This window comes from Coffea arabica, chromosome 10c (genome assembly GCF_036785885.1).
Source record: "Coffea arabica cultivar ET-39 chromosome 10c, Coffea Arabica ET-39 HiFi, whole genome shotgun sequence".
In the NCBI taxonomy this organism is placed as follows: Eukaryota; Viridiplantae; Streptophyta; class Magnoliopsida; order Gentianales; family Rubiaceae; genus Coffea; species Coffea arabica.
In genome coordinates, this window is record NC_092329.1 from 8,636,457 (window position 1) to 8,780,335 (window position 143,879).

A 143,879-nucleotide genomic window follows, 5' to 3' on the forward strand; every position below is an offset into this window, starting at 1 on the left:
GAATGGGAAGATCTTTCCACCCAAAATACGTTTCTACCTAGAATGGTAGGGAAAAGAATATTGTCATTCCAGTGTTTCATACACAAAGTCAAAATGGATTATCCATTCATTTTCTAGTGTTTGGTGAAATTCATATTTAAATGTCAGAATGGAATATAATTAATACAAATTTGACTTTATTGTCCTGGATTAGTTTAGAGGACATAACATTATTTATTTATTTTATTATATTATGTTATTTGTTTGTTTATGTAGAATTTTGATAGTTTTTGCTTTCAAAATAATTGATTATTGATATTAAATTTTTTCAATTATAATATTTAATTCATTGCAGCATATAGAATTTTATGTTAAAATTTTACATCCACGCGCAATATAACGGCTTAATTAGTAGTGTAAAATATAAATTACATGAAGCCAAACAAATATAATATATTTTAAAATGTTATTATGTTTTTTAATTTTTTTTATAAAATACAAAAAAAATTTCACAAAATTGTTCAAATGTCAATTAATAAAGTATCTTAAAATATTTGTTTGCTACTAGAAAGGGAAAAAATATTTTAAACTTGAGAAAAATTATTTATTAAGAAAGATTACATTTAACTATTAATTGGGCTCACAAACATTTTGAGATATGGTGATAGAGAAAAAAGATTTATAAGGATAAATTTGACATCCTATTAATTTGGGTATTCTAGGATAAAATTGAAAAGAGCTTTTCCAAGATTTTTCTGAGGAATACGGAAAAAGTTGTGAAGGGGGAAAGAATTTTTCCATTTAAATGATTTATACCAAATTTGGAATAAAATTAATAAGTTGGAAAGGCTTGGAAGGCCTTTTCTTTCCATGCTATTCATGCTTACCAAACATGGGGTGTAAGCACGCACTCATCAGAAGAAACAAACAAGTCAATAAGAGCAATCCGCTCCTAAAATTAACTATACTATGCTTTATTCTTTAAATACAGTACTAAAATACTAGCCTCCCATTATTTTTTGGCCCCTCTATCTACCTATTATATTAGAAAAAAGCCAAGTTACTATAGCACCTCATCTTTTTGACACATGTATTGCACATATTTTTGACAAGTAGATTCTTGGTCATTTTAGCTAAACTTTTCCTTCCCTTTTTTGATTCAATTGGGCCAAAATAATTAAAATATTTTTTCTCCTTCAGAAAATCAACTATGTCGCTTCTTCTTCTTCTTGCGACAAGTGCTGTTATTTTTTATTTTTTAAAACTAATCTAACTAAAATTGTTGCCATGTTCTTTTTTTTTCGTCGAGATGATTAGCTACGTAACAAAGAGAAGTTTTTATTATTTTTTTTATCCCATTTTACATTTTCTTTTCTTCCTTTTTTTTTCTTCATGTCTAATCTCTCATATTTGCTCTATTCTTCGATCATAATGTTATAGTCAACTGACATTTGTTTGTTAAATTTATAGGATGATGCTATTATTTGGTATTTTTCATGGATAAAAGGTGAAGTATTAAAATATGCAAAAAGATCTTAGAATTCATTTTATACCAATGATCATTTTCTATGAAGAATAGAACAATAATTCTTTCTTTTCTTTTCTCCTCCCACGATTTGATTTCTTACTTCATATTTTTTTTCTTTTTCTTTGTTTTTTGGTTACATTTTATAATTATCTACAATTTTTGTGTATTTTTTAAAGAGAAAAGATACAATTTTGTGTAACCTCTGTGTTCTATAAGATTTTGTATATATTTAAACTAACGTTAATTTTTGTTTGTTTTTTAATTATTTAGGTTCTGTAGTATCAATTGGGTTGGCATATAAAAATTGTAGTTGGTGGTAGAAGTCACAATTAAAAATTGTTAGAAAATTCAATTTTGATTAGGAAGATGTTTTTGCAATAAAAAAAATGGTTCAATTCTAATTTGTATATGTAGATCTGGAAACATAGCAATTCATATATTTTTATCTAACCTTGCTATTTATATTTTGGAGCTACAGGATAATATTGTCACCTTTAAACGGGATTTAAATAAATAAAGAAAGAAAAATGTGAAACTTTATAATAAGTTATATTGATGTTGAAGATTGTGACATGTCTTAGTGGCTTTCTAAACCTTTTCTTATTATTAAAATACTGGAAGCATTATGACTACTTTTGATTTAGTTACAACTAAGACTATGCTGCTAATTAATACAGCAATGCACTTGTAGTGTATTGATTTTCTCTCTTTTTTGGGTATTATCATAATAATAGTTCAAAAATCTTTATTCAAATCACAATAAATAGGGGTATTAACTTCATAGATGGAATTTCTCTTCACAACAAATTTTGAGGGAAATTTTATTTATACTCCATATTTTATTAATTGTATTCTTACAATAAATAAAAACTATATGATAAAAATAATAATGAAAATGTGATTAACAAAAATGAGAGTTCAAATAACATTTGTTAATTTTAATTGTTTTGAGGCCCAATTTTCTCCTATGTTTCTATTGATTTATCATGTGCCAAAATAATTTGATGTTATGTGTTTGACTAAATTTCTAGGGGGCCAAGCTGTGCTTTGCACAGCTCAAGTACCTCTAATATTTTTATTGCATGATTGCATCAGCTGCCAAACAACTGCCGGATAATGGATACTACTATATGTCAAAGCCAAAAAAAAAAAAAAAAAACACACACACACACACACACACACACGCACCTGCACCCTAGTAAATAGTAGAAGAAACAAACAAGTAACATTTAGATCCGATAGAGTTAATAGTAGAATCGGACTGAACGAGCTAAAATCTATATATTTAATAGTTCAATAAATTAAAATATATTATTAGTAGTTGAGTGGTCACATCTTTATTATTCAAAAATTTCAGCGACTACTGGCTAACTCGCTCCCATCTTTTATTGATCTTATCTTCAGTTTCATCCGCTTTACCCGGAGCTTATTGTTAATAGAACTATAGAGTATAGACCATAGTAACCCCCACGATAACCATAACATCAATTCAATTTGGTGTCCAACTGGAATCGATTTGATTATTTGTTATGACAATTCGACGGGTCCATGTAGATTACTATGTGTACAGTTTAATACTAGGAAAATCCTATTAAGTAGAGTCGAAAAAAAAAAAAAAAAAGAAGTAGAGTCGTTCTTACTCTTAGGCAATTTGTTCACAAAAAGGTGTGACTATGACCTTTTTCTTCTTTTTCGGTGAAAACCAGCTTTGACTAGTGACAGCTAGATTAAATAAAACCATTATTATGTTATGTAAATTATATGTGGAAATATCATGGTTTGGAATTTTTCGAGCAAACTTTTCAGACAAAAGAATATGACTTCATTAATTATGAATAATACTTACAACATTTCAAAAAAAAAAAAAACAAAAGAGCCATTCCATTTGCGGATGATCTTGAAAGGGTAATGCACCGTGTTCGTTAGTGTTCATCTGAGATGATTAGTGAGGAAACGAAGGACTCCATGGATTTTTTTTTTTTTTTACAGTAACAACAATATTTCTATAATTTAATCTATCCTAATCTAGAGTCTAAAAAGTCTAAAGCGCTCCATGGATTCATAAATGGAAATTTGTGGGGATGCGGAACTTAAAGATTATACACCGGTTATAAGTCAAAAGTAATGTTTATGTATATTCATCTGTTTCAAGTAACTTTTAGTGCTAAATGTTTGGATTGCTAGTTTTCGCAAGAAAAATTTTAAGAATATTTCTTGACATATTAGAAAGGTTTTGGTTGCCCGAAAATATTCCTATTCTTTTCTAAATTCTTCTTCGAACTAAGACCCCCCATTCTGTATTTAGTACACTAGTGGAGTACATAATTGCAGGAGAATATTTAATCAATCAGATGAATACATGGGAGTACGACTACACGGGTAAACAGAATGATGAATGACACTACTTGGTACCGAACGTTGCCATCAACATTCTTCTAAACAAGACATACCTTACGGATTCTTTAAAACAAAAAGGTAACATCAAGATTATTGAGCACTTGAAAATTAGGGGTGCTATCTAATTGAGTCGAGTTCGGGAATCACCGTGCTCGAGTTTGAATTTGACTCGTTTGAATTTGAGTAAATTGCAACACTTATTAAATTCGAACTATTCGAGTTCGAGTTTAAGTTTTTCTTTTAATATTTTAGATTTATTATATTACCATTTTATCATTTATCACTTTTTTTTTACTAAATATTACTTCATGTAAATTTATTAAAATATGAACCCATAATACTCATTCTTTAATTAAAATATATAATATATAAATAATATAAATACTCGATTCGAAGAGCTTAATTGAGTGTTTACTTCTGATGTTCGAACTCGATTCGTTACACATAACGAATAGTTCAAGCTCGAGCTCGCTAAACTTTTGACCAAGCCGCTCTTATTGGAAACAGACCTCTTCCTTCAAAAAAAAAAGGAGAGGGGGGGGGGGCGTTGGGAGGACCTCCGAAATAAACACCCTTTTTAAATCCTTGAACAGAACTCAGCCAAAGAAAAATAATGCAAAGATGAGAAATTGCCAAAAGTGAGGCAATAGCAGTACATTTTCCCTTAAAATTGATTCATGGAAACAAACCATGTGGTCACAACTTGCACTTTGCGTCCCAGGTGGCTTATCTTTTCCTCCAAGTTGAAGCGTGTCAAAACACTTTGAAGCTACTAAAAATAGCCAAATAAAACGACAAGATTTTGCCGCGAGTTCCTGTTAAAAAACAAATTGTACAGCTCAACAAAACAACTGCAAACGAATGGCAATCATACAAGAGATCCATGGAATCGGTAAAAAGAAATGAAAAAGAACGAATGAAAGTCTTACACCAAAATCTGCATCACAAAGCCGACTATAAAGCGTTCTGTGTGATATGAAAGGTGTAAAGCAAATTTGCAATCATACACGGCCGCCCCAATTAATGAAAAGCACCTTTACCAAGCCTAGCAATTATAGACTTATATTATAGTATGCGCGTTTGTTTAGGATTGTCCCCATAGTTATTAGTATTATACTTAGTTTAGCATGTTTTTAGGCCTCTGCTTAATAAAAAGGAGATATCTTAACCCTTCACCTTCGCAAGAAGTGCAATTTCCGGGCAACATTGTATACCTGCTCTCGACCCCACTAAGCTTTCTTTGTCTGAATAGTGAGACTTTTGTTGACAACTTGTCAAGTGATTATGACATGTGTTTTTGCTATTGTGACATGGGCTTGTCCATAAATTATTAATGTTCATCGGATACTTGTTAAGAAAAACAGTTAGGTTGTGTTTGGATTGTATTTTTCATGATTTTTTATGAAAAAATTACTGTAGCGATTTGATGTATGTGAGAAAAAAATGTAATAAAGAAATATGATCACGGAAAACGACGTAATTTTTCGACGGAAAACGGCAATCCAAACAAGGCCTTAATTTTTTGTAGACTGAAATTAATAAAAAAAAAAGTGTTTAAATAGATCGTGTATTAAATGTAAATATGTGTATTTATATGCTAATTAAGTTTGAGTAAATATATTTTTGTATATGCATTCACATACTAAATTAAATATAATTTAATTATATTAACGATGCCCTTTTTTTTAAACTTTTTCTCTTTTAATAAATGAAAGGTCTCGAACCAAGTCTCTTATTTACAATTTTTCTATTTTATCGTTCAATCCGACCTTCCCTCGCTAACTAACGATGCGTGCTCGCTAGTAAAAATGTTATGTAACGTTATGTCAGCAAGCAAAGAATCCCATAACGTTATCAATTCGTATTATGGACCGTACATTTGTTTCCTATTGATCTCGAGTTTGATTTCTTTTGGTGCTGCTAGACAACTCAACATCCTGGAGAGTTTCTGAAATCCCCGTCCAGTCCAGGTACAAGTTGATGAGATTTGTAGACAGAAATGTACAATTAACTTCAGCGTGTACTCAAAGTTGATGGCGTCATGCGATTATTAAAATTAAGATGCACGGCTGTCAACGGGTCGGGTCCGGGCCGGAATTCATTATTCCGGACCCGGACCCGAATTGCTATTCCTGACCCAGACCCGACCCGTTTATCCGACGGGTCTTTTATTTCATGTTCCGGATCCGGATCCGGCGGGTCCCGGATCCAGGTCGGGTCTACCCGAACAAATTTAGCAAAATTTATAATTTCTAATAAAAATGAGAAAAAAATATATTTGTAAACTAATTTCTAACTAATGCAAAGAAAAAACCAAATAAGAAAAGAAATTAAATTGACTTTACTCAAATACATCACCCTAATCAAATTGTATTGATAAATATATATTTTTTAAATTATTAATTCATTTATATCCGGATCCGGGTCTAATACGGGTCGGAATACTATATTCCGTATCCGACCCGTTTTTGTTTGACAAAACGAATCCAGATCCGGATCCGGAAAACGGAATTAAATCCCTACCCATACCCGCAATAATTTCACGGATTCGATGCGGATCCGGGTTTAGACCCGACCCGTTGACAGGCCTAGATGCACGGGCTCGAATGATTCATTCATGCACGAAAGGAATATCTCCAACTCAGGATAATTATGAAGCCAACCAAGAACTCAACCAAATCTTAGGACCTGTTCTAACAAAGTTACAACTAGGTACACTCTAAACCCCGTTCTGCTTTCGTTTAATTATTTATTTCTCTTTTTCACTATGATGATTTATGTAGAATGACGAAAGAAAGAGAAAAACAACATCATGAATCTAATTTATTCACACTTTATTATTAAAGAAAAATCATCCTATAACATCCAGTAAACGAATCTAATTAAGTCAAATATTTTAATATTTAAATTTATTTAATTATTCTAATAATTTTAAAATTTTATTTTTATGTAACTTATTTATTTCTCGAATCAAATTTGGGTGAATTTTAATTATTTCAATTTAATTTAACTAATTGATGAACCAAACTCGAACTGGGCCGGATCAAACCAAACTCCAATTTAAATATCAACTAGTTTAATTCATCCTTCTACTCCAAACTTCTATCGTATCAAAGTCTTTTGGTAGCTTTGCTTAAGTTATGGATAGGAAAACAAAAATAACAGGAGTGTCTTGAAGTCGAAGTACCAACAAACAGGCGTCGGATTCGGAACGGCATCGGCGGTTGTCGCCGGTTTATCATCGTCGTAACTCCCGTTATTAAGACCAGATCTTTTCTAGAATCAATCCAAACAATCCTCAGCAGGCGGATTTCACCCGCAAGTCCACTAACAAAACCTTCCAATCAACGAAAACTCGCCCGCTGCTTCAAATAGTAGTATTATACTCCCTCTTTCCAATCCAGCCCCAACTCGCCTTAACCTTCGCCCTCACACTTCAACCATTATTACAACCCCTACCCCTATCCATTCCCTCTCCGTTTGTCCCGTAATTTTCTCCAAATATAAGGGCCTATATTTTCCGAATCTTTCAACTAAATCCTCCATTTTCCCTTTTTCTCCTCTTCACTCCACCAGCTCAAATTTTCCACTCCACTTTAGTCCTCAACAGTCGAATGCCGATGCCGGAGGCCGAAGGGCATGGTAAAAACAAACCGAGAGCAACTCGTCCTCCGGTTAGGGAACCGGTTCGACCACAACGAGTCCCCTTACGTTTTCTTCTCCGAGTCTCATCCGTCGCGTGCGGAATTCAGTTCGGTTGGGCGCTACAGTTATCGTTACTGACTCCCTACGTACAAGAACTCGGGATTCCTCACGCCTGGGCGAGTATAATATGGTTATGCGGACCGATTTCCGGTTTTTTCGTTCAACCGCTGGTTGGTCACATGAGCGATCGGTGCAAAAGTCGGCTCGGCCGTCGAAGGCCTTTTATTATTGCCGGCGCGGCATCGATCGTCGTTGCCGTTCTCGTCATCGGTTTCTCGGCTGATATCGGCTGGCTTTTCGGCGACCGCGGGGAAATCAAGCTACGCGCTATTGTGGCTTTCGTCATAGGGTTTTGGCTCCTCGATGTTGCGAATAACATGACGCAAGGTCCTTGTAGAGCTCTCCTCGCTGATCTAACTGGTACGTACTCCATACGCATGTATACGTACTTTATACGCGAGGCATACGTATAGTATGCGTGAATTTAAGTTTAATTTAATTTGCATGCAAGATGGGAACGCTGAGCTCTGTAAGTTAGTGATGGTACAAAAATTATGCAAAATTTTACTGAATTATATCCTCAACCTCCAAAAAAACATTTTAAAATATTTTTGCTGAATATATTTGGATTTCTCTTTTACGTGCCGGCCGTCTGCTCTGCTGAGCTGAATATTTTCTCGAAATGCTCGCAATTATACTTGTGTTTATTTATTTATTTTTGTGTCGTATTTTCTTGGGAAACGTGACGATATGTTTTACTTTTTTAATGTTTTGGACATGTGCGGCGTAAACTTTTGGTGAGTGAAAGGGGAAGTTTTAATCATGGAAGTCGCTTGGAGTTATTATGGAGCCATTGGGGTCGAGGCTACGAGGAATAATGATGTTCTAGGCGTTTTAATTGAGTATGACATTGACTCTAATGCCCTCAGAGCTGGAATTGTGGAACTGGTGGATCCCTCGGTGCATTTCTTCCTTTGGGAAATACTGGGCTCCAAGAAGAAAAGAAGTGACTGAAAGAAGAAGCAAAGAAAAAAGTGGTGCTTGATTTTCCTTCGTCTTTTTGCACATAAGCAATGGGCCCCGGCTTAGGGATGATTTTTTAGTTTTAGTAAGATCATTCAGATAAAGTAAGAAATGATTAAAATATTTACAATGCCCTCCAATTTTAACTGTGGTAATTACGAGCGCAAATAACTTTTTCTTTGCATAACGTTGTGTTGCTTAGGGATTAATGCATTTGCCGGTGATTTAACTGTTTGGGCTACTATATGTGGAATCCCATTCACTTAGAAGGGAATTGGTTAGTATATTAAATTTACAAGTGCTCCTCGTAGCATGACTGACATTGCACTTGAGTTGAAATGACTGCAGAGACCTATACGAAGATGTTGACGCTCTAAAGTTACTTTAGTCATCAAGTCATAGACTTTTGATTCTGGAATGTGGTTAGTGACACATTATGTGGAACTATATAACTCTTTTAATGCCTCAATTCTTGGAGCGAATGATTGATGGGGCTATGCATGATTCCTACATCTTTTTACACGGTATTGCATTGTGAAAGTGCATAATGTTGAGTAATAAGTCATGCTGGAATTCCACATAAGGTACTTGCGAATTTAAGGTGAAATGCTTGTTGGAAAAGTGTGGTTCTTTAGCTGATAACAGATGGTATAAGTGGGAAGTATATGGTTGAAGATATGTGGCAGCAGATGTAGATTTATTTATCAGATATAATTAACTTAGAGCATATTAGTGTAGCATGGCTTCATAGAGTTATGTCGTCAATTATCTGATACGTTTCTATCCTCATAGAAGGAGAAAAACAAACTCACGCTATCAGTTCCAGCAAGTTCATGGTCTGTGCTTTTTTTATTTCAATCTTCTCCCCCAGGGAAAGAGGTGATAACTTGCACCCACAGCCAATCAGAAATTAACGCTTGCCATTTTACTGTTTCATATTAGAAAAGGATCACCGGAGGACTCGAGTAGCAAATGCATATTTTTCACTATGGATGGCTGTTGGAAATATCCTTGGCTATGCCACTGGAGCTTACAGTGGTTGGTTCAAACTTTTACCCTTTACGCTCAGTTCTGCGTGCAACGTCAACTGTGCAAATCTTAAGGCCGCCTTCCTTATTGACATTATCTTTATAGCAATTACGACATATATAAGCATATCAGGAGCCCAGGAGAAGCCGCTGGATTCCCTCCATGGTTCACCTGCTTCTGTAGAAGGAAGTTCTGAACAGTCAAGCCATGAACAAGAAGCTTTCCTTTGGGAAATGTTTGGAACTTTTAAATATTTCACTGGGGTTATATGGATTATCTTGCTTGCTATTGCTTTGAATTGGATTGGATGGTTTCCTTTTCTTCTCTTTGATACTGATTGGATGGGGCGAGAAATTTATGGTGGGGAGCCAAATGTTGGCCAGAATTACAGTGTTGGAGTCAGAATGGGTGCTTTTGGTCTAATGTTGAATTCAGTGTTCCTTGGAGTAACTTCAGTGCTCATGGAGAAGCTCTGCCGGAAATGGGGGGCTGGTTTTACATGGGGAGTTTCAAACATCATCATGTCTCTTTGTTTTGTTGCAATGCTTATAATTGCTGCAGTCAGAACTCATATGGACATTGGTGACCATCTTCCTCCAGATGGTGTTGTGATTGCTGCACTGGTAGTATTTTCCATTCTTGGGATTCCCCTCGCGGTATGTATCTTTACTTTTTGTACCAAGTCTTACCCAGAGATTAAGTTTGAGGCTTTGTAATTTATTTTGCTGAGCTCTTTCAGGATTGCCTATATTGTTGAACAGATTAGCGAATTGGCTATTTAAAAGGACCTAGGAATTAATTATTCATCCTGATATTCCTTTGGAAGTACTTAGATATCCAAGTTTGGAGCATTTCGTGAAAGAACCCAACCTTGTTACTTGCTTTGCAGATAACCTACAGTGTTCCCTATGCCTTGATATCCTCACGGATTGATGCTTTAGGGCTTGGCCAGGGTATGTGTTTTTAAACATTTTGACCTTATACTGATGGAAAGGCATGAATCTTTGAGCCATGCATTTCAACCATGCAGGATTGTCAATGGGTGTTCTCAATTTGGCAATTGTGGTCCCACAGGTATAGATCTGGTTCTCTCAAGAGTTATTCCATTTGTTGGTTCACTGGTTTTGGTTCATTTTACTGCCATCTAGGTTGTCTAAGCTAGCATTGACTCGCTCTTGGAAGAGACTGGTTACATTCATCTGGCAGGTTAAACCTAAACAGAGTTTTCCAAAAATTGATTTTGAAACCAGTTTTCACTAATGAAATAACATAGTTGACAATTAAATTACCAGTTTGAAACATCCACTTCAATTTGATCTGTCAACCTTTGGTGTAAAAAAAAAAAAAAAGTATGAAGACCAAGCAAGACTAGGAGAAAGAACATTTCAGAATACAATTTTCTACATCACATGGCATCTTTGTTTTGCCAGCTTTACCTTTTCCTCTGTCATTTTTTTGAGGATGGAATTTAAGCTGGAAATGAACATATTAACATGCCCGTCTTTGTAGGATGGTATGCATGCATATTTTCTACTTAACTCAGTGATTTACATAAAACCCATTTGATCTATTTACAGACAGGCCTGAATTAGGACTTCATTTCATGATATTGAAGTAGCAACCGTTCTATCGTTCTGTCATGTTTATTGCTTTTCTTCTTTTAGATTTTGTAAACACAATATCCAAGTTTTGGCAGATACCATCTGAATTGAGGGCAGAATTATGTGACGTGTAGTATCCCGTCCCCACATCTCCTATCCTCTTATCCACCACACTTTTTTGCACCATATTCCTTCCTTTTTCTTCTTTCTTGTCTGTTTTCCTCTCTTATTTTCCCTTTTTTTTTTTTTGTTGTGGGGGGGGGGGGGGGGGGGAGAGGTGGGGAGAGAGATGTGTTATACAACTAATCCTAAAAATGGCATGTTGTTGATGACATGTCTTTGGATTTTGACAATAGATTTTGGTCTCTCTTGGAAGCGGACCTTGGGATGAGCTATTTGGTGGTGGCAACTCACCAGCCTTTGCAGTTGCAGCTGTTTCAGCATTTGCTAGTGGACTCATAGCCATTCTGGCAATTCCTCGAACAAGGGTGGAAAAATCAAGAATCCTCCCCTGAGGTATGATAGGTAAACACGAATTTAAGAAGATTTCCATGTACTTCAGTAAATAAACAAAATTTACTGGATTTTGGTGACATACAAGTTTCCATCCTGAACGCTTTTTTGGGACTAATGTTAAAATAATCATGAGTGTATTTACTGCCTTCACTTTTTCTTCTCCTTTTGTATTTTCCTTGCACTCATGAACTGCCAACTTGTGAATACTATCAGAACACCCAATATGACGATATATTGTGGTTAGAATATATTTTAGTTTTCTTAGAGGGCGTTAAATAAATATTTTTTCTTCAATTCAAAGACGATACCGTCTTTCCTCTGATTTTGTATTTCTTTCTTAGGCTATTTACTTGAAGTAATTTTGCTGCTGCCCACCATTGGATTGGCGTCTTATGGGAGCCAAGGATATGGTGCAGGTGAATCCCAATGCTGGCAGGAACTTAAATCATTGTGGCATGTGGAATTTTGGCTATTCCACCATCAAAGGATTAATATCCAGGCTCCACAATGAGGTATTTTGTTGTATCGAATTTTTTGGCACAATGTGTTAGCAACAGAGTTCTATAACTCAAGATTTTGTCAATAGCTTTGGATGATATTTATTTCAACATATTCAATTTATTTCTACTTTCTGTATGTGGAAACAAAATCGAGTCTGTAATTAAGATGTAAAATTTCTTTTATGCTTGTTATACTATTGATATCAAAAGAATCCTATCATACATCAATATCGCTAATCTCGCTGGACTCTGCTGTAGCTGGACAATAACAACTAGGGGGTAAAAATCCTCGTGCTTGTTACATATTACATATTTATGTTTTTAATTGTGATCTTTCCTTTCTCATTTGGATTGCTATATTCTCGCCTTGCTCCAAGCTGAGGTACTCTATAGTCAGGTTTCTTTGAGCGCACTTCTTGATTCTGCTTTCAGCAGATTTTAGCTGAGGATAATAACAAGCATGATTATAGAAAAAGAATGCCATTGCTTGTTTTGTGTGTTAACATCTCCAAGTATAGACATTACGCAGGGTAAAACTGTATGTTGCAAGTAAATTCTATTATATGGAAATCCATGGTTAGCTTTTTTTTTGGAGCAAAGGAAGACATTCACTTCCTAGTTTGTAGTGAGCTTCTGGGTCTATTGTTTCAAAAGTTTCCATTGGGTGGATTTCCTGAAGCAATTAGGGCTTGATATGCAAGTTAGATCAAGGTTATATTGAAAACATTTGGGCTATGGAAATTAGATCGAGGTTTGAAACGTTTGGGCTGTTGGTGAACGTAAAATTTGCCAAGCGCTGAGGAGTAGTATGGTACTATGCACCCCAACTGCTCATTTTCCTTGTCAGTTGACCAGGGACTGAAGCGCTGATGAAATGTAAACAAGTTTCTTGTGGATTGAAGACCTAATGAAAAGGAGTGGACTCCTGTGGAGCTTCTTTCTCTTGGACATTGGTGGATTTGACACTCAAATGAGCATTCCTTCCTCTGACATGAATGTTATCATCTCAGGACTGCTGCAATTTGCTCGATTTCTCTAGCAGTCTTGAGTACTCTAGGAATAAGTTACTTTTGCTGTTAGTCTCTTCATGCAGGAAATAGCAAATTCAACTAAGATCAACATTTGAGATTGTTGTAGCATCTAAAACTAAGAAGATTTTTATTAAGATTCAAGGGAGGTGGTTTTGGTGGCGTTCATGTGGTTAAACGAAAAGAAGCTTCGTCAGTAGTTCCAGGTTATGCAATTACTATCTTTTGGTTTATAGTTTCTAAGCTACACTTCATGGGGATATATTTACTAAAGCAAAATCTTTTGTATGCAATGTTTATTTATTAGAGGAATTTCGACTGCTTACAAGTGATGCGGTTTTGATAATGTGCTGGAATCTATGAATCTGAACCTTTGGTGTGCAAAATTGCTAAATGTTTCCTGTAAGGTATATGATTGGTGGCTAACAGTTCATGGAATGATGCCTTGATTGTGACTTCAACGTAGATGTCTTGGTACATTGTATTCTTTTCGTACATTTTCTGAAACTTGTAATCCATAAGGTTTGGTTGATTTCTGTGAAGGATTCCCTCTTCCGTTATTCTCTCTTTTCCTTCCTTGCATCTGAACCTTGGAATAAATTCCTATTATGTATTTTGCACTAGTGAGCATCAATCGAAGGAAGGTCTGCCTTCTGCAGACTGGGTAGAGCTTCTTGTTAGTGCACCAGAAACATCTGTAAAGTCTCTCCTAAAATGAGATAATAAGCACGATAAATGTCATTTAGGAGTTGCTTTAAATTGAAACACATAGTGAGAGTTAAGTTTGTCTGGAATCAACTTTGGAATGACAAGATATTTTTCGTAAGAATAATGTATCTGTTCTCCTCATCAAGTTTCCTGGATGGCCCTTTTGCAGATACAGTGTAAATTAAAGTTAATGGACTAAACAACTTGATGGCGCAGAGAAAGGAGAGAATAATAGCGCCCCCCCCCCCAAAACTCCCTATTTGCTAGGAAGAAACCGGTATCGAGGAATCTGTTCTTGTTAGTTGTTACAGAATAATTATTCTTCTCCTCCTCTTCAGTGACTTTCACTGAAACAGGGAAATAACTTGAACGATGAGGAAATGCTTTTGCTGTTTTAGTGAGTTGCTTTACGGTTTAAGCCTTGGCAGTACAACAATGTGGTTGAGCCCTGTTTCTGATCCTGCATATAAGAATAAATAAAAAAAAAACCTCAGGTATCAATTATCACATTGGGCCGTGCACGTGAATCAGATCCATTCCATTTCTTGATCCTAGAACTTTGTCAATTTTTCCCTAGCTATGGTGTCATGGAATCAAACTCCATGGTGAACCCCACTTCCCCAGTTAGGGTGGCAAAATCTCAAATTGGTTTTGTTATAACTACATTGCTAAATATGCAAACGAACGGGACAGAAAAAATGAAACAGAAGAAGAATGCAACAAACAATTTTTGAAGACTGGACAATTACCTCCAAAGGTTCTGCTGCACCACGCAGGGTAAACAGGAAAGAGCACTCTCTTATCTTCTCTCTCACAGCTGCAAAAATTATATTATTGGAGCTGGAGACACATGTAGTCTGACAGCGCGATATATGTTTGATTCAAAGGAAATTAATAATATTTCTTGCAGAAAGGAACAAAGAAAGGGGAGGCTGATTCTTGAAGTTGCTCAGACTCTCAGACTGTGACTGTGAACCTCTCCTCTGTGTGTGTGTGTGTGTGTGAAAAATACAGTGACAGAAAATCAGTGCTGTTCTTGGTTTCAGAGAGAGGGAGGAGATGATGGCGGAGGCCTCCTATCTACGGCTTACAGACAGTCTCCAGTGACACGAGCGGAGGCCCCCACTTTGAGACACTATCTTCCGTGTTGTGAGAAATGGGATACAAATTAAATGGCTGCAATTCTTGCACGTACTTATCTTTCAAAATGTGTTTCCTTTCTTCCATCTGCCGGTTCCCAATACAGCCATGAACTGTCAACCCCATTAACCATTGTGGTCCCTCCCACCCTTTGCATGATAGATAGATAGTAGACGGATGGATAAAATACCAACCTCCACCACCACCACCCCCCACCCTCCCTCTTCACCCCATGTATGCAAGAAGTGCATGAGGATAAACTTTTATATTGCCATATTAAAAAGGTTAAAAGATCCACAGGACTTGCACTTTTGGCCCCTTCAACTTCCCTCGTCCTGTTACTGTTGGTGGTACGTCTTTGTTTGTAGCCAAGGGACCAGCCAGCATTGTAGAGTGGACACAGGACCCCCCCCCCTTCTGTTTTTTGGAGGAGATTTGAACTGCTCTTCATATATATATATATATATATGTCTTTGATTATCTCAATCTCAATCATGAAGAGCAACTCTACAGCACAGTTATTATTAGACGTTTCAAGGTCTCATTATCGAGTGCAAACTGGGGTTGAAACCAACAGGGCACCAACCCCATTCGTCACTAACCTAGTTGCATTAAAGATAGAGCAAAAGATCTCCCACAAATGAAGGTCCCCTTTTATCATTAGGACGACTCGAAGCAAGCATTGCCAGCCCACATCAAAAAGGCCCACCAAAAACCGACATTTTATATCTTGATTAGACTTAATATGGTTGATGGCTTAAGATCTTTGGAGGAAGCCAAAACACGGCCAGCCGCTTCTTGGCAGGAAACAATGATAACTCCTATTCTTACTACAAGTCTCTCTACTCAATATGTGTCGCCCCATTCATTGGTTGGTTCACTATTACACAACATAGGGAGCCAAAACCAAATGGGGCCTCAAAACACAGAAATTACATAAAACTTGTAGCTCTCAAAATGGGCAAGTAGCCAGGGGGCGTTTGGCTGTTGAAAGCGGTTGAAGACAACAGAAGTCATGCTTGACTATGGAGCATCACATGGGCTGTGAAAGAAGCTACATGCATGGTTGCCTTAGAACATGCCAGCATTTTAATGGCCACACTTCGCTGCCCTGTCAAATTATATGCCAATATGCTGCGTCATTTCAACACAACTACAAGGGAATTGGATTGCTCGTCAATCCATTCAATCCACTTGGCAATCCGAAGATAACCTCTTTTTTTTTTTTTTTTTAAAAAAAAATATTCCTGTGATGCTTTCTTCACTTTGAGTTGAGACTTCTTGAGAGTAGAAGAGATGGCGTAGTGACCAAAACCTAAAAAAGAGAAGGTTTAAAAGATTATCCTCCAAAAGTTAACCAACCTACAACTAACTAAAAAAAACCCTCCTTGACATATGCCACACAACACAAGAGCACTTCATGATGGCAAATAAAACCTAGCTTCTTGGAGACAGGCACAGGTTGATGCTTATGGTGGACGGTTTAAAACAAATGCATCCACCACCTATATCATTTATTAAATAATAACTATAAAGAGAAACCATCTCAATTAAAGTATTCAGTTCACCACTAATGACTATTTACTAGATAAGATCAAAGAGTTTTATTAATCTAACGTATGGCTGTGTTATACTTGTGCCAGGGCCCTATTCTCCATCTGTTAAAAACAACAATAACACTTGAAAACGAAGTCCGCAGTCCATCATTTGACATCTGTCCCGATTGAGAGAAGATAAAACGAAGAAAGTAATTACTACAAGTCTTCGAGATAAAAAGAGGGGGGCGGGGGAATAGTAAGGAGTTGTAAGAGGGAGCGGTTGAAAAGATAGGTCGGTCCCTATCCCTTCTCTTCAAAAGCTCTATGGTGGTCTTTATGGCAAATGGTTGGGGTAGGCCCGGTTATATAGTCGAAATTTTGTCACACCACCCTGCTACTAATTCAAGAATTGAAGATTTTACAACATTGGAACCATATTATAACTTATTATATGACCAGGTCTATCTATTTTTGCCGGCCTTTATTAGCAGTCGTGATACACAGCATTCCTTTCGTTCATACACATTTATGAGACTCTGTAATCTGCATATTGACACGTTTTGGGGAGCAACGAGGGTAGGCCCCAATTTCTACATGTATATATACTCAGCTAATATCCCTCATCACTTGCACTCAAAACCTCTACACACGACCGAGAAAAAAAAAAAAAACCACACCAAAATCCCAAACGAACAGGATTTTCCTTATTTACTTTGAAAGCCATAGAATAATCATTAACATCTCTCCAAGACTTCAACCAAGGAGAGCCTTCAAGCTTATTCTCTCAGCTAGCACACATATTTCTACTACCATCCTTATCACTGCTAGCTATGTGCAATCCAAAGCCCTCTTCCCCATCCTCATTTGTCTGCAACACTAAGAAAAATCATTTCACAAAACCCCAAAAACACATGGATATTTGCACTACTCATGATGATTATGATTATGATGATGATGATCAACTTCATAGATGGCCAACCCCTACTGAGGTAATAACCTAATAACCACTGTAAAATCAACTATTAAATCATAAAAATTGCTCTTTTCTAAATGATGAAGGATATGTATCAAAAATTCACATGACAAACTAACCTGGCTTATTTCTTGCATTCTTACTTTCGTTTTTAGGCCCTGCAAGAGATCAAAGCCATAGGGAAGATATCAGGACCTACTGCCCTGACAGGGCTACTACTATATTCAAGGGCCATGATTTCCATGCTATTTCTTGGCTATCTTGGAGAGCTTGAACTGGCAGGAGGATCTCTTGCTATAGGCTTTGCAAACATCACTGGTTACTCTGTCATTTCAGGCTTAGCCATGGGCATGGAACCTATTTGTGGACAAGCCTACGGCGCCAGACAAATGAAACTTCTAGGCATAACTCTGCAAAGAACTGTCCTCCTCCTCCTCTCCACCTCCATTCCCATCTCCTTGACGTGGCTCAACATGAAAAGAATCCTTTTATGGTGCGGCCAAGATGAAGAAATCTCATCAATGTCACATACTTTCCTAGTCTACGCAATCCCTGACCTCTTCTTCCTTTCACTGCTCCACCCTCTTCGTGTCTATTTAAGGACTCAAAGCATCACATTGCCCTTAACTTATTGCTCAGCAATCTCAGTTCTCCTTCATGTTCCACTCAATTTTCTTCTAGTCAGGTACTTTAACATGGGAATCACCGGCGTTGCATTGGCAATGGTTTGGACTAACCTAAACCTTTTTCTTCTGCTCTGCTCCTTCCTCTATTTCTCTGGGGTGTATAAAGATTCTTGGGTGGCTCCCAGCATGGATTGTTTACGCGGCTGGTCATCTTTGCTAGCGCTAGCTGTGCCAACTTGTGTATCTGTTTGCCTTGAGTGGTGGTGGTATGAGTTCATGATAATGCTTTGTGGACTCCTACTCAACCCGAAAGCAACAGTTGCTTCTATGGGAATCCTCATCCAAACAACCTCATTGGTCTATGTTTTTCCGTCTGCTCTGAGCCTGGGAGTCTCCACCAGAGTTGGAAATGAACTCGGAGCCAACCGGCCAGCCAGAGCCCGCATTTCCATGATAGTTTCCCTAATTTGCGCGGTCGCATTAGGCCTTGCGGCAATGCTCTTCACTATCTTGATGAGGCACCAATGGGGCCGGTTTTTCACCAGCGATGCTGAGATTCTTGAACTAACATCAGTAGCATTGCCCATAGTTGGGCTTTGTGAGCTTGGAAATTGTCCCCAAACAACCGGCTGCGGGGTGCTGAGAGGAAGTGCTAGGCCTACAACCGGAGCAAATATCAATTTGGGATCATTTTATCTGGTCGGAATGCCGGTGGCAATATTGATGGGTTTCGTGTTAAAAATGGGGTTTGCTGGGCTGTGGCTGGGATTGCTTGCAGCCCAGGCCTCATGTGCACTTCTTATGCTCTATGTATTATGCAGAACGGATTGGATAGTTCAAGTTGAAAGAGCAAAAGAGCTAACAAAATCATCATCATCTTCTTCTTCTACTACTACTACTACCACAAAAACAACTACCTCAGCAGGTGCTGGTGGTGGTGTTATATTGCCGGTGTCATCGCCGCCTTCCCAGTCCACCACCAAGCATGATGGAGCTGGCAAGACAGTTAATCTTGAACAGATATTGTGCACTAATGATGAGTTGGTGAAGTCAGCTTCACTTGAAACTGACCCTCTCATATCTAACCACATTGTGCATTAATCAGAGTTATAACCCTCAAGATTTTTTCTTTTTTGGTTTTTTGTTTTTTCCAAGTCCCCCTTGAGGGGTTGATGTGAAAATTGGTTATTTGATTTTTACTTATGACTACTTATTTACTCTGTCTCTCATTGTATCCCATAGAGTCTGGAGAAGACAGTTTAATTAATTTGGTTCCTTCCTACTATTATAAAATTAGAACTATTACCCATAATTTTTGGAAAATTTTCCAATCTGTCCAGCAGGGCTTTTCATTTTCTTGTTAGTAATCAACTAAAACAACAGTTAATGTCGAATACTGCAGAAAGGGCTCTCTCTCTCTCTCTCTCTTTTTTTCTTTTTTTTTTATAATCTGGTGGTGGAAGGGAAATGGGATTGGTGCTGTTTCGGGACTTGGGGAATGTTAAGCTGTCGGTTGTTTTAAGAGACGTGAGAGAGCGGATCCGCCTGACTTTGTTGTTGTTCCATTCCATAAAAGGGCACAACATTGACTGCCTAAAAAGGCAAATTGGCATAATCCTCATCAACAACTCAGCGTAATCCTGCTAACTTTTCCTTGCTATATGTTTATTTTGCTTTTGGTTTGCGATTTTCTATTCGTTCTTGTCCTCCTAAAACCCTCTACTTTCCTGCACAAAGTTGCTTCAAAAGACATTGCCAATCTTAACAAAGTATGAACTTTTCTTCCGCCTTTCCTCCTTCGGTTTCCAAAAGTGATTGAGCTAAAAGCTAAACTTTCAAGAACGGAGTTTATTTCTTTACAATTAGTTTATTGACGTGCAATGAAACTTTTAAGTGTACGTCTTAAAATAGTTCTCAAACTAGACGTGTTTCTAAAACACCCTCTAATCAACATTGTGCTCTTGATAGTATTAGCTAGTAATAAAGAAAAGAAATTTGGAATGTAAATCATGGCCGTTTCTCATGCATTTCAATTTGTTATGGCATCTATATAACAAAATAATAAAAAAACTAATTAATGAAGAACCAAACAAGCTTGGTAGCCAAGCTTTCTTAGTTACAATATCTACTAAATGCATTAGAAACTTAATCATAAAGTTAGTTAGGCATATCAGAATCCATAGTCATGTTGAATTGATTAAAAGTAGTATGGTTATTGTGCTTGGTTTGGATACTATTTTGGGAAGTATGTGCGATACAAGTGATGCAGAATCTTTCCATGTCACAATTGCCTAAAAAGAAGATAAACACGTTTTCACGATTATTAGGGTTAATTCCAACTTTGCACTCTCGAATTTTCGCTTTGGCCTTTAAATTTTGAAACGGGACACTTTAGCTTTAAAAAATAGAAAATCTATCGTATTTTGGTCCATAATATATAGGGATAATTTTAGAAACCTCCCTTGAGGTTTCTGACAATTTCACTGAGTTTCCCTATGGTTTGATAAATTATACTTACCTTTATTGATTTGATAGTTTTAGTAACAAAACCTTAAAATAATATTGACTTGATCAATTTTTTAAATGAATACCCAAAAATACCCTTGTCTAATGGGTTTTAATTTATTTTCCTATATAATTATAAGATTATTTAGTATAATTATAAGGAAAAGGTGCCAAATTTTTCATGTCCATATCTACTATAAACAACTATAATAATAATTTTATTACTGTGATATGATACTTTTGATGGTATTTTATTATGGATTTAGATTTAGAAGATAGAAAAGAAAATGTTCAAATAATTCATTTAGAATTTATGAATTTTTGGAGTAGTGGGATTATCATAATTTAGTAGTGCTTTTGGGCCATTTCTTTTTGATTTATTGTTAATTTTAATACCAAAAAAGTAGAAAACAAGAATCAATAAAAACATTGGATAACATATAAAATTAAGTCATTAAAAAAATCACTAGTTCGACATTTGGTTATAATAGAAACAAGAGGCAATAGTAGTAGTTTTATAGTTTTATTGGTGAAAAATTAAAAAAAAAAAAAGAATCAAAAGGAAAAAGAATGAAAACATAATTTAAAATTCATTCTAAGTATAAGCATACCAAATAAGGGAATTTCATTAAAATATTTAAGAGTAAAATTATCATTTTTAATGATAAGGGAGGTATGTGTAATTTTTTAAATCTCAGGAGAACTTAGCGAAATTGTCAGAAACCTCAGGGGAGGTTTCTGAAATTATCCCTAAAGTATAAAATCTATCCCACTTTAGTCACTAAAATATAAAATTTGTCATGCTTAAATATAAATCTATCATAGTACCAATAACAATTTTACTTAAGTAAGGCAAAATGTAAAATCTATCACGCCTAAGAAGTGTGTTTTTTTTTTCTTTTTTACAAAAATGAAGCTAATTTGGAAAGTATCTAAATGTAGAGGACATTACATGTTAATATACATACATGATAACTTATATATAAATTTGCTGCATCAATTAACAATTACTTGTTGAAAACCTACAAAACATTCTTGTTTAATTGACTTGTCAATTAGAGTTAAAGTTAGAAATTTCTCGAAAGTGTTGGTGCGGTATGTTGATGTTATGACGTTATGAATAATCGTATGTGGAGAAAATTCTGTGTTACAGTAATCACGATAGACATGGCTTGTATAAGAACTATAACAGGAAGTCAATAATTACACCAATTAGGTCATGTTAGGGTTAAGGGCTTGAAGATATCTCCCAATTTTAAGGCCTTATCTCTATCATCTATTACCTAAGCAGTAAATCTTACATACACTGTAATGATTAAATACACGACACATATGTAAAATTAGATTTTAAATTCAAATTCGAATTATGTGTCATGCATCGAATAGTGAAAGTATATACACTGCTAGTGTATTAAAAATTAATTCTTAACTAAATATCCCCCCTCATCAGCAATATGATGATGGATTTTTTCCCTGTATATTCACTGAATCAACCATGCATCACGGAAGGAATCAGGGGAAACGAGAACAAACCCCCCACCCTTCCAAAAATATGTTTTAGAAAATTCAGTTTTTATCCCCTATAAAATTAGAAATTTTTAGAACACTCTTTATAAATTAGAGTTTTGTCCCCGGTAAAAATTTAAAAATAACCTTAACATTCAACTAATCTACTATATATATACACATACTAACAATTATTACCCTCTCTTGCATTTATATACTTCTTCCCCTATTTAATCTTACCTATCTTCTCTTGTGTTTATTTTCTTTCACTGATTAATCTTACATTTTCAAAAATATAACACATGAAATATATATCTTAACGAATGCCCATAAATCATCTGAGATAGACCCTTAAAAATATTTTATGCTATACATGTAAGTTTAGGTATATCCAAATTCGTCACCCGAAGACAAATTTTTTGATTCCGTCTATTCACGTGTCCCGTTTGAAAATGTGGCCATGAGAAAGAGGTTGAGATGTATTTAGGTAGGTGTGATCCACATTATTTCCCACATTTCAATCCATTGGCTATAACGAAGAAGCTTCAGCCCAGTTTGCAGCGTTCCCCACTAACAAGTAAGTACATGGGCATATTTAGTGGTATGAAGATAATAATCAAAACACTTTTGGCTCTTAAAAGTAAAATGTTTCATTCTCCAAGAAATCGTATTGACAAGAAAATAAAGGACTCACTGCTGGAAAAAGCATATGCACTAAGAAATCCTACAAATGAAACCTTAACCTGAAAATGTTGTGTTAGACTGTTAGTGTGTGTGTATGTGTGTGTGCATGATGCATCCAAACAAAACATGCAATGATGATAATTGGCACAAGAGAAGTATCTGCTGAAGAGAGAGCGGTAGAAGAGGGTGTTTGGGTGGGGGATGAAGGGTGGTGGGGGTCCCTGCTTCTAACTCAAGAAACAAAATCAAGCTATTATTGCCTCTGTCTACTTCTCAGATGACAAAAATGGAGCAGTGCCACTGCATAGCAGTTCCCAGCAGCCCCCCACCCCACCATCTCTTGCTCCTCTTGTTCTTACAAATCCAACACAAAACCACCACCAAAAAACAATTTCATTGCTCTAAAAATCTCCATATCAGCCGTACGTCCATATGTAGTAGCATATCTTTCTCTGTATTATTGATTATTATACCAAATAAATATGTGCACTATATAATTTATTAGTTTTTGTATGTCCATATGCATGTATGCCGTACTAATCCCTCATCCTCTCGTTTCTGGTAGAGCTTAATCATTTGTGCCCAAAAAAAAAAAAGAAGAAGGAATTTGTTTTGGGATAAATATTTTACTTAGATGCTTTTGCATAGTGCAAACTATATGCAATTGATGCGTGTTTCCAAAATTAGGTAGCACTTACTGTGTAATTTCTTAAAGTCTTTGATATGTGAATCTTAACTTTTTTTAGTAATGGCTCCATCTCTTACATCTAGTTAAGTGCAAAAACTTAGGTAGGTCATCTTATATTTTGGTACATTTCTCTATCCATTTTTGTCTTCTTTTAACTTGGTGCTCCAAACCAACTTTTTATCACCACTTTTACTGTCTACATTTTTTTAACATTCTCTTCTGCACCGGCAACCCTATTAAAAGAGTATTTTGAATGGCCGGATATCAATTTTGCATACCCAAAAACGAAAAAGTAATACATATCTAAAGACTTTAAATAGATAGTGAGACTGAATCTGAACCATGCAAAAACCCTTTGTATTAAATATGACTGTTATTCCCACTAATTATTCTTTAAACTCAATTAATTGTTAGGGCTCCAATTGTATATTCAGCACTTGTTGTAGCCTAATACATGTGTCCTTGGAGGTCTTTACATTAATTACCAGCCAGAGTCGTGTAGAGCTCTATCATCACTTAGCTGGTGTCTACAAGTTTTATGGTTGCGTACAAATATGGCCTAAAATTGCTAACATGGCATGGCGCACAAGTTCTTGAATGTCCTGATTTCAAGAGATTTTAAGGTGTGGAATAGACACCTTATCCAATCAACTGTTTAATGTACTGTAGTTGGAAGAATATGGACGAATAGCAAAACAATGTGTTGAAAAAGATAACATGAGAAACAAGTCTTACTTGGAGGGAATTGATTCAAGATGGGCAGAGAAGACGATACAAGAGAAAGAGGGGGGGAGAGAAGATATTCGCTAGTGGTAGGGAATGAGAATGTTGAAATGGAAAAGTGCCAGAAAACAACATCATTGCAGATAAAATTGAGGTCTATTCACTAGAGGTTTCTTCTTTTCTTTTCTTTTCTTTTTTTTTTGTTTTCGCTTTCATTTTCTTGATTTCATTCATGGCAATGAGATGGCAAAATCACAGTATAATAATTGTCTTTCAAATTTACCTGCTGTCTCCATTCCAGTTTATGTGGAGGATGTCCATCACAAGCAGATCGAGATGGATGGCAAAATCAAACTATAATAACTATCTTGGTCAAAATACTAGAAAGAATCCATGCAAGTTTTAATTCTGATCAAACACGTTTGTGTTATTTCTTTTCAGATTTGATTAAGATGCGACCTTCTATTTATTTTGCATTGGCTGTACCACGTAACAAGCAGATTTTTTAAGATTAATATCTAACGTAATGATTGAGATGATAGCACGATCGAATAATGCGGTCAAAGATCCTTTAAACTTAGAGAAAAACGGAACTTGAATTCCTACGTAGTAAAATGCGAATAGGCAAATCCTACGTAGTAAACTTGAATTCAATCTCTACAACTACTTCGATGATTAGAAAATTTTCGATTGCTAACTATCCAATCAATTCTCGACCTCAATCAACGGGAAGAAGGAAAAGAAGACGAGAAAAGAAGGACAGAAAATTCAATTAATGAGAGGTTATTCTTCTTCTTCTTGGTGAGGTGCTAGGGGGGTCCAGGGACCGCATATAAAAAGTTTCATGTCACTGCTAGTAGACCATGCAGTAGGACATGATGCAAGGTTGTGACGCTAACTTATATGCATGTTACGCCAGTACACATGCTTCAAGTATCAGGAGCAGAAGAATGATAACTCCAAACAGTGTGACCATCGTCCTACATTGGTACTGGCGTCCTTCAATTGGTATAGATAGATGAGGTACTTGTTTAAGCCTCTTCCAAAAAGACAAGCTTCTCATCACCTTCCAAATGACTCTGTGTTGGTTGCAGGGACAGCGTCCTTTTTTTTTCCATGAAAGCTCTTTATTCTATAGAACAAGAAAGGATAGCTTTATCAATTAAATTGCAATCCAGCCAAAGGTGCTTCTGCTTCAGTTTCTTTTCTTGACTACTGTTTTCGGGTAAAAGCTGTCCAGCCTGCATAGAATTTTGATGCAAACTTCATCAGCTTTGCCCAAATTATTTGCACACTTTACTACCATGGCCTATAAAAGTCAAAATTGCCTCAAATAATTTTGAGGTTTATAAAATTTTGGCCCGGCGTAAGGTAATAAATTCTACATCACCATCATATATATTCAAATAAGTTTTTTGTGGAAGTATAATTGCATTTTTGCTATTATCTCTAGGACCCTCTTCCTTCTCTCTTGTACTCATCATGGGGTTACCTAAGTAGGCCATCAAAGCAGACTTTTCTTCGGACATAACACAAAAATAATTTCTATTATTATTCTCTTTTTCTTTTTTTGACAAGGACTAGCATTTACTTCAGCAGAGATTAAGTTTAGTAATCATAAGTTGACAGGAGTAGTTTAGGTAACTAATACCAAATTCATTAGTTTCACAACTTTATACATTCCTTATCTTACTTTAAGCACGTACCCATATGCATACAGTAATCATAAAAATAAATGAATAATATAAAGATAAATACATCAAATTATATATTCAAACGAGTATATTAATATTAGGGGAGAGAATTAAGATAGACGATGAGATAATAGTATTATAAATAAAGATTTTGAATTCAAAATCTTCTACTTATAAAAAAAAAAAAAAAAAAAAAAAGTAGATACAATGTGACATTTGAGTGGGGTGGGGGGAGGGGGACTGGGGAGAAAAAGAAAGGATGGAATATAATCTCCTGCAATTCAAATGGCAGTCGACATGGATATGTCCATCATCATTCAGCATCATCAGTGCCCAGCACATCATTATAACCTGGAATGGAATAATAAGAGGCCACGTGTCCTCCCTGCACAACAAATTCTATTCTAATTCCACTAGTGCCGGTCGATTACGTGACACGCACAAACCATAAATTAAATTGCCTTCTTTCTTAACTTAGTAGTCCACCAATAGCATCATTTTATGTTTCCACATCCCAAAAAAAAAAATTTAAAAAAAAAAACAAAATTAAAGAATCAATTAATCAGAAGAAAAAAAAAATAGCCAACCCCTTTTGTTGGTGGGACTTGGGAGTGGTAGGGTTATGCACAAAATCCACACAAGGGGAACACAAAGTATAGAAACAACAAAGGGAGGGGATGATAGAGAACCTCTTTGAACAAGTTCCCTTGGAACTTTTATTAATCAAATTGTTTTGAGGAAGAGTTGCTTGAACCATACCTCATATTGCAACTGAGTATTTATGCTTATTTCTACATTGATGTGTTATCACAATCAAGGTCTCTTCTTGAAATGATGGGCAAAGTGCCACTCATATCATCCTTTTCCTGTTGCAGCCAATGGAGATAAAAGAAAAATAGCAAAGAATGCATGAAATTTTGAACGGTGGAAGAAAGCAGCTCCATACCCACAACTTATGTGATACTAAAATGTTTTTACTGTAACAGGTGTTGTGACCATCTTGCACCTAGGGAATGAAACTTGTCTCAAGATCAGATGATGCTTCATGCCCTCCCCCAATTGCCGAAAGCCTTGCTTTTTCATTGTAAGGCTAAAAAGCCTACAAGGTGTGGAATTTGGAGGCTCTCCTGGTCATGGACCCACATGGATCATTGCTTACTACCTAGCAAGTCCCCAAAAGCCCAATCTCTGCGGTGCTAGAATTATTGGTCGAACCTATGGCATTTCATGGCTGAGCAGATACCTGCTGCCGATGTGTGTATCAGATTCATGCATCACCTATTTCTAGGGCTTAAGTTTCATGCATGTATGTAGTGGCTAGCACTAAGAGACGTAGAGTGGCTCTTTTTACCTTTTTAGTCTTTAGGAGGTAAAAGGAGATTATTAGTTTCTAAACATACAGTGATAATAGGGTAAATTACTTATAATCCGCCTGTGATTGTTACATAATGTCACATGATCTCTCTCTAAGGTTTCTGAATAGCTACAAAACCCCCTATGATTTTGTGTAAAGTGAAGAATGGACGTAATGCACAAACAATCAGTTAGAGCGTTCGTACCAAATGCGCGTATGTGATAAAATCTTATTTTCCATGTAACCACATTGTGGTATGTAAAAATATTCACTTTACCCCTCTGTAATTTTTGCATTTATCCATCCCTCGTGCTTTTATACAAGTTGTCGATTGATTTACCATTTAAGTAAGGATACTATGGTTACGATGTTACATAAGTTTTTTTTTCGTTAAATTTTCACTTTACATAAAATCATTGGGGTGAAGTGAATATTTTAAAATGTTATGAGAGTAATGTCGCAATATTAAAAACCACGAGGAGATAATATGTAATTTACCCGTGATCATATGATAGAAGGTGGGATAACGAATGTAAATGTATGTAATAGAAATTGGGACAAAGGAACCGTGATGGAAATTGAGTGACAGATGTAACTGGTTTCGCCGATAATGGAAGAGTTCAACTCACAAATTCACAATCCCCAACACCTAAGAATAGAGCTAACATTAGATACACAAAATAGAGAAAACAACGTCTGCATAATACCATAACAATGCGGGAGTAATGGGGCTATTGGATTGTGATTGGTGGGATGACATCAAGAGATGGAGTGGTAATGGTCAATACAGTGATATTTGGTTAAGGGAGATTGTGATAATGGATACGGCTTTTACCATAGCAACAGATGCGTCTTGACCTGCTAGCATGCCATGCTAGTAGTCGATGAGTAGTGATCAGAAGAAGATAAGAATTATCCGATTCAAAATGAGATCAATCCTTGCAGCCCCATTCAAAGATACCAATCGTGTGGTACTACGATTAATGCTGTTACTCAATACTGTAGAAGTAGCATGAGTGCAGTACTGTTTTCCAGAGGAAGGAAGAAAAAGTGTTGCCCCTAAATCCTATCACATGGTGGGATGTGGACCATAATAGCTAGAGATACATGCAATGAGAGGGCGAAAGGGCACTCCACCCATGACTTTTCATCACCAAATGTGCATAATTATATGCATACTTGCAGAGCAGAGTAGTTGGACTCGGGCACCACCTCTAGTAACAATGGATTTCTTTTGTAGGGGGCAGCAGGCATTTGCTTTTGGGCTTGAGGAGTTTGACAAAATTACATTGCTATTCTTGTCTTCTTCTTCTTTTTTTTTTTTTTGGTTCTCCATTGCCATCTTTCTTTGTTCCTTTTTGTTTTTTTTTTTTCAAGTAATGCCACCGTAGCAGAATCCATGCCATTGATTTTCAACCTCCCCGGCTGATGAGCTATATATTTGTGTTAAAGAAACTCATCGTTGTCTGTTCTTCTATCAATCAATGGGACGAGCCCCCCTCTTTCCATCAAATGCAGACACGTAAAAAGTGAGAAATCAATAATGAACCAAAATATAGCAGAAACTTCTGCGTCCCTATTTCTTTTTTCCAATAAACCAAACCGACCCATAATTGGTATGTCTTACGAAACTCGATTTGGCCCACATTTCCAGTTGCCAACAATGCGTACTTATTTTAAGCTAAGGAAAAACAAGTGAAAAGACAAAAAAAAAAACTACGACAAGAAATGGTGATGAACGAAGCTTAGCCACGACTTTAGGCGAAAGCCGAGAAAAAGAGAAACCACTGAAACACACGCTTACACAAACTCTGTGTATTCCAGTTTACTTTGATTGGAAGCATCTGCTATCTCGGTGCTGATTGGGTAATTGCAAAACACGTGGAGGCTTAACTCGAAAGTCGAAATTGGTTATGCTTAATAATACGTTGCTTTGCTTGGACCGGAAAGCTACCATGTCAAAAGCTTTGGTTGGTTGGACATCTCCATGATTTCATACTAAGCAAGTGTTTGACTCATTGGCTCCAAATGCCGTGGTTTTGACCGTATGAATTAGTCGGTTATCTTCAACTGAATTTGGAGCATACTTAATTGGAAAATGGACAGAACAGGGAACAAGAGACAAAAACGAAGAGGCAAAAAAGGAGTCCAAATCCAAAAAGCCACAGCCACACCAGAAAGTTTTTTTTTTTTTCCAATCAACAATTTTGAGGAAAGATACTATGCTTCCCGACCCATATTTGCCTTTTATTGTGGGGTTTACACTTTTGCAAGGGTCAACGTCGACAACCGAAATTGCACACTGCTTCGAAGATGACAAATTGTTGATGACCACTAACTACAGGAGGACGAGAGTCAAAAAATGGATTCAGAAATTCATTCATGAGCTAACAGTAGACCAATTTTGACAACTCAGGGATTTGGTCGTAATGCCATTATCAGGCGACCAATGGCCACGCCCCTAAAAACAAAATCAAAGCATAAGCTTCTAAGCAAACCCAAAAAAAATTCGCAGGCTGGACTGGAGTGGCTCTCAAGTGTTCATGCAACAACCAGAAGAGGACAAGAAGAACACCTATCCATCCACGACTGGGCAACAGTACATGCACCAGATGTTTACCCCTACTCGGCGTGCAATATATGCAACTATTGTGGACACGCATATGACCACTATAATCGAACAATATGTGGAAATTGAGTGAAACATGTAAAAACCAACTCAAACAAGCAAATGCAGATTAATTGTATACTCGAATGAAACAAACAGAAGATATTATTACTCTTCCAGCTTCTACAAGCGACGACAGCATATACCCAAACTTAAACTTGGCAGAATCTCACCGGTTTCATAAAATATCTTGGTTATAATTCGTCTTCCCTGACATAGAAAGCCACATTTACCACCAAAATTGAAATATGATTGCCTTTCAATTCTTGTCCAAGACAGTGCAACCTCAAAACTAAGATGGATTCACAAAAACCAACATGCATATACATTGAATGCTCGGAAATGATGAACAAAACTAATGACACTTCTCAAGGAGGCACAATAATCATCCAGCACCAAAACACTGATCAAGGCGTGGCATCATGTCAAATAAAAATTTGTATCCGCATTCCCGGAGGATAGTAGGTGTAAGGATCTGAGTTCTAAGTACGTGTTCCACAAGAAATTTGATGTATTGTGTATCAGCTATACTGCCTCCATTTTTGCCTATTATCTTCAAAAGTAAAATCTTGAGCCTGAAGGATGATACTTCTATCGAGCCACAAAAACAGTTGTAAGCAATATCAGACCAATTTTAACACCTTTTGGCAACTAATAGATTCTATAAGCAAAGCCAGCATACCCAGACTTGCAGAATATCATCAGTTGCCTAAAAATATCTTGATTAAAACTTGTCTTCCCTAACATAGGAAGCCACATTTACCACCAAAAATGAAATACGAATGCATTTCTTTTTGTCCAAGCTAGTACAAGCTCAAAACTAAGATGGATTCACAAAATCCAGCACGAATAAATAGAATACTCGGCAATGAGGAACCAAATGACACTTCTCAAGGCAAAACAATCATCAAGTAACAACACTCTTAAGGCTTGGCATCATGTCGGAATAAAGAAATTGTTACAGGCATCCCGATATTAAGGCGTAAGGGTCTGACTTCTAGTACATATTCAAGAAGAAATTTATCCTATCATCAGCTATAGGGATCTGAGTTCGAGTACATATCAACAAGAAATTTATCCTATCATCAGCCATATAGTGCCTGCATTTATAGCCTACTTTTGGCAAAAGTAAAGTCTTGAGCCTGAAGGATGATACTTCTATTGAGCCTGAAGGATGATACTTCTATGGATCCTGAACAAATCCCACACAGTGCCTCTGTTCATGCTGCTCTCCAGCATAACGAACCAAATTATCCTAAGTTATCACTAACCAAACTATTCAAGGTGGAAAAGACAGTAATCCTTGGAAACATAGCTGAATCCTCTCGTGTTGTTCTCCAGAATAATGAACCCAATTAGCCTGGCAATGTCAAAGATCATTAACTAAATGAAGCAATGTAGGTAATATAGACAATCCAGACATCTCACCCCAATCCTTTCTTATGAAAGAGTTTTAACAAGTATCATCATTCTGCATTGTAAAAACAATTAAAGATAACTCTATAATTTAGTTCAAATAGGAGAAAGTAATTACCGAGAGTAACAGGAAGTATCCCTTCTACATTTACATCTCATCTGCTTTGAGTTCTTCCTCATCATTCACATCATCAATGGGAATGTCTTCACTAACACAATCAAAGGAGCCTGCAACTATTAATTGAAACTTGTTAAGGATCAGGATGCACCACAAAAAGTGGAAAGATGATTTCAACTGTGAAGCTAAAACAACAAAAGAACATGGAAAATACGCCAGGTTAGATAGCTGTGGACAAAACTTCCCATTTGCACACTACAAGACATACTGTAGAAAATATGCCAGGATAGATAGCTGTAGACAAAACTTCCAGTTGCACACTACAAGACATACTGGTTCTTCATATTTCTAAATTACTCAATAACATCAATATAGAACCTCTTATGGACAAAGGATCACCGAAGTATATTCATCTCCTTCCTCAAATAGAACAAAGTAAGCATCTTCTCGTGGATCTAAACATCAACAGAAAAGACCTTCCAACTGGGATGGCCAAGATAAAGATGACGTCTTTAGGTCATCACTTGACCCCAATGGCTGGATGCCTCAGAAGCAAGGACACAGAGCATTTAGAGGACTTCAGAAGAATCCTAACTTTTCCCCCCTTTCATGGTTCTTTAATTTTATTAACAGAAAAAATACACCTAAAATTGTACAAAAATTGCTTTCACATTGAAAATTTTCCATAAGTGCAGAATTTTCAAATATTGGATTAAATCAACACTGAAGCCATTTCCTAGAAACAATCACTGATTCACGTCAAGGAACTTGTCTGCCACTTAGTTCAACTTAAGGTTGGAGAAATTACAGAATGTCCTTTGACTGCTGCTGAACCTGAATGTCTGCAAAGATCTGTTAGACGTTCTATCGCAACTTAAAAGCCACAACTTCTTCCAGTTTGTTCCTTATGCTTCCAAACTGTCAGTTATCTTGTTTTTCAGAGCTGACCAAGGTTTAGTATATGGTAGGTGGCAGCATATATTTCATGGTGACAGTTCAACAACTATGATAGCACAATAACATATGACGCTTATCAGTATTAGAAAATCATGGGGACACATATAACATGAAAATTGGGCAAAGAATTCAATACTGTACCTTTAGAAGTAAATGAAGCTGGACTAACTGCTACCTGCCTTGACTTGTCATCAAGAAGATATTCAAGCTCTAAAAACTGAAAGAAACCTACAGTTTGAGGATTCCTACAATGTCCTACAAGAAAGAGGGCAATAGAGATATCATCAGCTGGCTAATAACCATGCAGTATAACACCCAAGGCAAATATTGCAAGAGATCTTTAATGCAAAATTTTACTCTCACCAAAAACTAGTCTTAACTAACAAAACGATCACAAAGTTCATCCTAACAGATTCATTGGCAGAGAAGTATATTTTAGATCACAGTCACCAACTGAAACTAGAAGCATTTACTATGGAGTCATGCGATGTTTAAGCAAAAAGGTTTGAAGAAAAATGCAGGCATTTTGCAGGTCATCACCAGAAAAGGAGCTATTAGCAACCAAAGCCGAAGGATCATGACATGGAACTGTCTTCACAAAATCAAAAGGTTTGGCCCCTCTTGCCTGCAATTTGTCTCTCACAAACTGACGGCATTCTTGCATGTCAAGTGTTGCACCACTATAACCAAAAGATGCAATTAGCAGAAACGTACAGAAAAAGAATGTCAACAAATGCGCATGGATGAAATACACACACCTAAGATTTGCACGCTGAACTGTTAAAGGGAGAACACAGTTAAACTTCTTTGTGATTGCCAGCCACTCTTCATCATAATGCAGCTCATACGGTCCTGGTCCTGATTCAACTTCAACAATCTAAAAAGCCCCAATGAATTTCAAATTATAAAAGTAAAAGCCTCTCTAGTAAACAAGCAATACTGCCAGTAAATACCTGCAAAAACTTTCTTCCTGGAACACACTTGTCAAGCGCAAGAAACTTTGTGATAAGGCCATCCTCCCCATGTTGAACTAGTGCAGCAAATTTGCAGTGCAAGTGTCCCGCAAACCAGTAACTGGGTCTCAATCCATCCAACAATTCCGCAGATGGTTTATTACCCAAAATCCCTTTTCTGATCTACAAAAAATTTCTGTAAGTATGGAGAAAAATAATGCCATACAAAATAGACACATACAAGTTTCAATGAGAATGGTTTAAGAACTCATCCACCCAAAAGTTGCTAATGATTATATACAGATAGATGATAATAAGCAAGAGAAATATCATCAAAGCCTAATATCCTCGTGCATAAACTTACATGTGTAAATCAGAAGAAGCAAGTATGGGTATTCTTACCAAAGTAACAAAGATAACAGAAAAGATAAACCAACGACACTAACTATGTGGAAATAACATGAGATGTTGAATCACATAATACTTTCAAACTGCCAACTTGAGTGACTACCTCTTCCTCAAAATAGGGTTTGTCCCGAAGAAGATCTTTCAAGTTCCCATGGTTAGTAATGCCAAGTGGCCAGTCATGTGAAAGGAAGATATCAATTGGTTCCTCAACTTGCATGAGCTTGTGAACATCATACTCACGGATGTGATAAACAGTCCGAACATCTTTCTTATCGTAGGGAAGCTTTTCAAAGTGCCCTGCTCATGCAAAATGTTATTCTGTAAATATTGCTTTAACAATACCATTTGCAACAGCTAAAATAAAAAAATCCGCTCAGGAACTTCTATCAATCTTCAAAGCAGAGTTGATACATTTCAAGATTTACATGTTCATTTCTGATTAATATGTCAACAGTTAGTTAACACATCACATATATGTTATTACCTTAACATGTCAATAACCAGATAGCATAAGCATATTGAGATCACTAAAGATTTCCTTTTACTAGAAGGCTATTTTGAAAATTAAAATATGCCCAGTGACTACACTTTCAACTCACTATGGACATAAAGTGAGTAATTCCAACCCAAGCTCTAATTCCCCATGCGCATAAATATCATAGAGGACTACATACGAGGCAATAAGTGCATGCCATAGAAGAGTACCTTTATGATAATCATACTCTTTATAAATTCCAGACAGTCCACCGATACGAATATTTCCAAACTTGATCACTCCTGCAAACCCGAGGAAGTATATATTTGGTGCCACCCATCCTCCATAGTATCTAATGAAACAGAGAAAATATCCTTATTAGTTAGTCATTGTAATTGTTCTCAAACAAATGATTAGCAGGAATAAATTGCATCACACTTGCAGTTGCAATACATGCATTTTATTTTCCATTCGAACTTAAGCACTTAATTAATAACCAAACTATTTTTCTACAACCACAATACACATTATGCAACCAATGGCAGCCGGGGGGTACAGAAACAATCAAGAACTAAGGAAGCATAACATCAATAAAACATACAAGATTTCTATCAATGATGAAGAAAGTTAAATTGAAAAAAAGTTTCCTGGTTATCAAGCAGATCAAGTTATCAGAGGAAATACAAGCGTGTATGCAACCAGAGAGTCAAGTAAATCAACAAATTGGACATAAGTAACAAAAGTCTAAAGTAGCTTTTTAATGAGAAAAAAAGGATCCCAAAGTTATAAGTTCTCGATAAGGGAAGCAACCTATTACTGGACTAAATCAGGCTTATGGTCGTGTATTAACAGAGACGAGCTCAATAACACTGACAGAGACAAGCTCAGTAACAAAAATCACTATATAGTGTAGATCCAAAAGGAACCCTAGACAGAAGACAAACTTATACCAAGAGAAAAAGCGACTCTTAGTATTACCAATCGTGTTGAGAAAAGCTTGGGGTGAGAGGGCATTTAGTTGACCTATATACTGAAAAAGAACTCTATGGACATTGAACTTCATTCATCAACCCTTGAACAGGCATAAGATCAATAAAGGTTCCTTTTCAACATGTACGCACTGAGTACTCATCATCAAAAAGAAAAAAGAAGAAATCCTAGTTCAGACACATAACATGGCCACAAAAGCAGCATTGAAAATGTAGAACATCCACTGATGATAAACTTGAAAAGGAATTAGCTAACTTACAATTCCCATAAATAGTTGGATGCTTCATGGTTACCCCCAATAAATATAGTGGGAAATGGTGCAACTTTTTCCCCACTATAGTACTTCCAGAAAGACTTCATGCTCTTGTAATGTTGAGGGCAGTTTAAGCTGTCCAGATCCTTTTCATTCCTAACAGCCTGCTCATTAGAATAAAATATTAAATGTATTCATTACATAAATAGAAGGAATTGGAGATGAAGAACAGAATATCTGATGCATAAGCTCCATAGAAGTTTTGCAACAAGGAGAGAGAGGGCAGGGAGAGAGAGAGAGAGACTTCATATCAAAATTGAAGGGAGACCAAGGAAAGAACAAAAACAAGCACAAGCCACAACATCCACAAAACATAACTATTCATCTCAGATACATAATAAATTCTGTTGCAACCAACCATGTTATCTTGATTAATGGAATTAAATGGACAGAAATAACTGTACAATTTTACCCTATATCTCCAGCCAAAATAAGTATAGTTGTATTAATTCTGATTTCAATCTCAGAGGCTGCCCTAGAGTGGGAACTTAAAAACGTAAATTCATTGCAAGATAGAGAGCTCTGAGCTGCTCGCTTGAGCTTTAAATTACAAAGATACTTCTTGCCAAATTTCTTCATCCTCATACTTCTTATTTTCCCTCAGGATTTTACTTTCTTGGGAAAGCAAAGCTATCCAAGTCACTGTGATCTAACCACAAGTTTCTGGGTAAACTCCAAGTTTGCTAGGCTGTCTCTTCAGTTGTAACTTCCCATTAGTGCTTCAAATCTTAATAAATAGGCTTGAGCAGACTCCATTCTGGTCAATCTTGCGACATACAGTTGCTCAGTTCATCTAAAGCTCCTGAAAGGCCATACTACAGTTTAAAAGTTTTTGTATTAGCCTTACAGCCAGGTACAATGAATCCAGTTTGGTGCTATCCATGCTCTTATTTCCATTCTGTAGGAAATTAATACCACCCTACCATGCTAGCAACGGAGAGATTATGGAGAACTACCTTCAAGTCTTTTAATTGCTGCACCAGAAACACTTCTTCTCTCCTACTTTTCTGTGGAATTAAAAGATACTACAAAAAGGGAATTACATATACCTAGATAACACCCTGCATAGTTATCAATGGCTTCATATTGGTTGTTTCAAACAAGCCAAGAAAAAGATTCGGATGACAATTAAATCTTACTGAATGGACTCTCATCTTAACCCCTTAAGCTACAGGAATAATGATCTATGCTTCATTTACTTATGTATAACAGATCAACATAGGATGATCAATAAGTTAGTTTATCTACTGTTGTTCTTCTTAATTTATTCCTTGTGAACATTACATTTCCCAAGATTTATTTAGCAACTAATCCAATAAATATTATAATACCAAAACAACATGCAGATTGCAAGACCAAAAAAAAAATACACGGCACCCATGAACACGACAACAAAATAAGAACATAGCTTTGAACTCAAAACTCACTCAAACAAGCATAACAGCGTGACCGAAAAAAAAAAAAGGAGTAAATAACCCTTACCTGAAAGTCACCACAACAAAGGAGTAGATCAATCTTTACTTTCTCCACTTCTTGCAAATGTAATAGGGTTGCGTAAACATTGTCCAATTCCCCATGCATACACCCTTCCACTGCTATCCTCATCTCTACCAATTCAACAACAACTTTGATTTATCAAACCATTCACAGTTTTTCAGGGCTGGAAAAATACTCCAGTTGCTTGGTGCCATTTCAACTAATTAAACATTGGCAAACTGAAAACTCAACCTTCTAATCGAAATAAAATTCATCAAATAGAGTATGCGTATACATAAACCGCTTCTGCTAGTCCAAATTCAAATAAAAAAAATATTTCTTGGAGACGGAGCTAACCAAAAACGATACAAACTCTCAAATCTAAACATGTTTAAACAATCTGCGCTACTTAAATCAGCGAAAACAATCCAATTTTGAAGTTAAGCAAGTAAAACTATAAATTATCTGAAAACGGAATATCAATATATCAGTAAAAACAATTATATTAAAATCGAACGGCCATAAATTGATTTATGCATTGTCCGAATAACCTGAGGTGTGAGTGATGGCCTGACGGGGAGGGTTTTGCCACGGATTTGCGATGTTTCCCTTTTGCCCGAGAAGAATGGCGCGAGGTCAGAGAGAGTTCGCCAGGGTACTTCCGGAATTTTATTTTATTTTTTAAAGTTTATAAATGTTTTTGATACCAGTTTTTCTGTTTTGTTTGTTTTAGGCCTAGTGCCTCTTTGATAACATAAAAAAGTGCTGAAACTAATTCATTCAGACATTCAGATGTTGTGGGTGTTTGATAAATAAAAATTCACCTGCTGAACTTATTAAGTGGTGCTGAATTTGTATGTATTTTTTTCAGCACAAGAATCGTAGCTGAATGCTTAATTTGATAAGAATCAAGAGATTTACTTCAACTACTTTATCTTATCTACTAAATATATCCCTATTTGTTAATTACATTCAAAATCCTTATCTAATTAAACAACTTAATATTCCTTATTCAAAATCCTTATCTAATTAAACAAAACAACCTGATATTTTCTATTCAAAAATTGTTTTTAACAATAGTATTTTTTTTGCAGTAATTTTCATCCACAAACATTTATCTTTTTATATATATTTTTTTGTACAGATAAATATTATTTATGTGATGCAGCTTATCCACACACACGTGGCTTTATGACACCATATCGAAATATAAGATATTGGTTGTCTGATTTTCGAAATGCTTCTCGTCCAAGATCAAAAGAAGAACGCTTTAACCAAACACATGCAAGATTGAGAAATGTAATTGAACGTGCTTTTAGACTATTAAAAACTCGTTTTCCCATTCTCAAAACAATGAAACCATACCCTTTTCCCACACAAAGAAACATTGTCATTGTATGCATTGCTCTTCACAATCATTGTCATTTTCATACCTAACAATTTTAAGTTAATTAAATCATAGGTTTTATTTCCTTTTTGGATTAAAAGATAGAAGGGCAAAATTGTACCATCTAACTTATTAAGTATTAAATTATGAATATTTATCAAACAGTATAAATAGATTCAGCATTAAGATTCAGACATTCATATATCTCTTTTCAGTACTTAAATTTCAGCAAATTAATTATTTCAGTATTCAGAATTCAGAATTCAGATTTAGTGTTATCAAACGGAACCTTAGTTCGAGAGTTTAGGATAGAAAAGAAAAGAAGGAAAACTAAAGGTACGTGAGGAGAGAAGAGAAGAGGAGATTGTTATGTTATTTGGGAGTTTTGAAAATTAATGAAATGATTTTGGATATAAAAGTCATTAAATATTTGTTCAAAACCTTTTTAAGGACAAAATAAGTTTTTTAAAAAAATTTGACAAGTTTCCTCAAAATTTCTTTTCATTTCTATCCAATTTGGGAGGAAATGTTTTGCATACCGCTCATCTCTCTGGATTCTCTCATTTCATTTCTTTTCTTTTTTACTAAAAAGTAACAAATAAAGGAAAACTAAACTTTCTCTTATTTTCCTTTCTTTTCTATCCAAATCCTCAACTCCCAAACGAAGCCTTAGCCATTAGGGAAGAAGGTTTTACCCACACAAAAAAAAAAAAAAAAAAAAAGTCAAGGAAAAAAGGTAAAAGGAAAAAGAAGGAAAGAGATGTTGGGACCTGAAACTTCAAGCACTTTTTCCAAAAGTGCTACAGTATATTTTTGCAAAAAAATTATTGCAAATAATTTACTATACAAACACACTCACATAATAGGCAAGGATATGCATCTTGATCAAGTCATCTGAATAGGATTCAACTTGAATTAGTGGATATCTAATCCATCAAATTATATGTTGATCGGATCACATCCGGTCAAGAAGTTATACAAATCAGATTCAAATATCATTTTTTATGACTCGCGGATATCCAATCTAATTCGCATAGTATTTTTTATTTTTTATGCATAAAATCCACTAATTCATAGTAGTTTTATCTATTATTTCTTATTTTTATATTTATGTCCTCTTTCTAGATAGACTTTCTTTGCATATGGTGTTAAGTTTTTAAACATATTGTCATATAATTTGTGGATAAAAGAATTGTAAATGAAATATCGAATATTATTTGCTTGAATCAAAATAAGAAAAACATATAAAGTTATTCTATATTGCAACAAAAAAATATTGATTAATTTTGACTAAAAACTCATATTTAAGTGCAGCAAATCACTTACATGATATTTTGAAACTCTAATACATTTAAATTTTATTTTATTTGTGGGATTTATAAGTTTTTTAATTTTAAAATTTAGATACGAATCGGGTATCCAATTGATCCAATCTGCATAATCCAGATCTGTGCATTTGCGAATCCAAATACGGATCACAAAATGAGTCACCCAATTTTTATGGATCGGGATCGTGAACACTCCTAATAATAGAATTTGGTTGATGAGGAAGGTTTAAGGGTGGCAACGGGGATGGGTACCCACTGGCATCCGTCTTGGGAGGGTAGAAATGGGGCGGGTGGGGGAGAAAATTTCTCCCTGCCTTAAAATCGGGGAGGAGGGGTAACATACACCCGTCCGATTCCCCGCATACAAAAAAATTTATATATATATTTAAATTTATAGATGTATATATAATACATATATATACAATATAATAATTTAGTTATAATCCAATTCTTAAGTTAGGCTGATGAAGAGAAAAGTTGTCTTTAGTTTATTGAATATGAGAAATCAACTTGACTGAGTTTGTTGAATACTGGAATGTAACTCGAGTTACTTGACTTATTGTGTTTTGTTTCCATATTGACAGTTTGTTAATCTTATTTAGTGTTGTTTACAATTGTATTATTGTAAGTGAATATACAATTGTGACTTGATCCTATTACATCTCAATCGGATGTTTTAATGTCATTTTCATGGTATTGACAGGTTGTATTTTTTCTTTAGTTATTAGTATTTTGCAACTCGTTTGAATGGATTAAAGTTGAGTACATGAGCATGTCTTTATTGAATATTTTAAGATAGAATGAATGATAAAATTGTCCCATAAATGAACAGATTGTTAAATATGGTAAGTTAATTCCTTCCCTCGCGAAACGAGGTAGGAGATAGGGGCAGGGAACAAGGGGAGTTATTTGACAACCCCCGCCCCATGGCCACCCTTATGGCTAGTTTGGATGGAAAGATTTGAACAGAAAAGATAAGAAATGAAGGAAAAGTTGACTTATCATGTGTTTTGGAGATTTTCATGAGATAGAAAAAGAAAGGAAGGGAACGGATTTAGAAGGATAAAATTTGCGCTACAATTTAAAAAACTTTTCCAGCCAGATTCGGGCAGAAAGCGAGAGAAATCTCTTGAAAGCCTACTAATACTTTTTAAATACCCATCTTGTCCTTAAAAAGCTATGGCATGAATTTGTATTGACTTCGATGTCCAAATCATTTCATTTCTTTCCAAAACTCCCAAACAACATTAGAATTATTTCTCTTCTCTTCTTTTCTCTCATAATTAAGTTTTCTCATCCTTTTCTTTCTGTCCTAAACTCACAAACTAGCTATTAGAAAGGTTCGATCATAGTCTTTAATGGGCTCTTAATCATGGATAGATTAATTTTATTTCAAGGCTGCCACAATAACATAAAGAGTTTTTTTATTTTTATTTTTTCAAGCTGAGCTAGTGTTTACGTTGCTCTTTTTTTCCCCCTGGTCAATGAACACTACTTTTTACAACTGACTCACCTATGGGGAAGAGGAAGGGGAACTGGGCAAATCCAACTAAAGTTTAGAGGGAACTAAATCATTTTCGTACCAAAAGTGCGTATGTACTACTAAATCTAGATCTTAAAGAAACCACATAAGTGATAATTATGAAAGTAGGTGTCAAACCTTTGACCCCCCTACCCTCAAGGCACTTAAGTGCCTTAGTTGGTAATGACATTATTTAAGTTATCGTAAGGTTTCTAATTTACTTTCAAACTCTTGTTGATTCTTAACTGTTATAGAAAATTGTCTAATACTCATTGCTTAACTAAATTAAGAGACTAGTTACACAAATAATCAAAAAAATTACTATCATTAGCATAATGTACCAAAATATGTATTCCTTACGTCTCATTGAAAGTGTCATATTTTTCATTTTAGAATGTTCCAAAATGTTTGTCATGTTGACAAAGTCAAAGTATTTTTTAATCTCTTCTTTCAATATAGTCCCTCTCTTATAATCATATGCATGTTACTATTCAAATTCAAAATTTAAATTTGTGAGGGTAAGATTGAAAAGAGAAGCACAAACATCACAATCAAACCACTACTTTTAAAAAGTTGAATTTCCAAAATATGAGAAAATAATTGGGACGAAAAGAGTATAACTTTATTAGATTCGTGTAGAACAAAACATGTGTCAACGATACGAGATCTAGCAATGCAACATGTATATCATCAATCATTGAACAAGTTTTCTTTATCATTTTGCAAGATCTTTATAACTGAGGACTAGGGGAGAGGCCCGCGTAATATGCAGGAATTGGTACCTATGTTGTGAAAAAAAGTATCCAAGTAGTAACTAACAAATTTGAAATGTCTTATTAAAAAGAAAGTGAAAAAACTGCGAGAAGTATTAGAAGTAATAGAAAGTAATATAATAATTTTATCTACTAATGTATTGTAATGCATTCAATTTTTGAAAATCACTTAGTAGAATTTAAAGTTAGTGCAAGGATGAAGGGAAAATAAGAATAGAAAATAATATAATGATATAAGAAAACATAACCGCACAATAATGCATAATTTAAAATTATCTTCAATCATAGTAATTTCACACAAATTTGACTAATGCAACCATTATATGGAAAATTATTCTGGCATGAATTGCCAATGAATATATTCTACAAGCATTTTTTAAATTGACTTCATTTAAAAAATTTTCTAGTGAATTCTTTTAGATAGTGCCTATAACAAAAATATATAGCATAAAATGGCTTCATGTATGGTGTTGCTACAAGAAAGGATGCTCACTTTTTTACTCTAACTCATGGAATGCAACAAATTACATCTGGATGTACAATTCTTGAACTACTTCTTAGAGATTATAACTCACATACCAAAAAGGAATAACACATTTTTTATACAGTAAATTATTACTAACAAAATTGTAAACAAAAACAACAAAACAATTATGCAAATTAACCAATCAAAACAAATCAAATTAAGTAAGAGAATAAGAAGCCTATCTCCTTAATTACCTAGAGCCAAAAATGAAAAAGAAGCAGAAGAACAATAATATATTGAACAATAGTTACATTTTAAAGCACAGGAACGATGAAGAAGAATTTCAATCACATTGCAATTATGATTGCCCGATATTAAAACATAGGAGACTAAAGAAGAAGAATTTGAATCACTTTGTAGTTATGATTATAATGGTCAAGAAATAATTAAGTCTTGTTACGGACATTTAAATTGTCTTAATTTCATACAAAATCCAATTATTAATGATGCAATAACATGTAGCTCATCCAATGATTGAATAAAGGGTGAAATGGTTATTTTCTAGCTTCAAGTCTTTGCATTATATTCTTATACAATTTTCATAACTAATTTAAGAATAATGTGTGGAATTACTAAATTATATAGGAGGTGGGATGAAAATTTATGAACAATTATGTCTAAAGTGTTTTTTTATATAGGGAAAATCGTTCAAAATGTCCCTTACATTTTGTAAAATGACTTTTTCCGTCCCTCACTTTTAAAAGTGTAATTTTACATCTCTTATAAATTTATATTGGTCAAGTCTGGTCCCTATCTAAGTTTGTGAATAGTTTTTGACCGAAATTCATCACGTGCCTTGCATGTGATCATTTTTTAGGAAAAAAAATTGTCAAATCAAAATTTATATAATCCATCTATAGTCCCTTATATTTTACAAAATGTATTGTTTCGTCCTTCACATTTCACAAAATAAATTTTTTTCATCTCTCATATTTTACAAAATGAATTTTTTCATTCTTCATTGATCATGTGTATGAATAATTTTTTTTAAATATATATATATTTAATTTCACATGAACAGTACGAATAACATCTAATATATCTCTATTTGATTTCATCTAAACAGACTAATTGTAGTTGTACATATGCTATTTAATAAATATATACATAGGTTTAAATCTAATAATTTTATCTTAAACCCATATATATATAAATATATATATATATTTGATTTTACCATGTGAATCTATTCAATATTTATAATCTTTTCTATTTTGGTAATAATTAATTTATTGAGTTATGTAATTAGGCCATCTAATTAATCGGTCCTAACTCGAATTCTATAGTTATGCTAATAAATTGTAATTTAAATTTAAAATTTTTACTCGTCACCTTTAAGACCAACAGATGAATTTCTTGCATTGTAATTATCGTAAAATTTGAAAGTGTCAATCACTTATTTCTTATTGTCATACTTTTTCTTTGCTTATTTTTTCTGTCCAAATTTAATTCGATATAAACACTTGATAATAATTATGATTAAATGTCTTTTTTGTTTTTAATTTTCAAGTAAAAGAAAATAAACATGAGTGAAAAACTAATAAAATTTTTTAAACCCCTGTATATATCTATTTTAATTTCATCTGCACGGTACGTTCAGGTGAAATCAAATAGAGATATATTACATGCTATTCGTATTTTTCACGTGGAATCAAATAGATATATACATGAGTTTAAAAAAAAAATTATTCATACGCATAATCAATGAAGGATTAAAAAATTTATTTTGTAAAATTTAAGGGATAAAAAATTTATTTTGTGAAATGTGAATGACAAAACAATTCATTTTGTGAAATATGAGGGAAAAAAAATTATTTTGTAAAATGTAAGGGACCATGGATCGAATTAAGTAAATTTTGATTTGATAATTTTGCCCTTTAAAAATGATCACGTGTAAGGTACGTGATGGATTTCGATTAAAAACTAGTCGAAAACCTAAATAGAGATCAAATTTGACCAATATGAATTTATAAGAGACGTAAAAGTACACTCTAAAAGTGGAGCATGAAAATAGTTATTTTACAAAATACGAGGGACATTTTGAACGATTTTTCCTTTTATATATGTATAGAATGAGTTGCCTTTAATAATGAAATTTGGAAAAGTTAGGATATGTAAAATTTGGAGTTGTTTGTCAAAAATTATATTATTATTTTTTTGGGATGTATAGTAACACTCCAAAAAATATATACAATCTCGAATACACCTAAAAAATAATAAATTTAAATAAAAAATTATAACCTCTTTTTTCTTTCAGCCACCATCACAAACCACACATCACGACAACTATCCACCACTGTCACCACGCCGCTCCTTTTTATCTCTCCTTCCTCTCATTTTGCTCCGCTTTCTTTCTTCTTCCTTTTTTTCCCTCCTCTCTTCCCCTCCCCTTCCCTTCCTTTCCCGTCGGTGGAACCTTTTTCCGGTCATGATCCTCTGGTCGTGAGTTCCATCTTAGATCTGGTTGCGGTTGGAGGTTCGAGACTGAAAAGGGTAAGGGGTCAAAACTCTGGTTGGTCAAAATCAATCCTACCCAGACTATTTAAGAAGAAACTTCTTAATTTTGGTTGGTCAAAACTCAAAAGATAAACTCATTTTTGTCCAAGGCCACTAGTACTGCAGTATTTATGGTCTTGTTAAAATTCAATTCTAGCCAGACTATTTAAGAAGAAGAAACATGCTCCTAATTTTGGTTGGTCAAAACACAAAATATTCATTTGAGTCCAAGACTAGCTCTACCAGTCCACTAGTACTATTACTACATTAGTTATTGTCCTTTTGAAATTCAAAGCTAAAGTCGCTTAAAAGAAAAAAAAATCCAAGCCAAAGTAAATTGCCTAACAAGGTGAAAAATCACGAACATCAGTTGGTTTTTCAATTCCAGTCCCTACCTCAACTTTCAATTACGAGATGATTACCCCTTCCATTTATTACAAATTTGTAATCTAGTCCTTTGGCAGACTCAAAAGTCAAAAGAACAATATGATTAGTTTCTTTGAAGTAACAATTCCGACATTGATTAGACTGAAAAAGACAAAAACAATGATCTCGCTGGACCCCAACTCCTTACGTGTCATGTTTATATTAGGCCACTTGCCAGCTCACTTTAGTCACAACCAAGGCCACAGTAGTATTCCTAGCTGGCGCCTCCGGTGCGCACTGCACTATCAAACTACTCTCCGCAGGAATTGCTAAAATAGTTCTTCATCCTTCTCAAATGTTTGTTTTCAACACCTATATCTTGCAAATATAATGGTACAGCCCCCTGAAATATTTTGGTTTGGAGTACCTCTTAACTCTTTTTGGTCATTGGCAGCCCCTTTCCTTTTTCTTTTTCTACGCGGAAAATACGGGGACATATGCAGGTTTACCATGCACCTCTTAGCAAAACATGTTATGCGTAGGTTACATCACATTTTTGAAAGGCTTATCACGTATATCGAAATTAAAATAAATTTTTAGAATATAACTGTGTAGCAAAATCTTATGTTATAGTAAAGAGCCCTTTATTTAAACCTTTTCTTCAAATGTTAAAAATTATTTATTACTTCATAAAAAAAGTGATTAGCGTATATCTTATAATTTCAAAACTTAAAGACATGTGACAGACAAAATGTAGTAATCCTAATAACACACAGAAGTGTACGAGATAAAGAAGAATAGGTTGGATGCTTGTAAGTTGTAATCAATCCTCTTACTACAAATAAAATAATCAAATCTAGTAGATAACATATAAGTAAATTTTGCCTATAACAGTAGGTCTACATCGAAAAGCAAATATCCTAAATATTCATAGCTTGGAGTTAAATATTCCTGAAGAGATGGAGATAAACGCCAAGAAAAAGCCTCTTCTAAATAGAGATTTATTGTCAAATTGTACTGTTGTATATGAACATGATGGGCTAATAAAGATTTATCGAAAACATGAAGGAGCATATAAACAAAATTTTTTTTTTAAATACTAGTATAAAACCACTCCGGAAAGGAAAATAAAGAAATAAAAACAACCCCCGCCGTCAAATTCTTGATCTCGCACTGGCTATACAGGCTGTAGCTGATTGCTCATCAATTCTTCATCCAAATCCCAAATATTGTGTGAATCTCAGCTCCATTTTTATTGTTTAGGGACTAAGCATTTTACTTTGGGAGAATTTCGATTTCTAACCGAGTAATGCAATAGGCTGGACGAACTATTCACTTGCATTTCTTCGCAATTTTATTTGCCGAATAATTTCGCCGGAATCGGAAAATTCTTGAGTAGTAGATGTTACGGGAGGAAGTGATGACCTAGCTCTTTATGCTAATTGGATTAAGTTGAAAGAAATGGCATCGATTCGAAGAACGTTGTCGCCGTACCACGACCGGCCGTATCAGAACGGAGGAAATCCTTTTTCCGTCGAATCGGCTTCTCACAAGGTGCTATATAACGGGAAAGCCTCATCAACGTTACCTTCATTCGGTCTCGGCATTCTTAAATTCTTCGCGGGAGGCCTTTTCCCTAAAAATTCGCGAAAAGGCGTGAATTCATGGAAAAAGTGGATTTATAGGTGTTCGATGTTTTTCTCGCTAGGGTTTCTATTAGGTATGGCTCCATTTGGCGGAGTTGAGGATGTTAGACGCCGTGATTTCTCGTTTGACGAGAGTTTTGTCGCTAAGCCTGTGGAAATTGTTAAGGAGGAAAATGTGAAGAATTTAGTGGTTGAGAAGCCAGAGGAGAATTTTGTGGTGGATAAAGTTGAATTAGGGGTTGTTGATGTGAACAAGAGGTTTGATTTTGTTCCGAGGAAGCAGCTGATTGTGGTGACACCGACATATAATCGGGCGCTTCAAGCTTATTACTTGAACAGGTTAGGGCAGCTCCTGAGGCTGGTGCCGCCGCCCTTGTTGTGGATTGTGGTGGAGATGAATGCGGCGTCGTTGGAGACTGCAGATATTGTGAGGAAGACTGGGGTGATGTACAGGCATTTGGTGACAAAGAAGAATTTGACCGATATAAAGGACAGGGGCGTGCATCAGAGGAACACAGCTCTTGAGCATATTGAGCGTCATAAGCTTGATGGGATTGTTTACTTCGCTGATGATGACAACATCTATTCACTTGAGTTGTTTGAGAGTCTGAGAGCAATCAGGTAACTTGATTACTACTCGTATTGCAAGTGTTTTTCAGTAATTTGTTATTGTTTGTAGTATTGCTTGGGATGCAATAGTGGTGCTTTTATCATGGTCTGGCGAATGAAACTTGAAACATTACACATATCAATTATAGGATTATGTATGACTTTGAAGGTGGGCTTATTAAAAATGTTGAAAAGCTGAAATGTAGTACTGTGTGAAAATTGTATTGGTAGTAAGGGGCTGTGTAAACTCTGGGACATTGGCTTATACATGTTTTGATTGAAGACATAAACATAAATGTAGAAGAGGAATTATGTGATAAGGGGCAGGCAGCTGTGGCTTCACGTAGATGTTGAATTGTATGATGTCCTAGCATGACTTGGTTATATGAGAGGTACAGTTGGAACGGTAAAAGAAACATATTTAAGATTTAAATTGTTTACTAGAGGTCAAAGTCACTGTTGGTCTTGATTTATTTGCTTTTGAGATCACAAATATGATAGATCCTGTTCTTTCATTGTTATAGGACCCCTCTGTATAGAGGGAATCGATCATAATACATCTATAACCTTCTAGATTTTTGTTGAATTTCTGCACTAGCTGTTTTTTCTTCAGAATTTTCCTTTTGTTATCAAGTATTTATTCAGTTATTATAAGGAATTATCCAGTTTTAAATCAATTGTTGTAAGAAATTATCTTCTGACACCCCCACCTCCCCAACTGCCTAAAGTATGGGGTTGTTAAGTGATCTTTTTGCTTTTCCTAACTTTTACTCTTCTTCCTATATAGTCGTTTTGGTACTTGGCCTGTTGCTATGCTGGCGCAGAGTAAAAATAAAGCCATTATGGAAGGTCCTGTCTGTAATGGAAGTGGAGTAATCGGATGGCACACAAATGAGAAGAGTAAACGACTTCGTAGATTCCATGTTGATATGTCTGGATTTGCTTTCAATAGTACAATATTGTGGGATCCAAAGAGGTGGAAACGCCCTACTTCAGATCCAATTCGGCAGTTAGACACAGTGAAGGAGGGTTTCCAAGTATGAAGTTTAGCTTTGCAGTTTACTTTATGCATTTAATTTTTAGAGTGTCATTTACTCAAATTTTGTTTTTGAAATGGCTAAATTCTCACGTTTAGAGCACAGGGTCAAAACTAATTGACTAGTTTGCTTCCTTACAGGAAACTACATTTATAGAACAAGTTGTTGAAGATGAAAGTCAAATGGAGGGTATCCCTCCTGGTTGTTCGAGGATAATGAATTGGCACCTTCATTTGGAAGCTCGTGAAGTTTCTTATCCTAGAGGCTGGCTGCTTCAGAAAAATCTTGATGTTGTTATTTCAAATAATAGCTAATTTTTATGCCTACAGCGGACAAAGTATGTGTGATCCTGGAGGTATGTGTTATACTTGTGTATAGACTGTCTAATGGTTTTAACCCTGCAAATTAGATTTATACAGAGAGTTGTCATTCTGTGAGAATAAAAAGCAACGGAAGCATAGTAAACCTTTTGACTGTCAAGAGCCTCCTAGACAAGCAAACACACATAAAAAGTTTAAACACTGGGTAATAATTGTTATGTGATAATCATTTATGTGATTGGAGGTTGTTTCACATGATAATTGCTGTTGACATAAGCTTCTATCTGATATTTCTTGTACTTTGCAAAAGAAAGAACAGCTAATTGATACTTTCTCTATGTGATAGCTCATCTCGTAGTCTGGTGGAGCACCTTCATGTGGGAGCAAATTATTATGCAGTGACTCCCAGCAAGTTGAAGCAGCTCTCAAAGAGATATGCTAGAGCTTGTTCATTAATCTTTTTCTCATCTCATGCCACGTCCAGCAAAGAGCAGAGGATACGCCAGCAAAGGTTGAGGTGGATATTTTTTTTGGGGAAGTGCACTTTGTTTTTGTTGTAGAGTTTTGATATTTGTTCACAGTTAAGGAGTGCTGAGCAGAGGATATGCCTGCAGCAGAAGTGCATTCTATTTTTGTTGTAGAGTTTTGCTAACTGTTCATAGGTAAGGAATGTTGCGGCTGCCTACACCAACCTTATGCAGGTAGCTTTGCTGGATACTTCTGAGATACTATTGCACATTACTGTTAATGTGCATGAACTAGGACTCGGATTAGAATGAACAAATATGGTCTACATAGTTTTGAATTCTTTTATTCTCTTTGGTATTTACATCGGGAATGCTCAAGAACTTTTCTGTTCAATAGATTCCTGTTCTATATTAAGGAAAAGCAATGGGTACAATAACTTGTACGTGCCTGAGTAAGATTAGGGGTTGGCATGTCACTTCATCAGGTGCTGAGAACGTAGCAATGGTATGTGTAGGTTTGGCTGCTTTATGCTGGTTAAGGAAAAGCAATCACGAGCGCCGGAGGGGAGAGGAAGAGGAGGAGGAGGAGGAGGAGGACGCAGACAAATGTGTTGTGAGATATTTTTCTGTAATGCGCGGTATGTAGGAATACTATTCCCGTAATGAGAAAATGATCATTACTCCATTTCTCTTGTTTATATCGTTCTTTTAAAAGATCAAAAAAGAACAAAAGCCAATTAAAAGTTCCAACATCAGTTACGAATATATACTGCCTCCATATGGAAGAAAGAGCACAAGAGACAATCCCATTTTAGAAAAATTTTTTTTTTGAAGACATTAAGATATCTACACACGTTTATCTAGACGTACATGGGTCAGCGGACACTCCGATTTTCTTACCGTTGTCCCTGTAGTTGCATGTTTAGAGAGCAATGGATCCTCTAAAAATGGGAGAACTATCATTTTGATACCTCAATTCTTATACTTACTCATGTTAAGAAAATCGTAATATTTAGTGCATCGATGTCCCACTAATATACATTGAGTATAAATTACTAAAATGTGCCAAATACTAAAACAAAAGTTGTCACTTGTCAGAGAGAGAAAAAAGAAAAGGAATAAAGTCCATTAAAAGTTGGAAATATTTTTAAGAAATTAAAGGATCCAAATATGTTAAACGTGTAAAATAAGCTGCTCAGTCAAGACTAATTCTATGAGAGTCAAGACCAATTCAAGACTAATTCTATGGGAGCCCACGACTTTAAAAACACAATAGGGGGCGATAGATACAAGGGATAATTTCAAAAACCTCCCTCGAGCTCTCTGACAATTTCATATAAATACCCTCTAATATTTCAAATTACATCGATCTCATCTTTCACGTAGACATGACCAAGTGTCATCATCAGGAGCATTCAAATGACCAAATTGCCCTGAACAACTTGTGCCAACAAATATTGAAAATATGAAAAAAAGAAATTGCTTCAAATATAGTTTGTTTTGCTACTTGGCACCAAATAGTTGGAGGTATATATGCTTAAAGCGCCAAGTAGCACTTGCAATAACATTATTATCTGAGAAAAATCAAAATAGCTTTACAAAAGAAAAAAAAAAATCAAGGAAGTAGAGGCTCAGCCATTCGTGATATTACATTTGGTAAAGGGTTTGTGTAAAAAAGTGATTACTATAGCACAATTTAGATTCCATCAAAATCACTAGAGGTAAAAGATCAAAACTTTTTTAGGTTTTTAAAACTATTTACATGTTTTTTAAGTATTGATTGTTATTTATTATGTTAATAGTAATTATTTTCTTAAAGAGACAAAGAGGGTATATATGTGTCAATACTTTTGCTTCACTTTTGAGATTAACAGGGACTGATTTTATTAATGAACATGTCTGTCAATCAAAGAGAAACTAACGTGACTTTTAATATCAGAGGGCGTTTATGTGAAATTGCCTGAAATTATCTCTAAACATAAATATGAAAATTTTTGAAATTTTAAAAATCACGATGTGAGGTGAGCCATCTTTTGATTTGTACGTATAGAATTTTTCTTTCCATGTTTTTTCTTACGTGTATCTTCTAGCTTACATCATGAGTAGAGCGGATGACCAAAAACTGAAATGAAAATGATATATCGATTATTTAGTAGCAGCACAAGTAGTTACTGGTTACTACTAACTTATCATGGGTTGGTATGTAAAGTCAGATATTCCAAAAACGTAAGCTTGTCCGATGCATCGGTTGACAGACTCTCTCACGGTCACGGTCACGGTCACAGGCCAGCTTGCAGTCCCATCCGCTTCTTCGGCTTTCCTTCCCCACTCCCCAGTACATCTCCCCGCTTCCGGCGGTAAAATTAGAACAAAAAAGCTACTAGTGGTGGTAGGGTAGGAGTATAATAATTTGAGCTCCAGCCGGCTTCAACAGAATTTGATTTCTTTCCAGATTCATAATCCTCCATATCTTCACCACTCGAGATGTAAATTTCTTCTTTGATCACTCTTCTAAATCTTCTGGATCTCCTTTTCTACCCAAAATTATCACCTCCACCTGGATCTCTCACCTCCATTGTTAGTTTTTACCTCAAGTCCGTAAGCGTTTTCCTTTTCAATCATTTCTTTTTTTTACTTGCTCATTTGTAAGTTAAAGTTGAATCTCAGCTCTTCATTTCTTTGTGAAGCTCATTTTTCAGGTGAATTTTTTTTCCTAAAAGTTAATTAATTTCGTGGAATACCTCGATTTTAACGAAGCTATGCAGTAGGACTGTTGCATTTTTCATTTGAAACTTATGCATTTAACGTTGAATTGGTTAAATTTCTTTGTAAATTTGTAAAATTTTGATTAATTTATGTAACGAAATTAATCAGCTCTATGCTTTCTAGATTAGTAAGGTAGTAGTAGAACTTAGTAATATAAATGTCATCGCTGCTAAGAACGCTGTCGCTGTACCACGATCGGCCGTATCAGAACGGAGGAAATCAATTTTCCGTTAACTCGCCGTCTCACAGGGCGTTATCCAATGCCAAAAGTTCGTCTCCGTTGTCGCCGTTCTTTCCCGGTGTACTTTCACAAAAAAGTTCGCGTAAAGGCATGAGCTCGTGGAAAAAATGGTTTTTTAGGTGTTTGATATTTTTCTCGCTGGGGTTTCTATTAGGCATGGCTCCCTTTGGGGGATATGAGGATGTTAAAGGCCGTGATTTCTCGTTCGAGGAGAATACCATGGCAAAGTCGGCAGAAAATGATGAGGGGGATGTGAGGAATTTGTTGGTTGTGGAGGCGAAAGGTGGGGAAGGTTTAGTCGTGGATAAAGTTGAATTACGGGTTGTTGAGGAAAAAGAAGTGAAGGAGCGGTTTGATTTTGTTCCACGGAAGCAGTTGATTGTGGTGACACCGACGTATAATAGGGCACTTCAAGCTTATTATTTAAATAGGTTAGGACAGGTTCTGAGGCTGGTGCCGCCGCCATTGTTATGGATTGTGGTAGAGATGAATGTTGCATCGTTGGAGACTGCAGATATTTTGAGGAAGACTGGGGTTATGTACAGGCATTTGGTGACTACCAAGAATTTGACGGATGTAAAGGACAAGAGCGTGCATCAAAGAAACACAGCACTGGAGCATATTGAGAATCATAAGCTTGATGGGGTTGTGTATTTTGCTGATGATGATAGTATCCATTCACTCGAGTTATTCGAGTGCTTGAGAGAAATCAGGTAACTTGATTATGATTAGCATTGCAACTGCTTTTAGTTTTCTTGTTATTCTTGTACACTAATGTTTGGGATTCTATTCTGTGATATTTGTGCTGCGCCAGTTGAATGAGAGTTCAGACCTTATAACTGCTCAATACAAGCCTTATCTCTGCCTTTGTTGATTGGTCGAAATCGCTGGAAACTCAAAGCATAAAAGAAGAATTCTATGACTATCGTAATTCCATTGTGGCTTTGTGTAGTATTGAAGGATTTCAGAACTTTAGGTATTCTGCTTAGTAATTAAGTATGCACTACTAGATCCTTCAAGCTAAGGAAATCAAGGAAAATTGACATATAATAACATCAGAAGAGTAACACAAGTGTGGCTTCATTGAAATGGTGCACCTAAGCTCAGTTTCATTATTTACTGTTGATTTAGTTGTTGTTTGCATCTAGAAATATGATATATGATACATCCTCTCATTTCATTATTTATGAGTTGGAGTAATTTAAATTGGAGTTTATATATGTAATTTTTAGACATTTCCTGAAAGAATTGCTGACTTTTTATTGTTTTTCTCAATCGCTTTTATGATTTTTTCGGGGTTTTTCGTTGTTTTCATGTTTGTTGTGTGGTAGTTTTTCTTTTTCTTTTCTTTTTCATGTTTATGTCTTGTATTTTTCTATATTAGATTAGGGAACTTTTTATGAATTCTAAGAGAGGAGAGCTTCTATGAGAATTGGTCCAGCCTCACATCTTTCTTAAAATTTTAATGCTCTTAAGAGATGGAAGTCGATAGTTAAGTTCTTTGACTAATCCTTAACATTGATGATGTCAAAAGGAGATCGATGAGGTCATTCAAGGCAGTGTATTTGGATGCAGTAAGGAGGAGAAATGGACTCTTGACAATCGAATTGGATGGTTATCCTAATTTGTTTGTTTGCCACATGAGTCTCCTTTGTTTATTTGGTGACGGGAGATTGTTATTTGATTTCTTGACATTGATGCCATGTAATTTTTATCTGATTGACGAGGCAGTTATATTTTCTGATCTTAGCTCCCTACCTGAACCTCAAGAAAATAAAATTAGTGAGATGAAAGGAATCGTGTTCCTCTTTTCTTGCCATAACTTTCCTATTATTCTATACAGGCGTTTTGGTACTTGGCCGGTTGCAATGTTGGCTCAAACTTGGAATAAGGTGGAGTTGGAAGGTCCCGTCTGTAATGGGAGTCAAGTAATTGGATGGCATACAAATAAGAGTAAAGGACTTCGTAGATTCCACATCGATATGTCAGGTTTTGCTTTCAATAGTACAATATTGTGGGATCCAAAAAGATGGCAACGTCCAACTTCAGATCCAATTCGGCAGTTAGATACTGTGAAGGAGGGTTTTCATGTATGGATTATGTCTTTGCAGTATAAATTATCCATTTATGTTTGGGATCCTTATTTTGTGCAATTGATGGGTTCTCAGAACCAGAGCAGATGGACAAAACTCAGTTTTCATTGTGTCTCCTTACAGGGAACCACATTTATCGAGCAAGTTGTAGAAGATGAAAGCCAAATGGAAGGCCTTCCTCTTGGTTGTTCAAAGATACTGAATTGGCACCTCAAGCTGGAAGCACGTGAACTTTTTAATTCTAAAGCTTCACTGCTGCAGAAGAACCTTGATGCTTGAGCTAATTGTTGCAATTTACACTGGCCAATATACCTTTTGATGCAGGTATGTGTTCGAGATTTGACTCTGATGGTTGGCCATGGTTTGGGAACAAATTATTCTCCTGTGTCTAAATCAAGTAAAAGCTAAAAGGAAACGGATTATAGTAGGCCTTATGATGGACAGAAATTTTTCTAAGCAAACAGAGACAAAGAAAGAAAGTAGGGTAACTTAGGCTTTACGTCAAGGATTATCGGATGTATATGTTATTCCTCTCTGATTCGATATTGTTGCACTTGCTATTATGACTAGTGAAGTGTCTCTGTTTTCTCTTGTTTTAGTTATGAAAAGATATGACTGCTGATATTACTATCTTTCTCTGCATGTTAGCACAGCATATTGTGGTAGACCACCTTCATCTAAAAGCAGGGCATTGCATCATGTGATCCTCCACAAGCTGAAGCAGTTCATGTTGGAACATAGACGTTGAAGCAAGAATCAGGAACTTTTGTTTGTAGCTGTTTTCTGTTTTCATGCCATTTTTGGTAATAGCGAGGAACATTCCGTATAATGGTGGAAGGTGGATATTCTTTTAGTTTCTTCAAAAATTTCCTTTTTATATTTATCATCATTTTTTCAGTGAATCACATGGTCATAGAATTTTATGGCCTGGTTCTTGGGAGGATTACTCCCCTAACATCATGTGCAAGCAAACTCCTTCCCTACCCTAATCAGAAGCATGATCATTAGTTGCTAAGATTTGCTTCCGCTTCCCCAAGTTTGCTCCACCAGACACCCACCCTATGTCCTGCCATCATTTACTTGCAGTCCTAGATAGAGGCAGCTGCAGGAGCAGGATCATCTTTTTTTTTTTTTCCTCCCTGGACACGATAACAATTGTATAACTTATTTTATTCTAAACTATAGGGGAGGAGGAGCATAGTAGGAACAGGATCTTCTGCCAGTGTGTTTTCTACGTAAAGCCCCTTGAACTTTTGACTCAGTTCCAATGATCACTTTCCTTGCCAAACAATCTGGAGTCCTTTTCAATGGGGGCCCAAAAGTCAGACAATTATGGAGCAATCTCTAGTCTTCGATACAAAGTCCTTTTAGCCTAAAACCTCTTATCTTTAGCAAAATTCCTCCATTGGTTGCTGCGCCATAGTTACTCTAAAAAGCTAGCAGGCAAGCGATCCTATTGCCTCCTATGCATACATCAGGATGGTAATAGCTTCTATATACTCTGATGTGGTGGCCTCTTGACTGGTAATTGTAAATGAATTAGGACACATGAAAAGGAACAAGTCTTTTATTTTAACTGCTCCATTCTTCTCCTTGCCATTTCACATGGCAACGCTTAAGAAGTCTGCCGTGAAATAACTGTTATTTATTGTTATGGGACCTTGTGCAGTACCACATGAAATTAAAGGGATTGCATGTTCATCTCAGTATATACAGGCGGTAATGCGATCAAAAGGGTGTATTATACCATCTCAAATATGGAGTGATCGCTTGCTCTAAGCGTAAAAGGATCGGTGTTCCTTTAGACTTTGATAGCAAGCGCCTACTTTTGGCTGCGATATTTCTTATATGAGCTCTACGATAGTGGCTACAGCTTACAAGGACAATAAAGTTGAGAAAATGGGGATACCTTAACGTTCACAATATCATACTTTTAAATATTTTGACAATGTTGCGTAGAAGTTTCCAAAACTACAACGCTTGCGTTTAATATTGGAGAAAGGATAGAAGCACACGTCTTAGAACTATCACCATTACGCAGGAAAAAAAAAAACACAAAAGCTGAATTAAATCCACCCTGAAGGGTTGTTGGGCGTTAAGAAGGCTGGATGCTAGGGGATTTAATCATTCTGGATGGATTGCATGCTCATTCCTGGAAAAGGGCAAGTTCCCAACCAAACTAAGTGGGAGGGTACACCAATATCATTTGCTGCTTGCTTGTCCGTGGGCAAAAATCATCGCAAACAATATGCAAGCAAAATCCATAAACGAATAATCTCTCGTGTCTACAAGCAACAGCTTTTGAGAAGAATTAAACTTCTTTATTGATCATAATCGCTAAGCTATGACATGCGCATCGACACGGTGATTAGAAATTCTATGATTTGGTGCAGAGGGAGAATTTCCGCCCAGGAAATTTTTTCCAAAACACCTTGTGCTGAGTGACGGCCCAGAATTGTCCAACCTTTTCGGGATCAGCACTAGAAGTCCTTGCTCCAAATAAATTGTAACGCAGATATTGGCTGGAGCCGGAACTCCCAGTTTCAACCGAGCTTGCAGGGACTGGAATCCTGGGATCAAGCAATTCCCAGAGAGTGAAGAAAAAGGTTTGGTGTTGCAGATTCCAGAAAACATAAGGGTCACGTTGGCATTGCTCCATGAAGGGAAGAGCTAGTGTCTGGGGGATGCAATGAAGATGTAAGATGTGATTTCTGCAGATGTGGTTCATCGACAAGGTTGAGAAGTACCAGCGTTGATCTGCAAAATTCAAACACAGAACTTTCACTGGACAAGACAACTGAAGGACACCCACCATACTTGCCAAGACATAAAATGAGATCAACCAGCTTTAAACAAGACCATGAAAAGTAAACCTTCATATCAACCAGACAGGAGTGCACTATTTAGACGAAGGTTGACATTATTTTGGCTAAGAGGAATGAAACTTAAAATTTCTGATAGTTGAATTAATATGATAATGCTATGCTCGGAGACAATATTGCATACCACAACCATATGATTACAAATTTGGAGTAGTTTCAGTGCACAGAACTTTTGAGTATTGGTTTCTCCAGGTTGATTTCAGTAGATTTTTAACACAACTCAGGAGTATCACGATACTCAGATTAGTAATAGTACACTGATAATGGTTAATAGTGTCAAACAAACACCTTCCATTCACCTTTGCCTTTTTACTACCGTATATACTTCCAGAAAAACTTTGAACCATCATTAGAATGATGGTGCAACCAGAAAATATTGAAGATATTCCTAATAGAATTTCAGAGAGTACTTTGAAACATAACCAAGCATGATCATTTCCAAGAACACCCGTTACCTAGTTAATGAATTTCTCACACTAGGTTGGCTTGCATAGGTAGCTAGTGGTCCTCGAAGGTGAGCATATTTGTTAAGAGCACTTTCAAGCTGGGGTGATGGCAACTGCAAACAGAACATGGGAAACAAAAAAAGAACGTTGAAGATTATGGCATGCAGAATTCAAAACCCGAATTATACAATCATACATTAGGTAAATTATATAAACGCTACCTGCAGTAACACACGGAAGGAATGAGGCTGGGTTTGTGATACACATTTCAAAAACCCTACCCACAGCTTTGGCATTCTCCATACCTGCAGCCAATGCACAAACTCTAGGCCATAAATTGGCGGGCTGAAAATTCCAATTACAAGCAAACTTATTCTCAGCCTCACCTTGAATAAACATCCAGGCTATGACAATTTTTAAGAAGAATAAGAAAAGGAACAGCAGAACATACCTGTCTACTCACAAGTTTGGACAGTAACTCCATGACAAAATCCACCTGCACATGAAGTTAAACCATGCTGTTGTTTATTGCCGACTACATTAATCAAAAAGCTGAATTATGCACAAATAAGAAATCACAATACCATCGCAAACAAATAATAGTTATATCCTGTTCACAAATAGCAACCTAGTTATCTACTTAGATTGGAATATTTTCAAAATTCCTGCTTCAGTTCTCATTCCTTTCACAGAACATGCACAAGAACCTCTTATCCTGTTAAAAAGCAAAAGGTAAAGAGCATATCCATATTTTCAAAGCAGGGAAGTGAAACACCATACAAGTCTTCTAGTCTCAAACAATTACGTTGAGAATTGGAACATCAATTATGAATAAGTACATGGACAAAGAAAGAGAATAAATACATGGAATAAGAGGAGGACTCAAAGGCTTTAGCAATACCGCTTTTTTGGACTTTTTTTTAGCTCTTGTTAACTTTAACAATAAAATTGTTCTTCAAGTCTCAAACACTTATGTGTGAGAATTGGAACATCAATTATGAATAAGTACATGGACACAGAAAGGAAAATGCATACATGGAATAAGAGGACTCCTCAAAGGCTTTAGCAATACCACTTTTTTGGGACTTATTTTTAGCTCTTGTTAACTTTAACAACAAAGTTGTCATAGCATACACTTCAGTAATGAAAACTTGTTAGCAAGAAGTAAAGTAATTAAGTGCTGGCACATAAAATAGCTTATTTGCGGACACACATAAAAGACGTTGGGATACTATATCTTAAAAACTGGCATAAAGGGCATTAATGGGCACCACTTCAACTTGGGACCACCATGTTAGTGATAAAATAATTTCTTTTGATAATTCATCTCATTCTATTTGGCATCACTCCATTCCACAAGTAGTACTGCATGGTCCTTGACAAATTTTTCCATTGTAGTTTATGGTGAGTTAGGATTTTTTTTTTTTAATTTATAATTCCTGAATAAAACCAAGTTTTAATTGCTGTACTAAATTACGAACTTGATGGAAAGGACATGGTTGGATGTCTAATTTGGAAAGTGTAACAATTTAAGCTTACTTATTTTAAATGGGGTTTGCACTGACTTTAGGTGCAAAACAGTACAAATACCCTTTTAGAATGAACAGCCAAAAATCATTGCCTCTTCATGAATAAACATACAAGTGTGCGCCTTCCACAAATTTTCCATATTGATTATTCAATTCTAGTCCTCATCGTATTGGAATCATTTGTTAGCTGACCTGCATCCAGCGACAACCTAAGAAAGTTGATCTCGAGAAACTTCATTTTTTTGCTCAGTTATGAGGTAGTTCAACATATTCTCTGAAAGGTAGTAGGATGTCAAGGAATGCAGCTGAACAGGGAAAAATATTTTACCAGAGCAGGGAAAGCATCAGTAGTTTGAATCACAGTCCTCATGAATAGAAGTGGTAGAGGAGTTTGATCCACCTAAAAAATAAATATGCATAAGCTAACCATTCTCCAATTTACAAGCTGTAACATGCACATACTTTAAACTTTTATACCATCTGATTTAAGGCCTTTGCCATGACCTGCTGGGTGAAAACCGTTCGCTGCTCAAAGCACACTGAGCAAGCATCTGTAATCTGAAAGGCAAAAAAGGTTAAATTGCTTCCGATGTGAATTATGTAGATTGATAAGCATCGGATGGAAATCATAAGAACTGGGAAAAAACAAAAAGATTTCATTTACTCCACTAAGCATATGCTCGCTGAAGATGGAATCTCTTGCTTTGGATTCTTAGGAATCCAAATAAACAATACACATTTTCCTGACACTGTCGTGGATAACCATGAAACCTAACCAAATTATTTTGAATTGCCATTGCTAAATACCAACCTTTTTAAGTGGAAGAAGATCTCTTTCAGGATTAATGTCGTGTATTGCCACCATCACTTCTGCCGGTGTCAAAGCGGGACCTGTATGAGCAGAACCCTGCCAAGAAACATTTTGAATCTGAAAACTTCCGACACCAAACTGGAGAAACTTAGAATACAATTCAACCAAATATTGATGCTAAAGTTACTTCCAGAAATGAATAATTCTGGACAGTTAATTAAAAGTCCGACTAATGCTAAAATTTATCTATTGCTTGCCAGCTCAAAATAAATTCAACCAACCGTACATGAATACAGTGACTCAAGAGACATCACAGCACAATCCAGGTTTGACAGCACAAGTACTAATATTTCATCTCAGTAAAAATTATTTAATTCCCACTAATAAGCTATGACCATATATTTGCAGACATAGTATTTACATTCTGCATTTTCATCTGAGTACCTCTTAAATCAGGATAGACAACATGACATAGACAGGCAAATATAATATCTTCTAAAGACATTGATGAAATAAGGATATGTTCACTATCAAAAGCAACTCGCAGTAATCTCACAAGCAAAATCCACTTGTTTGATTGGATTAAACTTAGACAAATTTGAACAGTTGGGGTTTGAGGAGAATGGTGAATATATGCCTGTACATGTGCAAAAAAAATTGAATTGAGAAAATACAATTAAGCTGTAGTTTATTATGACTAGGCAACACTCAAACATAAGTAGACAAACATGCACAAGAACTATACAATGACGAAAAAATTGAAAGTAATCCTGATAAACTTAATGTTGGATAAAAATGGCCTAATGTGAGATATATCTATTGCATTTACAGCACATTTTTCATTTGGTTTAATGATTTCATAGGTTATCAAGTATAAGAATATCTGTTATTCAGTCAGTAATCCTCAAGAAGGTTCTAAATCAGTTCTTTGTTAAAAATCTCAGACAAGAATTTCGGGACATGTTCGATGATCATTTTCACTGGATTCTCTGTGTCCTCTAAATGTCGAAACTAAAGATAAATTGTACAGAGGACGTCCATCCCTGAGATGTTATCATGTAAAAGCATGGTGGAAAGGATAATTACAGCGGATAGTGATGTTGCCACGGTATTCCTCAAGCTGATCAACAGTATGTGCTGTGTGTGTATGTTGTGTAAGCAATATACTCCCTTGACAAGAAACAAAACTAACTTTTTTTGTTTTTAATTTTTTGTAAGTGGCAGGTCTTGAACCCAGGACCTCCTACTTTCAATCCCTCCCAACTTACCACCCAACCCAATCCTCCCCAACAGAAACAAATCTAACTTAACATGCAGTGGAAATATCTTCATTAAACCAACCACTTAACTACTTCCACATAGAAAAAAGCAACAGTTCATAAAGAAACATTGAGAATTTCACCTGCCTATTCCATTTTGAATGGTTGAATATTGTTTAGGACATTCCAAAAGAAATAGAGAACAAGAAAATTGGAGGAAAGGGACATCACCGGTGCCATAAGCATGACCATGTATAGACACATCTTAAATGATAAGAAGATGCAAACAGAAAGAGCTGTAACAGTAAGAATGAATTCATACCTGTAGTATGTGGGCAAGTGCTGTCTGAAACTTATCCGGTGGGAGGTTAACCAGCTGAGGAAAAATAGGTAAAACCTGATACGTAAGAAACAATCCATTATCCTTTGTAAGGTTAAAAAAGATAGTCAGCTTCAAGATTACCCCTATTCAAATTATATCCACACCATATATTTAAAGGTTGCTTCAATATAGCAATAAAATAACCTAGAGCTGGATATACAAAGTGCTCCAAAAACTTAACTACAAGAACAACCACAAGTCCATGACACTAACTAGAAACAACAGTTTGCTAAAAAATAAGATGAAAAAGCAAAATTGAAGCAAGCCAGCAAGCGACCCTAATATACACAACCAATGTGAAAAAGGTGCATTTATAGTGCTAAAAATAATAATATGCATGCCATATCAGGCCTTAAAAGAATGCCAAACATCTACTCTTGGACCTACAATTCCATATTGCTAGAGGTTAGTCTTTGATTATCAGAGCTAGAAGGCAAATAAGTCTTACCCAGATCACTGAGATCAAAAGACCACTGACACACATTATTTGCAGTAGTTTAACTAGAAAGAAAATATATAAGGAACCACCGCCTACCTCCTTTTTGGAAAATGACGATAGTATTGGAATGAGAATAGTAGCATCCTGCAACAGAAATGAAACATAAGAATGGATAACCAAGAAATATTGTAAGTGAACGTATGAATGAGAGAGAGAGAGAGGTCTTGGTGCTAATGGCATTGGAAAGTGGAAATGCTTTAGTTGAAAACCTTCAGCTTTGTTTCATATAAAAGTTTGACAATGGCAATAACATCAGCTGGAGGTGTTGTCCCTTCGGATAGAACACTGATCACCTAGTAGTGAAGAAACCATGTCACCGTTATTTAAGGAAAAGAATTAAGAGGAAGACAACTTCCAGCTGTTCAAGTAATTAAGAACAAAGAGACTACCTGAGTTAAAAGATTTTCACTTCCTGTGGGTGGATCAGATATTATTTCAAGCAGCTGAGAATAGGAGGACCCAAAAGCCCTTATAAGAACAGGAATATGGCGATGTACAGCCTACACTAACAAAAAGAAATTTAGTGAAGACAAGATATTTCCAAAAGAAAATTGCAGAAGTAATTACAAAGGATCCAAATTAGAAGCATAAAGTCATATAAATTGCTATGGTTGTGTCCAAGTGTCAGAAATAGCCAAGTCCTCCACTATAGGAGAGTGGACATATTTAAAATTATGTTTTGTAGTAAATGTTGCAGTTAAAAGGACACAGGCAAAAGAACTAAACTCTTATAACATGGGACATTTTTTTTTTCCAAAAAAAAAATCTTTTTAAGATGGCAACTGTCAAGTAAAGGGCAACAAGGTGGAGAAAAATTCAAACAATTGAGGAATTAGTTTATATATCATAAATGGCCAAGAGCAAGCATATAAACATGTCTAAACCTATAATAAGGCAAAAGTCCTTTTGTCCTTGCAAGCATCAGAAATACAAGAACCATCCAGCGATAACAATAATATCCATATATAATTCCATTTCTGAAATATTTCATCCTTCAAGTTTTTACTCCTTTATCTCAGTTACTTCTCCTCAGTCATGTCCTTTTATTTTCATGAGTTCTCAGTCAGTTGAACGTAAAAAGATGACTATGCCAACAAAGGCAGTAGGAAAATCAAAAAATGTAGATGACTGGGTTAATCAAGCAAACTCATTAACAATATAACTATATGCACAATCAACCATGTGAAACTTCATATAGGGACAAGAGGTACCCACTATTCTACAACAGTGACTGGACATCTAAAGTCAATGAATATTCTTTTAACCAGAAAGGGATAGAAGATTGAATAGTTAAAGCCACAATGAGATTAAACCCTTTGTGGAGAAAGCACAGATTGATGCCAATCAATATGAAAAACTAGGCCGGAGTTCAGTCAATGGAAAGATCGATGTGTGGGGCCACCATACAAATTTGTTGACCATATTACCCAGTGAATGATGGGCCTTGATAAACTAACTCCTAACAGCTGTAATTTAATGTACATTAAGTACAAACTGATTACCACTTTTGAGTAACCAGTTTGAAGCGATGACCTTGTTCTATCTTTGTCAATTGGATGCCTAAAAGGTCACAGAGTTTTGACTTAATTCCTGTCAATAACAACATGAAGACAACAAATATAAAATTCCGGGAAATGGTATTAAATAACAAATGCAGGTTCTGATGGTTCATCACTGGCTTGAAGAAGGGTCATCAGATGGCAAAAAGTGCTGATCATGTGAGACAACTCCAGAGCAATGAAGTTCTAGATAATGAGCGATGACAAATCATCCCACATGCAAAGGCAGAATATTTGATTGAACGAACAAGTAAGAAAACAAAGTGAAGAGTGGAAAAAGACCTGCTTAATCGCCTTGGGAGAACGTGCATAATTATCAAATACAATTCGTAGGAGACTAGGTTTCTGTAAACAAAAAAGGAGAAAAGAGAAAGAAGACAGAGAACAAACAAGGAGTGAGGAAGACATATATCACTGGAGCTCCTGATGTAGGGGGAACAAAAATAGCTTTTCAAGCTCCACCATGTAAAAAACTAAAGAACAATAAACAGTTGTCTCGACCTTTGGGCATAAGGCAAAAAGCAGAGACACATGCTGCTGAGCATGAGCCAATGTCACTGCAGATTCATTTTGAGTATCAATTTCTGCACCCTTCATGGAGTCGATTTCAGATACCCCTGGCTCTGAAACTTGAGAACCACTAATAGATGTTTCTTGGCTTCCCACCTAAGATTGAAAACAGAAAGAGGGGGAAGAAAAAAAAAAGGAAAGAAGGTGTTAGGAGAGAAACATGTGACGATGAAAAATGGCAATGTCAAAGGTAATTTTGAATAACGGTTGTAACAACTATCAAATATTCAAAAGCTGTCTCGTAAGGACACAGAGTTGGGAGTCATGAAAAGAAAATATTTTCAGAAAACCGCTACATTTAGAAGTGGAAAAACAATGGAGCCCAGTCCCAATTACGTTATGATCAGCTAACCATTTTCTGACACTTATTACACATGCAACCAACTTCAACTAATTCACTGTCTTAAACTATGCAAGGCAAATAGGCGCACAGATTTTAACACCATGTGTCTAGATGATTCAATATGATGAAATGTAAGACCCTCTTGCATTTTGTTACAGATTGTAGGCTGATTTGTAGGGATTAGATAGCTGATTTGTGGGGATTAGATAGTTACAGATGTAGGCTGATTTGTAGGGATTAGATAGCTGATTTGTAGGGATTAGATAAGTTACAGATTGTAGGCTGATCTGTAGGCTAAATAATAGGAACTAGATATGTCTATACTTGTATATATACCGTTATGATTGATGAATAAAAGGTAAGGAAAATTCATTCCCTTTTTCTGAGTTTAACATGGTATCAGCGCAGTTCTGTGTAGAGCAGTTCTGTTCATAAGTTTTTTTAAGAAAAAAAAAAAAAAAAATTTTCTGGGCTGTTGGGCGTGAGGGAGGCTGCTGCCATATTCAAGGTGCAGGCGTTAAAGGTTCCTCTAAAGACACCGCCAACTCAGGGAGGTACGTTTTTGGGTCAACATCGATCTAGGTGTGGGACCTGGCTACGACAGGTTCTCTTGTGGGTAATCTGTTATCTTGTTGAATTTTCTTAGCAATTATGTCTGACAAAAAGACTGGAGTTTCTGATATAGTTCCGTTGGTTTCAAAAATCACGGAACACAAATTAAATGGAATTAATTTTCTTGATTGGAACCATACTATTGAATTATATCTACTCAGTATTTCTATGGATGGTCATCTGACCGATGATCCACCTACGGATGACTCTAGACTGTCTTGGGTGAGAGAAGATGCTCGCTTGTATATACAAATTCGTAATTCTATTGATAGTGAGGTGGTGGGCCTGGTTACCCATTGTAAGACAGTGAAACAGTTAATGAACTATTTGCAGTTCTTATATTCGGGAAAAGGAAACTTCTCTCGTATCTATGATGTTTGCAAGGATTTTTACAGGGCAGATAAAGGAGATAAGTCTCTCACCAGTTATTTTATGGACTTCAAGAAAACATATGAAGAGCTCAATATGCTGCTTCCCTTCAGTATCAATGTGGAGGAACAACGGAATCAGCGAGAGAAGATGGCTGTTATGAGTTTTCTCGCCGGTCTTCCGTCTGAATTTGAGACTGCCAAATCTCAAATTCTTTCCGGATCAGAAATTTCCTGTCTAGAAGATGCTTTTCGAAGGATTCTTCGTACAGAGAATACGTTACCTGTTCTATCCACTCAGCCTAACAGTGTTCTTATTAGCCGTACTACCACATTTGATTCAGGAAGACAACACTACAAGAGTAGTGGCAACAGTAAGAGCATGGGGTCGGGGTCCAACAACTCTGATAAAATTACTGAAAATCGTGGAAAGGAGCAAGGAGAAATTGTATGTCACTACTGTCATAAACCAGGACATATCAAGCGGGACTGTCGAAAGCTACAGTATAAGAAAGCTCAATTTGCACATGTTGCATCTAGTTCTGAGACCTCTGAAAAGTCTGTTACAATCTCTGCAGATGAGTATGCCAGATTGACTCAGTTTCACGAAACAGTGAAACAGCCATCCGGTCGTGTTACTGCACTTGTTGAGACAGGTAAACCCAATACATGCCTTGTTTCCTCTTCTCCAAAATGGGTCATTGATTCTGGTGCTACAGATCACATGACAGGTAATCCCAATTTACTTTCTAACTTTCAGCCACATAAATCTATCACTCCTGTTACTTTAGCCGATGGTTCAACATCCAGTGTTATTGGGTCTGGAACCACTAAACCTACATCATCTCTCCATTTGTCATCTGTTCTGAGTCTACCACGACTATCGTTTAATCTGATTTCTGTCAGCAAACTTACTCGTGCCCTTAATTGTTGTGTCTCATTTTTTCCTGGTTCTTGTGTATTTCAGGATCTCATGACGAAGAAGATTATTGGTAAGGGACATGAGTCTGACGGTCTCTACATTCTTGATACACAGAAACCAGGGTCTATAGCCTGTGCTGGAACAGTCTCTCCTCTTGAAGAACACTGTCGATTGGGTCATCCTTCGCTTTCTATGTTAAAGCAACTTTGTCCTCAGCTTTCGAACATTACTTCATTAGATTGTGAGTCGTGTCAGTTTGCTAAACACCATCGTCTTAGTTCTAGTCCTAGAATCAATAAACGAGCTACTGCTCCCTTTGAGTTAGTCCATTCCGATGTTTGGGGTCCTTGTCCGGTGACTTCTAAAACTGGTTTCAGATATTTTGTTACCTTTGTTGATGATTATTCTAGAATGACATGGCTTTATTTGATGAAAAATCGCTCAGAATTATTCTTTCACTTTTCTTCCTTTTGTGCTGAAATACGAACCCAATTTGGTAAACCAGTACAAATTTTAAGAAGTGATAATGCAAAAGAATATGTTTCAGGAAATTTTCAGAAATACATGCTTGAGCAGGGTATTCTCCATCAAACTTCTTGCGTTGACACCCCTTCTCAAAATGGGGTTGCTGAGAGAAAGAATAGACATCTTCTTGAAACTTCTCGAGCCTTGTTATTTCAAATGAAGGTTTCTAAATGCTTCTGGGCTGATGCTGTATCTACTGCTTGTTTTCTAATCAATCGTATGCCTTCCTCTGTTTTATCTGGTAATACTCCTTTACACACTCTATTCCCGAATAGACAATTGTTTCCTATAGAACCAAAGATATTCGGGTGTACTTGTTTTGTTCGGGATGTTCGTCCTCAAGTTACAAAACTTGATCCTAAGTCCTTAAAGTGTATATTCCTGGGTTATTCCCGTGTACAAAAAGGGTATCGTTGTTATTGTCCTAGTCTTGGTAAGTATCTTGTGTCTGCCGATGTCACTTTTTTGGAACAAACACCTTTCTCCTCATCTTCAGGTTCTGTGAGTCCGGGGGAGGATGATGATTTGTTAATCTATAGTGTCATACCAAATTTGGATTCGCCTCCCTCTACACCAGTTAAGCCTCCCATCAAATACACCTACTCGCGTCGCCCACATCTGCCCAGTTCTGACTTGGTCCTGGAGTCTCCAACATCATGTCCTGATGAACCAGTATCTTCGTCATCAGATCCGACTACCAATGATGATCTTGATCTCCCTATTGCTCAAAGAAAAGGTAAACGTGCATGTACTTATCCAATCTCTTCAGTTGTTTCCTACAATCATTTGTCTTCCTCTTCTCGTGCTTTTCTTACATCCCTAGACACTATTTCTGTACCCAAAACTGTTCAAGAGGCATTAGCTCATTCCGGATGGCGGAATGCTATGATTGAGGAAATGAATGCTCTAGATGTCAATGGTACGTGGACTTTAGTTACCCTACCTGCAGGTAAACGAGCTATTGGATGTAAATGGGTGTTTACGGTCAAAATGAATCCTGATGGTTCCATTTCTCGATTGAAAGCTAGACTTGTTGCTAAAGGATATGCTCAGACTTATGGCGTGGACTATCATGATACTTTTTCTCCTGTAGCTAAACTTGCTTCTATCAGGTTATTTATCTCCCTTGCAGCAGCTTATGACTGGCCTCTGCATCAATTAGACATCAAGAATGCCTTTCTTCATGGTGATCTTCAGGAGGAGGTCTATATGGAGCAACCACCAGGTTTTGTTGCTCCAGGGGAGTATGGGAAAGTCTGTCGTCTGAACAAATCTCTATATGGTTTGAAATAGAGTCCTCGGGCTTGGTTTGGAAAATTTAGCCAAGCTCTTGAAAAGTTTGGGATGCAAAAGAGCAAGTCCGATCATTCTGTTTTCTATAAACAATCTCATGGGGGTATTATTCTGTTAGTTGTATATGTGGATGATATTGTCATCACAGGTAGTGACCCTAGAGGAATTTCGTCTCTGAAGTCCTTTCTTACTACTCAGTTCCATACCCAAGACTTGGGGATGTTAAAGTATTTCTTGGGAGTTGAAGTTAGCAGGAGTAAGAAAGGAATCTTCCTATCTCAGAGGAAGTATGTGCTTGATTTACTGATGGAGTCGGGAAAATTGGGTGCTAAACCATGTAGTACCCCAATGGTTCCTAATTTACAGTTAACCAAAGAAGGTGAGTTGTTTGCAGATCCTGAGAGGTATAGAAGACTTATTGGAAAGTTGAATTATCTTACTGTGACACGTCCTGATATTGCTTATTCAGTGAGTGTGCTGAGCCAGTACATGTCATCACCAACTATTGACCATTGGAAAGCAGCAGAACAAGTTTTACACTATTTAAAAGGTGCTCCTGGACGTGGTATCCTATATGGCAATTATGGTCATACTAGGATCGAATGTTTCTCAGATTCTGATTGGGCAGGGTGTAAGGAAGATAGGAGATCTACTTCAGGATATTGTGTTTTTGTTGGGGGAAATTTGGTTTCATGGAAGAGTAAGAAACAGAATGTAGTCTCACGATCAAGTGCAGAAGCTGAATACAGAGCTATGGCAAAGTCTGTGTGTGAAATCATATGGGTATATCAGCTCCTGAGTGAAGTAGGAATTAAGGTCTCGGTACCTGCAAAGCTACGATGTGATAATCAAGCTGCACTTCACATTGCTTCTAATCCAGTCTTTCATGAACGAACGAAACATATTGAGATTGATTGTCACTTCATTCGTGAAAAGATCCAACAGGGTTTGATCACTACAGGTTATGTGAAGACTGGGGAACAATTAGGTGATATATTCACAAAATCTCTTAACAGGGTCCGTACTGATTATCTATGTAACAAGTTGGGCATGATTGATATCTATGCTCCAACTTGAGGGGGAGTGTTACAGATTGTAGGCTGATTTGTAGGGATTAGATAGCTGATTTGTGGGGATTAGATAGTTACAGATGTAGGCTGATTTGTAGGGATTAGATAGCTGATTTGTAGGGATTAGATAAGTTACAGATTGTATATATACCGTTATGATTGATGAATAAAAGGTAAGGAAAATTCATTCCCTTTTTCTGAGTTTAACACATTTCAATGCAGCACTAAAAAACAAAGGTATGAATTGGGGCAATCATTTAGACAGGATTTAAGTGTTGAAGACCATGGCAAAACAAAGTCAATAATCATTATAAGCAATACAACCAATCGGTAAATAATCATCTAAAGAGGTTTCCATAGGACATCTCCAACCACAAAACAAGCTATACAAAAATGTTTGTTGTATAATTTCCTAGTTTGTTGTATACATCATTGCAAGAGATGACATATTGGAACAACAAAGCCAACTACCACCTACTCTATTGACAGACCAAAATATTTCTTGAAGGAGAGTTTTTGCTTCCTTACTCCTTTTTAATCTTCTATGCTTACAGCATCACTCGTCAACTATTGCAGAAAAATCTCTTGTTTAAATACTTCACAATCTCAAGTTATATACAGAACTACCATGCAAATGCTTGCATTGTTTAAAGAATTTTTTTTAATTTCATTCTAGTTAGAAAATGAATGATATGAAAACTATAAGAAGCCAAACTTCAAACCTCTGGTTCTGCCCTCTGTTCACTCCCTCCACACTGAGAAAGGCCTACATCTGAAGCACGTTGATCTATGGCTGACAAGAACATTCTCGTTGCAAACTGCTCAATGCTCTCTGAAATGTAACCAAGCACATAGAGTTTTTTTGCCACCTGCCAGTCACAAACGAGTTCAGAAAGCGCAGATGAAGTAAAAAAGGGCAAGTCCTCACGGGCCTAATTAATATTTACATGTACTAAATATTTTTTAAGTTGAAATGCCAACAACATCTACCCAACAGAAATGGAAAGTTGAAATAAAAATGCAATAAACTACTACATCCAACAATGATGCCAAGTCACAAATATTTGCAAGTTGCAAGTATGCATACCAGACGGATAGCTTTTGCTCGAATGTGGTCCTGTGGATGGACGGCACACTGCAAAGTGCAAATGCATCAGTCACAAACAAATATATAAAACAAAAACATAGATGCCAATATGCTACTCTGCACGCCCGTTTGCGTGTTTTTCATGGCACATGAATTTTCCAGATCATTAAATTAACCAGTATATATTGTACATATGACCACATAACAAATTCTAACATTGTGATCTCATAAAACCCTGCCTATCTTCCATTGTAACCATTAAAATACTCCTGGTCCTATGCAGACTTGGAAGAAGAACAATCTGCCGCAAGTTTTTGATTTGTTATGAAAAAGTCACAGTAAACCTCTTTCCTTCTCCCATTTTAGCAAGATTCTGATTTCAGGAGCCCCAAAAAACCTCTTCAAGTTCAAGAAATAGTCTGAACCCAAAGCTTTTAGAATTTAGGAATCAGCTGAAAAGTACTCTCATAATTCGATTCCCACCCCCAAAGCCTGCAACAATGACCGTAGTCATTGTCAACTTCTATATCCAAATATTCTTACATAATTCGTTGCAAACATGCGACCAAGAAAGTTTTAGCCACTTCTCACTTGGTTTATTAGCATTTTGGAGAAACCCCACCTATCCACCCTAGCCATGCACAGATCTGAGCAACAGATGAGCACAAATAAGTTGTGTAATTCTAAGTAAAAACATAGAACTTCAATGTGCAGGCGTTTACTATCTTCATAAGTGAGAAAGAGAACATTCCCACAAAAAAAAAAAAAAGAGACAACTGAGCTAAAGAAGATTCCCAGCACTTGAGCATGCACAAATCAGGAATATTAAAAGCACAATTTGGCTCAGAAATTTCCCATGGTATAAGCACCTTTAAAGCAATATCCAAGCAGGCCTGACGATTAAGTGGCCGCCCCAAAATCAAGCTCCAGACAGCACCCAGACCTTGAGAAACACGGTCATCAGAAGCATCTTTTGCCAAATATCTTTCACAGCACAAGTCATCAAGAAGTTTCATCACAGAATCCGTTAAAAGAGGAACATCACCAAGAAGACGACTGAATGACTTGTCAGTGGCTGGTAAACTCTCCAGCAAGGATTTTGCCTACAAAAGACAAGCTACTTAAGTGATTTCAAATGACAGGAATAGGGCTGCTTAGAGATAGCCGTACCACTCCAGTCAGGAAATTCTCATAGGCAGCAGCAGCAAGTGGCAAGGTTTCTTCTGAATCTGATAACATAAGTGAATGTAGGTGGAAAAGCACATGCAGGACGAGTTCATGCCCCTGAGGTTTAAAAAAAGGTATCAATTGAATAAGTATATATTAGAATCATCTAAACGGAAGTTGACAAGGTAAATTTCTCTAAAACACGGACAGGTATTCATTTAGCCAGTAACGATGAAGTTGCTATCGGCTATGAATATAAAAAATACCTTCGCCTAGAAATATTAAATACAGCTGGCAAGCTAAAAGAATAACTGAAACCTGCCAGACATTTCATAAGCATCTCTTCAAAAATTAATGTTTGAAATACCTGCATGGCATGAAAGAAGCTTTACCAAAACTAATAGAGTACTTTGAAGCGTTCCTTTTCAAAATTATTTGTTTATTTTGGAGAAAGCAAAAACGTGATAGACAAGATATGTAGCTCATGACTGAGTAGTCCATCAGACAAAAGAATTTTGCAAGCAGTCTATGACTGACTACTATAGGATCCTATCCTTCAATTACAGGGCAAAGAAAGTTTTAATCAAAACCAACAGATCTATGCAACAACCTTTATATATTAAGCTGACAGCTGAAAAAAGAAAAGGGGAAGATGTAAAGTTTTTAACCACAACATGAAAGAAATGTAACAGCAACGACTCCAGAAACTAATGAAGTTTATCCTCTTGCAGAGAAGACTAAGGTCTGAGATTGCAAGCATGTATTGTTTTCTCGTTTAATTTGTTGTCCTTTGTCCTTTTTCCTTCTCTTCTGTTCCTATGCTACAATTGAAAATGTACCATAAGCCTGACCATATTAGGCAGCAACCTACACTCAAGAGTTTCGTCAATAATATATTGGTATAACCATGATTTCTTCCTTCGTAGCTTGTGGGAGAGATTTAGATTAGATAGAAACCATGAGGCGAAATTGACAAAATGATGATGGGCCAGAGAGAGAGGGAGAGATGGGACAGAACAAACTCTGAATGCAGACAACATGAATTTCTTAAAAACAGATAATTCAAAACTGAGTTTAAAATTGACCATGTATTATTTTGCTAATGAAATAAGAACTGGTTTCACAATGTGCACATCCAAACAAAAATTCACGGCCAAAGCAAACAAGAAATACACCAAGCACATAAGCCCAGATCTTCCAGTGAAAACATATGGAATCATTGTGCTGGCTGCCAAGAATCAAAATGATAATTTTTGTTGAGCAAAAATCAGATAACAATCTAAACAGAATAAATCATTTTCTCAAAGGCTCAAAAGGAGCAAATTACTTCAATAACCTGATTAGGACCAGTTTCTAACCACCCCACCTAATAGCTTAAAATGTTAGAAAACTCAGTCAATTTCATTATTTGTAAATCCCTTACAGGCCATCCACACTAAGTGCTGGAATCTTTCAATAGGCCAGGCACATGAATTACCAACAGACACTAAATACACTATAAAAAAATCGATTCAAAGAAAGTAACATCAGCACAAGTAAAAAATCGATTTAAAACTGGACTGTAACATCTATACCCTTTTTGCGCTCGTGCGTATCCTAAGAAAATACACTTAATAGCACGAGAATCTAATTTATCCACCCCGGGAGCAAGCTGATGAACAAAGCACACACATCCAAAAATACGAGGAGGCAATTTAAACACAGATTCATGAGGAAAAAGAATGGAGTGAGGTAATTGACCTCCAAGAATATTAGATGGCATGCGATTAATTAAATAACATGCAGTTAGAATTGCATCACTCCAAAATTGTTTGGGCACATTCATGTGCAACAACAGTGTTCGAGCAATTTCGATTAAATGTCCAATTTTTCTTTCAACAACTCCATTCTATTGTGGAGTGTGAGGACAAGAGGACTGATGAATAATACCAGACTTAGTCATAAAGATATTAAAAGGAGTGGAAAAATATTCTTTCGCATTATCACTGCGAAGTATACGTACAAACACAGATTCTTTATTTCTGTAACAAATGCACAAAAAATGGAATATAATTCTGAACGATCTTTCATTAAATAAAGCCATGTAACTCTGGAAAAATCATCAACAAAGACTACAAAATATTTAAAACCTAACTTTGAAGTGACTCGACTAGGACCCCAAACATCAGAATGAACTAACAAAAAAGGTTCAGAAACTCGTTTATTGACTCTAGGAGCAAAAAAAACACGATGATGCTTTCCTAACTGACAAAACTCACATTCTAACGAAGATAATTGACTCAAAGTAGGAACCAATTTTTTCAAATTTTGTAAAGACGGATGACCTAAACGACAGTGAATTTCAAGAGGAGAAACAGTAGCAGGACATGCTATCGGACCATTGAAGTTGAGAAAGTAAAGACCATTATGCTCATGCCCTCCACCAATCGTCCTCTTTGTCTTTAAATCCTGAATGACAACAGAATCAGGAGAAAAAGTAACTGTACACTGTAGAAATTTAGTGAGCTTACTAACAGACATTAGATTAAAGGGCAAATTGGGTACGTAAAGAACAGAAGACAGCGGAAGTGATGGATTAATTTCTACAGTGCCTAGTCCTTTAACTTTAGTGGTAGATCTATCAGCTAAAGTAACATGAGGAAAGGGAATAGACTCTTGAAAATTAGAAAAATTTTAGAGGTACCTGACATATGATCAGTAGCTCCGGAATCAATAATCCATGAGTCATTACCTTTTTGTGCTAAAGAAGCAGAGGGAAGAGATGCGTGATTTGTAGCTTGGTACTGTAGGAATTTAACATAATCTTCCTCAGATATAGTAACAGTTTTCTGAGACTCATGTGCTGAAGAACTTGATTCAACTTGATCAGTGATAACCGTATTAACAAACCTTTCAACCATAGCGAATAGCACGTCAAACCAAAGAACGGGTCAAAACTTCTGACGAACGCGTGAACTGTGCGCCGTGAACAGTAACGGCATGAACAGTAACGCGTGAACAGTGCCGCAATGAACAGTGCAGCGTGAACAGTGATTTTGCTAGATGTTTAACCCTAACCCTAGGCCTTTAGCTCTGATACCATGATAACAGGTATCTTGGAAGGAAAACATCTAGTCACTGTATTATGAGTGACCAACTAGTATTTATAGGAGTACAAACCTAACAAACTATTTACAAGAATACCCTTACTAATTTATTATCTACAAGAATACTTATATTCTCTTAACAATAACAATTGCACCCAACACTTTCTCCTGCAGTAATACTGCTTAGATTACCATCTCATCTAGATGCCTAAACGTCCGATACAATAATTACATTAAATGGATGCAAAGAGCAATAGTCATGTATTTCTTCATGCATAAGTTAAGAAGTGGGTAAGGACCAAGTAATTCTCAAAATGGATCAATCACCAGATGCCAAAACACAAATTTTCTCAGAGGTTTCTGAATATGAACTAGCTACCCATACACGTAAGCAGAAGTTGGAGGTCAAGAGGGCCCCAAAGGTGATGCATATTGTAACTAAAATGATATTGGAAAGAGAAAGAACCTTTTGGCGATGGTAGTCCAAAGCAAGTTGTTTTAGCAGTGCCACGATACCATCATCAGCAGCAGCATCAATCTGGAGCAAACATCATGCCTCAAAGTCAAAAAGGTATTTAAGATAACATCATCAGCATCACACATTATTTAAGAAGACATCACATTATGAAAATGAAAGAAAAAGACGGGTATTAATGACCTTCATTCATGTATTGTCAAAAGCTACAATTGAAAATTACAACAAACCGAACACACGCTCTAACACGCCAATCAATGTAAAAAAGGTAAAGAACTTCAGGTATCAGCTTTCAACTCCACTTCGTCTTTTATTCCAGGCTAAAACAAAGATCTATATATATAACTCAGCTGAAAGACTAGCCCATGTACAAATCCCAAACCCTCCCCTCCCCCCCCCCCCCCAAACAAAACAACCACTCCTCCAATTATTATTATTATTTTTTCACAAAGACAGAAAATCGACCAAGAATGACAATTCAGGATGCTAAAATGAGGCTTAATATGCCAGACTTTGGTTCCGCTTCAACACCTACAACTCTAAATGAAATGATGGTCATTAATTGGTTGGCCTTTCAAAGAAACAGTGTATTATCATGGTCATTCTTCTACAATTATGGGAAAGATATTGGCCTTCCTTTCCACTAAGTAACTCTTTACATTAAAGTATGATAAACTTCTATTAGGGTGTGTCTACAAAGGTAAAATGGGCAAGTATCTTAAGCATCAGACATAATATGCAGAATGCATTTTGCACCCTGTCCTTTTCAGTAAAACCACAACACATAATTACAAGCACATAACCTACAAATCCAGGAGAAAATTTCAAATAACTTTGACAGGAAATGGGCATCATGCAGTGTGCCACACCTATACAGAGGTCCACATTCCTGCAATGCAGGAGAAACACTCAGCGATGTGCAGCTGAGTGTCATAAGTTGTAAATATGAAAAGCGAGGCAATATACATGTATACTAACCAATGAAATTAGCAGTACACAGAAGAAAAATTGGCCCACCTGTGCCACCAATCGTGCAAGCAATGCCATGCGCATTTGTTTGTCACCTGGACCTCGCAAATTCTTGTAAGAGCCAAAAATCCGTTCAATTGCCAATGTTGTGGCATTGCTCTGCTGTTTCTCAGTCAAGTTGATATAGGATGGAAGCACGGGCAACTCTACACTTGCATCCTCAGAGGCTTCCATGTCAGAAATAGCAGGAGAAAGTTCATCTGCTTCCAGTGAAGGTGGGGAGTAAACTTCATCCACCATTGTAAATTCTGATGATGACTGTCCCACCAACTCTTGCTCATCAATGAGAGGGACTGATGGAACCTCCAAAGCACCTTTTTCCTCTCCGTCAGGAACAACTTCCCTTGATCCATCCTTCTCAGCTTCCTCTTCAGTAACCGGATCAACATAATATGTCGGCAAAGTTTCTAGTGAACTCAAACCAGCATCAGATTTAGGCATCATGGGAACCAATATACTTTCAGAGCTCAGGTTTCCTGGTGGTGAAAGAGGCTTAATAAAAGGACTAGAAGAATCCACATGAAGTTGTAATCCACTAGTTTGTGTAGCATTTGAATTATCCTCTGAAGCAGAAGCCGCAGGCACACTAACAGATGCCATCATACGCCTTGGGTCAAGACGACGAGGATCCTGGAGAACTTACCAATTGTTAAATTAGCATATTAATATATTCAACATGAATAACAGCAGAAGGAAAACTCCATGGCAATGTTAAAACCATGATTAGGAGGATAACAACAATGATATTAAGCTTACTCTTCGTGGATCGCGCTTTGAATCAGAAGGGAGACTATTGGAAGTAGACATATCAAAAGATGAAGAGCTAATTGCATTTGATGAAGATACAGGCACTTGAGCTGCAACTTCTGGAGCTTCCACGAGAACGGTGGAGCCCACTGGTGCCACACTCTGAGATGGACTGCTTGAATCACCTTGTCGAGCTGAAGTAGATGGTCTAGTTAAAGGAGGAGGGTTTTTAGGCAAGTGTCTCATATTAGTTATGACTATATCAGCCAGCAAATCTGGATGGATATTAGATATTAGAATTTCAAGAGATTCAACACCCCTTTCTCCTTCTGCAATTAGAGCACCAATCATTGCAATCATTTGCTCAACAGCGGTCAAATTGCTGTCCAATAAGGGAACCTTTGGGGACACTCCATTTACATAATCTTGCCCTGAATCATTTTTGTCAACAGATGGAGCTACATGGTTATTAGAGCCATAACGACCTCTTTTTAGAGCTACATCATTGTTATCATCTGGATCTTCATTATCTAAACATAAGGACCTCTTCCTCCCATGATCCACCGAAGCAGGCGAGTGATCTGACAGTTGCTCATCCTGGTAGAAATTAAAATTCAGAAATTAAATGGCAAATAGAATCAACGGTTGAGATTCTTAAAATGCCTACATCTTCTTCTTTGAAGTATATTACCTTGCTCAGCCTAGAGTCACGTGAAGCACGTCCATTAATTCTCATCATCTTTTCAACTTGTCGGAGAGCCTGATCAGCTGCATCCGCAGCATTCATTGCTCTCAAAGCCTTCAGCAATATGTCTCTTGACTGGAAACAAGGGAAAACAAAACTTAGCCTATGATTCGGAAGTGAGCAATGACAAGAACTTGCGGGAAAGATTAAGTAGAGCCAGCGAGGGATTCATTAGGACTTTAGGAGGCATATGTAACTGAAGTGAGGATTATCAGACCCAGCAAAATATTAGGCTTGAAACTATGATTACGCCTCTTCTTTTGGCTTTTAGCTCTTCTTTAATTTTAAAAGGAATCTGCTGAGTGTGAGAATTTCCTCATCAACTTATCTTGAGGAAAATTTATAAAGATATCGACACTACAACTAACATCAAGCATCTCTAAGTTCATTGTCATTTTATACTTTTTGGTAAATTTTTTGCGTATCAATAATTGAATGATCTGGTTTTCATATAAGAATATCAAAGAGAGAATACGAGCATGCACGGTATGCTTCATATTGAAAATTTGAACCAAATATCAGGAAGATATCAAGCATATGGACCATATTGCAAGTAAACCCATGATCAAAGACACCTGAATATCACAGCTCAAACCAAGTACACAGTAACTCTGGGAAGATCAAGTTAAACTTGTTGAACCTAAACCATTGGCTGGAAGAACTTTTGATCCCAAAACTGCTAGAAGTTGTTTAGCCTGGTATTCATACACCATTTAGACGATATCAAGAGAGACAAAGACAGGGTAATAACATGACCTTAACAAGCTGAGACCAAAACCATCACTAAAATTTAAAACTTTGATATTTTAGCAGATTTAAGCAAAATAAGAAGAATAAACAACTTCAAAAAACTGTGATAAATGCAAGAGGCAAGCGGGGTATATTCAAACAAAAAAAAAGAATGCAAACATAATATGCAAAGGAATTTTTGGTAGCATGAGCTTTGCAAATCATAAAACAACTGTGATAAATGACTAAGCAGAGATTGATACTTCCAGCTACTAACTCTGCTGTATTTTCTTTATTATTTGGGTAAAATACCAAAAAATTCCCTGTAGTTTGCCAATTATTCAATTTAACTCCCTCTAATTTGGAAACCTACACTATAACTCCTTGTGGTTTCAACTAAATTCAAAATTGGATGGAAAGCATCCAATCCAACAGTTGTACGTGAAATGTCAATATTACCCCAGTATAAATGAACTCCCTTGATTTGCTGAATGTTCAATTTCACTCCTCTAGTTTGAAAAACTATACTATAACTCCCTGTGGTATCGATTAAATTGAAAATTGAACGGAAGGCATTTCATGTATAGCAAGGGCAATATTGACATTTCACATACAACCGTTAGGCTTTCCGTTCAATTTTTAATTTAGTCGAAACCACAGGGAGTTATTATGTAGGTTTCCAAATCAAAAGGAGTAAAATTGAACATTTAGTAAACCACAAGGAGTCTTTTGGTATTTTACCCTTATTATTTTGATGTCTAACCATCTCAGGTAAACATGCTCGTAATCACTATAAAATGAAAATTTTATGCTTCATCGTTCTTCAAAAATTATTTAATAACAAAATGTCATCAAACAAAAAGGTGATTTAAAAACTCAAATAGTCAAATGATTGTGTCAAAGTAAATAATCTGAAATTCAATAAATCCAAGATAAATAAGGTAAAGAAGCAGACAATAGGGCCAAGAACGCCATTAGACTAGGCTAGGTACCTCCAACATGACCGGGTCGGAACATCTTAGAAAACCCAGAAAAGCAGTTCGTATAGAATACTGGATACTGGCAATATGGCCACCCTTTGTCATCTCAAATTTAGAATCAAAATCAAGCAGTGCTGAAAGTATGGGATTGTAGTTGGTAGGCCGTTTTCTTGCAATAACTGCAAGACTGCAAAAGAAGGAAGCAACAACATATTGAGACGAGGCATCAGGGAAAGAAAAGCTCAATACAACTATATTTAAGAGCTGAACTTGACACAAAAATACAGTCATTAAGTTAATTAATAGAGAAGAATTAGCATTCAAATCCCATAGAAAGAACATGACACCCTTCAACACGACAGTGCAGCTGCACAAGCCATCCAGACATACCACAAATGACCAACAAACAAGAAGAATTTCTGGAGTATAAAGACAGCTTAATCCTACCCAAACCCAAAATACCAAATGTCTCTCATAATATGAAGATCATCTGGGCACAGATTTGCATCTAGTCCGTGTTTTAGCCATATATGCACTATTCTTTCACCATACATACGTATCATGATATAATGTGCAGTTGTGCACTGGCCTTCGCCAGCAGATGGCTTGCCAAATAGTCCATCTTTTCAATAAATCTGCTCTAGTCCAACATGATTGGTTGCAAACTAAAGGATCGGAGGACATTGAGTTTCACTGGACTCAAATTTAAACCAGTTAACAGCAGAGAAGATGCAGGAACAAGTCTGTAGGTGTATCAGTAGAATAACACAACATACACTGAAAAAAGGGGAAACAAAGGGACAAAAAGGTGCTGACAAATTTGGAGAACTTTACAAATTTAATGTAAACATGTTACTCTACAACTAAAAGGCAAACTCACAGTGATTAAGAATAATCCATAAAATAATGAAAACTAGCCACAAATAAACAACGGTTTCAGAAATTAGAGGGAGGATGAGTTTGAAACTGTCTGGACGCTGACTAATTTAACTATCAGATAAGTTCCTGCAAAGCTTCAATTTGAAACAAGCATGAAACACTAAAAGTAAACTATCGATGCTATCACAAATTATGTCCCGTCTTCCCAGGCAAAGGCAAATAATCAAGTTAATTGCCTGTTAGAAAATCGAATTTCTGCCTATTGTCATCTCCGGTAAACCTACCAAGGAGAATATAAAGCTTTTTTCAATACATTCAATAGTTTATAGGTAACAGTTTTCTGTGAGTTTTGAGCAGATCCCATCCTACACTTACAGCAGCGTTGACAACATATCAGATGTGTCAAGGTTGACACCAAATATGAAAACTTCACATCACTGTCATCACTTCAACATATCCAGGATCAACTTTGTTAACGACCTTCTGGCCTTAACTTGATACCCTCTCCTACAATTTTCTAAAAGAACATTCAGGCAATGCTACATTCCACTGGCACCATCAGAGCTCAAGCAACATCCAGATGAAGAACAAGACAGAAAGGCTAATGATTCGACCTCATGAGCGTGCTCCTAAAAGGACCATGCATTCTGTGCCATAATATTCAACCTCTTACAACTACTCATTCATTGTAAACAACCCCAACTCTGGCAGCAACTTAAGGCCTAAATCCTTGTGACATACAACAACTGTTATATAAAACCATTAAGCACAAAAAACTGAAAATTAGCGGCCAGTCTACCATCTTAAAGACAAAGGCAATTAGTGGAACAATTGACAGTATAATTTTTATCTATGGGCACCAGCAAACTAGATTAACAGCAGCAGGAGTTCTGAAGAGTTACGCTGGGCTGCGCTGGGACTTATTTCATGAGAAAGTCAGTGATGCTACAAAGTTTCCAGTTTGATCTAACCTATATGTAGAAACTCAACCTGTTTTATCTTTCCATCACACAGTTGCCACATTCAAGTTTAACACACAAATGCAATCAATGTTTAACACACAAATATGATAGACAGATTTGATAACGCATCCTCCAAACAGAGGATGTGTTATCAAATCTGATCTTGCCTCCTCCATAACATGAGAAACCTGTAACGTACTTTATATCCAATTGTTGCCTTGTTTTCAAGTGAAAAACCCGTTGATAACACTTCCTAAACCTAATCTTGCCTCCTCCATAATTATGTACCATGTTGAAACATCTCAATCACAGTATCAGAAGTTAACAGAAAGGAGATTGACTACTTGGACTATACAGGAAACTGACAGAGAAATGCATAACTGTAACACAAAAAGACCCTATAATTCGCTGCATGGGAAAGCAATTACATGTATCTCACTGCCTATGCCGCAAACACACATTGAGTTCTAAAGTGCCAAAAATCACTTAAATGCTACAATAATTTTGATTAGTCACACATATTAGAAAAACAATATATCAAACAACAGAGCAAGTATTAATAATATGTGCGAAGAGTCAAAAGAAGAGATAAACATATTTTATTCAACACTAAGACTGCATTCTACTAATGCCATTGATCATCCCTAAGCAAATGCTAGACCAGATGCACTAAATTCATTTCAAATTCCAACTTATGTATAACTACTTAACCTCATGTCAAGCAACTTCTCCAATAGTCATATGCACCCAGGCAACAAAACTAGTTATTCCCTCAAGATTAGCAACTGCTTTAACCAAGTGAAACATGGAAGAAACAGCAAATCCATGCATTACAAATGAAAATCGTTCTAGGAAAGTCCTAAAGTAGGACTAGAAAGAGTTTTTCAAGTGAATCTGAGGAGCATGAATCTAATGTGTCAGATTTCTGAATCACAAGAATATGACGGGGTAATAAGTAAAACATTAACTGTAGGCACTTCTACACATCTAAAGTTCAGTGATAGGTCCTCAAATTTCCACCAAACTTCTTCAATGACCCCAACAAAAATTGTATCCTAAATATCCCTCACTTCAACCAACAAGCATTCATCCATGTTGGCTGCTCTCCAACTCTTCCTTTTGGATGTTCCTCTAAGCATGACTCACACTTTAGATGAAAGAAGCTTCCATACCAGTTAAACTTGTACTTCATCTATCAGGGTTAGAAAAAGGCCTAAATCTAATGTTTTCTCAGCTGCTTCATGGGACAATACCAGATGTCATTTAGTTAACATAACAATTATGCTTCTCATTTGTTCAGGTTATTCTCATGGATAATACTTCATAAGAATACTTCTTGTTACTGTGGCTTCTATATATTAATCTTCTCAAGCTGCTAAAATGATTCTGCATACCAAAAAAGCAACACCGACCACCAGAAACTGTTGGTGCTTCAAATGGTCCAATCTCTTTGTTGCCTATAAAACATATATCTGCAGAATTCTTACCAACAGGAAACATTTTCCTGCTCCAATCAACTATTACTTACAAACTGCACTTTTAGCGTCAATTGAATACATGTAATGATTTAATTGTCAATACTGGCTGATATCTAATTCCAACACTGTTGTGACTGAGTCAGCTGTAGTAAAGTACTACAGTTTCATTCCTTTTTCGTTACAAAAGGCAAATAGGTACCATGCTCCTGAAGATTGGCACAACCGATACAGGTTACCTTCATTACAAGTAAAAGAGGAAATGAGTTACTCCCAAATCCTGGTTTTGAGAATGTTCAAGCGCGACTCAAGCAAAGACAGGGTTTCAGTACATAGTTCACTGTATTAAAAGGATATGTGTGTCTTCTTGATGCAAACAAAAAGCTTTGCTCTCGCCGAAAAGTAGTATCAGGTCGTTAGCAAATCACATTATAATGATCTACTTACAGATATAAGATTCACGAAGGAAATTTATATAACCACTCTACAAGGAGGATGTTTCTCAGTGCGGGTTGCCAACATCTGTAGATTTCACCTACTTTTGTTATTAAAGCTATATCAGAATCGAATTTGACATCAAACAACAGGAAGTGGAAGATAAAGATCATGCTCATAGATCTAAGCCCATGAATAGTAGCATATATAACCAACATCCATTAAAAAATTTCATTATCATTGGTAATATATGTGTCAAAGGTCATCAAAAAATAATACATTTACGAACCCTCAGAGTATAACACTCAGCAGCCGCATGCATTTACAGCACAAGTTACTAAACACTGGTAACGGCCTCTCAAAACAATATACATAGCATTCGTTAATTGCTTGTCTGTAACTCCAAAAGTTATCAAAGCAAATGAGATGACCATTTTATCCATTGCTTAGTCCTATCATCCGCCAATGTTGTTGACATCAGCAAACTCATACTTCGGTTATCTGAACCACCAGTTCAGCAATCCCAAGCAACATGCCAATATCTCCTTGTTAAAAAGCTGGAGAGGTTGCTGCAATAGTAACAGAACATGTAGTTGAAAATTTAACTACAACCTGTTTCCAAGCTTCCTCCAAAATTTCAAAAAGTAAATTAATTATTATGTGCAATCAAGAATTTATTTAAAGCTTTACGTATGATGGACGATTATTACTTTCTGCAAAACAAAAGAGGACAAGTGTAACTCATGAGAAAGAAAAGTACTATTCTTCAAGTAATGTAGCAAACATAACTTTTAAATCCCAAATGCAAAGGAATCCAGACAATTTCCAATTAGGGAGTATAGCCCTCTACCAAAACTAAAAACTCAAAACCACAAACATCATCGATAATAAGGGATCACATCTATGGACAACAACATTAGTAGCTGGCATCACGACAAGCATCCAAGACAGTTTAAATTTTCTCAAGATTAAGTGCACAAAACACAAAACCTAATTGAATTATTCACAGGAAAACCAAGATTTCCCTCTTTATGTATAACATACAACAACAATAGAAGGTCAAACAACACACATAATCAAAGGGTAAGAAATACCAAATAAGTAAGAAATCGATCAAAACAAGAGGAAAAAAGAACTTAAATGACCATGCTCCATATATCATATCAGTTCTCATAAACCAAAAAGGCACGAAGTAGTTAAAAACTTAAGAAGTCAACCTCTAAAATTTGTCCAAACAACCAAATTGCAGAAAATACAGCTTACTGTAATCATGTTGTTTAACCACCATAACATTGCCAATCGACATATATTTCAACGAAGACAATCCTACACAGATTTCAGTGCTCAGTAACATCATTCGTTTAGAAAGCATAATACCTTTCTTTTTTTTTTGGCCAATGAAATTCCAGCCATGGAATGGATATATTGATCAATCCTCTCAAACTACTCTATTAAGAAGCTATCTAGTTTTCATTGACACAAAAAACTAACTGCATGTTGAAATCTTTTTCTCTACACCACACACACAGAATTTATATTAGTGTCCAGGTCATTCAAGAAATTACACTAGTTAATACATATTTTTTTAACCTTTTAGCCTTCCAACATATTGGATGCAAAACTGGAAATCTTATTTACGGTAATTTCATTCCATGACTTCAAATCATAAAACAAAAGAAGGCAAGATATCACAAATTTTCTCCTTGAATCGAATGAAAGCACAAAAAAAGACATTAAAGCTCACCTATTAACAATAGATATTGTTAATAAACCAGGGAGATTGCTAGCTGATCGCAACAAATCCAATAAAATCCCAAGAGATCTATTTGCATCTGATGTAAGCATAGCTGTATCCAGAACAGGGTGATGACCAGCCAGCCATGAGATATTAAACCCCTGTCCTTCTCTTCCTATACCTACATCGAGGACAGCATCAACATTGCACCAAAGTATCAAAATGAATTGCCTATAACACATTGAACAGTAACTCATAGACAAGTCACATGATAAATAATGACGGTGCAATCTGGAACTCCCAATACAAGCTAATATCTGCATCTTCAGACTATGAGATACAATACCTTCTCCTGCGGATCTTTCAGAGTCATTTCTATCAGGTGTGAAAAGTAAAATTTGTACTTCAAGGAACTTTATTGTCAGAATCTTTATGCCAAGAGGAGCAGCCTATAAAAACATATGCAAACTTTATGTCAGGTATGTGCACCATACTCAACATCTGGAAAATATCATCCGAAAATAAGAGATCAAGCTTGTCTCATATTTCAGCTTAAACAATGTTGCAATTTTCTCCACATCAAAAAAAATGTTATCATATCAGAAGAATACAAACAATTTACATTTGTCATCCAGATTAAGCAAGAGTATCGAAAAGTACAGCATATGTCTTGATTAAAAAGTTGGAAAAAGAAAAACAAATAAACACCTAAGCACATAAAATTATACAATGCTCTTTGACGGAAAATTCACAAACGATACTCAGCACTATGCTACTTTCCTTTACATGCTAGCATTTTGTACCATCAATTAACTGCCTAAAGTCTCTCAGCAATCCTAGAAGTGCTTCTCTCTCATTTAATCTTCTTTTTTGAAAAAGCAAATCACAAAAGCATAAAAAAGTATACCTAAGAACAAAGATCATCTAAGAAATCAAAGAAAGACAACCAAGGTTCTAGACAGGTGGCTTCTTTCCTCCAGAAAAAGATGTGATGCAAAAAAAAAAAAATTCTTCTCAATATCTATTCACTGTGTTTGTAATATTCTATTTCTTTCATTCCATATTAACTGCACAAAAGCTGAAGACTTTTTTAATTCCGTATGATCCAACATTACTTCAAAAAAAGGATATAGATTGCATGACTCATGCTTAGTCATATTCACAATTTTTCTAGCATTTTCTTTTCTTTCTAATGTTAGTATATTCCTCAATATGATTCCTTCAGGAAAATTCACAACAATCTCGCAAATTTCTAGCCTGCTTGTATAGAAATCTTTTTCTAATGCATATTATCCTTCAATTGAAACTACTGACATGTTTGTGTTTCTCCAACTTTAGAAAGTCAGACCAACCTTTAGTCATTGACAAATTTTCCAGCTTTTGCTTTCCCTCCAATGTTAGAACATCCCTCAATCAGATTCTTTGAGGAAAATAACAATAATCTCCAAAAATCTGAAGTCTGCTTTTACGGTATTCTTTTCTTATGCAATATTATCCTTCAATTGCAGCTACTACTACGTTTTACTTTTCTCCAACTTTAGACAATGATAGTCATGTAGTTCAACATAGTGAATTTGATACAAGCTCCCAACTAATAACGCTAATTTCTTAGTCTCTTCTTTTGTATGTCAAAAAAGTTTTTTACATCTACACATTACCAAAAATTTTCTTCACGGAGTAAAATGCAATAAAAAAAGGTAGAATTCAATGCAATTTGGCAGGCAAATGAAGGGGTCTAAGTCAACATAAACTTTGAAAGATACTGACGACCAACTGTAGGCAACAACATTGTGCGATTACAGCTCCTAAGGTGGAGAAGCAGAAAAGCTGAAACTATTGCACTCTTGCCACAAATATGTGCAACCAGATCTTCAAACATGAGAATTCAAAGACAAAACCAAGGCTATGCAACCTTCTGATGACAGAAAGATTGGAAGAGAGAACAGTAAACATGGCAAAGGCTATGGCAATCATGCCTCCAACTCCTTGAATACAGATACTAAATCAGGAAGTCCATTCACAGAGTTGACCAAACTTTTCAGTGTAAACACCTTAAAGTTAATCAATTTCAAACCAAAAACTTAGGTTTTGGCAACTTGTCAGATTGCAAAAGTCACAAAAACTTTCTTTTATGACGTGAAACTGGTGGTAGTAACAATAAGTATGGTTTTAAGATATAAAAAGCATGAATTTAAGTCACAACTAATAGTTATGACATTTGTTGTGACTATGCACACGGTGACCCTCATTTACAAGTCACAAGGAATCAAATAGTCACAAAGATCAATTGTGACATGTGAACAAGGGTCACCGTCTACATAGTCGCAAGCTTAATTGTGACTTGTAAATGAATGTCATGCCATCTTTTTTGACTTAAAATCATACTTTTTATGACTTAAAACCATACTTATTGTTACCACCAGTTTCATGTCATAACAAAACTTTCATGACTTCCCAGGAATCTAACAAGTCACCAAAGGCTAAATCTTCTGCAGTGGATTCCAAACTAAAAACCCAAAACAAAAAGAAAAAAAATAAAAAAAATCCATAGCAGTCAATGCAATTAATACAAGTGAAACATTCAAGGACTGACAAAAAGACATCATACATGGACCATTACCCATACCTCAAAAAGTATGTCAAGAACAGCTTCCTTGAATTTAACCATTGATGTCCAAAGGTCTTCAAGCCACATCTCAACAGTGCCATGCCGGAGAAACTACACAGTTTTCAAGATACAGTTTATGAAAACCCTCATGTAGTAGACAAGATTCCAACTAGAAATGACATAACAGAAGACAGGAGATACTAGATGAATAGGCTTGAGCTTCCAATTTAGCCCATTGAAACTATGAATACATTAAAAACAAAAAAATACAAAGCTCGTCATCTGTACATTGAACGTGTGGCAGCCTTGGTGCAAAATTAGCACCACATGCCCAGCATTAGTGCATCCAACAGGATGGTACTAGTACGTGCATAAATTAAATAACTCCACCTTTAACTGGATTTCTCTCTTCAAATAGTAGTCAAAGATAGATTACGTTTTCCAAAAAGAAATTTGTTGACATATTTGTAAAGATGGAATAGACCCCAGGTCACATGATGCTGCTTCTTCAGGTTAAAAAAAGAAATCAACTAAGAGCTACGGTATTTTTTAATAAGTATAAGATGGTTGTTGGAGAGTACATTTGCAAAACTTAGATAAATAAATCAAATCTAGACTGGGCTATACAACTGAACAAGATAAACATGCTTCAAAGTAAAAAGTGAAATTGAAATGCGCAATAATATTCTATATACAACATAACTATCTTCAGTTCCAGTATGTTATAAGATTATTACTAACACTTATTCCTTCTAAACTATACCTCTCTCTACAGAATTACATTTGTATTTACCTCTTCAATTCAACTATTTATAATAAAAAGGAAAGGATGTAAAGTAATCAGTATCCACCCAGGGCAGTCTTTAATGCTATAAAATAGTAAACCATAAATTGTCCACCAGAAGGTTGAAATTCAACCAAAAACCTTTAGCTAGACATATTGGGATATTAGAAGAAGTAACAAAAAAAAATTTCTAAAAAGGAAATTTATCATAAGTAACTAGTCAAAAAAGTGAGAGAGAGAGAGAGAGAGAGCTTCATGAGCTAGTAGAGCTTTTTGACATATTTTCAAACACACTATAGAGAGGATACAAACCTGCAATGATAACTCCTCCAACACACTACAAAAGATACCCGTGCCTGTAATTATGGATTGCTTCACGACCATAGCATTTTCATCTTTTAAGAATGTCATTAAAACTGGCATTAGTACGGAAAAATGCTCCAATGCTTTCAACCCAATGTCCTCAATTACACTGCAAACCGTATAGCCAGCAGTCAAAATAATGAAAACAAACATAAACAATGATACAGGAAATCCAATATGGGGGGGAGAAGGGCAGGGGAGCAGGAGAAGAACAGAATCTACATGATGTAAAACAAACATGGCACCTAACGAACCTTATACCAGACACATAAAAAAGGAGCAAAAACAGAAAAACATGAATGTGATATCCTCTTTCTTTTCATCAAAAACATCTCTTTGTTTCTGGTTCATAACTCAAAGCTTTTTTCTGATATGCCTAACAGATAAGTGCCATCAACAATCTGTCAACATGTTGAAACAAATTTTAAGGTCCAGACAAACCACAAGAAGGAAATGGCTCTAATCAACTTGGTCACTGAAACACTTCCATGAGAATGTTCCCTTTTATTTTCTAATAATGTTATTTGCTTACTAAGATAAACCTATTTCCTTACTCTACAAGTTTATCAATGATCTTCCAGTGTATGTCCATAGGAACAACGGCAGCATCTTAGTTACTAAAATAAACACTTCCATGAGAATGTTCCCTTTTATTTTCTAATAATGTTATTTGCTTACTAAGATAAACCTCTTTCCTTACTCTACAAGTTTATCAATGATCTGCCAGTGTATGTCCATAGGAACAATGGCAGCATCTTAGTTACTAAGATAAACACTTCCATGAGAATGTTCCCTTTTATTTTCTAATAATGTTATTTGCTTACTAAGCTAAACCTATTTCCTTACTCTACAAGTTTATCAATGATCTGCCAGTGTATGTCCATAGGAACAATGGCAGCATCTTAGTTACTAAGATAAACACTTCCATGAGAATGTTCCCTTTTATTTTCTAATAATGTTATTTGCTTACTAAGATAAACCTATTTCCTTACTCTACAAGTTTATCAATGATCCGGCAGTGTATGTCCATAGGAACAACGGCAGCATCTTAGCCCACCACTCAAGCCACAACCTCAATCATCTATGTAAGGTAATTTAATTATAAGTACATTTCCTTACCATGCTCATGTACATAAATTGCATGTACTTATCCATTATACACCATCACCAAAAGTTTCAATTTAAAATGTTAATTCTGTAAATCTAGTGAATTGCATGCTTTCAAAAAATAAAAAAGCAGCATTGTCAGTTTCTTTTTTCTGGCTTAAAATGCCTTCCTACCAAACTGAATGCCAAATAAATGAAGAAAATCCTTTCGAGCATAAAATGCAAATTTCATCAGAACTTAAAACAAAATGGACAAATAAATCAAATTTACACCGGCTATCTATCATCTTATAAAATTATTAAAAATTCATCATCAAAAAAGGATAAAAAACAGATACTAAGAACTTCTTGAATTATACTAGTGAACACAATTAAGTTTCTAAGAACACTCTTTGCATCTCCATTTGAATTGTAAAATGACATTCAACAAAATTTAAGCTAAACCGAGAAGCAGAATAACAAGGTATCAGGGTTACACGTTAAAGAAGACAATGTATTAAACTTTTCCTTTAATATCGGTGAAATTATAAGAATTTCAAATGTAAAACATACTCAACAAGGGTTTTTCGAACGAGACTTTCAGGCGATGACTGAAGCTCGACCAGAAAAGGAAATAGTTCGGCGGCTTGAAACGGCTCAGCTGCTAACAGAATATCTTTTGCTTGCTTCAAAGACGATATCTTTACTGCCAAATCGCCGTGGTTGTTTGCCGCGGCAAGTAAAGCCATCGCCTGCTCCCGCGGCGGTGGTGCCGCCATGCCTCAACCTAATTCCGATTAAATTAAGCTAAATAGTACTAAAAATATTTCTAGGGTTTCGAATGAGAAGCAATTTAAAAATTTTTGTAACGTCAATTACCGGCAGCTCGTTGCAGAGACGTTGTCACCGGGCAGTTTTAAGAAGGGTAATCGGAGAAAGGAGAAAAATCGGAGAATTTTTTGGAACTAAAAAAATTTTGAGAGGTTGGGGTCTAGCGGTCCGGGACTATATAGTCATATGGATTGGGCCCAATTGGACAACTTGGATTTGACTGTGCTTCATTCATCTTTTATTTTAGGTCCAAAAATTCTGGATCTTCTAACTTCCGTTTTCTTGGACGGTTTATGAAACAGCCAGGTGGGTTTTATCTCGCAACCATTTTGGACTTAGAGACGAAAATAGAAAAGAACGGAGAATCTGAGGAGGCTAGCAAATCTCACTTGGGTCAATGGGCTTTGTAGTGAAACTCGGGCCGGGGCCGTAAATGTTCTGCCTTGTGACAAAAGAATCATGGTTGCTGGTCAGATTCGACCGATCTAACCAATTAACTGACCTTCAAATTTCTGATTAGACTCCCAAATTTTATCCTCTTCCCCTTCCCCTTTTATAAGGTTTGAAATCTAGTCTAGGAAAAAAAATTGTGATTGCACAATAATGAGATTTTGATTAATGAAATTTGTTATGAGATGGATTTGTGACGTGGCTGACAAATTTTTTAAGAAGAGGAACCACGTGAAGAGGGCAAGAAAGAAGCAATGCATTTGAAATTTTTCATAACCTGCGTGCTTATTTCAGTAGACATCCAAACTTCTTGCGACGTCGTTTTCCTCATTTTAGTCATTTTTACTATTTTTAATGTTATTTCTTTTCGTGTCTAGCTTAGAACTTCTCTATTATAAAATATAAATGTGATAGGGCTTTGTTATTCAAACTTTTAACATTATTAATCAAATATTCCTGATTTTTACCAAATTTTCTCAAGTTCTTTAACGGTTTTTGTGATTTATTTGGGATTTGGTCGTGAGTCATTCCTTTTGTTCTTCAGAAATTGTTCATGAAACAATTTCTTAAAACACATTTTTGTGTCAGTTGGTATTAGAGTAATATTCGCCTATCTTGAAATATTATCAATGGTTGGAAACAAATCCAGAGACAGATCTTTTGCCCTTAAGATAGAGATTCAGGTTATGAATGAGAGCACATGGATGGTTTGAAGTAAGGATGCAATGAACTATGAATTCAGGTGAACCGTATCTAAATATCTGTGAATTTACTTGTGCAATATATGAATAGGATGTGTATCACGGGATAGAATCAACAAGATGAATAGGACAGGAGAGTCACTCCTAAGTTGCCTCTTGTTAACTTGGGTCAATAACCACGACATCAGGATCAGACGAATCAAAATCCTCGCAGAAGACTGAAAAATAAGAAGGATGATTTGTCTGATAAATAGACAGTTATTGCTTTTAGCCCCAATAACCTTAGCTAATGAGGTTTTCAACATTGACAGAGGAAACTGGATGAGTACAAGCTTAAGGTGGATATTCTATCATACAATGGCTATTTAAGCATCGAGGACTTCTTGAATTAGCTTGCAGAGATTGACGAATTCTTTGACTATGTGGAAGTTCTTGAGAACTGCCAAGTCAAGTTTGTGGCTTGTAAATTGAAAGTCGGAGCTCGACATCATGGGAGCAGTTGCAGCATCAAAGACTTCAATAGGAGAAGCAACCAATGAGGGCATGGTTGAAGATAAAACACTTTCTCATTGCTGAATTCCAACCGTCAGATTATGAGCAATTCCTATTTTTGCAATTTCATCATTGTGTTTAGTGTAATCGGACTGTTCATGATTATCATGTTCAGTTCTTATGTTTATTAGCTAGAAACAATGTGTTGAAATCCAAGGGTTAGATTGTTTCAAGATTTTGGATGGATTGAATCACAATATGCATGAAAAGATTGGCATTCAGCCCATACCTACACTATCAGATGTGCACAACCTGACCTTTAAGGTTGAATTGAATTTAGCTAAAAATCGAGCACCTGAAGTGAAAAGTTGCATAGAAATTTTCACTCGAATAGATCTAATACAAAAGAGAGTTAAAGGGACAACCAAAAGGCATAAGGAGTTAGGTACCATGAACACAAAAAGCCAATGGTAAATGAACATGAGGTGCCTAAAAGGCAACCCACGAGGCAACCTTAACCTAACAACACGAAGTTCCCTAACCTGTATGCAAAATTCATGGGGGACAAGTGTAATAAGTGTGAAAAGTTGGGACATACCTCTAATAATTGCCCTGACCAAAGGCAAATAAATCTGGTAGAACATGCTGCCGTTATTGATATAAAGGCGTAAAAGACTACGTATGTGAAGCAGAATCCAAAGAAAATGAGAAGACGAGGAGTTCGAGGTTTCCATGTACGTGATTTGTAAGATGCTATAGATATCGAAACAGGAGGAGGAGACACAACATCACAAACTCTTTCAAAATAGGTGTTGCATTTCCAATAAGTTTCTTGATGTGGTTATTGATAGTGATAGTTTTGAAAATATTATATTTAGACAACTTGTTAAGAAGCTTCAATTACCTGTTGAAAAACACCTTGAACCCTACAAAATGGATTAGATTAAAGAGGTAGAAACTATTAAGGTGGTAGATAGGTGTAAAGTACGTTTATCTATCAGCCAATAGTCTAATCTTGTCATGTGTGATACGGTAAATATATATGAATGTTTGCCAATTATTGTTAGGACGTCCTTGATAGTATGAAGTTGATGCTAGCTTTATGTGTAGAAAATGTCCATAAATCTATGAAGGATAATAAAAAGGATCACTTTGGTCCCTAAAAACCAAAGTGAACATTCTAAACATGTGAAGGAAGCCAATGATAGCAAGGAGATGCTTATTGCTACCAATACAAGTTGAATTCATTGCCAATATCAAGGAGCCGTAGGAGGTGACAATGAGCCATAAAGTCATGAGATTGATGTCCTTCATGAGATTTATGAGGATGATGACGATTTCAAGAAGCTATGGCTTGCTTGTAAGATCAAAAGAACACGGAATGACTTTCACATCTATGATGGTTATCTTTTCAAAAGTAATTGGTTTTGCATTCTTTATGTCTCTTTGCATGAGAAACTAATACGGGATTTGCATGGTGGTGGTTTTAGTGGATATTTGGGTATGGCTAAAACTACTTCTAACCTGGAGTCACATCATTGTTGATCATAGTGAAAGCATGATATGTGTGAGTATGCATGGAAGTGCAAAGCTAATCAGGTAGCAAAAAGCAAATCGCAAAATACTAATTTATTTGCTCATTTGCTGGTTCATGAGGGGATTTGGGAGAACTTGCCCAATGATTTCATTGTTAGACTATCTCGTACTCAAAGAAAGGTGGATGGGTTTTCTAAAATAGTGCATGTTATTCCATACCGCAAGATTTCAAATGCTTTACATATTGCACGCCTTTTTTTGCTGAAGTGGTTCGCTTGCATGGAGTACCCAAGTCTATCACGTCCAACAGAGACACCAAATTTTTTAGTCATTTTTGGGTCGCTTTGTGGAAGATATTTGACACATCATTGAACTTCAGCAGTACTGGTCATTCCACAAATGGATAGCAAAATGGAGGTGGTCAAGCATAATTTGAGGAATTTGGTGTGTTGTATTTGTTTCTCAAAGGGAGTTTGCATTCAATAGTGTTGTACATAGTTCTATTGGAAGATCACCATTTTCTATTGTGTACGTTCAACAGTTTAAACATGCAGTGAATCTTGTGAAGTTACCTAATATTTTAGGGTGTAGTGTTGCAATGGGGAAACATAGCTAAAAATGCCCAAACAATTTAGATAGAGATGCGAGGTAAGTTGGAATCTAGAAATGTCAAATTCAAAGCAGCAACAGATAAATTTTGTCGGATTGCAGTGTTTGATGTAAGTCATGAAATGATTTTTTTTTGTGAAAAAAGTGATTTCCTATAGGCAAGTATCACAAGTTACAGCCAAGAAAGTATGAGCCATACAAGATTCTACAAAGGGTAAATTCAAACGCTTATGTGATTGATTTACCTAATTCTATAAGCATCTTAAAAATTTTTAATCCTGTGAATTTATCTTTGTATCATTCACCTTCAGATGTTCATTTGTATCCAGATTTGCACGATAACTTGGGGTCGAGTTTTTCTCAGGTGAGAGGGACTGATGTGGACCATGTGGCTGACAAATTTTTAAAGAAGAGAGATCACATGAAGAAAACACGTTTCCGTATCAATTTGGCTTCCAGTTCAATATAGCCAAAATCTCTTTAGCGAAAATTGCACTTTACTTGGGCCTGGATTCCATCATATTGAGGTTCAATCAACTGTTAAAGGGATTCATGTTATGGAGCATGCTCTTAGTAATCTAAAAAGTTTTTAATGGAGTATGGATATTTAGGGAATGTATTAATAGTGATGCAAGTGAATCCACTTTTGGCTTAGAGCAAGTTGGAGTATCAATGTGCTACCTAAACTAAGCAACGATTTTTTGGTCATCAAGACATGTGAAACCTTTACTGAACCAGTTGTTGACAAGTTACTCCAGCAAGACAGCAGAGCTTGATTAGGGACTAGTTTTCTTGAAGATATATTGGCATTATTTTCGAGCAGACTAGTGTAGTTTGTCATATGCAAATAAAAAAAAAGACGTACTAAGTCACAGTGTTGCATTATTTGCAACAAAACTTAGGAAAGACGTTAGATGAAAGAATGATCTTCTCTTGTGGTTAGTTGAATTATCACAGGCTGACTTGGACAGTTGCCCATCGTACTATAAAAGATTTTTGGTGATTAATAGAATGTTGTCGCTTTGGACCGTGCGACGTGGAAGCCACATCTCATTTTCTCCTTGAGTGAAATTGGGAGTAGTTGGCCATCAGGAGAGTTTTAAAACTCAGACTCTCCTTGAGTGTAAGTCAACAGATCGAATTCCTTGGTTTGTATTCTTGTCCAAAATTTCCTCAAAATTTCATCAACGGGTGCAAAAGGTACCAATCCAGTCTGGTAGCGGGGCTGCATTCTTGTTCAAGATTTCCTGCAAATTTCATCAACGGGTGTAAAAAACACCCATCTGGTTTGGTCTGGTGACGATTCAGTCATTTCTGAATTTCCTATTCATCCCCTTGGATCCACTCATTCTTGTCTAAGAAATGGCTACATTCTTCTCCAAGATTTTTTGAAAATTTCACCAATGGGTGCAAAAGGCTGATCCGGTGGCGATTCCATCCCCTCTGAATTTCCTATTGACCCCCTTGAATCTACCCCTCTCCCTTAGTGTAGAGTAGGAATAGGTGTAAAATAAAATTTATGGTGTTCGGAAAAAAGAAATCTCTTCTCTTCCTTGAAAAAAAAATCCTCTTCTCATAAAAATAAAACCACCTTCCATTTCCTCTTTTTCCTTCTTTTTTTTCCTGTTTTGCTTCTATTTTTTGTATACAGGATGAAAGTAAAATAGAAATAACTAGATTTGTAGTTAGATTAAGACACAATGTTGAATGGAATTATAGCTTCCCACTTTGGGTTATACAGTAATTAGATGAAGCTATTCATTTATTTATATTGAAGTTGACGTATAGTTATTTAGATTGTAAATAGGAGTTTTTCTTATAAATTAATGGATGAGTAATTTCCTTACAGAAGGCTACATGTTGGAATTTCGGTTGACTTTTCTAGATTGGTAAAAAAAAAAAATCTTCTATTCCTTTTCTATTGTTATTTATTTTAGGGTAAAAAACAAAAAAAAACCCCATATAGTAAGTCTAATACAAAGAAAAGCCCCATATGGTTTTAAAATATACAATACGACACCTCATGCTTTGAACTAAATTGTAAAGATAACGGAATCCGTTAAACTTAACGGAAATGACTTATTGAAATCTAAAAAAAAATTTATACCTAATTTTTATCAAATATACCTATTCTACCCCTTAACCCTCAATTCTCTCTATTTAGAGAATAAAACAAATGATTTTTTTGAGTCGTCTTTTGCTTAATTATATTAGGGCATTTTGGTCAATTCGTTCATTTCCGTTAAGTTTAACGGATTCCGTCACCTTTACAATTAGTTCAAAGCGTGAGGGTCGTGTTGTATATTTTGAAACCATGGGGGATTTTTCTGTGTATTAAGTTTAACACATGGGGTTTTTTTGTTTTTTACCCTTTATTTTAGATTCCCAAGCTAGGCGTAATAGCGGGTAATTCAAAGGCGGGTTCTAATAACACTAGGCAAAACTACGCCTTCATAGTTCGTCACTCCTCAGTAGTATAAAAACCGCGCCATCATCCATCTCGAAGAGTCAATAGAGGCAAAAGTGGAAGCCAGCATCAGTCATCGGCGATCAACAACATGCTAGTTGCTAAGTAAATTCTTTTCTCCTCTTCCTTTCCTCTCATATTAAACTTGCCCAAAAAGATAAAAATTCCCCGCTCCCCCAAAAGAAGAGGCGATTCATTGCTTATAATTAACGCTAATTATTAACTTTGTAGTATTGGACTATAAAGAACTTATATATAAAGTGAGAATGGGTGGTGGAATTTGTTGTTGGTCTTTCGTCGTTCTTCACGTGGAAATCACGTGCACCGTGGTTGTTGACTTGTTGGTCCTGGAATTCTTGTGCCGGTTTTGTTCCCTTTTATTTTCCAAACTACCTGAAACCCTGTGCTAGAAAACGTGTGCTAGAAACCATGTGCTTTTATCTCTCTCTTCCCCCTCAGTCTCTTCTGGTTCTCTTTTCATTTCTTCCTTTTTTTCGTCATTCTCTCTCTTTTTCTTTTCCTTTGTCATCTTCCTCTTCCTCAGGCAACAAGACTAATAAGGTAATCTTTTTTTCTTTGCAGATTTGCGTTAAATTTTTTTTTATTTTTTTGCACTTCTAGAAGACCTCTGTTCTCCATTGTACTCTTCTTCCTCAGATTCATCTCCTGTTTCCCATTCACAAGTTTCTAACTGTTACATGGTTGTTTTTGTTCAAATTTTCTTATTTTGTTCCGTTTTATTGTTATTGAATATTTCTCTTTTATTTTTGTTAGAAAACCCTTATTTTGTTTCTATTATTTTTTTGTGTCTAATGTTTTCCGTTTGTTTTGGCTAGAAGTAAAAAGAAATCCGTGTTATTAATTTATCTTTCATTTTTTATGATGTGTTATATTAATGATATGCCAGTGAACCACAAAATCCATTTGGGTGTTTCTGCCTTCCTGCTCATAAACTTTGACAGTGGAATTAGCACATGAAGAGGTAATACTTTGTCTTTTATATCAGTGCTATTTTTTTTTTTTTGCCCTTGATCTGTCCCCTTTTTTTTTGAAACTCCAAAACTTGGGGTTTTTTAATCTTTACTTTTACTACTACGCCTCTTACTTATCCCATTTTCCCTCTTTATGATTTAAGTTTTAATCAAATTCCATAGCTATTTCTACAATAACTGTAAAGAGACGTTTCCTATATTACTAATTGTTGATGTCATCAAATTGGGTGTTGAAAGCTGAAAATTTTTGCTTAGGTTGGATGGTTGGATGTAGTAGTTACGGGAAATAGGACAATTGAAAATTTAAAAGCATGAATTTTTCACTTTATTGATTGGAGCAAGTTCAATTGAATGTTTCTGAAATTTAGTTGATAATGTGAAAGTTTATGTTAAGCTGGCAGTGGAACTGAATCTAATGAGTTACGATGTTGGAGTAATTGGTGTAATCTGTTTAATCTTTTTTTTGCCTCACTATGTTTATGCTGTGCAATTATTTTTTATTATTCGGATAAATTTCTCAATATTTTATCTGCCTAATTGTTTTAACATTGTGGATGATTGTGTTATTTGATAAATTTCTCCAATGGGGAAGGTTAAGAACCTAGATACTTTCAATTTGGAAATTGGGTGTCTAATAGTTTCTGTGTCGTGTTTTGCAGACATCATGATCGTTATCATCTATCGATAGTTTAAAAGTCGCTGCTTATGCATTGTGAACTTTTTTTTTGGTACATTTGATTTTCTCTTCATTGTTTTCTTCCCTTTTTACTCATCTAAAATTTACTTTTTTTTTGTGATTGCAGGTGGAGAAAGTTGGGCTTTTTCCTCTTCAACATTGCTGCAATACTCTAAGATATGGTATATTTTATTTCATTCACTAATAAAAAGTTTACTTTAATGCACTGTGATTTTTAATATTTTTTAACCAAGTTTTGATTGTGATTTTCCTGGTTATTCATTACTTGAATGCTCTTTCATGAGCTTCCTTTTCCATTCATTAAGGAGAATGCCTGATTTCTTTATTTGCTTTGCAGCTCTATGCCATCAAATGTTGGATCTGTTTTTGATAGTTCTGTGTGTATTTAGTTGCTGGGTTTCCAGCCACAAATGACCAAAAGCATTGTAAGTCATCAAGGATTTCCATTATTTTAGATTATTGTTTCTAAGTGCCTTTTCCTCATGTCTTTGCATAAATTTTGCCTTTTCATTTTTCTTTTGCTAGAGTACAAGTTTTTCATTAAAATTTTGCTAATTTTGTTCTGAGGGGATTGGCTTGTGTATCTGATAGGATGACATTTTGAGGATATAATATAAATTATATTAAAGTTAGTTCACCACCAAAATGGCTTTTCTTCTCTTCTTTCCTGCTATTCAAGAGGTTTTTTTTATTGTCAATGGAGCTTTTTTCTTCCCTTCTTCGTACCTTTTGGCTGGCTTTCATAGTACAGTTTAGTAGTACAAAATGCAATAAATCTCTTGGTAAAACTTCTTAGTTATATATTTCATGAATCTGAACTGTACAAGCTAACCAATTGCTTTCAACCCTATGTCAATTTTCGCTAAATTTTACTGATCTGATTGTTTCAATTTGGATGGTCAAATTTTTTCTTATTGGATGGGATAATCTGAAATTTAGAAATCGTATGCAGGCGTGGAATATACTTGGCAATGGATGGACTAAAATTGTTAGAGTTGTTATAGGCAGGTAACGGGAATTAATTCATGGTAAATGATCTACTTATTTAGTGTTTTAATATTTGCCTTGCGTTAATGCCTAGATGTTTGAACATCCATTTAAGCCATTGGCAATTTGCGATTGATTAAACAAAATCTGTGCAAGCTTAAAAAAATATGTTTGCAACTCCTTTTTTAAGTGCCATGAGTCTCTGATTATTGATTCTGTCTAACCGTATAGAAAAATGGAACTAATAAAATAGCTATATTTGCATTACCAGATTGCTATAAGTAAGAGTAGCATGCTTGAGAAGTCAATGGAATTCCTTCCCTAAGATACTTGCATCTTGTGTCTTACCTGTATATTATAGCATAACTCATCCAAGAATAGTCTACTTCTATGCTGGGGAACATTTATGATGGAGATTACTTTTGATGTCATTTTCTGAAGATAACATAATATTGCCTTTTGCTTATATTTGTCACTCTCAGGTGCTCCAAGAGAGCTCTAACATTTATTTTTGCAGTAAATTATGGGATTGTATTATTGTACCTTTTAGGTTGATTAATGGATGCATCTTACCCTTTTGACCGTTGAACCTTTTTTTGAAATTCCATCAGTTTTTTGAGATGCCTAATGAATCTATTCAAACCGTTTGTTATAATCTAACTGAGCTGGTCAGCTGATAATGTTTCTAAACCTGGAATTTTTTTTAATTTTATTTTTTTAATGTTGTTTCAGAGTTCTTTGAATTGAAAGGATTTTGGCTGGCTTTAGCATCACTTGATAAACAGGACCTTTCTCCAGGCAGCAAGCCTTTTATGATTTTTATGAAGTTGGCAAAATATTAGAACTTACCAGGAATTTTCAATCTCTTGTATTGTGACATGGAGAAGATTATAGTTGCTAAGTGTGATTTATAGTTGTCTTTCTTTTGTGGGTCTTTTATTTTCTCAATTCTTAAAGAGAATCCCTGCCTAAAATAAAGTCTCCATTTTTCCTTTGTTTCCAGCCTTCAAGCATGACAGTGGAAGGGTGCACAAAGAGAAGCACCAAAGATGGTGATAAATCCACACTGGTACAGGCGGTTAACAAAACCTGAGCTGCTTCAATTTTTCAAATTCGCTCGGTTAAAGAACAATTGTTACTCAAATTGATGTTAATTCAGAAATAGTAACTATGATGATATGAAAGCAAGTATTATGATATGAAATAGTTATTAATTAGTAGTTATTGATAAGGCTGCTGGAATTAACTCTCCAGAATTCAAATGCCATGCTTACTTTTTATTTTTTTTGGTACTAACAATATTTGGTGTTTTCTTTCCATCACATTGTTAAGTGGTTATTATTATTTTTAATACTTGCTGATAATGTCACATAAATTAGCTAACTACGTCGAATCCAATGCCAATTTTTTTCTTTTTTTTACTTACAAATTTTGTTATTTTCCTAGGGTTTCAGTTTCTTTATACTAATAATAATATTACTATAGTAGATTATGGAATAGTGCTGTTGTGTTTAATAAATTGTTATTAATTAGTAGTTATTGATAAGGCTGCAGGAATTAAGTTTCCTAAATTCAAACCCCATGCTTACATTGTTTTATACTAACGACATTTTTTCACTTACAGTAATTTTCCCAAAGTTGCTTTTTTTTTTTCAACAATAATAATACTATTATTATAGTAGAATATAAAATTGTGTTGTTACGTTGTTTCTTCCCTTTTTCTTTATTAGTAGCTAATTAATGAAAAATAACGCTGTAGAAATTAAGTATTTCTAGGGAAAGAAAAACACTTGCCGATTTCTTTTTTTTTTAAACTACAGTATTTTCTTTTTTTACAAGGTTGTTGCTTTTTTATAATAATGTTATTATTATAATAGAGTATTCTTTCCCTTTTTTTCCCCTTCTTTTATTCTCTTTTTTTACCCAAAGTTTTCTTTTTCTTTTTAAGTAGTTACTAATTAGTAGCTATTGATGCGGCAGTATGAACTGAGTATCCTGATGCAAGAAAACATAATACTATTCTTCTTTCTGTTATGTGAACAACTAATTAAATACTTTAAAAAGTCTTTATATAATAAGCCGATAGAATGTGGATTTAGTATATAAGGGTGTAAATTTAGTCCTTCCCTTATAGACTTATAGTTCTTTCAAACAAAATTTAGAAATTAAATATAAATCAAATATCCAATTATTCTGACCCACACAATATACATATGTGCATAACCAAATACGCATATTAGTAAATCCAAATATATATTACAAAATAACTAATCCAATTTTTATACCTCATTTCAACAAATGATTTAAAAAGTATCTCTATCCAAAAAATAATATCCACACAGATGAAATTTGCATCCTTTTTAATGAAACTCCTTCTTATCCATTACTATGCCATTCACTCTTTTTTATTATGACACTATAGTACTATACCGCCGTAGTTCCATGTATTAGCCCTAAAAATTTGAAACCCTATTTATTATATATTTAATAATTATACCACCTTAATTGCATTCATTATACATAGGAGTGGAAACGAATCGATCTGCTCCCGAGCCACTCGGTCAACGTTCGAGTCGAGCTCCAGCGGCGCGTTTATAACACGAGTGGAGTTCGAGTCATGTGTACGAAAGCTCGAGTGGCTTGCGAGCCATAGGAAATTACATAAATATCTCTACTTATATAACTAATTACTGAATTAGAAACTAGATAACAATTTCTCCGAGGACCAAGACAGTGGAAGCTAGTTTGTGAGTTGAGGATAGAAAAGAAAAGAAGAGAAATGATAAGTTATGTGAGAAAAGAAAGGATAAAAAAAAAATTTGTAAGCTTCCATCAGTTTTCCTTCGCTTTCCGCCCGTTTTGGTCAGAAAATTTTTGCACTGTAGCAGCGCTTAGCTTCTCTTCAAGATCCGTTCGTTTCTTTTCTTTTCCGTCTCACTAAAATCTTCCAAACGTGAAAAGTTCACCTTTCCCTTCCTTTCTTTTCTATTCCTTTGAAATCTGAACTCCCAAACTAGCTAATCACAAACACATCTCCTTCTTCCCACTCGGCTGTTCTGCTGTCCGCATTCTTCTTTCCCCAAATCAAAAGCAAGCCCTAGCCGCTGCTACCACTGTCTTCAAGGCTCAAGCCACTTCTGCCACCACCACTGCCGGCCTTCAATTGAAGAGCCCTTTCTCTCCGACTCGCAGTTTGTTGGCCACTTCTGCCACCACCACTGCCGCCATTTCTCTCCGACTCCCAGTTAGAAGCTACGGTAGGCAAAGCGAACAATCTCCGACTCCCACCACTGCCGCTCTCTCCAACGCCCATTTCATCAGCTCTATTGGTGGAGGGCCTCGCGAACAGGCAAAGCGAACAGGTTGCGCTTTCTCTTCTTCCCTTATTAATTTCCTCTTTCCTGTTAATGGCGACAGAGCTTTCGTTAGAATTAGATCGCCTCTTCTTTCCCATTTCCGTCCCCAATTTCTCTCAATTTATTTAGAATTTATTTGGACTTTCGCATGTATTGAATTGTTTTCTATATCATGATCGGTGAATTAAGATTGTACTGATTATTGATTGGAAGAAGGCTTTCTGTCAATGTACTTTTTTCTCCTTATTTTTTTTTGAATTTGGATCTGTTATTATTATTAGGGACTGTTTTTTGAAGATTGGTAAGAATATTGGGTTTCTTTTCTTAACTTCTTACATACATTTTCATGGAATATACCTTCTGTTTGATTGAAATACTTTTGGTTTGTAGTTTTTGATTGTTCACTTTTTATTTTCTAATTCTGGGGTAATTTTTAGCTTGTCCTGTTAGAATTTTCAAGCCAATTCGAGCTCTTGTCGAGTTGAGTAAATCGAGCCTTATCGAGTCGAACTTGAGCCAACTTCTTACTTATTCGAGTCGAGCTCGAGTGTACAGTAATCGAGCCTGACTCGATAAGTTCAATGTTTGACTCGGCTCGGCTCGTTTGCACCCTTGATTATACAAAACAAAAAAATCCATAAATTACATGAATATCAACTCATTGTGGGCATCACTTAAATTGTTCACCGTGCGCAAGCACGGTGTTCTTCTGCTAGTTACTATATAAACTCGGAATTCTCTTGCAAGGTTGTTGGGTTTATCGCATTTGGGGAGAATCGTCCCTTCAATCAAAATCATGGAGGGGTGGGATCAGACGACGAAATCAACGCTAACCCAGATCCCATTACTGACCACAAAAGCGGGTCCACGTGACGGGGCGGCGTGGACGCAGCGGCTGAAGGAGGAGTACAAGGCGCTGATAGCTTATACCTCGATGAATAAGTCCAATGATAACGATTGGTTTCGGATCTCCGCTGCTAACCCGGAAGGGACCCGGTGGACCGGCAAGTGTTGGTACGTTCACAACCTCCTCAAGTATGAATTCGACCTCCAGTTCGATATCCCGGTAACTTATCCAGCTACAGCTCCCGAACTTGAGCTGCCTCAATTGGATGGCAAAACTCACAAGGTAATTGGACTGAGTTTTTAAAGTAAAGTTCTGATTTTTTAAAATTAATTTGATTGGTTTTGATGATTTTTCTCTTTTTTGATTTATGAAGATGTATAGAGGTGGGAAGATTTGCTTGACAGTGCATTTCAAACCGCTATGGGCAAAGAATTGGTACGTCTTTCGTTTTTATTGGTTTTGATTTGAATGTTTATATCAATTTTCGTTGTTTCATTAGTGAAGTTTGGTCCAAGTTTTTTTTAATTTTGGGTAATTTATGGAATTTGTCTGCTGCATTTGTATTTTTTGGGGAGTTAAATATTAGAAAAATAGTTTCTCAGGAAGTTGACTAGTGGTTTTGATTGATTACAGATGCGATTGCGTTAATTTTGGATTGTATATGTGTTTTTCTTGTGCTTTCTATGGGGGTAATTAGGATAGACGTTGGTTCTAAGGAATTGAAGTAGTATGCTGTATGGTTACTGGAGATAAAATGGCAAACTGTGGTTTTGCAGGGAGTTGTTTAGTAGGTCGGATTAGCAGTGTAGCAGTGTTGATTTTGGGTTATATTTGCTGGTTCTCTGAAAAAATCTTTGGTATCCATGGATAGTGTCCAATGTCAAAAAACCAGTTAGAAATCAATAAGCTTTCCAGTTCTTTTGCTTTAACTTCTGACCATTTACAGCTATTCTCACTCCATTAAGTATGGGCGTACAAAGGTCTGGAGTGACAGTGGTCTCGGTAATCTACTATACTAGTTGTTGGAATTTAGGGGCAAATCCTGAAGAAGGCGAGAGCTAGCTTAGGGGGCCCCCTCCTAAAGTCATGAGAGTTGGTCAGAAAAGCGTGCTCATAGACTATATTGAGGAGTAAGTAAAGGGCTTCCATGACAATGAGATCCTTCTTATCTGGCATGGCTCGGGTTTGCTTTGATGATGGGTAGGCTTCTTGTGCTTTGGCTTGGGCTGTGGGCTTGGGTTAAGGGATGGACTCTGGAGGAGGTGATAAGCTGGATGGTGGATTCCAGATTATTGAGGAGGGAAGAATAAGGGTACTGACTCGCCTGGTGACTAAAATGGAGGTTAAAAGAGCAGTTTTTAGCATGGTTGACTTTGTAAGGTAGTAAGCATGAGAAATGTGGTTCCTTGTGAAGTAAACGAGTGCATTGTTTCATTATTTAATGCAAAGTTATTGATTATATTTGCATATGTTGGGTAAGATGACTGCAGGGAGAAATACGTAAAGCTTTAGATATGCCATAGTGTGATTATCCTTGCTTCATTCATGTATGATGCTGCAATGAAGGTAGTGGGAGAGTCCCACTCTTTTTGAGTGTTGTTGGCAACTTTTAAAATCTGAATTTAGGTTTTTAATCTTAATTTAATTGTGCTTTCATAGATGATGTCACCATAGGTCTTTTTGTTTTTGTATTTTCTCCTCCCCTTTCTTGGTATGGTATTTTTTTTGTGATTTTAGTGGATTTGATCAAGTTACACTTGTTCTTACACGTGTGATGTTCTTGCAGTCCTAGGTTCGGAATAGCTCATGCACTGTGTTTGGGCCTTGCACCATGGCTTGCAGCAGAGATTCCTATACTTGTGGATTCCGGCATGATTAAACACAAAGATGATGCAGCCTCTTCCAGTGAGGTTTAATTACTTAAAATTGTATCCTAGATGAGATAGACTCGCTATACAAGTTTTGGAGCTCTCAGCTTGGCCTAATTAAATAAATGCCATGCTGTATTGAGATTGTTGATGAGGAGTCTTTGGAGATGTACAAGTCAATCATATATGCTAACAGACTGGTTTGAGAGGCTTCATCTGTGTTTTTTTTTTAAATATATTTTTGGTAACATCAATCGTTGTTCTCTTTTTGAAGTTTCTTTAACTTACTTTTACATTTTCATTCACTAGGGGGGGAGGGTTGGGTTGGGTGGTACGGGGGGGGGGGGAGTGTAAGCAAGAGGTCTTGGGTTCAAGTCCTCCCGCTTACACTAAAAAAAAAAAAAAACATTTTCATTCACTAAACATTTCCTGCAAATTGTAAATTTGTGATGTTCGAATAGTTGTTTGTAAACTGCGGAATGTATTTCATCTTTCTGTGCTATGGTGATCAAATTATTTGGGTGAGCCATCAAGGTAATTACTAGAAACTACAATCAGGAATTGTTTCTCTAGGGGTACTACTGTTTAAGGAGTTAAGGGAGGAAAGGATCGACAGAACAGCTAGAGTCAGGTCGTATTTTATTGATATTTATCATTATGAATATGAAGACAGCTTCTTGTGATATCTGCTGATTACCAGTAAAGCTGTGATCTGTTTGATATAAATGCTAAAAGTAATTGTCAAGTTCCTTTTATGAGCTTACTTAATCCACTCTGTTTCCTAGCTTTGTGAACCTAAAGCTGAACCTCCCCTAGTCTAGCTGAATGCTTTAGTGCCATTAAACTTTGTGTCCGCAACTCGTCTTAGCTGTTTGATCTTAATTGAGCAAGTCTTTTCTTTTAGATTTGTCTTACAGTCATTGAGAGTGGGACCCTTTTAAAAGTCGAATATTTTAGCTTACCTGCACTATTAAAGCCGGTGAAGGGATTCCTGTCAAGTCTTTGAAGAAACTAGCAAAGAATATGTTGATTGCATGGCCGTATGCTATGCCCTAATCAACAATTTAAAAGGGTAGACAATCAGCCAAAAAGTTGATTTTATTAACAGAGTATGTTTCCTGCCGATGCTTCTAATTTAAGCCTGATAAGATCACAGAATATTTGAGTCAAGTGGTGGTAAAAGTGTTGCTGAACTGATACTTTGCATACAACAATGATGCTGGTTATTTTAGATTACCGGATTAGGAATTTTCGTTTCTAGATTGACTCAGTAGAAGGGATTGTAAGTAGGAGGTCTTGAAACCTATCACTTAAAAAAAAAAAAAAAAGGAAGTTTTCCGTGGCTGAAACCATCTTTTCCTGAGCACGTTTCAATGTGAAAAGAGCAGGTTTAATGTACAATTCCTAGCAAATTGGTAGAAGTTCAGCCTCTCAACTCATGAGTCCTTTGTCATGTTAATATACGTCGCAGTTGCTGCCTCCTGCAATGCGCAGCAGGTTGCCGCGTTCAATTTGAGTATTTGTTTGTGATGTCCAGTGCTCCCACCACCGTTTGAATTGCCATTTTTAGGAGTTTTCCATTGCTGATCAGCTTTTCACATTATACTAGTTGTATTGTAGCTGTCCTTAAAGATTCTTTTGACGGGATCAATTTCTCCAGCTTATTATAGGTTGAGTGGGGGGATAATTAATATAGGCCAAGGAAGATTTTGGTACGTAATCTTTGTTCGTCTGCTTGATAGGTACTATGAATTGATTGGGTGAGAACAGTAACGATAAGTACGCTAAATTACAGGCCACGAAATATCGTTCGCTTCAAATAAGTTCCTGTTGAACATTTGAAGATCTTTAATTGAGATTGTGCTGAGTTCAGTGTTCACTGTTGTGAACTTAACGATTAATTAGTTGAATTTAAACTGGGTTTTTTTTTTAATTCTTTTAGTTATTTTTAGTGGAAGTCTACCTAGGGTGACACCGCAAATTCAAAGATTTTGCCACTTTGCGCGAAGTGCCACCACCGGCACAGATTAATTATGACTTTTTTTTTGTTTCGAAAAAATATATACATAACTTGGGCAGTGGTTTGCAACTCTATGAGTAGACGTCATTGGCATCTATTCATAGTTAATTTCAATGGGGTTTTGGAATGATGCAGGGAAAGACATACTTCGTGTGTTGTCTTTACGAATCCAAGGATACTTGGCTCAAGGGCCTGCAAGTGCAAAGCCAAGTTCCTTTTGATTATGGCTTCACAGCTCCGGAGACTCTATTCTCAAGAAAACTTGAGGGCTTGTAATCTTGTTTAATGGAGTAAAATTTTTCGTCATCATCAATATATGGATGAATTACATCACAGAACAAGCTGATAATGTTTCGAGTTTGAAGCTGCCTCAGTTGCAGCTTGATAGATTCACTAGCAGGAATAAAAGCAGGATGGTTGGTAATGACGCGGAGTTCTCTAATCAGTTACACAGATATGTGATATAATCACCGAAACAGACCGTCCTAAACACAATGCTCTATTATTCCACCAACCATCGAGCAAGGCAGTTTTTCCAAATTAGAAATTTGGACCAGCTGCAACAATCTCCTCCATCAGCTTGCTGTCCGCTCCGATCTTGTAGTTTGCGAATACCTCGAAATTTTTCTTGAACAGGCCGCCCAATTTCAGGAGAGCATCCTTGTAGGCCTTCTTGTCAGACCACTGCAATTCAACAAAGAATAAGGTTAATACAACTAGTACTTGCAGCAGGGAAGTGATCAATTACTGGAGGGGAAAATGTCAAATTTACGTCAACTTACTGTGTTCTCAGGATTTAGGATTTCTGAAGGGACCCCTTCAATTTCAGTAGGGATCTCCAACCCAAACACCTCCGCCGTGGTGTAATTTGCTTTCAAAAGGGTTCCAGAGTGTATGGCATCAATTATTTTTCTGGTATAGGCTAATTTTATACGACTCCCGGATCCATAGCTGCAGATAGAGAGAAGGTTTTCCAATCATCAGATTTGCTGATCTATAGTCACTCGTGTAGCTGATATGTATACATCACTCATGGAGCTGAGACATATATGTTAGGGGCTGCATGGTTTTACCTTCCACCTGACCAGCCAGTGTTTACAAGCCATCCAGTTGCTCCATGCTTTTTCATTTTCTCAGCCAACATTGCTGCATACTTGGTTGGGTGAAGCATTATAAATGCTGCACCAAAGCATGCTGAAAATGTTGCAGTAGGCTCCTTTATACCATCCTCTGTTCCTGCTACCTGTTCAGTAATTGCACAGGAGATAAATCAGGACTTTTACCATCTAAAGAGGATGCTCAGACTGTCCTGCCTTAAATGTTGCAATAATTTTATCTAGCTGTAAGAGACTTCAATAAGAAAGAGTTCGTAGCTTCAGTGAATACACACCAGAGCTGTGTAGCCACTGATAAAATGGTACATGGTCTGGGCTAAGTTCAATTTGCTGACAGGGGGGAGTACACCAAAGGCATCGCAGGCCAGAAGGATGACATTCTTGGGATGAGGGCCAACACAGGGTATCTTTGCGTTGGGGATGTATTCTATTGGATAAGCTGCCCGAGTGTTTTCTGCAGTCACAGTAGTTGCAAGGTTAGAACTTGGAATCAAATCCAATTTTTTTTTTTCATCAAATTCAAATACAATTAAATGGAGTTATTTTCGGTTAATAAGGTTATTTTCCACTAGATAGATTGAAGGTTATGCAACTTATTCTCAGCTTGAGGTACTCTTTTGTCACCTGTAACAGATTTATCCGTGTAATCCACCTCTCGATAGTGCTCATCAAAAACAACATTTTCCAGCACTGCAAAGCATTCAAAGGAAACAGAAAGAGAGTCTTAATATTTCCTGCATGATGACTTGGAAAGACAAAAGATTCGTTACTGTGAGACTGAGATAAATACCAGTGCCAAACTTTATGGCATTCCAGATATCAGGCTCCTTTTCCCTCGACAAGTCAATGCACTTGGCATAGCAACCACCCTCAATATTTGACACGCCATTCTCGCTCCAGCAATGCTCATCATCTCCAATCAAGTATCTATTGTGGTCCGTAGACAATGTTGTCTTTCCAGTGCCTGATACATGCAACAGATGAGAGAAAGCAAATAGCGTTAGGGCAGATAAAAAGAATCTGAGACTAGAAGAAGACGCGAAGACAAAGATCAAGAGCAGCATATATCAAAGGACACATGGTGGCTCCCTGCAAGAAGTCATCATCCCCATTCGTTATACCTGACAATCCAAAGAAAAGGGCAACATCTCCGCCTTTTCCGATATTGCAGCCAGAGTGTAGGGAGAGGATCCCGCGCTTAGGCATGAGATAGTGCATTAAGCTGAATAAACCTTTCTTCATTTCCCCAGCATATTGAGTGCCGAGGATGACCATTTCCCTCCTATCAAGATTCATGTCTATGCTAGTGGAGGAAGTCATATAGTGTGTGTAACGGTTACATGGGAATTGCCCGGCATTGTATATTGTGAAGTCCGGAGTACCAAAGTTCTCCAGCTCTTCAGGAGTGGGTCGGATGCACCTGCCACCCACCCAGGTAAATTTATGTACTAAGCTTATTATTCACTTTCTGCGGCTCCACATATTTCCTCAATTCAATTAAACCTTTTGCAAAACAAGACTTTCTCTTTCACCAAAAATGCTTTCTTTCCAGTTGTTATACACACATATCACAGTGCATTGTAATAATCATCCTGACAAACTTGAATGCAGTAGAACAAAATGTTCAGTGTTCTGGAATGGTAACTTACATATTGTGCATGAACAATGAGTGGTAGGCTCTGGCAGAAACAATCCTAACTTTGATGCGGTGGTTAGGATCCCAATTGAGAAATTGATCATTCACATAAACCTGAAAAGCATATGTAGGATATTATCAAGTGTTTTATGTAAACCATCACGAAAACACACTGTATGGCAAAGTTGCGTTATACATATGGACATCACCATAGAACAAATCCTGCAGAAGATGCAATTATGGTTCTTGTGAAGACAAACATCAGCAGCAAACGAATCTTATTGCAAATGCAGAGGGTATCATTAAAACAGTGAATTGATAGCCAAAGCTCTGGTTTTGTTAGATACTTTCTTTAGCCATCATTGCTGAAAAATTACCCAAAAATAACAACCTGCTTGCTAGGACGTGATTGAAATTACAAGCCGATTCAGTTCATATTTCAGTTTCGCATCATTGGACACTTGATGCTATTATGGCATAAATTATTAGGGGTTGTACCCAGAAGGCCAAGTTTTTCTCATTTACTAAATGATTAGGTCTTAAATTTTCTGCTTCTTATACTATTTAATCAACAAAAACAGGAAAAAAAAAAAAAAGGTGATTTGTGTGAAGATATCTGTTAACATTTACCAACACTCAAGATATCCTCCCAAAAGTATGAGCTAAATAATGTATCAAAGGTATATTAGTGGATGGTTTTGTATATAGAATTTTAGACCAGCAGTATCCTCCTACATGACTAATCATTGGGATCTTGTAGATATCGTGTCGCTATTCTGGGGACCCAGAAATTACGTCTCTCACGCACTACCAATTGTATAATATGTGGCATACACAGTTAAAGATCACACTCTGCATAACTAAGACGTCTGTAGCTCTGCATAGCTGGGCATGCCTATCCAGAGTATGCCAACAGACCAATCCAACATGACAAAGATGGTTAGGCCATGTCACCAAAACTAAGAATCACCCAACTCCAAAAAGAACAGTCATCGTCAATTTACTGGCCAATTGTGCAAATAGGAAGGTCCCATTTGGATTGCTATTTTCCGAGGTTTTATAGAAAAACATACTGTAACGATTTGATTTATATAAGAAAAAAAAAAGTGATTGCAAAAGTAGTGTGATAAAGTCATTAATCTCATATTATAATAGGGTATTATTGCAAATAAAAAAAAAAAAAGGAGGTTAGGGACAAAGTAGGAAGCTTCATGGTGTCATATTAGAGGTTTGTTTAAGGATGGTTAAACCGTTAAAGTGCTAAAGTATTTACCTTCTCCAAGGAGCACAAATAATCCACGGCTCTTTCTCTATTGACCAAGAAAGTGTGCTCGTCCATTTCAATATTAGGTGAGCCCCTATTTGGAATAATTGTGACGCCATTCCAAAAAGTTGACATTAATTAGAGTCCGCTAATTAATTTTTAAAAAAAAGGGATAAGAAGATACTTAGCACTTACTTTCCCCACCAAAGCTCATCCTCAGTTGTTTCATCTTTCACAACGCGCTTATCTCTTGGAGATCGACCCGTTTTTGCTCCCGAAAGCGTGGCCAACGCGCCGCTCGATGTTATGAAAGATCCCTTCTCATACTTTATGGCTTGCTCATACAGCTCTGCATTAAGGAAATTTCAAAAAAAAAAAAAAAAAATTAAACTAAGTACCACAGACTAATTTTGGACACTGACAGTTGGGATGAAAAGGATGTCAGAGACAATAAATCTAGTTTTGTAGACTACGTGAGTCAAATTTTGTTACATTTTCAATTCTTAAAATTGGTGAGATGGTGTGACAAAATTTAAGTCACATAGACCAGGTCTAACCTTATGTTTCACATTCTTAACTTAGAAATGCTTTTCAAATATTCTTTAAAATATTAATTAAGTTAGAAAAAATATATCAACGATCGAAAATCTCAATCTCAATCTCAACCATAAGATAAGAATAAGATACCAAATTGATCCATTTATCCCAAAACGTGATTTTAATTAAAAACATTTAAGTAAACAAACGCTTCCAGCTGTCACAAGTCAGGACAAAGATCAACATATTTTGCATGTCCATAATATAATAGTAATTAGTACAAAATTTTTTTTTTTTTGGCAATATCCATTTGACCCCTAAAAGATATTCAACCCACTAATTATATATTTTGATGGAACTCAATTAAAAACAGCTTACTCCACATTCAAGAAAGAAAAATGGAAAGAAAAAAAAAAAAACCTTCGTGTCACGTTAGGCCCACAAATGTGTACTACTATACTAGCATTAAATTTCCACCACAAACCGGCAGTACAATTAATGTCCGCTACGTTTCTATTCTATCAGCATTTTAAATTTTGGATATGATTTGCACCATGACAGAACAATACAAATACAAAGATATGGTAGTTAAGAACGGGAAATTCTAACATCACTATTAGATATTAGATATCATATTCATGATCGTAATCCAATAATTTTTTACCATATTATTAAATAGTTTAAATTTTTAAAATCATCTGAATGCTAAATAATTTTTTATACAGTTATTTAAAATTATCTAAAGGCTGATATCTTATCTTTTTTTTTTAAATATATACAGTTATTTAATACGTAACGATATGATATCCAAAAGGTATCGTAGAACTCCTTATCGAGAACATAACTGGAAACTTATTCCATGATTTTAAAGGGTCCAAATTAATTAGAATTCTTACCTAATTGCACTGCTACATTTTTTTGACTTTTCTTCTTTTTTTTTTTTATTTTTTCCTAATACTACGGCTGTTTTTTGAAGAATTCAAACTCTTGGATGTGTGGAAAGGGGCAAGAGCCAGAGGCTGTATATTACCAGCAGGGGAGAGATTGTAGAGGATGTGAGTGAACTTGAGAGCACTGTCACTGACGGCGAAGGTGGGTGCGTAATGGTGGTGGGTCACATGTTCCACCCTCGGCGTCTCGCCGCTCCTGGCGGGGTCTCCCCTCACCACCTTCGGCCCTGTTTCTCTCGTCAAAGATGCCAATGATGCACTATTTCACCCAAAAGACAAAAAAAAAAAAAAAACAAAATGTTAGTTCACCATCAATCCTCTTATTTTTGAATAGATCTTATAGAATTATTTATACAACGTTTTGGTAGTACTAGCTTAAAGTAATCCTTGGAAAGGTAACCTGGCTAAATTCTAGTAACATTTGTCACAAATTTCAAGAAATACTTTAATGAGTCAAAACTGCCCAAATTTTTTAAACAACGAAAAGGTAAGGAATGAAATGGATTGGGTGATTCGGAGGAAAAATCGAAAAGTTTCAAAGTTTTGAACCTTCCCACTTACATTAAGAAAAAAAAAAAAACGAAAAGGTAGGATTCTTGCTTTGCTAATGGGATTCTTGGAAAGTAAATATTTAGACCTGATTGACTGGAGCTGTTGCCTGTGGCGTTCTTCCTCAGAAAGGGTAGCGCCAAAGGCGCCCTGAGTGCCCGTGATGGGGGTAGTAGGGGCCGATTTCTTCCTCTGGAGCGAATGCAACTCGTCCAGGGTCTTAGCCTTGACTGGAGGAGCGCTATCATCGTGGCAGATCTCATCTTCTTCCTTCTTCTTCTCGGTGTGAATCTTTGGCAGCCCATGCCTGCCTCTGGCAACTGTTGGGCTAGTTGCAAAGCTGAATTCTCCGTTTTGGCTACCTTTGGAGGCCATCTTTTCACCTGAAATACAATCGACAAATCAGCTTTTATCCAGTAGTAATACTTCAAATCTATTAACTTTACCAGCAAGAGTTAATTACGCGTAAAAAAACGGTGATCATGCATTAAGCATTTCATGGAAGGCTGGGGGAAAAAAAAATTCAATAGCAATACCAACCAGAAAAGAAGATGGTAGATAACCAATTGAACTAGTGGTGAATCAAGAATAATGAAAAGGGTCGGAAGGGTTTAATCATCCGAGTGCTAGCGATACGAAAGGGGACAATTGACGATGGAAGGGTGTGAACGTAGGCAATTGCGCCCCGGAATTTATAGGTGTCACTGAACCTCCCCCAGGTACTGCCTACTGCTGGCATGGATCAAAAATTAACCATAGTTAAGTCCTAACTAAGGTTAGGATTGAAGATAAGAATTTCCTAAGTAAAAAAAAAATAGTCAAAAATCAACTTGCCAGGAAAGTACAAAATTCAAATTAAATGCAAACAGCTAATGATGTCTTAGGAAACGGGTAAATTGAAAACCAGGCTTGCTTTCGCCTGACAGCGGTGAAAACCGCGTGAGGACGTCAAAAGTGACTGGTCCTTGATCATTGAGTCCTAACTTTAACACATGGTAGTTATTATCCATTTAAAGCATTCCGTGTAATAGACGGTGTAATGCCTCGCTTGTTATCATTCAAAAAACAAACGGGATAAGGATAAAATTCAGACAGATGATTTGAAACGCTGTAATTAACATGATAAAGTTATAAACCTATACTTATTCCGTTAATGGATTGTAATCCATTATTGTGAATACCCTCAATAATAGTTAACATAGTATAAAGCTATAAATCTAGGCTTATCCTCTGTTAACAAAATTTTGAGAATGGAAGTATACAGTATTTAGCAATCTAAAAGATGACGAAAATGTTAAAACCACAAAGCTTCCCTTCTTGCACTTTATGCATATTCAAGCATAGAATTGTTATGCTTATTATGATGGTTTGGATCAAGAATGCCTATTTTAGTGATTGTTATGCCGAATCTGGTTTCGATCATAGATGTCTATTTTCACAATGTACAGCAAGGATAATATGAGCTGAAAATCCAAGTGTTGGTTACATTCTACTGTTTAAGAGTAGAATTACAGCGGAAGTATTATTCTACTGTATAAGAGTTACATTCTACTGTTCAGCGTGTTTGGATTGCTAAATTATTTTTCATAATATTTCGCTTAGATCATAAACACATTTTTTAATTTACCTTTTTATCTCACATATATCACATAACAAAAAGTATTATAGTAATTATTTTAAATAACATTTCAAATAATACTCTATCCAAAAACTCGTTGAAACATGAGGAAATAAGAGAGAAATTACTGCCTAGAGATACGCAGATGACATCTCCACACCTTTGTTTTTTTTTTTTTTTTTACGAATAACACGTATAATTTTATTAGTTTTTGAGAGATCTGCACTAACGACGGCAATCAAAAGCATCAAACACAGCAAATAAAAGAACTTTTTTTTGTATGAACTTTTTTTTATATATATAAACGCATCAACTACCTTTTTTATAAAACAATTTAAATTAGTAAATGTAATGAAGAAGCAAATCTTTGACCCCCAGATCATTTGGCAAGACTGAGCAGGCCATGCATAATTCTATACTGCATATCCGAGGCAACTTTAATTGCAATAAAGGATTGAAGTGGTCGTTTAGGCTTTAGGGAGAAAAGCTCAAGTAATTGATGCTTCCTTCCGATCCATGTAGGTGCAGGCCTGCAAAAAAAAATAGATGGACGTGTTTGCAATAGGAATTATTTATTAGAAAATAATTTATTTACATCACAAATATATTTTTTTAATACATCATTCTATATTTGCAATCACCGTAATTTCACATACATCATATCGCATCGCAAAAAATACTACAATAATTATTTCAAATAATTTCCGATCCAAAACCCTTCTCACCGTTCATCTTGAGGGTCAACCAAATAAAAAATTACTCTTGGCATGGCATTACATTTTTGGGGTTGAGCTGCTTTAGTCAATACAATACATAAGTGCAGCGACAAATGAAGACGGTACATGTATATATATATATATATATATATATATATATATAGTGTGTATTCCTTGTCGAACCAGTCCTCTTAGGATTTGACAATTGCACGCTACAAAACGCTGGGTGCAATGTTTGTAAACTGCAGGACACGTCATGACCTGTTCAGTAATCCATTTGACATTCTAATTTTCAATCTGATATCGATCTGAAGAAGAAACTGAACGGCTGCTTCGTCACCTCTGTGCAACATTGAGTATTTTAAGATGAAATCGTATTCTTTCTTCTTTTTTTTTTTTTTTTGGGTAGGAAAAAGAAAGAAGATATTAAATTGTGGAACAAGTCAGAAGTCAACCCTCAATTTAGGCAATAAAATGTGGTAAATGCATACTTGGTGTTAGTTCTTTCGGAAAAAAAAAAAAAAAGTTATCCACTGCTTGATGTGATACATTAGATTAGAGATGCATCCAATGTATCATGTGCTGAAATTTTTTTTTTTTTTTTGCCCTTTTTTAAATCTTTGGAGCCGAGGCAACTCAGGCAAGGGGTCATTGACATAAAATGGCAATCCTATGCTTTTGCAGCATTTGATATTTAAATCAATAATATGCCTGTGTTTCTTAATAAATTTACAAAACTTCCTTCAAGAAAAAGAGATTTCCAAAACCAATTGACAGTAGAGTTTCTCATGTTCGACTCTGGCCAGGTTTACGTGGTTCGATCAGCCTTATTTGGATTGTGATTTTTTATAAAAAAATTTTAAAAATAGCAATTCAAACGGGATACAATTAGGCAATTCAAATTGGATATGATTAAGATCTGAACTTATAGAGGTAGTATCTGTTTTCAAAAATAATTAATAATGTACTCTACTAGTACTATCACTGGTCAATGACAATTTTTTTTTTTAATGTTTTGCTTCATTTAACAAAAATTTAGACCATTAAATTCAAAATTCTAGCTCAGCATGGGTGATTTGTGATCCGAAACCACCTAGACGTAATGTTAGCGCTGACCTGTTGACATGGTGGAGCTATCCGACACACGCAATTCACAAATGGGTTGTGGGCGCGAGTCACCCTAGTGGTCGTGGTTGCGTCAGGGAAGCGACCCAATAAATAAGGAGTACAAATTTCTATACATCATTTTCCTTTCCCCAAAATTGTGATGATCATAATTAGGATCACTATTTCCAAAAAGAAATGGTATAATCAATATCGCAACGATGTGTTTGTGTGTGTGTGTGTGTGTTTTTTTTTCATCATTTAGAAAATTTTGAAGATAATACTGCACATTTTTAAAGATTATACTGTAAATTTTTTTTTGTACATTTGATGGATGTGAGTTAAAAATATGATTAAAAAATAAAAAAAAATTAGAAAGACATATTTATGATGTAAGCAAAAAAATTTCTAAATAATGAGATATCCAAATACAATCGATCTTTTACAGGAAAATTCATAAAGTGAAGAATTTACATAGATAGAACATGATCGTATTTGGAATTATCAAATGAAGAAAAAGTTGGAAAACTAATATGAGAAGGAATTTGCTAAGGGGTGCTTAATAGGCTCATTAGTACATTTGAATTATGTCTAACTTATCATGTATGTACACATTAACGTTTTATTGTACTTTGCATTCATACACTTTTGAAATGCATTCATACACTTTTCTAACAATAGGTATCTATTAATGTCCATTAGATATCTGTTAGCCAAAATAAAAACAATTATTAATCAATACCGGCTCAATTCTGCATTTAAGATAGACTTTTGTTCAGTTAAGAAAACATATATTTTTAACTTGTGTTAAATAAACAATTTTGTAGGCATATCTTATATATAAGTCATCTTTCAAATGCGCGCACACAAATTTATAAGTCCCAGAAACTTTCTCCATTTAATTTCACTTTTTAAAAACCAAAAATGCGCACAACAGATATTGAAGGTTCGTGGCCAAAATTTGATCAAAACAAATTGTAAGGTTCAAATTATATCTTATACATCATTTTTCATATTACATGTGAAGGTTATAAAATTTTGTTCTATAATTACATATTATTAAAAATTAGTTATATTGTATGCATATAAAATTATTTATCGTGCTTTTTACACAAAATCGATCGAACGATTTGTCAGAAAACTGTTCTGGCCCCTCGTCCTCCGTCACGCGGTTCTGTAAGAAAAGGACAATGTATAATTTGAAGGATAACGCAGAAAGATAGGATAACAGCGACGGCCCCGTGACGGTGGAGGGAGGGATGGAGCAAGAGACGCGTGCAACTGGATGACCTTTTATCGACCATCTTTTGATCTATTCCTCTTCTTCGGGCACATCTTCCAATTTGGAGCATACCTAATTTATTTCTTCCCTATCAACAGCTCAACTTTTTCATTTTAGATTTTCTTTTTCTTTTGTGGGTTTGATTACCATCAGACCAGACGGGTGCACCACACACCCGTATGAATTTAGAACAAATCTCATATTGAGGGACATTAATGGGAGGCAAGGTTTGAACCCTTGACCTCCCACCCCACAATTAATGTGGTGGCTAACTCCACTAAAGGAAGTTGGTTTTGTGGGTTTGGTTAGTTTTGCTAAAAAATTGTTGTTATTATCTCTTAACACACTTTTGTCAGCCATGGAGGTGCTTGGTTAATTGGGCTATGGACAATTACCTGTAACCCCTTTTTTTTGGGTACAAATATAACTTGGGCTAATAGGAAAAGACAAAGAAAAAGGTCAACTTGACCAAATCATAACCTCTTTCTCTTATATAGGGTTTGACAAAATGTTCATGGACATTGATTACGAGAGATTTTAAGCGTTAATTTTCTAAAAAAAAGGTTCAATTTAAATAAAAATATTAAAAAAAGATAATAAGTTTAAGTGTGTAAGCAAAAAGTAAAATAGATTTAAATTGGGTATATCAAACACTGTCTAGTGAAAACTTGTTAGACAAATTCAAGAATACTAAGAATTTCACGCTTCACATATGTTACACAAATACCTGCTCACATTAATAAAAGGCTGAATATCTTTTGAAATATGGTAAATATAGTATCTACTTTTGACTATCAAACTATTTTTCGTCTCAATTTAGCCATTCAACTAATTAATCAGTATAGTCGTGGTCATTTTGTTGGATTTCGTTCTTAATTTATAAAATAAATTAAACACGTGCAAATTACGTGTCAAATTTTAAGGTAAATATGTCCACTAATCTTCTCAATCCAAACCTAAAATCTCCTATGGCCACTAAATTATTTCACTCGTATACTTTTGGCCACTCAAATGTTTTTTTTTTACTTTAATATAGTTACTGAACTCTTAAATCGGTATACTAGTGGTCATTCTATCAAATGTTTTTATTAATGCTAACGGAGTGAGCTCTATGTGCATTTCACATACCAAAAATAAGAACAATATCATAAGATCAATTTTTAAAATTTTTTCCATCTAGAGTTTTAGATTTCTTAAATAACAAAAATGAAAATGAGAATCTTCAATAGTTGCTTTAACATATTGTAATTTATAACTTTTGACAAAAAATCTAAATGATATGCTCAAGTTCTTGTGAATTATTTGCAAGAACTCTGAAATTATATGAAAATAGTAGATCTAATAACAAATTTTGAATGAAAGCTTACTAATATATTATTTTGGTGAGTTGAGTGGCCAACTTGAACGAAAGATCACTAAGAATATATTGTTTGTATAGTTTAATGACTATTTAAGATTTTTGTCTCATCTATTTGGACGAATTTACCTATAGTTTTTGGTGTGTGCATTGCATATGCAATTCATTCCTATAGGTTTAACACCGAATTTGGACAGAATGGCCACTAATATACACATTTGTGAGTTGAGTGGCCATTTTGAATCAGAAAATAATTGAGCAATTAAAAGTGTACTATCAGAACAATTCAGTGGCCGCTAACATTTTTTGTCTTTGAATCAAGAAGTTCAGTAGATATATTTACCGTTAGGTTTTGACAAGTGATTTACACGTACTAGGTTTATTTTATAGATTAAAAGCAATATCTGACAAAATGATCTTGGATATATTGATTAGTTAGTTGAGTGGTTGAATTACGATAAAAAATAATTTGATGGTAAAAAATACATGTAGAAAATAGTTCAATTATGGCTGAAATTTTTTGCCTGGTAAATATAATGGGTGGTACATTATGCTAATAGGTATGGTTGTCATTTTCAGAATCAAGTTCCCTTAATCTCTTAACTACTAAAGACCATTTTTTGCTTTGGCGTTATTGAGGGGAACGTGACGGGAAATATACCGATAAAGGGAATAGTTAAGACAGCCAAAGGAATGATACTACAGGACATGGGACGGTAGTGGGGAACACTGCTGGAAAACGTTAAGGTCCTCCTGGATATAATTTCGTGACGTTGATATATGAAACTGCAAGCTACTACACTTGCCACTCAGTGCAGTTGGGATGGTATGGAATCCATGCCTGGGGGATAGGAATAGGGCCTGCCTTGAATTGGACATCATAACATCTTAGAAAAGACTCTAAGTAAAATTTCCCCATAAAGATCCAATACCCTCTTTAAAAAACCAATTTTTGTTTACCATGCATACCAATTTCCACCCCCCCCCTCCCCACTTCCCGGAAAAAAGCACACAAGATGAATCTTGAATCTTGTACATACAATTTTTTTCATTAAAGATTTGATTAATTGCCAATTGTCATTTATTTATTAACAACTCGAATCCGAGGACCATTTGGTCGCAAGTAGGCATGTCAATAGGTAGGGTCTAGTTTGGATCCTTTTGATCCAGATCCAAACCCATTTAATTTAGTTAGATCCAGACCCAAATCCAAACCCTTTTGAGTCTGAAAGAGTAAGTTCATACTCAGACCCTTATGGATTTGGGTATCCATGGGTATTTTCTGAACATACTAAAACAAAATTATATTTAAAATATATAGAGTTCATAAATAATATAAATACCATCCAATTTTTGTTTACAAATAATAAAATTAACATTCGACAAGTTGAATGCAATACTGTGAACTCAAAGAAAGAATTATTATTGACTACTTCTATATATTTTCAAAGATTTAATTGCATCCATATCCAATATTTCATTTGTTTGCCTTTATCTTTTTTCCTTTTCTTAAAAAAGTTTGTACAAATTACAATGACAACTAGGATTAGTTTTTAAAAAAGAAAACAACCATAACATATATAAATATTTTATCTTATTAAAAAAATGTAATTTTGTACCTCTTTTTCTTATTTAAACATCAATGTTGGTAGATGTCTCGCAATCCAGCACTAAAATAGTGAATGAGATAAAAGTCATTTAATTAAGGACAGATGACAAATAAATAATAGAATAAGAAGATTTACAAACACTTATTCATTTTTTCTTTGATTTAATCCAATCATCAGTAGTCACTAATATTTCAACCATATCTAGAAGCAATTTGGCACGAGTCTCATCAATCACCCAATCACCAACACTAAATGCAGATTCTGATGCCATAAAATCTTACTGTATTCAAGCCAATAGCTATAAAATATTAGATTATTTTATAAATTTACTAATATATATTATTTAATTAAATATATATGAGTCTGGGTAAGGTCTGGTATGGGTCTGGATTTAAATATGGATTCTAGAAAACCAAACCCTACCTAGACTCACGACTCTCTCACAGGGTCTGGGTCTGGGTCTGGGTAGGTTTGAATTTGAGAAATTAAATCCAAACCCTACCTAAATATAATGGGTTTGGATTGAATTTGGGTAAGACCCGATCCATTGATATGCGTAGTCGCAGGTGAAGGTCTTACCAAATAAGTTACATTTCATTGTCAATGTATTTGGTTATAAGTCTAGAAAAATGTTATGGTGTCGGCAAAGTTCAATGCTTGTGGGAAAGGGCAGATGGAGGCTTGGGCCATGATAGAGGAAGAAAGCATGGAGTTAGCATCCAAAGTGCATCAAGGAATTTTTCAAACAATGAAACACTAGACTAGATCCAAATTCCATTCCACAGTCTAATTAATTAATAACTTTAGCTGCTAAATCAGTGATTCCAAACTGACATGTGGTTTAACATGGGCATGACTACTTTGAGTAATTTTAATCATTGGAAAGAACAATGAATTTGCAACCTGGTCTCTTTCATTGATTTTCTTACCTTTCTAGACTAGTTTCATGGATGCATCCTCCCTCTAATGAAGCTTCCCCAGGAGGATAACTACTCATGGGAGCTCAAAAAATGTTACCAGGAGGCACATGCGGGGGAGAGATGAGAACTGCGAAGGCTTACCTACCCAATCTAATAAACTATGATTGGTCATTAGTGAGTTCTTAGTTCCCGTCAAATGCTGCAAGACTTCAACTAGAATGACTTTCTGTTTCTAGTCTAGAGTGTGAACTCATTAAGGTCCGATATTTTGCTCCGTGATCCCTGCATCAATTGAACTTGCGGACTGTCAATACTAGGATTTAAAAAAAATGGTTCAACAATGAGTTTGACATTCACACTCTACTCATAAAAAACCTTTTTTTTTCTTTTATAAGTGAAAAATTTTGAATTCAGAGTCTCTTATTTGTAATTTCTCTAATCTTACCATCCAATTTAACCCTTTTTCTGCACATTAAAAAAGATGAAACTGAGGTAAAAGGTAATTAATGATCTAATTTAAATGTCAACATGCAGGTGTAATAAAGGTTCGAATAACTTTTATCTTCAACTGTGTGTACTGCTTGGGGGGGGGGGGGGGAGGGTTTGGTTGGGATAGTGGGGGAAGTACCACTAAATCAATGGAAATAGACCATTGTTCCTCTATCGAGTATATGTCCAAATATAGTTCCCGTATCCAGTACATGTTGACGCTACTAGTGTTCCTATGGAACCATTTGCTGTTTAAGGATTGATAGTTTCTTGTGCAAATGGATTCCTAGGGTTGCGGCTGAAGTTGGCAACTTTTGTAAAAAAATACTACTAATTAATTAGAAACTGTACGGAGCATATCCCCCTATTTTTTATGTCAGTTCATGATTAGACGATATCAAGCAACGCAAATTTCTTTTTCTTCGTAATAATAACGATTGTTTGTTTTACATGGGTCACATTCAAGAATTATACATAGGGCCATGGTTTAGGCTATTTCATCTGACATGATGTATTTTAGGCCCAAACCCATGCATTGTATACCGGAGAATAGCACTTGCAAATGGCTTATAGCAAGTTGCAAATTCGGGATCGAAAGGGATGCCATGTAGCATCCTTGTTCTAGAGTAGAAAAAGCAGACTTCAGGTGCAGAGCACATGCCCACTTAGAATTTCAAGAACAATTGAGTGAAAATCATTCTTTCGCATAAAATCGATGGAAGGGGCCAAAGTAGAGTATATGCATACTTATGTATATTACTAAATAGGGTTATTATCACTTTACCCCTTAACGTTTGGTGTTACTATCAATTTCCTCCTTAACATTAATATTATCTTTTAGTCACTTTACCCCCAAAACTAACGGTCAAACTTAACGGAGTTTGTTAATTAAAGTGAAAAGACATGTTTAACCCTTAAAATTATTATTACTTTACCTCCATAAAATATAGTCTCATTATCAATTTACCCCTAGAGTTATTTTTTAGGCAATTTATTCTACCATTAAACCAACTTAGCAAGTTAAAAAATTTTAGAGGAAAATACCCTCCTCTTTGCATAATAAAAATAATAAAAAATTTAGAGTGACTCTTCTCCTTTTTAGTATCAAGAAAAAAAGTCAAAGTATTAATTTCTTTCTTCTTGACAATCTTATTAATATTGAAAAAAAATAGAAAGATGGAGAGGGGGAGGGGGAGAGCGAGAGCGAGAGCTCAATTCTTTTTTTAAAAATTACAAATAAGAAAGAATAAATTAATTTTATTATTTTAAAATTATTTCACTTTTTTGTTTACCACCAAATTCCAATTCTCATTCCGACAATCTTAAAGTAATACGATAATGTTAGACTTTTCTTATTTTCTTTTTTTGCAAAATCTAATTTTTTGTCTCTTTCTTTCCTATCTCTTTTTCTTTTCCTAGTATTAATAAATGTGAAAAAGGAAATTTGAGAAAACCCTTTTATTTTTATATTTTTCAATCTCTTAAAGTGAAAAAAAAAATAAAGAATAATCATTCCGACTTTTTTATTTCTAATTATATATAAAAAGGGTAAATATATTTAAAATTTTTGGACCATACTAATTAGATTAATGATGAAGTAAAATGCCTAGAAAATAATGTAAGGAACTAAAGTGATTGTATCACTATAATCCAAACGAATAAAGTGATAATAACAATGTAGTAATGCTATAAAATAAAAGGGTATTTTTGTCCAAAATTTCTTAACATGTTGAGTTGAATTACTTATGGGGGTAAAGTGACTAAAAGATAATATTAGGAGGTAAACTGATAATAGTAATATAATTTAAGGGGGTAAAGTGATAATAATCCAACTAAATATAAGAGTAAACCTTAATCCTATCACTAAATACTAATTAGTTAACTTAACTATAACTATACTTGGAAGTACAATTTTAATGGAACTTGATACGTTGGAGTTTAGCTTAACAATTAAATTTGAAGTTCTTGTTTATTTCAATGTTGTTTAAGAATTGAGATTATGAGTTAGGACTTGGGATTATGAACCTTCTATTTTTTCTTTTTTTTTTGCATATCATGCTTGTTTGAGTTGATTGAACATTATTAGAAAAACATACAGGATATTATTCTGTCACAACAATTTTTTAGAGAAAATTAAAATATTTTAACTCACTAATGATATTTCGCGTTTCGGATATTACTGAATTACCGGTTCTCCGAATCAATTTATCAAACTAAGGTTTGGACGGTAATTAGATATTAGTCTTAAAAAAATCAATTTTCAAATTATCAAGTTTTTTTTTATCGAATTCCCAATTATCAATGTGCAATGGCAAGAATAACAATGTGCAAAAAATATTAGCAAGCAACTTGTGAAACTATTGGGATGCCACGTGGCAATCAAGGATGCAAATCACTAAAGCTCGCTTCCTTCTTGTATACATGGTATGGAAACGATGCTTACAAATCTCTGAAACAGGGATTCTAATAGTCTGTCAAAAGAAAGGAACAACAACCGTTTGAAAGTTTGAGAACCATTTAATTGTTTCCAAAAAATATAAGTTACATTAATATTAGATAGAATGCTAGCATAATATTTACAGACTACCATGGTTCTGGCCGCGCTATGCAGCGGCCTACCCACTGGTATGAACAGCTTAATCCGTAACAATGAGGATAATTTCCTAAAACATCATCATGTATATATAGGCTCAAGAGATAAATACTATGCAAATCACAATAATACATTACATAAACTCAATCATTCATGTTTTAGTAGAATAGATACTTGGATGCCAGCCACAGTTACATATTAGGAGACTTAAATAAGCTTCATTGCCTAATGAAGTACAACATTGATGGTTAAACTATTACTAAGTATATTACGATCCATTACTTTTTAAGTCAAAAGAATAATGGATCATAATATAATTCAAAAGATATTGTCTAAGCAATGGAGGAAAGGCAATGAACAAAAGATTTAACAAAAGTACAGAAATAGGCCATATTAGTCTTCCTTTGCTTTAGCTTTCTTGGTTGGACTGTCTTTGATATTTGCAGGTGGACCATACAGTTTTGCAAGTTCTTTGGCAAACTCTTCAGGAGCCTTTGTTGGATGTTTAGCATGTGTGTCTGCTGGTAAATCTTCTGGAAACTCAAGGCTTCGTTTTGCTCCACTGGTTGCAGATGTCTGGCTGTCTTTGTAAGAACTGGCTCCAGCAATTTCTTCAAGTACCAACTTTGTGCTTGGTGTGAACAATTGAAGCTTATTTAAGTCAGCATATTTAAGTTTGTCTTTTTGTTTCTTTCCAACATTCTTAGATCAGGGGAATCATCAAACATTTCATCTATCAATCTAAAACCTGTACTAAATTTTCTTTTTTTTTTCATTTTGAAACACAAAAAATCAAAATCTAATTTGACTATAAACAAAGCAAAATGCTAATCCAAAGGCACACAAAATGACAGAATCAAAGCATCCTAAAATAGCTAAAACTAAGTAATAGATATAAAATGACAACCTTAATAAGCCAAAGGACAATGATACTAAATGATGTAATTATTGAATAGATAAGCAGCTAACAGCATCATGCAACATTTGAAATAAAAAACAGAGGGAAAAGTAAACTATCATAGCATAACATCAAACACATTGCATTCCTTAATTAAGAGAAAGCAATAAACAGAGGCAACAACAGTGAAAAAAAAACTTGCAGTTCAAAATAGAAGGTGATAAAATAGAAACATACCTATATTTTCTTTGCTCGCCTGAATGTTGGCAAAAGTCCGGCAGCATTTGAAAATAATATAAAAACAGAGAAAAAAAGTAAACGTAAGCTAATCGAAAAAATAGCATCATAATTATTCTTTTATTTATAATATCAAACACATGGCAGTCTTTAATTAACGGAAGGTAAGAACATGGCAATAAATATAAATAATAAATAAACAGAAGGTAAGAACATTCATCAAACTAAAAAATTGCAACTTAATATGCTGACTGAAAAATTGACAGAAACTAAAATTAGTTGCTCAAACTAAAATTTGCAGCTCAGTCATCAAACTAAAACTAAAAAATTGCAGCTCGAAATAGAAGGAAAGAGAATATGAATTACCTAGATTTTCTTTGCTCGTCTGCTGAATACCGGCAAAACTGGGAAACAGAGGTATATATAGAGCTGGAAATAGTAAGTTCTGAAAGCTATAGCATAGATGATAAGGCGGTAGAACAGCCATCCCTAAAATGAGCTAATTTTGGGAAAAAAGAGATTTGAGTGAGCTGTTTTTTGGGGAAAAAGAAGAATTCACGCGAATGTGGATGATTTTTTGAGAGGTAATCGAAAGGAAGTACAATTAGTTGGTGGAAGTACAATTAGTTGCTCGAGGAATTGACAGAAAATTAAAGATTTTGCAGGCTTCTAGATTTGGGGGGAAAAAATTTTACTGACCTAATTTTTGGGGCAGGACAAAAATTCACGTGCGTGTGGAGGATTTTGTGGGTTGCAATCAAAAGGAAGGACAATTGGTTGTTGAAGGAATTGGTAGAAAACTGAAAATTTTGCAGGCTGATTCGACGGGAAGAAAGCGGCTATTTGAGAGAAAGAAAGAGGCTATTCGACGGGAAAAAAGGGAAAGGGCAAAAGGGGGAAGGAAATTCTGGTAAATGAAGAAGAAGGAAGCTCGATGACTAATAAGACCATTAAGCTACTGTTGACTAACTTACATCATGAGTCATCAGTCATACTAATCATGCTAACAGGCAGGAACATTACTTCTAACGGGTATGACTGCATTAATTTGTATAATTATATAATTAATAATATAATGTAATTCAAAACAGCCCATGTGATAAAAAAATCCACAAATAGTCTACAATTATTGCATTTGACCAGAAAATTATCAAAGAGATATTTTCAAATATACAAAAATAACACTAAATAGTTAGCAACTATTTAATGAGCTAGTTTTCATAAAAAGATTCAATTGACCTTTCAAACCAATCAAAAGGAACAAATAAAAATAATTATATAATGTAATTCAAAACAACCCATGTGATAAAAAAACCCACAAATAGTCTACAATTATTTGCATTTGACCAGAAAATTATAAAAGAGATATTTTCAAATATACAAAAATAACACTAAATAGTTAGCAACTATTTAATGAGCTAGTTTTGATAAAAATATTTAATTGACCTTTCAAATCAATTAAAAACCAATCAGAATGAACAAATGAAAATAATTATATAATGTATTATATAATGTAATTCAAAACAACCCATGTGATAAAAAGGTCCAAATAGTCTACAATTATTTACATCTGACCAGAAAATTATAAAAGATATATTTTCAAATATACAAAAATAACCCTAAATAGTTAGCAACTATTTAATGAGGTAGTTTTCATAAAAGGATTCAATTGACCTTTCAAACCAATTAAAAACAAAACAAAATGAACAAATAAAAATAATTAAACCATTGTTACCAATTAGCCCCTAAATAGTAAGGAACTATTAAGACCTTTAATTTCAAGACCAAGGCTCAAATAGGCATTTCTCACTCTTTAAATCCCAAAAATCAGAAAACAAACTCCTTCCTAACTCCTTCCTCTAACAATATATTGACACTTGGCATTCAAGGGAGAACTTGAGTTGTTCTCTTATCTAGTAGGTAGATATCATAGCATGAAACAAGCAACGATTCCTCAGCCGTTCAATTCTAGGCACTGATGCTCTGACAGCTTGTGGTCTAGGCACCAGCAAAGCCTGTTTTATGTATGTGTGTATATATATGTGTGTGTGTGAATATATATATATATATATATATTTTGCATTATGAAATTCATAAATAGAGTACTTAATGGTTGGATTATCAACAAACTTCGCTATTAGAATCTATTGAGATGGGCATTTGTATTGTTTAAGAAATGACAGTTTCTCAATATCAAATTATCAATCTCTGGCGAGAAGTACTGCTGCTACTATCTACATCCATACGAAGCTTTGGAGATTGAGAAACGTCCTCGATGGAGGCCAAATTGGAGCACTCTATAGACTCTGGAATACGGAGCCACAAAAAGAATTTCAGTGCTGTGTATTAATTAATTGAAATTGGACTTGAATTCTGCGTCTAGCCAGTAGTTGTCCCTTGTAAGAGTCACTGATTTTGTAGCCAGGCCTGTCTATTGCAATGGTTGCTGTATCTGAGACTTCTTTCTCAGGCCCATCCATGTATCTGCATTAGAAAGAAACTTGTTTCGATTTTTCAGATCGATTAAAATTCAATTTTCTGAACAGGAAGCTTGCCTTGAATCACGGTTTATTTCGTACTTCTTTCCCTGCTCGCTCGGTAGACCTACCTAGCTATTCTTTTCTGCATACGACTTGTTAAATAATGGGGTTCAATTAGCATATAAGATCTCAACTTTTGTGGGCAAACAAAGTGGACGAAGCTTTGGGGGTGCTTGGTTGGAGGGTATAGGAATCAAGAATTGGATTGAACCCCAAAATTGTTGCTTGGCTAATGGGTATAGGTTTTGAAATCTCGGAATGATTCATGAAAAATCAGCCACTCTCAATACCCAAGTAGATTGGAGGGTTTTGATGAATCCCACATTTGATTCCCAAATCTTAAAAAAAAATTTATTTTTGAGATTTTTTTTTAAATATATACTGGCTCTGTTTCTATATATTAATATTTATTTATTTAAATATAATATTTTTTATTTCAATTTTATTTTATAATATGTATATTAATATATATTTATATGTATATTTATATATATTTAATATACATATATTAATATAAATATTATAAAAAAAATTGAAATATATATTTATATATTTATATAAATATATTTATAAATATATATATTTATTTCAATTGATATAATATATCTAATATACATAATTGAAATATACATATTAATATTAATATAATTTATATATAATAAAATATAAATATTAATTGAAATATACAAATTGAAATAAATATATTTATATAAATATATATAAACACATATATTTATATAAATATAAATATAAATAAATTTATAAATATTTATAAATATATTTTAAACAAAAATATTTATATATAAATATATATTATTTATTTTAATTGATATAATATATATAATATACATAATTGAAATATACATATTAATAAATATTAATATACATATTATAAAACAAAATTGAAATAAATATATTTATAAATTTATATAAATAAATATATTTATTTATTTATATAAATATAAATATAAATATATTTATAAATATATTTTAAACAGATAATTAATATTTATATATGAATATATATATGGTGGATGAGTATGTGGGATAAGCATTTGAACGAGGAAGAAGAAAGATATGAAAAGAAAAAAGAAATTAAAGGTAAAAAATTGATTATTAAATTTGATACCCATTCCTTACCAATATTTACCAAGCACCCCCATTTGTAATCATACCTTTGTCCAAAACCCATACTAAAGTTTTTTTGTATGATTCCAATTACAATTCCAATTCCTAAACTTGAACCAAGCGCCCCCTTAATTTGACATAAATAGGATACTTTGTACGGCTCAAGAGTTCAAATGCTTGAAAAGCATGCGGCACAAACAACAGGAAGTATTTCCATACTTTGTAGTTTGCGGTGCGTAGAATTGTTTGATTACACGAGAACTTGTCGGCTGCAAGTTGTGCGGTTGGCTTGAAGTGCATGCTATGCTTGGACGAACGAGGCTACTTTCAAGTTAACGTCTTGCCATCTTTGGAAATTTTAAGGCAAAGTTTAGCAGTTTCCATCTGAAATTTGTACTTCTGGTCTGCCTTCTGCTTTATTGCAACTAAAACTAAAGTTATAAGCTGTTCTTGGAACAGCTACAACTAGTACTAGTAATATTTATGTGCAAATTCAGGCAAGATCTTGGAAGCTAAGGCAAGAACGTTGGACTTGGCTCCATGTTTCATTTCTAGACTAGCTGATTTGCTCGTTATGAAACAAGGTGCTCGAATTTGGTGGATGCTTGTCTGATAGTAAATACTTGCAACTAATTTAATTCAACCACTTTTGTTTGTTTAATACGTTCAATCATTTTACGTGACTACGACAGAAAAACAATTTGGAACAAGTTTTGTGTATAAACTACGATAAAATTTTGATTGTAATTAAACTGTGAACTCATTTTCTATACTTCTATTGTCCGCCACGAATTAGATAACATGTCGTACAAGATACTTTACGATCACTTCTTGTTGAATAAAATGAGCGAAAACAAAATAAATTAAAAAGAAAAAGAAAAAGAGTTATACATGTAAAAGAAAAAGAAAAAAAAAAAGAAGAAACAAGATGATCACTTTTGTTGTGGCTACAACTAGTGTTTTGCTAATTAATCAATCATTTATGGTCAATCTCTCAGTTGAATTCTTTGATAGTTGTTTTATATTCTTCATTTTCTTTCCTAGAATCACACTCCAAATGTCCTGGATTCTATTTAATGAAGATATAAAAAATTTAAATACATAGGAGTTTTTCTTTTCTTTTTGGAACCCTAAGATTAAGAATTTTTATTAATGTCAAAACTATAGTGCACATGGAGTACTAGACTATAATATAAACCAATAAAAAATAGAAGGAAGCATATGTGAGATATATAGTGATGGAGTCTGGAATTTATGAGAATGGGAGCATCCTGCAAATATTGAAAATTAAAACTTTATATAAGTCTTTAAAAGAGTGGAAATTAATACTTTTAATAGCATAAACATCAAGGTAGGCAATATAAATATATGCTATTAAATCAAAATTTTAATGGTGCGAGAAAAGGACTTTTTAATAAAATTTTGAAATTTCACAGGGGTAAAAATAATTATTAACAATTTTGCGGGGCGAAGAGAGAGAGGAAGGAGGGGGGAAGGAACTGTTGCTCCCGCTTGCCCGCTCTCGTTGAAAAGAATAATTTGCAAACCATAGCTGAAGATTTGCCCTTTTGCCTTATCATCATCCTTGTTATCAAAGCTCAAATTATTAGCCCTTGTTACATAAGTAATTTTCCATTACAAAGTGCCGATTTTGTACTTGTGGATGCCCATTTTATTTTCCTAGCTTGTGAGTAATACTCACCCTGGCTTTGTAGAAGAAATTCCTGCATTGAAGAATTTGTCAAAACTACAACTTGTTGAAGGAAGTCTATATGTCCAACGGCGGATCTAGAGGTGCAACATTAATATTAGTTTAAATTTAAAATATGTTGGTGTCAAAATTCTTAATATAACTAAGTATTTGTTATAAATTCACCAAGTAATTTACTTAATATTATATTTTTTAAAAAAAAGTTATTTATTGCTTGTGATTAACCATTTATAATAGTTATCAGGTCATGTTAGTTTATAAAATTGCATAAAATTTTAAAATATGCATAAGACTACAAGATGTAAAAATTTAGTGCATAAACTCGGCTAATAATATGTATAGAACTAAACTGTCAAAGGAATGTTTGTTTTGCCTATAATTTGTATTATTGGACATCTAAAAAAGTTCAATGTTACATAATAAAATACATTGGAAAGAAAAAAATAGCATTGTGTAATATATTTTGTTTGAAGGTTCCATAATAGAATTGGTAAGAGCAAATGGAAAATATTTTAATACTTTTGTGGGCAATTGTACAATTAAAAGGAATATTATCAAAATTCAGAAGGTACAAGAGGGGAGCAATACTAAAAATTCCAAAATTTTATAGGCTATTCTATAGTTTTGTAAAAATTGAGGGGGTGCACCCCTTAGGATCAACGGTCTATCTCCTGAGGTAGAAAATTATGTATAGGATTTGATTTACTTTCGAAATTTTTTGATAGAAAGAATAGTGGGAGTGTTTGGATACCAAAATTATTCCAAATAATATTTCGCTTGCATCACAAACACATTTCTCAACTTACCTTTTTATATTCCCAATCACCTTTTTATCTCACGTACATCATATCACAAAAAAGTGCTACAATAATTATTTCAAATAATATTTCAAATAATACACTATCCAAAAAAATTGATAGAAATTATTCCAATATTTATGCTAATGGTAGCAAGTACATCAAACACGACACAAATTCATATAGATTTGAAAATCAAATAATACAACAAATCTAAAAAAACTATAAATTTGATAGTCAGATGTTCTATTAGGTGAATGTCACGACATTTCATCAAGAAATCTGTGTCCATGTCTTCCGATAGTTAGAGAGTCATCTCTGATTAAAAACTGTTTCAAATCAAAAGAAATTAGATTTGACTTTCAGATTTGATTGTTGAAATCTACCAAACCAAATCTTTAATATCACCAACTGAAAAGAAAAAAAAGGGATCAATTATGAAAAACACTCTCACATAATAGTTAGGGAGAAGAGGATAGATGATTTTGTCTATTCTAGACTAAATTATTATCACTTTACCCCCTTAACATTCAGTGTCATTATCAATTTCTTCCTTAACGTTACATTTTAGTCATTTTACTCCCAAAACTAAGGCTCAAACTTATCAAAATTTGTTAATTAAAGTGAAAAGACATGTGTAGCCCTTAAAATTATTATCACTTTACCCTATAAATTATAGTCTCATTATCAATTTATTCCATAGAGTTATTTTTTAGGCAATTTATCCCGCCGTTAAACCAATTTAGTAAGTTAAAAAATTTTAGAAGTATCCTCCTTTTTGTATAATAAAAAAAATAAAAAATTTAGAGTGACTCTTCTCCTTCTTAGTATCAAGAAAAAAAAGGTCAACGTATTAATCTCTTTATTCTTAGCAATCTTATTAATATTGAAATAAATAGAAAGATAAGGAGGCGAAGGGGAAGGGAGAGAGAGAGAGAGCTCAACTTTAAAAAAAATACAAATAAGAAAGAATTAAATATTTTTATTATTGAAAAATTATTTTACTTTTCTATTTACCACTTAATTCTAATCATAATCTGACAACCTTAAAATAATACGACAATGTTAGGCTCTTCTTTTTTTTTTGCAGAATCTAATTTTTTGTCTCATTCTTTCCTATCTCTTTTTCTTTTCCAAGTATTAATAAGTGTGAAAAAAGAAATTTGAGAAAATTCTTTTATTTTTATGTTTTTGGAACTCTTAAAGTGAAAAAAAGGAAGAATAACCATTCCAATTTTTTTATTTTTAATTATATATAAAAAAGGTAAATACAATTAAAATTTTTTTACCATACTAGTTAGATTAACGATGAAATAAAATGTATAGAAAATAATGTTAGGGAAAAGATTATATCGCTGTAATTTAAAGGAATAAAGTGATAATAACAATATAGTAATACTATAGAATAAAAGGATATTTTTGTTTAAAATTTTTTAATATGTTGAGTTGAATTATTTATGGAATTAAAGTAACTAAAAAATAATATTAAAAGGCAAACTGACAGTGTTTAAGGGAGCAAAATGATAATAATCCTTCCCCAAGACTCTTGAGTCTTGACAAGTTTTAAAACTCGTGCAAAGGTTGGAAAGTAGAAGTCTCAGCAACACCACGTGGACCTGTACGCTCCTTGTGCGAAAGAGCGACATGAAATCTTTTGCGAGAGTCCGTGCTGCAAATTTGTGGCAGAGAAATCGCCCGAAATCTTACAGAGCCAATTTCCTTCACAAGTCTTGACGATTCCACTCCTGACATCTTATCTTTTCTTCAACACTAGCAATTCTGTGATCTCCTCCTCATCATTGCTACTGGCTTTGGCTTTGTAGATATGTTCTTCCACAATATCCTTCACCAAAATATAAACTGGAAAAAAAAAGAAATAGATATTTTCAAGAAAATGATTTGTGTCTCTCATTAATCATGCTTCCTTTAATCAATTAAGTGTAATCTATCAAGAGTTTGCTTAAGAGGCTATAGACTTCCATCTAGGATTCTATTATGGAAGCCGCCTAAGTGTTAATCACATATAGGATTCTAGTTTGATGCTTTGAACTTCACTTTAATTTTAGACATATGATATACGTAAATATCTCGCAAATGTAAAATGTGAGCATTTAAATTCAACTACTCGTATTCATATTCATCGTATAATCTAATAAAACTATTATTAAAAGTGCGTTAGTATTACTTTTCGACGAGAAAATTGCCAATCAGGGTCATATTACAATACAAATCTATGAAATTTACATTATATGAAATTTGATTTTTCTCAACAACCTTGGTAAATCCAACTTTTTCTATCAAAAAAAAAAAAAATAGCATTAGTTGTTGTTACTTGTTAGTAGTTAATACGGTATTATATCTTTATGGTCCTAAAGAAGTCGTGTGGTGCCCACACGGAAGATCTCAAAGTCTTGATGGTGGTGTAGAGCTAGCGAGTGTGGATAAAACGTGCTTGCCATCCGCCAATCACAACTCAAAGAAATCCATATTGGCTCATACCCTACCCCCAATCAAAAAAAAATTGGAAAATCCCACCAAAGAATAAACCATTACTTCCTTTCCCTTCCACTGTATTCCCCTCCAAAAATAACTGTCAAAATACTTAGTACAAACAAAAAACAAACAAACGAATCAAAAGCCCATCCCTCTCAAACCCCCGGCTTAATAGTTAATATCCAAACACCCCCTTAATTCCGCTTCTTCGGAAACAGCAACGACAGGCTGCTCTTGAAGGGGGGAATTCAAGAGCGACGACGTCGTAAGGAGTCTAATTGCCGGCAGAAATGGCCGTGTCAGCCGCATTCGCTGCTGCAAAGCTGGAGACTTTGTTAATCAGCAACACGACGTCGTCAGCTGCGGCTCCCATTGCCGCCGCTTCTCCAGCTCAGGTTGGGCTGTTTCCCAGGTCGGCTCGAGCCGCCAGGCGCTCCCTGCAAATGTCTAGCGCCTCTGCCCTGAATTTGAATGTTAATTCAACTTCTTCATCCGTTAGATGTGAAGTTGCTTCTGATTTTTCCGTTGAAACATCCGATAAAATGGACTTCGCCACCAATGCGGCTTCTTCTTCCTCGGCTTCGGCTTCCAGCTTGTCCGCTCTTGAACAGCTCAAGACCTCAGCTGCGGACAGTAATCCTCTTCTCTTTCAATTCATTCATTTTTGCTTCAGTTTGTTTGAATTTCTGAAATCGGTTTTGCTTAATCAGTTTGTATATTCTGCTAGCGTAGTTTTTTTTTTCCTGTGAATTCTTTTAATCTTTTTTTTTTCAGTTTGTTTTCTAGTCAATTTTGTGTAAATTGCTTAAAAAGAATCACAGTCATTTCCAGTTGAATTTGTTCAAAATCTGTTTGCAAACTCGAGAACGTGCATATGTTCATGAACATATATTTGCAAACTTAAGTTTGTTAGAGAATGCAACTCCTAAACTAAGCTTTTACAGACTTGCCGAGTACCTGAGTTGTAAAGTCCTTGTTTTGATATAAGAAGGCAGTGGAATTCTTACCTTGAATCACTTTTTTATGCCCTATATGTTAGTCATTTGGTCACCAGAATGTTAAGTGTCTTGAGTATTTTGATTGTCAGTTAATTTGCTTTTGTTGACAAATTATATTCACCTTATTGCAGTATACATGCTTCCATAGACTCTGGTGGTTTCTAGTGGCCTGAGCTCCGGCATATCATGCAAATACACTCTTTTTACCTTTATGTCTTTTTTCTAATATTCTAATGCCAGGACATATGAAACCATGTACTCATTATAGAAAGGCAGTTAATATTTATGCTTATTTTGTCCAGGAACAATTTGATGTTCTAATGCCAAGATTAACGTTTTTTTTCTATATCTGATATCATGCAGGATATACAAAAGAAAGGAGCAGTATTGTTGTCATTGGGCTTAGTGTCCACACTGCACCTGTTGAAATGCGAGAAAAACTTGCAATTCCTGAGGCAGAGTGGCCTAGAGCCATTGGAGAGCTGTGTGGTCTGAATCACATTGAAGAAGCTGCTGTTCTTAGTACCTGTAATAGGATGGAGATATATGTTGTAGCCCTTTCTCAGCATCGTGGCGTGAAAGAAGTAACTGAATGGATGTCTAAGGTATCCTTGCACTTCCCATGGGACACAGAAGTTAGATAAATATTATCTTCTTTCTCCTATAATGCCTTCTATTTTTGGCTAATCATACTGTCTTTCACTGCAATATGCTGTGAGTGAGACTTATCGGCTGTCTAATGGGGTCCTTAATCTAAGAATGGTTGAACTTGTTAATGAATTAAATTGGATCAGACTCACCTTTATGTTTTTAACTTCTTGGGTAAGCATTGGATGGGTAGTTTGCTTTGCAACAACTTTCTCGAGAAACATGGTGTTCTTCTCTTCTGCTTACGCTGACAAAAAGACCAGGGATGGGGAGGGTGAAAGGAAGAGCAGTTTTGCTTGTTTCATGCTATGATATCCGTAAATATTATGCTAGCATTCTATCCAATATTAATGTAACTTATATTTTTTGGAAACAATTAAATGGTGCGCAAACATTCAAACGGTTGTTGTTCCTTTCTTTGACAGACTAGTGGAATCCCTGTTTCAGAGATTTGTAAGCATCGTTTTCTACTCTATAACAAGGATGCTACACGGCATATCTTTGAAGTATCGGCAGGTCTCGATTCTTTGGTGCTAGGAGAAGGACAAATTCTAGCTCAGGTCAAACAAGTAGTAAAAGTTGGTCAAGGGGTCGTGGGATTTGGGAGGAACATCAGTGGGCTGTTCAAGCATGCAATCACTGTTGGAAAAAGGGTTAGAACTGAAACAAACATTGCAGCTGGTGCTGTTTCTGTTAGTTCAGCTGCTGTAGAATTGGCTTTAATGAAGCTTCCTGAATCCTCCCATGCTACTGCTAGGATGTTGGTAATAGGAGCAGGAAAGATGGGTAAGCTTGTGATCAAGCACTTGGTTGCAAAAGGATGCACAAAGATGGTCGTTGCAAACAGAAGTGAAGATAGAGTTTCTGCCATTCGGGAGGAGATGAAGGACATTGAAATAATCTACAAGCCCCTCGGTGAAATGATGGAGTGTGCTGCCCTAGCAGATGTTGTTTTCACCAGTACTGCATCAGAAACTCCTTTATTCCTAAAAGAGCATGTCACGGATCTTCCACCTGTTGATCCCAGAGTTGGGGGTTTGAGGCTTTTTGTGGATATATCTGTTCCTAGGAATGTGGGAGCATGTGTCAATGAGATTGAGGCTGCAAGGGTGTACAATGTGGATGATCTCAAGGAGGTCGTGGCTGCTAATAAAGAGGACCGTCATAGGAAAGCAATGGAAGCTCAAGCAATCATTGCTGAGGAATCAAAACAATTTGAAGCTTGGAGGGACTCCCTAGAGACAGTTCCAACTATTAAGAAACTGCGAGCATATGCCGAGAGAATTAGAGCTGCAGAGCTGGAGAAATGCTTGTCAAAGATGGGTGATGACCTTCCAAAGAAGTCAAGGAGGGCTGTTGATGATCTTAGCCGCGGCATAGTTAACAAGCTTCTCCATGGTCCCATGCAGCACCTGAGATGTGATGGTAGTGACAGCAGGACTTTGAGTGAGACATTAGAGAACATGCATGCTCTAAACAGAATGTTCAACCTTGAAACTGAAATATCTGTGTTGGAGCAGAAGATTCGTGCTAAGGTTGAGCAAGCTCAGAAGTAAGCTCCTTAACTTTTATAATGCTTTTTAGGGCCACAAGGCTCAATAAGAGGGGAACTACTCAGATTTTCTTCGCGTGGCGCTGTTGTATATTGTTGTTGAATAGGTAAACAGGGAAAGGTTCTTTAGGGATCTTTCTCAGTTATTCTTTGCTGTTCCATGTTTCGGCATACCTGCAATTGCGGATCTCTCAATTGTATCGAATCCCATTGTATGAACACTCTAAAATATCTCGGTTAATATCAAGTGAGCTTGATATAGGCCAGAGGGTCCGTACCTGATGCTTGCCTACACATTTTAAGATGATGTGCTTCCTGTGTAACTAATGTTCTAAATCTGCATTTTCTCTTCATACCACTTGTAGCCCGGATTTATTTTGTGATCTATTCTCACTCCCATAAGAGAGTTGCCAGAAATTTTTATGCATTTTGAGATAAAGTAGTTTGTACAAACATTCTGCTTTTGCTTACACGACCCTCATAGTCTCATTTACAACTTCTTATCGTCCCATGGAACAATATATATGAAAATCGAGGATTGGAATATCCACGGGAATGTTGCAACTTGACCTATTTAGGCTTCTTGATTTGGGTTCGAGAATGCTAAAGCCCGTGGACTTCATAGTACTTCTACGACAAATCTTGCACTACGAACGGGTTAACTACATCCAAGCCCACTCAAACATCCGAGATACTACTGTTTTTTTTCAGTGTTTTGTGTGATCGATCGTCTTCGGCTATTCCTGGTGATGTTTCGGGCATTTCCAGCCCACTCAACCTCCACGTTTGACCTGCCTCTTTTTGTTACAGTATTCTAGTTGAGATCAAACAAACATGGTGTGATAAAAAAATTGAACCCAACTTTATATCTGTCAAATATTTTTATGTTCGTTTTGTTTAGCCAGGCTGCTGAACCTGAACTTTGGCTCCCTAGCGAGTGCTTTTGCGAAGCTGAGTCTGATTCTCTGGTTGGTTTTCATTATATCAAACACGTCGTTTCCTTTTTGGTGTGGAAAATCAAAGAGCTTCTTAGCAGGAGTTGGTGATGCATGTTATCTCATTACTGGCAGGAACAAAAACACACGTGCAGATCTTCTGGCCAAGATGAGCTTGAATCTACAATCCCATGCTACATTGTCACTAGATTCAGCCAAAATCTTTAGCTACGCATTCATTTGATAAGATCTTCTAGTCATCGTTCAATTGGTCTGTATTTGGTCTTTATTCCTCCATTCCACCACCCAAAAAAAAAAAAAATCATAAGTGAACTCTCCCCCTGCAGATCTGTACGATAGGTTTAATGGTAATTTTGTTGGTCACTGGTATTATTAGCAGAAAAAATCACACAGCGGAAATAAATATATCATATAGTTATTTGGTGATGGATAATTCTCAAAACAAATAGTGAAAAGAGCCTTAGGATCGGAAGAATAGGGAAGGAGCAAGACTAATATATTAACTCAATTAATTCAACATCTGTCCAAATTGAAACCATCGTCAAACAACCCCAATTCCTAATGTATGATACGAACTCGCCTGAAAGTATGAACTCATGTCTCATCAAGCCCTGGACCTAGACGAGAAATCACGAACCAGCCTGAAAGTATGAATTCATATCCCATCAGGTTGATTTGTGGAACTCTTAATCCTTCTAAATCACGAAGCTATGAACTGAGAGTGTTTCTTAACCCACAATTTAATAATTTAACGAACCAAAGTTGTTTGTAGAAGAACGCTGCAACTAAGATGTATACTTGATTGATAAGTTCGATTGAATACCTTCAAAAAACTCTAAAGTATTCAAAATAGGTTCTCTTGGACAAGAGAAAGTGATAAAACCCACATTATTTTCTGGAAATTCTGAAAAATAATAAACGTTTGAAGGGTTAGGCTATTTATAGCCTTACAACAACTCAAAACCCTAATATAACTTGGATTAAAACTCGGCTCCCTTTAAACACTAAGCTGGCTGAATTTAATCACTTAATTAAACTACTTAAACAACTAAACTAATCAACTAGAATTCGGCTTAATTGGAGGGTAATTTGGCCGAATTAAAGGCCCTAATGAAATGACTAAAAAAAGTAAGGAAATTGACATTTAAACCCTTGCTTAACAAGACTAATTAACGACACAATTAACTAGCAAGATAACTTAGCCAAACTAGCTTGCTTCTAAGTCTTCAAGTGCAACCAGCAAGGTAAGAAATGGAAACTCGTCAAATTGAAAGCTTTCAATGGCCCTTGTGTCATTGCCAACTCTATCTTGAATTGTATAAACAAGCACTTGTAGTGAATCTCTAAACTTTCTTGCACGTGACCTGTAATCGGACCACTTGGAATTTGAACAACTTAATCAGCCTTGAACCCTTTGGACCTTTTATCAATATAAATCTAACTTACTAGTTACCACTAACTATTATAACCAACTAAATCTAGGAAGTAAACTTTCTTTTGGAAACTACGAATTGCACGACATGACTGAATCTAGTATTTCCTAATTCGTAACCCAATATGAGAACTAAATAAAACAATTTCTAAACTTTACTAATATTAGGAATAAGCTTGGTTTAAATTTTGTCAACATTAATACATGATGTCAGGGGTTTTATCCACTTCTATGTTGCAAAAGAAATTATTAGTAGTATGGCTAGCTACTGAAAGGAATGGCAGACTTAAGAACGATGGTCTTGCATAAGAAGTGGGGAATCATGCTCCTTCATTCTTACCAAAGCATGGAGCATTAATCATTACAAAGCAAAGCACAAACATTTTAGAGAATTTCTCGCTCAGAACAGAAGAACCCTTATGCTTCACCTCTTATTCTCCACAGGAAAACATACAAATGGAAACGTACGTACGTGGACCTCTTTCAGCCTTTTGGTGCAGTGTTCACGAGGCTCATGTCTGTCTGGATGAGTGTGACCTAATACATTCTTCTGTTCTTGGTGCTAGAATGGCCCCTCTTTAAACTTTGCTTCTTGGTTTGTGTAATCAGACATGCATTGGCCACAGTTGTTGAAAATTGAAATTTAGATGTATGACTAGTGATCAATGACTAGTATAGTGTCAAATGATTCCACCAAATTAATTCATCTTTTCAGTGTCCTTGCACTGTTTTTGTGCCCCTTAAAGGGGAGGCTGTGGATCTTCTAAATTCCGAATAGTTCAATGGAGGAGGTACCAACATGGAGCAAAACTCTATGTTGCATTGTGCCAATGCAAAGAATGATTAAATTCAAGACAGTGACTGAATAGTATTATTAGGTGGGATCTCCAGTAACCATCGATAGCTGTCCTCTTGATGTTCCAATTTTCCGTGTTCTCAAAATTTTGGATTGGGTTGAACTTGAATGGACAACACTCATGTCGATATGTTTTCTTTTCCACAGCCAAAATCAGGCAGTGAACACATGGAAAAGAAAAAGAATTTAGAAGGAATTTAGTGTCATAAAGGGAAAAGAAAAAGAATAAAACTCGTATCAACAAAAGGAAGTGATTGTGCACGAGTTTTAGGATCACATGCTTTGCTGTTGGCTTCTTATGAATGTAGTACTAAAATTGTTTCCAAATTCCAAGAACAACGTATCAAGAAGGTTTGCTGAACATTTTTATCTTGAAATAATCTAGTTGAAGATGAGAAAAACAAATAACAGCAGATCAAAATAGATTTTAGATTTTCTTTTTTTTTTTAACTATCAAATTTTTTTTTTTTTTAAAAAAAAAACCCTTATCGGCCAATCGCAAGAGTCAGAGTAGGCAGTCATGCTAGAGCGCAAAATCACATATATTGAACAATTATACACAATTTTTAATTGTTATTATTTCCTTTAGCCTTTTAAGTTGATTAATTTCCCCGTTCAGAAGATTGTTGAGAAGCTATTTGTTCAGCACATACCATTAATATAGGACTTCCATATTGATTCAACAAAGAATTTTATGTTGCTGTTTGTCTTGCAGAAGAGTATCATCATATGGCCATCATCTTCAGGAGAAATCAGTTTTATTTTGGAGCATGCCTCGTTCCAAAAGCGGTCACCTGCGGGCTAAGAAGATCATCATTGTTTTTTTTTTTTTTGGGTACAAAAAGAAAGATAAATCAATAAATTAAAAGGATGATCATCATTGGAATTGGTCAACACGTTAATAATCATTAGGACTTAGTATTTGTCGACGAATATAGTAGGAACTAGGAACGACGCATGTCATGCTTCTACTATCCATTCATGTCTCTAGACTAACCTTTTTTCTTTCATATACAAAAATGTATAATTCTGAATATATATATATATATATATATATATATATATATATATATACATACACACAATGCAATGGCCATATATATATATATAATTATTTACTATTTGGTAGTTTTGAATAGTTAGGAGTCCAACTAAGCTGTTTAAATCTAATACCCTTTTTCTTTTATGGTAAGAGGATCAAAAATGGTTTTGTACTTACTTCCATGCTGATTCGAACCCATGACTTCTCAGAGCCACTGGTGAAACATTTTATCAATTAGGCCGTGCTTTGTTATCCTATTTAAATTTAGTACCTAGAATGTAGACATTGCGATAATTATTCTAATAGTATCATATACGGTAATTTTAAAGCTAGAGACATAGGTAAAGCTATTTTAACTCTTACTTTTGATCCGTTGTAGTTTTAAAAATTCTCGATTTTTGTAAGTGTCTGAAAAAAGGGCAGAGAAACTTGAAATAATTTTTTTTGCATTGCTTACTGTATTATATTTTGTAAAGTGATCTATGTAAAATAAAAGATTATTAGAAAAATTTTAAAAGTGGTCAGAAAACCTATTAAAAATGATATTGAATTTTTTTTCTCAAATAATTGCTCATCAAACCTGGCGAAAACATTAAGCAATTTATACATCATAAAAGGACAAAATGCATGCTTGGAATTTTTTTTCTGCATATAAATTGACGGAGACATGGAGTCTAAATGCATCACAAAATACAAGGATCCATATGATTCGGGCCCCATCCAACCCAATATCTAGGGCTGGGACCCGAATCAGATGAAA

At 35.4% G+C, this 143,879-nt stretch overlaps 9 protein-coding genes and 2 long non-coding RNA genes across 24 annotated transcripts; 7 read left to right on the forward strand and 4 right to left on the reverse strand.

Annotated features, from left to right (window-relative positions):
• The first annotated feature begins 6,967 nt into the window (after window positions 1-6,967).
• On the forward strand, window positions 6,968-12,515 carry LOC113714666 (sucrose transport protein SUC4). 4 transcript variants are annotated; one of them, XM_027238646.2, is made up of 6 exons: window positions 6,968-8,029; window positions 9,575-10,317; window positions 10,551-10,614; window positions 10,692-10,735; window positions 11,619-11,787; window positions 12,120-12,515. In XM_027238646.2, the coding sequence occupies exons 1-5, from the start codon at window positions 7,519-7,521 to the stop codon at window positions 11,775-11,777; spliced, it is 1,521 nt and encodes a 506-aa protein (XP_027094447.1). In that variant the 5' UTR covers window positions 6,968-7,518; the 3' UTR covers window positions 11,778-11,787; window positions 12,120-12,515. The 4 variants fall into 4 exon arrangements, with proteins under 4 accessions (XP_027094447.1, XP_071924985.1, XP_027094448.1 ...); XM_072068884.1 differs by having other exon boundaries at window positions 12,195-12,515; XM_027238647.2 differs by having other exon boundaries at window positions 11,619-11,778.
• Window positions 12,516-17,316: 4,801 nt separating this feature from the next.
• LOC113714667 (protein DETOXIFICATION 48-like) lies at window positions 17,317-19,520 on the forward strand. Its single transcript, XM_027238648.2, has 2 exons — window positions 17,317-17,681; window positions 17,821-19,520. The coding sequence occupies exons 1-2, from the start codon at window positions 17,523-17,525 to the stop codon at window positions 19,390-19,392; spliced, it is 1,731 nt and encodes a 576-aa protein (XP_027094449.1). The 5' UTR covers window positions 17,317-17,522; the 3' UTR covers window positions 19,393-19,520.
• An 11,500-nt stretch (window positions 19,521-31,020) lies between these two features.
• LOC113714668 (lariat debranching enzyme-like) lies at window positions 31,021-37,910 on the reverse strand. 2 transcript variants are annotated; one of them, XM_027238649.2, is made up of 11 exons: window positions 37,771-37,910; window positions 37,226-37,350; window positions 35,690-35,847; window positions 34,671-34,792; window positions 34,069-34,262; window positions 33,558-33,740; window positions 33,363-33,481; window positions 33,145-33,284; window positions 32,746-32,859; window positions 31,648-31,763; window positions 31,021-31,473 (listed from the first exon to the last, which is right to left on the reverse strand). In XM_027238649.2, exons 2-10 carry the CDS (start codon window positions 37,346-37,348, stop codon window positions 31,678-31,680), a joined length of 1,239 nt encoding a protein of 412 aa, XP_027094450.1. In that variant the 5' UTR covers window positions 37,349-37,350; window positions 37,771-37,910; the 3' UTR covers window positions 31,021-31,473; window positions 31,648-31,677. The 2 variants fall into 2 exon arrangements, with proteins under 2 accessions (XP_027094450.1, XP_027094451.1); XM_027238650.2 differs by having other exon boundaries at window positions 31,231-31,473; window positions 31,648-31,757.
• Window positions 37,911-46,737: 8,827 nt separating this feature from the next.
• LOC113714669 (probable beta-1,4-xylosyltransferase IRX9H) lies at window positions 46,738-50,381 on the forward strand. 2 transcript variants are annotated; one of them, XR_003453765.2, is made up of 5 exons: window positions 46,738-47,884; window positions 48,660-48,909; window positions 49,050-49,264; window positions 49,576-49,930; window positions 50,212-50,381. XR_003453765.2 is itself a non-coding variant. In XM_027238651.2 (4 exons), exons 1-3 carry the CDS (start codon window positions 47,079-47,081, stop codon window positions 49,221-49,223), a joined length of 1,230 nt encoding a protein of 409 aa, XP_027094452.1. In that variant the 5' UTR covers window positions 46,738-47,078; the 3' UTR covers window positions 49,224-49,264; window positions 49,576-50,381. The 2 variants fall into 2 exon arrangements, 1 of the variants encoding a protein (XP_027094452.1); XM_027238651.2 differs by having other exon boundaries at window positions 49,576-50,381.
• Window positions 50,382-51,862: 1,481 nt separating this feature from the next.
• Window positions 51,863-56,450, forward strand: LOC113714670 (probable beta-1,4-xylosyltransferase IRX9H). Of its 3 annotated transcripts, XR_003453766.2 has the most exons (5): window positions 51,863-53,416; window positions 54,547-54,793; window positions 54,920-55,120; window positions 55,450-55,634; window positions 55,982-56,450. XR_003453766.2 is itself a non-coding variant. In XM_027238655.2 (4 exons), exons 1-3 carry the CDS (start codon window positions 52,620-52,622, stop codon window positions 55,073-55,075), a joined length of 1,200 nt encoding a protein of 399 aa, XP_027094456.1. In that variant the 5' UTR covers window positions 51,863-52,619; the 3' UTR covers window positions 55,076-55,120; window positions 55,445-55,698. The 3 variants fall into 3 exon arrangements, 2 of the variants coding, with proteins under 2 accessions (XP_027094456.1, XP_027094455.1); XM_027238655.2 differs by lacking the exon at window positions 55,982-56,450 and having other exon boundaries at window positions 55,445-55,698; XM_027238654.2 differs by lacking the exon at window positions 55,982-56,450 and having other exon boundaries at window positions 55,450-55,698.
• Window positions 56,451-56,905: 455 nt separating this feature from the next.
• On the reverse strand, window positions 56,906-91,278 carry LOC113714671 (uncharacterized). 7 transcript variants are annotated; one of them, XR_003453767.2, is made up of 28 exons: window positions 91,118-91,235; window positions 90,812-91,025; window positions 89,102-89,261; window positions 88,024-88,116; window positions 85,744-85,846; window positions 85,407-85,578; window positions 79,924-80,098; window positions 78,149-78,277; window positions 77,467-78,054; window positions 76,699-77,340; window positions 75,673-75,744; window positions 72,124-72,237; window positions 71,823-72,056; window positions 70,954-71,001; window positions 70,589-70,735; window positions 64,665-64,829; window positions 64,446-64,508; window positions 62,994-63,104; window positions 62,814-62,897; window positions 62,641-62,688; window positions 62,046-62,120; window positions 60,465-60,560; window positions 60,131-60,211; window positions 59,982-60,053; window positions 58,576-58,620; window positions 58,346-58,469; window positions 58,134-58,237; window positions 56,906-57,553 (listed from the first exon to the last, which is right to left on the reverse strand). XR_003453767.2 is itself a non-coding variant. In XM_027238657.2 (28 exons), exons 2-28 carry the CDS (start codon window positions 91,015-91,017, stop codon window positions 57,436-57,438), a joined length of 4,029 nt encoding a protein of 1,342 aa, XP_027094458.1. In that variant the 5' UTR covers window positions 91,018-91,025; window positions 91,118-91,278; the 3' UTR covers window positions 56,906-57,435. The 7 variants fall into 7 exon arrangements, 5 of the variants coding, with proteins under 5 accessions (XP_027094458.1, XP_027094460.1, XP_027094459.1 ...); XM_027238657.2 differs by having other exon boundaries at window positions 58,346-58,429; window positions 91,118-91,278; XM_027238659.2 differs by having other exon boundaries at window positions 58,346-58,429; window positions 62,046-62,099.
• A 6,448-nt stretch (window positions 91,279-97,726) lies between these two features.
• On the forward strand, window positions 97,727-100,923 carry LOC113714674 (uncharacterized). Its single transcript, XR_011822419.1, has 6 exons — window positions 97,727-97,885; window positions 98,232-98,306; window positions 99,120-99,174; window positions 99,351-99,438; window positions 99,966-100,021; window positions 100,733-100,923. It is a non-coding gene; the product is annotated as an uncharacterized lncRNA (long non-coding RNA).
• A 1,812-nt stretch (window positions 100,924-102,735) lies between these two features.
• On the forward strand, window positions 102,736-106,286 carry LOC113714673 (ubiquitin-fold modifier-conjugating enzyme 1). Its single transcript, XM_027238662.2, has 4 exons — window positions 102,736-103,362; window positions 104,104-104,485; window positions 104,577-104,638; window positions 105,990-106,286. The coding sequence occupies exons 2-4, from the start codon at window positions 104,153-104,155 to the stop codon at window positions 106,117-106,119; spliced, it is 525 nt and encodes a 174-aa protein (XP_027094463.1). The 5' UTR covers window positions 102,736-103,362; window positions 104,104-104,152; the 3' UTR covers window positions 106,120-106,286.
• A 2,054-nt stretch (window positions 106,287-108,340) lies between these two features.
• Window positions 108,341-114,818, reverse strand: LOC113714675 (phosphoenolpyruvate carboxykinase (ATP) 1-like). The gene is made up of 13 exons (XM_027238665.2): window positions 114,683-114,818; window positions 114,231-114,525; window positions 113,674-113,852; window positions 112,302-112,455; window positions 112,116-112,200; window positions 110,856-110,956; window positions 110,328-110,626; window positions 109,997-110,170; window positions 109,831-109,896; window positions 109,482-109,660; window positions 109,165-109,334; window positions 108,874-109,042; window positions 108,341-108,775 (listed from the first exon to the last, which is right to left on the reverse strand). The coding sequence occupies exons 2-13, from the start codon at window positions 114,515-114,517 to the stop codon at window positions 108,632-108,634; spliced, it is 2,007 nt and encodes a 668-aa protein (XP_027094466.2). The 5' UTR covers window positions 114,518-114,525; window positions 114,683-114,818; the 3' UTR covers window positions 108,341-108,631.
• An 11,118-nt stretch (window positions 114,819-125,936) lies between these two features.
• On the reverse strand, window positions 125,937-127,965 carry LOC113714676 (uncharacterized). The gene is made up of 2 exons (XR_003453769.2): window positions 127,333-127,965; window positions 125,937-126,985 (listed from the first exon to the last, which is right to left on the reverse strand). It is a non-coding gene; the product is annotated as an uncharacterized lncRNA (long non-coding RNA).
• Window positions 127,966-135,638: 7,673 nt separating this feature from the next.
• On the forward strand, window positions 135,639-139,186 carry LOC113714677 (glutamyl-tRNA reductase 1, chloroplastic-like). The gene is made up of 3 exons (XM_027238666.2): window positions 135,639-136,268; window positions 136,997-137,238; window positions 137,707-139,186. The coding sequence occupies exons 1-3, from the start codon at window positions 135,926-135,928 to the stop codon at window positions 138,835-138,837; spliced, it is 1,716 nt and encodes a 571-aa protein (XP_027094467.1). The 5' UTR covers window positions 135,639-135,925; the 3' UTR covers window positions 138,838-139,186.
• The last annotated feature ends 4,693 nt before the right edge of the window (window positions 139,187-143,879 follow it).

Coding starts and splice junctions, on each gene's coding strand:
- LOC113714671 (XM_027238657.2), bottom strand. CDS start 91,017: ATGGCGGCACCACCGCCGCGGGAGCAGGCGATGGCTTTACTTGCCGCG. Junction 71,002..71,822: donor GCTTGGATATTGCTTTAAAG/GTGCTTATACCA, acceptor TGCACTTTGCAG/TGTGCCGTCCATCCACAGGA. Junction 58,430..58,575: donor CCAAACTTGTGAGTAGACAG/GTATGTTCTGCT, acceptor CATTGGCTGCAG/GTATGGAGAATGCCAAAGCT.
- LOC113714673 (XM_027238662.2), top strand. CDS start 104,153: ATGGAGGGGTGGGATCAGACGACGAAATCAACGCTAACCCAGATCCCA. Junction 104,486..104,576: donor TGGATGGCAAAACTCACAAG/GTAATTGGACTG, acceptor TGATTTATGAAG/ATGTATAGAGGTGGGAAGAT. Junction 104,639..105,989: donor CCGCTATGGGCAAAGAATTG/GTACGTCTTTCG, acceptor ATGTTCTTGCAG/TCCTAGGTTCGGAATAGCTC.
- LOC113714675 (XM_027238665.2), bottom strand. CDS start 114,517: ATGGCCTCCAAAGGTAGCCAAAACGGAGAATTCAGCTTTGCAACTAGC. Junction 109,661..109,830: donor CACGGATAAATCTGTTACAG/GTGACAAAAGAG, acceptor CTGTGACTGCAG/AAAACACTCGGGCAGCTTAT. Junction 108,776..108,873: donor TCCTAAATCCTGAGAACACA/GTAAGTTGACGT, acceptor GTTGAATTGCAG/TGGTCTGACAAGAAGGCCTA.
- LOC113714677 (XM_027238666.2), top strand. CDS start 135,926: ATGGCCGTGTCAGCCGCATTCGCTGCTGCAAAGCTGGAGACTTTGTTA. Junction 136,269..136,996: donor CAAGACCTCAGCTGCGGACA/GTAATCCTCTTC, acceptor GATATCATGCAG/GATATACAAAAGAAAGGAGC. Junction 137,239..137,706: donor TAACTGAATGGATGTCTAAG/GTATCCTTGCAC, acceptor TTTCTTTGACAG/ACTAGTGGAATCCCTGTTTC.
- LOC113714669 (XM_027238651.2), top strand. CDS start 47,079: ATGGCATCGATTCGAAGAACGTTGTCGCCGTACCACGACCGGCCGTAT. Junction 47,885..48,659: donor GAGAGTCTGAGAGCAATCAG/GTAACTTGATTA, acceptor CTTCCTATATAG/TCGTTTTGGTACTTGGCCTG. Junction 48,910..49,049: donor CAGTGAAGGAGGGTTTCCAA/GTATGAAGTTTA, acceptor GCTTCCTTACAG/GAAACTACATTTATAGAACA.
- LOC113714666 (XM_027238646.2), top strand. CDS start 7,519: ATGCCGATGCCGGAGGCCGAAGGGCATGGTAAAAACAAACCGAGAGCA. Junction 8,030..9,574: donor TCTCCTCGCTGATCTAACTG/GTACGTACTCCA, acceptor GTTTCATATTAG/AAAAGGATCACCGGAGGACT. Junction 10,615..10,691: donor TGCTTTAGGGCTTGGCCAGG/GTATGTGTTTTT, acceptor TCAACCATGCAG/GATTGTCAATGGGTGTTCTC.
- LOC113714670 (XM_027238655.2), top strand. CDS start 52,620: ATGTCATCGCTGCTAAGAACGCTGTCGCTGTACCACGATCGGCCGTAT. Junction 53,417..54,546: donor GAGTGCTTGAGAGAAATCAG/GTAACTTGATTA, acceptor TATTCTATACAG/GCGTTTTGGTACTTGGCCGG. Junction 54,794..54,919: donor CTGTGAAGGAGGGTTTTCAT/GTATGGATTATG, acceptor GTCTCCTTACAG/GGAACCACATTTATCGAGCA.
- LOC113714668 (XM_027238649.2), bottom strand. CDS start 37,348: ATGAGGATAGCAGTGGAAGGGTGTATGCATGGGGAATTGGACAATGTT. Junction 35,848..37,225: donor TTTGTTGTGGTGACTTTCAG/GTAAGGGTTATT, acceptor TCTAATGAGCAG/GCTGTTAGGAATGAAAAGGA. Junction 32,860..33,144: donor TGCTAATAGCTCCTTTTCTG/GTGATGACCTGC, acceptor TCTTTCTTGTAG/GACATTGTAGGAATCCTCAA.
- LOC113714667 (XM_027238648.2), top strand. CDS start 17,523: ATGTGCAATCCAAAGCCCTCTTCCCCATCCTCATTTGTCTGCAACACT. Junction 17,682..17,820: donor GATGGCCAACCCCTACTGAG/GTAATAACCTAA, acceptor TTTCGTTTTTAG/GCCCTGCAAGAGATCAAAGC.